Source organism: Schistocerca serialis, chromosome 5 (assembly GCF_023864345.2).
Source record: "Schistocerca serialis cubense isolate TAMUIC-IGC-003099 chromosome 5, iqSchSeri2.2, whole genome shotgun sequence".
NCBI lineage: Eukaryota > Metazoa > Arthropoda > Insecta > Orthoptera > Acrididae > Schistocerca > Schistocerca serialis.
In genome coordinates, this window is record NC_064642.1 from 511,558,175 (window position 1) to 511,680,070 (window position 121,896).

Consider the following 121,896-nt stretch of genomic DNA (forward strand, 5'->3'; position numbering starts at 1 on the left):
CAGTATGCTTAAGATTGGCAGAGAACCCGAAATAACAACAGGTTCTACCAAGCTGAGCGCAGTGCTAAGATTCTCAGCATCGCTTGTACAGAGTGTTATTATTTTAGCCCTTAACTTTTTGTTATTAAAGACCCTGTTAGCTACCGCAGTAGCCACATGAGAATAAACGAGAACTATTTCGGCGGCACAGATGGGCAGACGGTTCTAGAATTTGCAGAGACTATCCATAAGCTGCTGAATCATAACGCCAAACTATCACTACATCAGATTATAGGCCACATTTAATTTCTACTAATGAAAGAATTGCTCAGCAGTGTGTGAACAGCATCACAATCACAAATCCTACAGGCAATATAGTCCCAGTATACGGCAGTTAATCGCTGCTAAGTGCTCTATGCTCCATCGTTTCTGCCAACGACTTTATTTCTAGCGCAGAACTGTCATCCCATTACCAAAGGAACAAAGAAATGTTATGGTCTAACACACCACCATTCACGCACACCCCTTTCCCCCCATCCACCACACCACCATGGATCTCATAAATTATGACACCAAACGCAGATGTATACCTAAATTAACCAGCTCCTTTTAATCTTTCTTGAATAGGTTCAAAACCTGTTCAAATGGCTCTGAGCACTGTGGGACGTAACATCTGAGGACATCAGTCCCCTAGAACTTAGAACTACTTAAACCTAACCAACCCAAGGACGTCTCACACATCCATGCCCGAGGCAGGATTCGAACCTCCGACCGTAGCGGTCGCGCGGTTCGAGACTGAAGCGCCTAGAACCGATCGGTCACACCGGCCGGCTTTGAATAGATATTCTGCCGTTGCTCTTAAGAGAAATACTTAAGGTAAGTACAAATATTCTGTATGGCGATCATCCAATGTTTCCATTCTTCCATGTCCATTATTCGAAAAATTGTGAAAATAAGCGACAGAGAAGCACCTATGAATTAATAAATACTAATCTGTCAAATGTGGCATACCCCATCACTCAGCTGACGATTGTGAAAAACTGCTTTTTGACCTACACGGCACTACAGTACAAACTTAAGGTTTTCCTAGGAATCTGTCACTTAAATTCGTTGCGGTCAGAGGAGGAGGAAAAAGGATGACTTTGAATATACTGTTCCAGCAGGATTTGAGCCTATGGCTACAGCTTTACTGGCACTCTGCAGTTGAGGAATCAACAAAGTGAAGAACATTCTGTTGTTTGTGTAGTACAGACTAAAGCAGAGATAAATATTTTCATTATTTATTTTATGCATCATTTAACATATACCATTGCATTTCAAGCACGTTTTGCTTATCAGAAGGCGCTTATGCGTACAGAAACTGTTACATAAAAATAAATTAGCTTAATCTAACTTAGCATAGATATGTCCTGTTCACTCTTAGCTGCTGGAACTTTGGTTGGAGTATCTGGAGGGGGAGGGGTGTGTCAGTGAGTGGTGAGAAATCAACATCTAGTGGTGCCTCCTGCTAGCGTGGAGCGGTATCCCTTTGTTACTGACACCCTGGCCTAAGTGGGAGACAGATAGTTTTGCAGCAGTTATTGTGGTGCTTTATCGTGTGATACGCTCTTGAAATGTCAGTTGTACACTTACAATTTACCCTTCCCAAACTTCATTCGTTTTTTTTTTTGGTACTCTTGAGGAGATGTGTTGCAACATTACATTGTTGCACGACTGAATCTGACGCTGACAATAACTTTTAGTTTCAATGGAGAAGCTAAATTCAACTTTTCATGGGTTAAGGTTAATAAATGCATTCGTAATGAAATATTTCATGAAACACTTCATCCCCTATTTCAGCTCCTTAGGAGCCGAATTTTCAAAATCACTTAAACACGTACTTTTTATTAGGAACTGAGGCGTTCCAATGCCAATTTTCACAGCTGTAGCTTTAAAAGAAACTCTCTGTTAATTATTTATTTTCTAAAAAGAAACTGTCACCGACTGTTTCTCCCTCATAGGAGTTAAATTGCTGAAACACATGTTTTTTTACTTATGATTGACAAACCCGATAGCAATTTTGGTAGTTATAGCTTCAGAACTGTCTTAATAGCGGCTCGTTTTCAAAAGCCTTTCCTCTCCTGTTTCAACCCATAAGGGACGGAATTTCGAAAAATTCTTTCTTAAACGACGCCTACAGTATGAGATCAATGTCCTCTACAGATTTTAAGTTTCTGTCCTTAGAGTTTTGGGATGGGCGACGATGAGTTAGTGAGTGAGCCAGTGAGGTGAGACTTTGTCTTTTATGTATAGAGATTTGTGACTACAGAATATAACTTAAAGTACTAACATAGGTACTACAACCTGTAACTTCCGTAGTGTTGTTGTTTATTTACAAATTCCTAATACGTTTTGACGTAGTAACTAATCACTGTAACATGATGGAACTTGTGTTTTTATGGGGATCTCTCTCTAACTACTCGTGTTAATAACCCTCATATTGCGTGATAAAAAGGGTTTAAACATCAGCATCTGTGAAACTTCACGAAAAAGAAACGGCTATGAATTACAAATGCACTTAGTAGTCATGTGCTGTTATTAAAGTGTTCATAATTATAGATGTGTCAATTATAGGTTGGCCAACTGGCTAAGCGTATAATTGCCACTTCTACTTGCACATTTATACCAATCAACAACTCCTACGTGCACACTTTCATCATCTTAATTTGAATGGTTACCCAATCGAAAATGCATTATAAACAGACAACAACAAAATGAAAATGGCGCGCTACTATTCAGGGTTTAGAGACATGACCACTTCTCTACGAAGTTGGCCGTTTTGACATAGTTGGCTCAATACTGTCTTGGCAAACCAATCTGTTAATTGCATATCTAGAATAGCGATCGTTAACAATTTTGGAGATAGTTTGTAGCGTATCACAAACTTCACTTTCATACTGAATGGCACAGTTGGGTATAGCCTTTTACATAATTTCGGCTCCTTCTGCAGTTCTGTGACTTTAAAAGACATACCATCGTAAGTCCAGATACGTTCTTTTCTCAATGAAGAAAGGCTGCGTATTTTTAGATACGCGTCAAAAATGCGGAGCAATCTGAAGCCTCACACACACATAGTCGACGGACAGTTGCAATTCTGTTAACAACAGTCCTTAACCATTACTGTGATGCATGGAATACATGAATTTGCAGTTGTGCACAGCAAATATTTCCCAGAAGATTATTTATTTCTGAGAGGAATATTTATTTTGTAAATTTTACACCCCTAGATTACATTCAACTGTTGAAAAACTTCTTTTGTCTTTGTCTCAAAACACACATTTTGTAGGTAAGTCTTTATGAGTCTAGATCACCGCCATCTATTCTAACTAAATGAAGTGTGAAGAAAGAAAGAGGACACAGAAAGAGGAAAAGCACAGACAAGGAATCAGGGAACAGCAGAATAGGTTACCTCTAGAAGAGCGATGTCGTTCGTAAGAGCCATGTCATCGAAACTCTCGTGAACAAACCGTCTTCGAACGTCAACTCGTACACCCGTGTCATCACTTGCATTGTTGGAACCAGCGTGAATGGTCATGGCTGGAATGTTGCTCCTGAAACGTAAATAACATTTTCTTCTTAGTGGAAAATGTTTTCTATATGTCAGGCACACGATAATCTGGTCGTTATAAAAAAGTGGAATTAACCAGTTTTACTATTGTGACATTATATACCGACGTAAGTTACTGTTAAACTGACGCTAGAAGAAAATTTACCTAACTCTCAGTTAGTGACTAGTCCATATCACAGAGTGAAAAAAGATGCAATTTGAAGTGAATAACGGTTAAAAAACTTTTAGTGAGTGAATTCAAGTTCATAGGTTTCTTTGGTCAATTTTCAGCAGCTGATATATGTTTCAAAAAACTCATGGCGATGGACTGCATTGACTGGATTTTATTTATTTAAATTTTCTAAGTGCAGAAAATCATACTCAGCAAATAGGCTTGATTATGCAACCACTATCTAAACGTTAATTGTTAGTTCTGATTACCCATGTAGAGTACGTGTTGATATTTCTTCATGGTGGCGCAATTTATACCGTGCTTAGTGGCACAATTAAACAAAGCCAGGGAATTTAAAACTCTAACGTATGTTGAGGAACAATTACATATTGTTTAACAGACAATACCGAAAAACAATCCAATGATTCCTTTTTCTTGCTCACACTTCAAACATAATTATTATGCGTCTATGTAACCCCTGACGAAAAGTAAAATACTTTAAAAATAAGTGTTCAAATAATCCACTCAGTACAGTAGGCTAATAAAACAAATCATTCTTCAGGAAAAAAGAAACTCTAAGCAAGAAGTTTATGGATTGTCTTTACGCAATACGAAATCGGAGAACTAGCAAACAGAATGAAAGCAAAAGAATGGGAAGAATTCAAGTAAACCAACAGTAAGAAAATAGGAATATGTTTAGAAGAAGAGGAAAGACAGTGGAAATTTGAAAGAATTCTGGAGAAAAAGGAAAAGATCTTTGAGAAAGAGGAAAGAGACATGGCGAAAATTAGAAGAATAATGTAGAAAAAGTAGTTAAAGGTCTTAGAATTCTATAACGAATACAAAGCACAAAAAACTTATTATCTAGAGCAAGGTGTTTTGGTTTGTTACTTTTGGTGTGCTTTGATTACAGATAATTTTATTGTATTTCACTTCTTTTACTAATTGAAACGAGTTCTCACTTGAAGTAATTGGAACTGACTTCACAAATTAAATAAATAATTTATGCTAAATGTTTTTCAATAGTCAGTTCTTTTACCAAATGGCTCTCATTAGAGTATTCAATGATAAACGTCCTCTGAATTTGCTCACTTGTAGATCTCAGTTTGAAGGAGAAGTTTAGAAATGAGTCTGATTCATGTTTAGTAATTAATAAAGAGAGGTAGTTATTAGTTGCACAGACTGCATACCACACCAACATCTAGGTATAGCTGATGTAGGTTTTTTAATTTCCTTAAGGAAAATGATTAAGCCTATTACATGTGAATTCAGGAATTTTGCAAATGAAAGTGAAACTGGTTGAATTAGGTTGGTTCGTTTGTGAAGGTGACACTTCTGTCTTAGTTACTCTTGCACAATCTACATAAGTAAGCAAGAGATATAATACGCGGGATACACGCTTTCCTAAAGCGCAAAGCACGTGCCTGCACTAACGCAATTGTTGCTTGAAACCGGCAACAATGCACTCTCCGTCAGCGCCTCGACATTTGCGAACAGTCATCGTTGATTGTTCATTAATCGGACTATAGCTAGTATAAGAAGCAAAAGAAAAAGTGGTACTCTTTTATATAGCAATGACAGCAGAAATAATTCCATTTCGATGTACATAGTCTGCCAAACATCGGAGTTTTGGATTCTTCCTGTTTCTCGGTTTTGAAAGTTCATCTCTCTGGTAGAGTGCTCGTTTCTGTCAGAATTATCTAGTGATTATTTTCATGTATATTGAATATTACCATACATTTGTTTTATCGCTATTGCATTCTCCTAAGGAGCTAGGAAGAGAAGTATATATATATCATCATCATCATCATCATTTAAGACTGAGTATGCCTTTCAGCGTTCAGTCTGGAGCATAGTCCCCCTTATAAAATTCCTCCATGATCCCCTATTCAGTGCTAACATTGGTGCCTCTTCTGATGTTAAACCTATTACTTCAAAATCATTCTTAACCGAATCCAGGTACCTTCTCCTTGGTCTGCCCCGACTCCTCCTACCCTCTACTGCTGAACCCATGAGTCTCTTGGGTAACCTTGCTTCTCCCATGCGTGTAACATGACCCCACCATCTAGGCCTGTTCGCCCTGACTGCTACATCTATAGAGTTCATTACCAGTTTTTCTTTGATTTCCTCATTGTGGACACCCTCCTGCCATTGTTCCCATCTACTAGTACCAGCAATCATCCTAGCTACTTTCATATCCGTAACCACAACCTTATTGATAAGGTAACCTGAATCCACCCAGCTTTCGCTCCCATACAACAAAGTTGGTCGAAAGAGCTGAACGGTGCACAGATAACTTAGTCTTGGTACTGACTTCCTTCTTGCAGAAGAGAGTAGATCGTAGCTGAGCGCTCACTGCATTAGCGTTACTACACCTCGCTTCCAGTTCTTTCACTATGTTGCCATCCTGTGAGAATATGCATCCTAAGTACTTGAAACCGTCCACCTGTTCTAACTTTGTTCCTCCTATTTGGCACTCAATCCGTTTATATTTCTTTCCCACTGACATTACTTTCGTTTTGGAGATGCTAATCTTCATACCATAGTCCTTACATTTCTGATCTAGCTCTGAAATATTACTCTGCAAACTTTCAATCGAATCTGCCATCACAACTAAGTCATCCGCATATGCAAGACTGCTTATTTTGTGTTCACATATCTTAATCTCACGCAGCCAGTCTATTGTTTTCAACATATGATTCATAAATAATATGAACAACAGTGGAGACAGGTTGCAGCCTTGTCTTACCCCTGAAACTACTCTGAACCATGAACTCAGTTTACCGTCAACTCTAACTGCTGCCCGACTATCCATGTAAAGACCTTTAATTGCTTGCAAAAGTTTGCCTCCTATTCCATAATCTCGTAGAACAGACAATAACTTCCTCCTAGGAACGCAGTCATATGCCTTTTCTAGATCTATAAAGCATAGGTACAATTCCCTGTTCCACTCATAACACTTCTCCATTATTTGTCGTAAGCTAAAGATCTGATTCTGACAACCTCTAAGAGGCCTAAACCCACACTGATTTTCATCCAATTGCTCCTCAACTAATACTCGCACTTTCCTTTCAACAATACCGGAGAAGATTTTACCCACAACGCTGATTAAAGAGATACCTCTGTAGTTGTTACAATCTTTTCTGTTTCCATGTTTAAAGATTGGTGTGATTACTGCTTTTGTCCAGTCTGATGGAACCTGTCCCGACTCCCAGGCCATTTCAATTATCCTGTGTAGTCATTTAAGACCTGACATTCCACTGTACTTGATGAGTTCCGACTTAATTTCATCCACCCCAGCTGCTTTATTGCACTGCAATCTATTGACCATTTTCTCCACTTCCTCAAACGTGATCCTATTTCCATCATCATTCCTATCCCATTCTACCTCGAAATCTGAAACATTACTGATCGTATTTTCACCTACATTGAGCAACTCTTCAAAATATTCCCTCCATCTGCCCAAGGCATCCACAGGATTCACCAGCAGTTTTCCTGACCTGTCCAAAATACTTGTCATTTCCTTCTTACCTCCCTTTCTAAGACTGCTAATTACACTCCAGAATGGTTTCCCAGCAGCTTGACCCAATGTCTCCAACCTGTTTCCAAAGTCTTCCCAAGATTTCTTCTTGGATGCTGCAATTATCTGTTTGGCTTTGTTTCTTTCTTCAACATAACTTTCTCTGTCTACCTGAGTTCTAGTATGTAGCCATTTTTTATACGCCTTCTTTTTCCTTTTACAGGCTGCCTTGACTGTGTCGTTCCACCAAGCTGTTTGCTTCCTCCTACTTTTACACACTACTGTTCCAAGACATTCTTTAGCCACTTCTAGTACTGTGTCCCTGTACCTTGTCCATTCCTTTTCCAATGACTGTAATTGACTACATTCAACTAACTCGTACCTTTCTGAGATCGCTGTTATGTACTTGTGCCCGATTTCCTTATCCTGAAGTTTCTCCACTCTTATCCTCCTACATATGGACCTGACCTCCTGCACTTTCGGCCTCGCAATCCCAATTTCACTGCAGATTAAATAATGATCAGTGTCATCAAAGAATCCCCTGAATACACGAGTGTCCCTCACAGCCTTCCTGAATTCCTGATCTGTTATTATATAGTCAATGACAGATCTGGTTCCCCTGCTTTCCCAAGTATACCGGTGAATGTTCTTATGTTTAAAAAAGGAGTTTGTGATTGCTAAGCCCATACTGGCACAGAAATCCAAGAGTTGCTGCCCGTTCCTGTTGGCCTCCATATCCTTTCCAAATTTACCCATAACCTTTTCATACCCTTCTGTTCGATTTCCAATCCTGGCGTTAAAATCACCCATGAGCAGAACACTGTCCTTGTCCTTTACTCTAACAACTACATCACTGAGTGCCTCATAAAAACTATCCATCTTATCTTGATCAGTCCCTTCACAATGCGAATATACTGACACACTCCTAATTTTCTTGCTAGACACTGTCAAATCTATCCACATCAGTCGTTCGTTTACATACCTTATTGCAACTACGCTGGGTTCCATTTCTTTCCTGTTGTAAAGCCCTACACCCCATTGTGCTATTCCTGCTTTGACTCCTGACAAGTAGACCTTGTATTCTCCCAGTTCTTCTTCTTTCTCACCCCTTACCCGAATGTCACTAACAGCTAAAACGTCCAGCCCCATCTTACTTGCAGCCTCTGCCAGCTCTACCTTCTTCCAAGAGTAGCCCCCATTGATATTAATAGCTCCCCATCTCATTACCATTTGTTTGCCAAGTCGTATCTTAGGAGTCCCTGGTTTGTCAGTTAGAGGTGGGACTCCGTCACCTCCAAGGGTCCGAGGCATTTTGCTCTGATTGTTGCCAGCATCATATTTAAAGTACCAGGGAAGCAGGTTGCTAGCCTTACTTGCCCCGAGTCCCATTGGGTTTTACCCCTAACGGCTGAGGGACTAACCGGTGGATTTCGTAGTCTTTGCCGTATGAGCACAAAGGTGACCACGACTCAGAATATGTCCGAGATGCCCAGTCTTATTCCAAAGTAACTGGTATCCCAACTGTCGGGACCACTTACTTGGCCACTCGTACGTTGCCCGTGGTTCATGAACTAGGACATGACTACAGGAACCCACACCATGAACCACAATATATATATATATATATATATATATATATATATATATATATATATATAAGTTGAATACTTCAATTAAAAATCAGTATAATACTCCAGCTTCTCGAAATTTGTTGCGGAAGAAACTAATCTGTCTTTACATGTGCTAGGATATCATGAATAATTTCGATGCAAATAAATAAAACACATACACGTTACATATAGAATCAATTTTTGCGCAGAAAACTGTAGCTTTAGGTTAATCAGCTCCCTTTCCACTGAAAAAGTCCTTTGAATTCGTTAGTAATGCATTTCAAAATATTATACGTTTAGGTTGACAATATTCCCTGATGTAGTGCTGTAAAATTTTGGTCTAAATACTGAATTAATAAGTTGTAAGAAAGAAATATCCTATTGTTCAATAACGTGTGCGTAAATCCGTGGAAACTGATAAGTTATATCTGCAATTAGTTTCTCATTAGTTCCCACACATATCATTTCAGGATGAAATAAATAAATAATCAGGGTGTTTACAGATTTCCAAAGGATCAAATTCATGGCTTTTCATTTCTTTTTCATTACCCTTTTACTTATATTCATGACCTCTCATAAATAAGTGTGATAATGACAAAAACACATCTTTTATGAGTCTGACAGCTGAATGAAATGAAAGATGGATGTAATGATAATGAAGAAGAATGACATCATACACTAATGACACACTAAGAAGAAAAGAAATAGTAGGAGTTTTTGGTTTCTAAACTCACGGGAATGTATATGGTGGTAGTGTGTTTTAGGTGTCACTGGAAGGTAGACACCCATTATCGTTAGAGCGTATGAATAAAGCGCTATAAAAGATGATTAACTAGAACGCACATCATCATTACAATCGCTTGAACCATCAATGAGAATCTTTTATCTAAGTTCAAAGTGGAACTTTTGTCTATAGTCCAATTTTGAATTTATCAATGTTTTTCCGATCGGTCTCAGGGTTCTTAGCTTCTCAAGGTATCGACTAAATTCGCACAATCGGACGACTGCGTCACATTGTTACTCTTAACGTGTAAAGCATACGCAGTCTGGCCCACTTACTCTTGAAAAGACAAGACGTAAATTTTCCTTACCCGTCCACACAGTGAGCCGCGATCAGCACCCACTTTTCATCGATGATTGTGGCTGTGCACTGGAGCACGTCGTAATGAATGTAAGCAACCTGGAACAAATACAATATTTTTTCCTCCCTGGCATTTGACTGTAAACTGCAGATAGCTTAATCTGTAAGAAATAAGAAATGTAACTAGAATTTTGTTTTTGAATTTGTGTGCGAGATGCTCGTTATGAAACAACACTGCAGATACGATCTGTGATCAGCTGGCAAATATAACGTTTGTTAAGTGGAAACCATCTGCTTTACTGAATCCGCCTTACAGTAACTTTGTTGTGCAATACGTCATGGACCACGTCGTAGAATATTATCAGTCGCAGCCAAAATCTGAATATTTTATCTTCTATGATTTAGTGGTAATTGGCTCAGAAAGAATATTTTCTGGTATGTGTTCGACATTTATATTATGAACTCTTAGGAGCACCTCTAGATACGGACACACAATTGTTTCTGTATTTACTTGACAACTATAGAGCTCAAAGATAAATATGGCGGACAAAATGTTTGTTACCTCAGAGTGAGAATAAGTGTAAAACTATTCACAGTGGACATGGAGTGTTAGATGAAATTCGACCCACTGCATAGTGCTGTATGACACTAATAATCCTGGATTGTGAAATTTTTCCGTGATGAATATGTGGCAAATAAAGGATATATATCAATGCGAAATAAATTATTACTGAATTATGTAAAACATTTATAAAATTCGTGTATCAGTGTACAATAAAAAGATACTAGAAATAGCCATTTATGTGGTTGTAGAATGCTGTTTATTGTTTCAGGAACATCGGTTTCCGGCATTGTAACCTATCTAATCGTGGTTACACAGTAACCCGTTCTAGTTACTTATCATGTAATTCTGAAATCCGGATTCGCAGGCCAGATTGGATCAGATTCCGGAAAGGGGCCAGGGTCAATTACTGTTAGTTATATAAGAACACACTCAACATTATTGTACAAACAAATGCACAGTTTTCTCTTTTAAGCAACCAAGATCAATTCACGGCTGAGGACCCGAGTAACTTCTCCAGAATAAGTTTGCTTTTAAAACACCAGGGTTTAAAATAACGGCTGAAGGCCTTACTTAAGCATAATTACAATATCTTCTCCGCTAAAGGCCGGAATAATAATTCAGATCAGCTAAGGAATTCTTTAAAAGCCAATCATTTACAAATTCCGGCTAAAGGCCATATTAAGGAAAATTCAATTCTTCGGCTAAAGCCCAACAAAAAACTTTCCTTACGTAACAAAAGAGAGGCTTTAAAGAAAACCTTTTACACAGTACAACAGAAAAATATCTTAAGCATACTTGAAGTATCTTGTCGGCTGAAACCCAAACAATTACTCAAGAATAATTAAAGACAACCTTAAGATAAACATTTACATAACACGGCTGAAGGCCGTTTCAAGAATCCAAGATAATTAAAGGGAAAACTTACAGACAAGGATTTACATATTAAAGCCACAGATTCTGAGACAAACGCGACTGAAGGCCTAAATACGGAGCAACAAGAATTTTAAATGAAACACGGCTGAATGCCTCATCTTAAAGTTGTTATGAAGTTCTGCTGAAGGCCATGTACTAAACATAAAACAATATCAATACACGGCTGAAGGCCTGGCACAGTACCTGCGACCAAATAAAGTGACAATCACAAACAACAAATAGTGGTGCTCAGGGATGTTCCAAGGGTCGGCCTGGGGAGGAAACTCTAACCACAGTTTAGGTGAGACAGACAGCCAAGCCTAACACTAAGTAATCGGGTGGCAACACGACCTATGGACGGCTGAAGAACCAACCAACAACTTAATCAATTCCCTCTGTCGCAAGCGACCAACTGACTACTCCAATAATCAGACAGCATTCATCCGCTCAGTGGAAACCACAAAAGCTACACATAGTTCCATGTAAAGACAATTGCACAAGAACTCGAACAATCGTAAAAGCAATCACTGTGGAACAACAAGGACGAATCGGTTCGACACACAGAGAGTTTCTACAAGCGGTCGGCGACCAAATACACATCGTCCGATGAGACGACCGACCAAACGACCAACCCAGGTCGTTCCCACTCAAGTTACGTGTGTTGGCAACGGTCGCGCGAGTCTTGGTCGCCCGAAGCTGACTGCAGCCCCAACCCAACGCAACTCCACGTCCGTTCGGAAGTCGGAGACACGGTGACCCGGGCCCTCATCTCGTGGTCGTGCGGTAGCGATCTCGCTTCCCACGCCCGGGTTCCCGGGTTCGATTCCCGGCGGGGTCAGGGATTTTCTCTGCCTCGTGATGGCTGGGTGTTGTGTGCTGTCCTTAGGTTAGTTAGGTTTAAGTAGTTCTAAGTTCTAGGGGCCTGATGACCATAGATGTTAAGTCCCATAGTGCTCAGAGCCATTTGAACCATTTGAACACGGTGACCCGGGCTCACTGGCTCGGACCCAACCATGCAGAGGTAACTCTTGCCCATTGGCCACGACATCTCTGCACAAGGAAGGAACCGACCCACGTCCGGCAAGATGACCAACTGTCGAGGCCCAGAAACTGTCAGAAGACCCGATGAGACGACGAACCGAACGGCGTGCCAATGGTCGTCCTGCTCCAGTCTCTTTCCGTCGGACAGATCACCTGTTTGTCAACGGTCGGCAAGCACTGGTTGTCCGCACCTCACTGGCGTTCCGTCCCCAACTGAACTCCCGACACACGACGAGCCGGAAATAATAGCGGCCGCTTCAAAGAAAATACAACAGTGCTCTATCGATACGCGCTGCTGCTGCCACTCACGTGCAAGCAAACCAGAAACTTAGTGACGCCAGTAAATCGAATTAAGGAGAAAACGAGGCGACAGACCCATTAAAACAAGAAGACGAGCAATAACGCGGCTCAAATTCTTTACTTAAAAGTATACCCAGTTTCTAAAAATAAACATTTTGTAAACCGTATAAGATAAGGTATTAATCCACTGCCTCAGAAGAAAAGATGGAACGCCCATAAGATACAGTCGGATGTCTATATAGCTATGTACAATACGCACCATCGGGTGTGTAAAAGAATAGAGGTGCAATTCCTTGTTAAAAAATGGCTGTGAGCACTATGGGACTTAACTTCTGAGGTCATCAGTCCCCTAGAACTTAGAACTACCTAAACCTAACTAACCCAAGGACATCACACACATCCATGCCCAAGACAGGATTCGAACCTGCGCGGTTCCAGACTGAAGCGCCTAGAACCGCTCGGCCACTCCGACCGGCCAATTCCTTGTGAGATGAGTGTCGTTCGTGCTTAGTGTTGTTGCCAGGCATGGCTGAGTATATAAAGGGCATGAACAGATGCTGACTGATCATTGTGAAGGACACGGTGATGCTACGTACTTATGTGAGGCACCATTGTCAGCACCTGACACGAGTTTGAAAGGGGCCTCACTGCGGGTCTCATATTGTCATGTTCGTGGAATGTAGCAGTACCGATATATGTGGGGTAGTCGGATATGAAAGTGGGACAGATGGTGGACTATATGGGAACGTCAGAGTAGGCATACTCGTCAACTTTCCAGTCGATCACGTCTGAGCACAACAAAGGCAAGATCACCGCACTGCACAGCGTAAACACTTCACAAACGCGCCTGACATCCGAGAACAAGCAGTGAGCTCCCTGAAACGAGCTGTGCCATCCTGAAACGATGGTCGGAGACTAGCATCACCTGGGCTGGGAATTGCAATCCCATTCGTAGGCTGCCATTAACACCGTACCAGCCCACCCGGTTAGCAGCGCAGTCGAACGCGCTGCTTCCCGAGCGGGAAGGCGTGCCGGTCCCCGGCACCAATGCTCCCGGTGGAGTAGTGTCGAGGTGCGGTGTGCTGGCCAGCCTGTGTATGGCGGTTTTCCATCTGCCTCGGTGAATTCGGGCTGGTTCCCCTTAGCCAACCTCAGTTACACTATGTCGGCAATTGCTGCGCAATCCAATTACACTTACACAATAATTACTATACCATGCAAACATTTGGGGTTACACTCTCCTGCTGGTATGAGACATGCTCGTGGAGGGGGGGGGGGGGGGGGGAGGTCCACTCGGGGGGCCGAACCGCACAATAACCCTGGGTTTAGTGGGGGCAGCGGTGGGATGAGTGGATTGCTGTGGCCTATTGTGGAATTGTGAACCACTGAGGGCTACAGCGGGGACGAAGCCTCTCCATAGTTTGTAGATCTCCAGTTGAAAACACAACAGAATACACAGCACCGCATCACAAACCTCTGCGTTTGGAGTGGTGCCAGACAATAGGCAGCACAGACTGCTGATGACTGGCGTCGCATTTTGTTCAGCGATGAACTGCGGATCTGCACTATTCGCATGATCATCATTGGCGAGTATGACGGCGACCCGAGGAAAAATTTCGTCCTCTCAGCGTTTTAGAGAGGAGCGGTGGTCTTACTCGCTATCTGTTATGACTTTAGGTCACGGCTGGTAGTAACTGAGGAGCCGGATAATGATGTTGTACATTCTGCTTCCTCACGTGTTAACTCTCACGCGAATAGTTATGCCATTTTGCCTATTCATACATGGAAAATTTCTCTATGAACTATGTGTGTGATGTCAAAGATTTCCCTCGGCCAGCAAGATCTCCAGATGTGTCCCGATAGATTATGTGTGGCAACACGTTCCAGTGTCAGTGTGCTGGATGTCAAGGAGCAGTTACAACAGTTGTGGAGGGAACACAACGTTTTTAGGACAACTTCCTAATGGAATCAGTTCATGCATCCTGGAGAAAAAGCGTGTAACGCCAAACTGATAAGTGTGCTCATACTGCCAACTTATTTGTAAATTTGACTCGATTTTGTAATCACTGAAATCGTCTTACAGGTTTCATTTCGTTTCCTCCTTCCGTACTCCTTGCTTCACCTATTTTGTCAGGCTGTATATATAGCCTCACCAACTGCGACATAGTCACGTATACGAACAGCGATCCAATACTGTCAAACGTTTTTATTCAAGTCTTTGACCACAATATTAATTCTTTTGACGTTGACCTGTTTCAGTCCGTAATGACCATCCTCAGATCTTTTCTAGGACATGGTGTAGAAAAGATCTGAGGATGGTCATTACGGACTGAAACCGGTCAACGTCAAAATAATTGATATTGTGGTCAAAGACTGGAATAAGAAAAACATTTGTATATATAGTTATCTAATGAGCCGACATCGTTATAGAAGTGTAGAGTATATTTATTATTTACATAAACTTCCTAAACAGTGTTGCACACACACACAGAAGAACAAATAATCACAACATAAAAAACTAATTAATATAGAGTAATGAAATTTTGGGAATTCATTTTCCTAAGTAACATATTCAGGCGATTAACTTTGCAAGAAGACATGTTACTGCAAGTGTGACATAAGTCATTCAATGCAAACGTGAAATGCTGACACATTCATAACCGATGCAGCCGCCAGAATGTTGAATGCAAGCAAGCAAACGTACATATGTCGGATGCCAGTTTGTGGGATGGAGTTCCATGGCTGTTGCGCTTTGTCGGTCAATATAGGGACTGCTAATCCACAAGAAGGGCACTGGACCTGTCGTTCGATGATGTCCTATACCTGTTCGACTGGAAACAGATATGGTAATCGAGCACCCGAGGTAACATGTTGACACTATATAGGGCTTGTTGGGAAACACATCCTGGAATGTTGTTTATGAATGGTGACTTAACAGTTTGAATCACCAGATTGACGCACAAATTTGCCGTCAGAGTGCGTGGGATAACCACCAGTGCTGCTGAGTCTTACGATACCGCACCCCCTAACTCCAGGTGCAGTGCACGCAGATAGCATGGTTGCAGACCCTCAACTGGATTTCCTCTGACCAACATACAGCCATCACTGGCCCTGAGGCAGAGCCAGATTTCATCAGAAAGCACAACAAACCTCTTCCCTGCCCTTCAACGATCTCTCGCTTGACCCCCTGAAGACTCAAATGGTGGTGGTTTGGTGTCAGTGGAATGCACCTTACAGATCGTCTGGCTCAGAGCTGTCCTTGTCGTAACCGCTTCGGAACACTTCGTTGTGTCACTGTGGTGCCAGCTGGTGATCAGACTGCTGCTTCAGGTGTAGTACGATGCGCCGGAGGCATATACCGAGCACGATGGTCTTCCCTTTCGCTAGTGCCACGTGGCCGTTCGAAGCTCGGTCCTCTTGTGACTGTATATTCTGGTGTCCACCGCTGCCAGCAGTTATGTACAGTGACTATATTCCTCCCAAGTCTTTCGGCAGTATCACCGAAGGAACGTTCAGCTTCTCGTAGCCCTCGGTTAAACGTGGTGCGGTGGTGATAATGGCGTCTTTGTTGCCTTAAAAGTTGTTCTTGACTAACATCAACTCCATGCGTCCATTCTCAAAGACAACTTATGGTCACGACCATTACTTAGCGTCTATTTAAATCACATCTGAGATGCATACTCATCGTGACCCTACCAGCGCCTCTCTTACACGACTGTAGCGAAGACATCGTCTTTCAGAAATAAAAACACGTCTCCGACAGAAACACGTCCCCTAGCTTTCGTTCACAACGCACAGCTCCTTTTTGTTGCTCTGATTTTTTTGTCAGTTTATGAGTAATGTGGCGAAGCGAATATTTGAGGAACTGCATTATCTATAAATCCTGAGTGACAATAAATGATGTCTAGTGTGGGTGCTAGTAAATTTTCAGAAACACAATTTTCATTTTAGTCACATGTAAATAATGCTGGCACTTATAATTGTAATAATAACTGATGAATAACTGCAACATTCTTTTCATCATTCAACATTTAAAACTAATGGCGAGCAGGAGGTAAGACTAGTTCAGTGATTTGAGACATTTCAATATTTAAGTAGAGGTGAAATTAAAAAACTCACATATTCTTAGTTCTACACTTAGATTAAACTAAACTGCTATCAAAATATTTAATTTACTCTTAGACATTGAGCTGACTCAATGTATCCCTCTTATTTGTGAACTATGAACTGCATTTTTGATATCGAAATGTCTCTATGCTCTGCGTTGTCTTCCAACGTTGTGCTTGCATAATCTGGAGCCTTCAAGCTCTTGATCGGTTAGGAAGAAACAAGCTGTTTGTTCGTGTAAAGAGATTTTGTACTTTTGCAGGAGAGAGGGATGAAATAACAGCTCAAATGCTTGTAATAAAATAAATTATACCATAATAAAATAAGATAAATACATTTTTTACGATTCAACATTACAAGTCTCTTAGTGTCGGCAGCATTTAATCAGGTCGGAACCAACTGTATCTTGATGCAGTGTGACTCCTGCTGTGTGAACGGTCAGACGTAGCAGGATTCTGAACTTCGTAAAAGGCGTGCGAGCATAGAGGTCGTGTGCTGGCAGCAGTGGCATGAGTAACTAGTAGTGGGAGCCAATGTCATCGTTGGATTCGTATCTTTTAACACCTTACAATTCCAAGAAAAATCATCTGGGAATATTTCTAAGGTTGTCTCTTTGTGGATTGACACAAATCCACTTTGAGGCTTCGTTGTACAAGACTTGTCGTAGCCTTGATCATAAATAACTTAACTTTATTCTATGGAAGTGTTATTGATGTTCAAACCGTGTCGTAGAAGGTGGAAGGATGGAAGATTAGCGTTTGATATCCCGTTGACGGCGCGGTCGTTGGAGACGGTTGATATACTCAGATCAACGAAAGGATAGGGAAGGTAATGGAGAGCCTTCTCTTCAAAGGACACGTCCCGTCATTAGTCTTACGTGATTTAGGGATACTACGGATAGATTAATCTTGATTTCGATATGGGAACTTGTGCCTCTCTTCCGAATGAGGAGTCCACTGCGTCAACCACAATGCCCCATCGACTGTCTACATAGAAAAGGCACATATATCGTGTGTGGGAGTGCTAAGGCTGCAGGTTGAGTAATGGCGTTATGTAGACTTAGTTATTTCAAGGAAACATAACTCAGCTCTTGCCGTCAGCCCACAAAACTGACGACAAGTGCACACAGCGAAGCTAGACTTCGAGGGAGACACCCTGTCAGGTTGCAGACTTGTAACTGGGAATTCGCTTCCTACCGTCGCTCCTGCTTCAATTGTTTCGCCCCTGCTCCTTGAAAACGCCCACCATCTTTCCAATTGTATCTAGACACACAATTCCCAAATTCTTCTCTGTTGAGGACTGTGTGCTGATCTGAATCTTCCTTACAAATAAAAACCGTCTACCGGGCTGGGACTCTAAGTTAGAAAACTTGACCATTGTGTGCAAATGCGCCACCGGCTGAGCTATCCAGCCATGACTTGCGCGCCTGTCACGTATTTACTTATGCCAGTATCTCTCTCCCACTTTCTAAACTTAACGGAAGTTTTCCTGGTTAGCGTCCTGGACTAGCACTCAAGATAAAGGAAAAAGTTGTTCCTTCTCTGACCTGCTTGGATTTAATCAACCGTAGCACCCTTTGCGAGCAATTGTGCCAAGAGCCGTTGGCGGTATTCATGCCTTCACAGAAAAGTATTGTATTTTTGATGTATTCCTTTCTTGAACAATATTCTAGTTATCTTAGGAACTACAACTGGCTAATACTATGCTTCGTTTCTCCTTTGATCTACTAAAATTTCTCCTCGGTACGAAAGACATGATTCGAATCTGGTTTCGCAGATAGAGAGGATCAGGTTGTGGAAAGGGGCCAAGATCAGTTACTGTTAGTTACACAAGAACACATAACTTTATTCCTCGAAAACACAATACACAGTTTTCTCTTCACAATAATAAGGTTTAAATAATTCCTTGCAAAACACAAGGATTGAGAGAAACGGGTGAAGGCTTTACTTAAGTAAAATTAAAATATCATCTCAGGTAAAGGTCCGAAAAATATTTCAGATCAACAAGGAAATTCTTTGAAAGACGAGCATTTACCAAATTTGGCTAAAAGCCATAATAAGGAAAATTTGAATTAATTCCTCGGCTGAAAGCACAATAATATTTCAACATAATAAATAGCAATCTTTAAAGACAAGCATTTACACAATACAACAGAAAACCATCTTAAGAAAGCATGAAATATATTAACGGCTGAAGGCCCAAACAATTCTTCAAAATAATTAAAGACAAACATTAAGATAAGCATTTACACAGTACGGCTGAAGGCAATTTTAAGTATTCGAGATAATTAAAGAGAAACCTTACAGACAGGAATTTACACATTACGGCTGAAAGCCACACATTTTAAAACAAGAGCGGCTGAAGGCCTAAATACATAGCAAACAAGAATTTTAAACAAAACACGGCTGAAGGCATAATCTTAAAATACTTCACATAACTTTCGGCTGAAGGCCATATACTGAACATAGAACAGACAAAATTAATACACTGCGGAAGGCATGGCACACTACTTGAGACAAAAGAAAATCACAATCACAGAAAACAGAACAGTGGTGCTCAGAAGTGTTCCAATGGTCGACCTCGGGAGGAACTCCGACATAAGTTTAGGTGACAGGCAGCCAAGCGTAATTCTAAATAATCAGATGGCAGCACATTACGTAAGGACGGTTGAAGAACCAACCAACAACTTAATCAATTCCCTCCCACCCGACCAACGGCACGACAACCGAAAATATCAGCGAGGACGAAGATACCAGCAGCCTTACGGATTCAAAATTGGCGTCTAAATACAACCAAGGCACAATAACCACTCAAAAATATAAACTAACACCAAGGCTGTTGAACTACACGCCATGGCGGACAGCACCAGCACGCCGAAGAAACACACACTCCCTGCTCTGCCCCAACGGACCGACTGCCTACTCCAGTACGCAGACAGCATTGATAACTGCTCAGTGCAAATCACAGAAGCTAACACAGTTCCACGTAAACACTTGGACCAAGAACTGCGACAATCCTAAAACCAATCACTGCGGAACAACAAGGAGAAACTACAAGTCGACACACACAGGTCGGCCGGAGTGGCCGTGCGGTTCTAGGCGCTACAGTCTGCAACCGAGCGTCCGCTACGGTCGCAGGTTCGAATCCTGCCTCGGGCATGGATGTGTGTGATATCCTTAGGTTAGTTAGGTTTAATTAGTTCTAAGTTCTAGGCGACTGATGATTTCAGAAGTTAAGTCGCATAGTGCTCAGAGCCATTTTTTGACACACACAGAGTTAAGCTGTCAGCAACCAAATACACGTCGTCCGATGAGACGACCGACCGAACGAGCAACCAACGGTCGTCCCCACTCAAGTTATGAGTGTCGGCAACTGTCGGGCGAGTCATGGCTGTCCGGAGCTCACTGCAGCTCCATCCGGACTCTCTTGATGTCCGTTCGGAACTCGGGGACACGGCGACCCGGGCGCACCCAACCATGCAGACTGAACACTTGCCTATTAGCCACCCGACATCTCTCCACAAGGAAGGAACCGACACACGTCTGGAAAGATGTCCAACTGACGAGGCCCAGAAACGGTCAAAAGACCAAATACACTTAGCCCGATGAGACGACCGACCGAACGAACGACCAACCAACGGTCGTTCCCGCTCTAGTCTTCTTCCGTTGTGCAGTACATGTGTGTCGCCAGCTGTCGGCGAGTACTGGCTGTCCGCACCTCACTGGCGCTTCGTCCCCGACTTAACTCCAGACACACGACGACCCGGAAATACTAGCGGTCGCTCCAGAGATAGTAGAACAGTGCACTTATCGATAAGCGCTGTTGCTGTCACTCACGAGCAAGCAAACCAGCAACCTAGTGACACCTGTAAATCGAATTAAAAGGAAAACGAGGCGACAGAACCACAAAAACAAGATGACGAGCAATAAACAGCATGACTGCCAGGAAATTAATTGAGGACGGTTCACGCGACCCAGAACAAGAGGCTTACGAAGACTGCTTCCGAAAGTGGAAACTGCGTTGAGAGCGGTGTATCAATTGTGGAGGAAAGTATTTGGAAGAAGATAATGCACAATAAGCAAAAGGTAAGAGCAGAAAAATTTTGTGGACAAAGTTTCGGAATTTTTTGAACAGGTATGGTAAGTGCCATAAGGTAACATCTGCGAGGCAGAACAGTCTGCTTCGAACTATAGAAACCTTGGATATCCCCACAGTGTTCAAGCCGTCATTAAGGAGAAGGGTGGACACACCTCAAATTAGTATCTGCTAACAACTTTCCGTATACTTTTGATCAGTTTTTTGTATGTACCCTACAGGAGACCATGGCAAGGGCAATATCTGGAGTAAACTTCGTCGAGTTCAGCTGTACTCGCAGTTGAGAGTATGAGGGATCTGCGCAGAACCACAATCAGCCCTCTTAGTTCTGAGAGTATCTGTCTCTCGCGGCTGATCCTGTAGTCAGACGAAAATGATACGCGACGATATAATTACAACAGGAACAGATGATGGCTCCGTCTTCCAAGTTTGTGTACGTACCGTGAAGCGAGACATTTGAAATACCTTTTATATACTAAACGTACATTTCTGGACATGTCTTCCTTATCAAAACTTCATCTACTAAGTTCCCTCTACAATCCCTAAAATCCTGTACAAGGAACCGCGAAAACTTTGACGTTCATAGCAAATTCAAAAGTTTTACCTGTTGACTTACGAACCTGTTAAAAGGGTATCACAGATGCCACTGAATGTTTCTCGCCAAATACTACCGTTCAACTTATGAACCGGTGTTTCAAAAGTGTGTTCAGTATGTAGCGCACATAACTGATGGACTGCTCTCAGAAGATGACGTTGTGTCCTTTGCATTACGATTCTGCCACCAATAAAGAATAATATAGAACTGGGCTTAAGATTATTGAGATGTAATACCTTGAGGGGTTGCAATGCTCATCGGCGTATTAGGTAACCAGAGTGTAAATAAAATTGGTGACCAAGCGCACTGTATCAATATAGTAAGCCACTGTTAATAGATATGCACTTCGTATAGTTATTTTACTCTTCTACTATTTTTTTCTATTTATGTTTTTATCTATTGTAAATGAATTCGGCAATGGAAATAAGATGATTTAGTAGGCAAGGAAACTCTAATTTTGAAGTCCACCAAGTAATGAAGCTACGAGCGTTAGGAACAAAATAAAATGGGACGATGTCGGCAGTGTCTGTCCCGATACTTTACCACGAAAGGGAACTCGCCGTCCGCAGCTTCCGTGCCGCCCACTACCCTAGTTTCCTGTTGTTCGGCAGGAGCACCTGAAACAAACACGTTCACTGCACTTTTCCTTATTTAGCCACTGCTCCAGACACTGGACGGAAAGTATTTCGCAGTTCTGCAAATCTAGTGATTCAAATCTTATTCCCTTCTAACTAGTACTAACGGAAACTACGATAACTTTACAAAGAATTTAACACAATTTTCACTGAATGTCACCTTATAACTAAGCATTAAGTTAACAGTTTTTCAGCTCATAACTGGAGCGTCAGCTATCTTGTACGATCATGTAACGAAAAACTATCAGTCTAGATCGCAAAGATTTTTACTTTTTATGATAACAAGTTTAGTCGTACATAGATCAACATCACGACAGTAATGTCTGAAATTGTTACCGTAGGACAGGAATAACACTACCGTACAACTTAAGTGACAGCAGAGAAGCAACACAGTTACAGAATGAATAAAATAAAAATATTTCGTATATATATCAATAAATAATTAATAAAATCAAAATAGTTCGTATATATACCCGTAAGTGGAGTCGCTGGACGCAACCGTTGTAAGTGCAGGTAGCATCTGTCATAAGCTGCCCATCGATCAGCGCGTGATCATGTCTACAACTAGTAACATTAAGACAAAAAGCAACGTCTATATAATTACAAAATCTGAGTCATCAGTCTTCTGATTGGTTTTATGCGACCTGTGCCGACCTTTTCATCTGAGAAGCAATTGCAACATACGGCCTCAATTATTTGCAGCATATTTTCACATCTCTGTCTTCCTCTGCAATTTTTACCCTCTACAGCCCTCCCTAATACCACGGAAGTTGATGCCTGATGTTTTAGCCGATGTCCTGTGTCTTGTCCCTCTTTCTTCCCTTTCTTTTCTCGCCGATTCTGCAAAGAATCTCCTCATTCTTACCTTATCAGTCAATATAATTTTTAAGTTCTTCTCAAGCATCACAAATCGAATACCACAATTCTCTTCTGTTCCGATTTCTCAACACCTTACGTTTCACTGCCATACAATCCTATGCTCAAAACATACATTCTTAGAAATTTCTTCCTGCAATTAAGGCCTATGTTTGATACTAGTAGACTTCTCTTTGCCAGGAATGCCCTTTTCGCCAGTGTTAGCGTCCAATTTTATGTCTTCCTTGGTCCGTCCGTCATACGTTATTTTGCTGACAAGGTATCTGAATTCTTTGACGCAGTCTACTTCCTGATCGTCAACACTGATATTAACTTTCCGGCTGTTCTCATTTCTGCTACTTGTCATTACTATCGTTGGTCTTCCATTATCTATCAATCCATTTTCTTTACTCGTTAGACTGTTTATCCCATGCAACACCATTCGTAATACTTTTTCATTTTCGCTGAGGACAGCAATATCATAATCTAATCTCATCACTGATATCTTTTGACCTTTACTTTTAATCCCAATCTTGAACCTTTCTTTTATTGTCGTCACTGCTTCTTCGATGTATAGTGTGAACAGTAGGGCGAACGACTACACCGCTGTCGTACACCATTTTTAATCTAAGCATTTCTTTCTTGGACTACCAGTCTTATTGTTCCCTGTACAAGAACTTGTACATATTGTTTGTTACCAGGCTTTCTCTACAGGGCAACCCTTTTCTCCAGAATTTCGAACATGTTGCATCATTTTACACAGTCGACCTCTTACTCTAAGTCGATAAACCGTATGAACGTTAATTGGTTTTCTTCAGTCTTCCTTATGTTATAAACCAAAACGTCAGAACTGCCTCTGGTGCCTTTCGTTTTCCTAAGGCCAACCTGACTGACATCTAAAAGATCCTCAGTTTTCTTTTCCATACTTTAATATATTATTCTTCTTAGGAACTTGGTTGCATGAGCTGTTCAGCTGATTGTTCGATAATTCACCCACTTGCCGGCTCTTGATGTCTTCACAATTGTGTGGATGATGTTTTTTCAAAGCATCTGACGGTACACCGCTAGCCTCATACATTCTACATACTATTTGTTTCATTCGTGACTTGTATTTCTTTACTAGTGAATTTTCCTCAATTTTTTTTGTACTTACTTCTTTATTTTTCTGTTACCCATGGTTTCTTCGAGGTTACCTTCTTTGTACATACGTTTTCCTTTCTTCCATGATTGCCCTTTTTTGGAGTTGTCCATTCCTCTTCAACTGAACTGCCAGCTGAACTGTCAACTATCACAGTGTATATAGCCTCAGAGAACTTCAAGCCTATCTCTTCATTCATTAATACCACCATATTGGCCTTCTTGGAATAACGATTGCTCCCGATTAGTCTCTTAAACTTCGGAGTATTATCGTCATTACTAAATTGTAATCTGAATCTATATCTGCTCCTGGGTAATCTTACAAACCAGTATCTGATTTCGGACTTTCTGCCCGACCATGATGTAATCTGAGTGGAATCTACTCGTATTCCCTGGCCTTTTACAACTATACCTCCTCCTTTTGTGATTCCTGAATAGAGTATTCGCTATGACTCGCTGAAATTTGTTGCAGAACTCAGTATTTCCCCTCTCTCATTCCTGCTTCCATGCCCACATTCTCCCACAACCATTTGATCTTCTCTTTCCTCTACAACCGTGTCCCAACCCTATGACTATTAGATCTTCATCTCCCTTTATGTTCTGAATCACCAGTCCAATATCCTCGTATTCTTTATCTTCTCAGCTTCTGCTTGCGACGTCGGCATGTATGCTTCAACTATTGTTGTCGGTATTGGTTTGTTGTCGATTCACATGTGAACAACCCTGACACAGAACTGTTCACAGTAACTAATACTCTTCCTATTCGTAACGAATTCTACTCCCATTATACCATTTTCTGCTGTTGTCGATATAACCCTATATTCGTCTGTACAGAATTCTTTATTTTCTTTCCATTTCACTTCACTGACATCCATTATAACTATATTAAGCCTTAGCATTTCCCGTCTCATATTTTTGGCTTCCCTGACACGTTCAACCTTCTGACATTCTACGCCTCTGTTTGTAGTACGTTACCCTTTCGTTCGTTATTCAATCACTTTCTTATTACCACTTTTTCCTTGGCAGTCTCTTCCCGGAGATCTGATTGGGGGACTAGTCCACAGTCTTATGGCACTGGGGAGGTCATCATGACACGTTTTCAATTACAGACCACGTATTCTGTGGAGATGTATTACGTGTCGTTAAAACAGTGGTTTCCATTGCCTTCTGGATCCTCATGCCGTTGATCATTGCTGCTACTTCCGTCTTTTACAGACAGCTTCCCACCGCAAGGGCAGCAGACTGTCCTCTCCTCCGCCCTCTTTGAGAAGGCCGTTAGTAGACTTCTAGTGCCGGAAATCTTAAGACGCTATTGCTGTTGATTTTTATACAGACTTCAAAACTTAGGTATTTAAGTAGCGGGAAGTTACAAACTCGGGACCCAGGACTTTTGATTACTGTTCAAAGACGATACCCCAGAGACAACGGGTGCAATATAGTATATGTACAATAAATGAGCGTAAGTAATTTGAGTTTTATTAATATGTCGTGTATGGGTCACGTATCAGGTAAAACATTATTAGATTATTAAGAATAAAAACGTTAACGTAAGTTACTTTACCAGTGATTCTCTTTAGAGAAAATTGAAACGTAATGTAGGCATTCACCGTAACAGAATTGACAGCCCCAGTGTTTGCGAAGTTACGTACAGTGAATTTGATATAGAGTACATGTGGGAGACAGGCCGTCATATCAGTACTCGCTTTCAGGATCATACTGCTGGAGTTGCATGCAGTAAATCCTTATTTGAAAAATATCTATTACAAAATAAACACTCAGTTGGGGAAATCACTGGCAATGTAAAGATTTTATAAGATCTTTTACTATAAGGGGTAGTCAAATGAACATTAGACCGGAGAAAAGTAATTAAACTGTTTAGTATTTAAAAAATAATCGCCGTAATTGTTAACACATTGATCCCACTGTGAGACAAGACGGGCAACGCCTTCTCGCAGTGGATAAATATATTAAGGGTTACGATGATTACTTTCTTAAAATTAATCAGTTTACTTATATTTTCGATTCATACCCTTATCATTTGATTGCTCATCATACACTGAAGGGCTAAAGAAACTGGTACACATGCCTAATATTTTGTAGGGCCCCAGTGAGCACGCAGAACTGCCGTAACAAGACGTGGCATGCACTTGACTAAAGTCTGAAATAGTGTTGGAGGCGACACTATGAATCCTGCATGGTTGTCTATAAATCCGTAAGAGTACCTGGGGGTGGAGATCTCGTCTGAACAACACGTTGCAAGGCATCCCAGATATGCTCAGTAATCTTCATGTCTGGGGAGTTTGGTGGACAGTGGAAGTGTTTAAACTCAGAAGAGTGTTCCTGGAGCCACTTTGTAGCAAATGTGCACGTGTGTGGTGTCGCATTGTCCTGCTGGAAGTGCCCAAGTCCGTCGGAATGCACAATGGACATAAATGGATGCAGGTGATCAGACAGGATGCTTACGCAGTTGTCAACTGTCAGAGTCGTATCTAGACGGATCGGAACTCCAATATCACTCCAACTGCATACGCCCCACACCATTGCAGAGCCTCTACCAGCGTGAACAGTGCCCTGCTGTCATGCAGGGTCCATGGATTAATGTGGTAGTCTCCATACTCGAACACGTCCATCCACTCGGTACAATTTGAAACGATACTCTTCCTACCAGGCAACATGCTTCCAGCCATCAACACTGCAATGTCGTTGTTGACGGATCCAGGCGAAGTGTAAAGCTTTGTGTCGTGCAGTCATCAAAGGTACAGTAGAGGGCCTTCGGCTCCGAAAACTCATATCGATGATGTTTCTTTGAATGGTTCGCACTCTGACACTCGTTTAGGGCCCAGCATTGATGTCTACAGAAATTTGCGGAAGGATTGCACTTCTTTCATGTCGAACGATTCTCTTCAGTCTTCGTTGGTCCTGTTCTTACGGGATCTTTTTCCGGTCGCAGCGATGTCAGAGATTTGATATTTTATCGGATTCGTGATATTCACGGTACACTCATGAAATGGTCGTACTGAAAATCCCCATTTCATCGCTATCTCGGATATGCCGTGTCCAATCTCTCGTGCACCGGCTATGACAGCACGTAGAAACTCACTTAAATCTTGATAACCTGCCATTGTAGCAGCAGTAACCGATCTAACAACTGCGCCAGACATTTGTCATATGTAGGCTTTGCCAACCTCAGCGCCGTATTCTACCTGTTTATGTATTCCTCTATTTGAATACCCATGCCTATACCAGTTTCTTTGGCGCTTCAGTGTAGATACTATGGGAAGAAAAGGAAATATGAAGTCGGCATAAGAATCGATCACAAATCCTTCTGAATTATTATAATATTCTTACTGTGCTTTTTTTGAAAACTTTCCTATTTATCCCTGAGTTTTTACGACCTTTAGCAACAATGTTTATTTTGAGTACGCCCTTAGCACATTATTTTTTTTACAGGAGTTCTTGTATAGTTTTTATCTTGTACAAAGCGCACGCTCCTACACAGACTACAATACATAGTAATGCTATCCTCCTTTAGTGAGACGTTTTCAACTACGGACGTTTCTCTTCTCTCTGATTCTACTACCTAGAAAGGAAATCATTAGATTTTAATAATGAACAGGAATAGGCTGAGTTCAGAAGTGGATATAGCGCAATGGACCATTTGCAAATGGAACAGAAAATTATAGAATGGCTCCCTAGGTTGAACTGCCACTTGATATGATTTCGTAGTTTGGAACAACACGTGTCACTCGGTTTCAACAAAATCTCTACTAATAAATCTGGACAAACAGGGCGTTGTTCAGCCCATGTTATTATACTAAATTATGTATTGTAAAGCTCCATTCCATTAGAATTCATCGGGGATGTATCAAATTTAAAACAATATAAAATGACGGAAAACCATGCTTCAATACCACAGACCTCTTCTCAATCACCCAAGAGAAAAAGCCATAAATTGGCAAAAAGAAGGGACGCGTGTTAATACAACACACTGAGTCGCCTTTGTTTTGTGGTGGACCTTGAGTGTTTCACAGTAGTGGGCATTTGTGAGTACTTTTGAGGCACGCTCAGAGGCTCAAGTTATTCGTTATTTATACAACGTGTTAAAAAGAGTATTCCATACTTTGAGAGTTAGTAGTACGGGCCAAAAAAGAAAAAAAAGTTCAGTAAACATTAGCCCTAAATTGCATACCTTAAGAACTACGAAATGGATGTAAGTTGTATATTACAGACATTCTGATCAGGTAGGCGGTCTGTAGTTAGTAATATTTGAAGAAATATTTCAGGGCCAAGATCACCTTTAAATATTTATCTTTTTACAGATTTTATGATGTCATCTAGACATTACGTAAGATGCAGTCTTCGAGGTTGTTCATTGGGTAATTGTGTACTATATGAGTCGAAATGGTGTGGCAGGATGTTATGATTGCACACTGATGTTACTACGCTAGTGGCTAGCAATTTTGTGACGCAAGGTAAAGTAAAAAGATGACAACATCACAGTAAAAGCCTTACACATAAATGCATGAATTGTCCGGAGAAAGTAGCTTTAGGAATAAATCTAAGAAATTTTGAGAACAAATGTAGCCTGGTTATATTATAGTGGTCATTTACTTAAAAAAGTTTCTTACAGAACCTTTGATGTGCTTTTAAATCCTATAAATATCACATGTTCATTACAGAACAAAAATATTTTTCCCGTGTATTGCTTGAGTGGCGGTATTGCTCCTCCATGAAAACTTTTACATTCACAACTTTTACTACTGCATAATGTTTATAACAGTACGTAATTTTCTTTAACTTCAGATTTGGACTACTTTAATTACTGTACAAATTTCTGATAAGCGAACTGTATAAGTTGTCTAATGGAAATACAGACAATAACGTCTCTTACCATGCTGCCACGTAGCGGACATGAGAGGTAGCTTGCCTGGCACAGCGCCCGAGTAAGTACAGCTCTACACGAGCAAGTGTGTGGCCTCACGCCAGCGGCGAAAGGTGCATAGCGACATGATTGCAAACAGTATTTTTATTAATGACTATCTGACTGGTTGTGACCTACCGGCTGATAGAGCTTGCGTTTCCCAACTATTTAAATTTTCCCTGTTCTCTCTCTCTCTCTCTCTCTCTCTCACACACACACACACACACACACACACACACATATATATATATATATATATATATATATATATATATATATATATGACGTAATTTTGAAAAAGGTGAGGTTCGTTATCTTTACGAGGTGGTACTCCAAAAAAAGTCATATTGTTTACAAAACAACCTTATCCCCTTCAACATACTCTCAATTTCAACTAACACTTTTGTCCCACAGGTGTTTCCACTTTTCGAAACATTTTTTATAGTCATCTTTAGAAGTGGTTCACGGCTCCTTCTTCGTTTTTTTCTTGACTTCTTAAATATTGTCAAATCGTTGTCCTTTCATGCCCCCTCTCATGCGTGGAAACAAGTGAAAATCGGACGGAGCCAGCCAAAAGCAGTCTAACAGAGGTGGCTGTGTAAGCATGTGCATTGTCGAGGTGGAAGAACCAGTCTCTGCCTGACACAAATCGGGCCTTTTTTGACAAACAATGTTGCGCAATCTTTTTAAAACTGTCGGATAAAAGGTTTAATTGACAGTCTGGCCTGAGGGAAAGAAAATTTCGTCGATTCGGGCGGTTGATGAACGTCCAGCGCAAGGTCTGTCGTCAAGCGACATGTCGCCATTTTTAAATCTAGCAAACCACTCGTACACGTGAGTTTTTACCATAGCGTCATCATAGTAAGCTTTTTTCAACATTAAAACAGTTTCAGCAGCTTTTTTACCGCGGAGAAAACAAAATTTCACGGCTACACGTTGTTCACTTAAATCTGCCATAGTAAAAAGCGAGACAAGAACAAAACAGCGCTAGCAAAAACAGTCACTGCAGACGAACAGAATAAACTGAGTTGCGCAAGCGGCAGAAATGTGTACTGTACAAGCTCCGGCACGGCAATGTTATTTCAGGTTTTTTTTGTTTTTTTTTTTTTTTTTGGGCCGTGGCTGGCGGGGGGGGGGGGGGGGGGGGGTTACCTCGTACGTGAAATATTATACTTACGTATTTAATTACTGCTAACATAGAAAACATGTTTAAAATGCAGTGTGTATCTGTGTCATATTGCAGACCCGAAGATGATTGCAAAGTACTTTTGAAACAAACTTGTCATCAATTCAAAATAAATATTTAAATGTGATCTTCGCTCTGAAGTATTCCTTTGAATATTGTAATACCTTCAACGTTTATCCTCACTAACTAATCACACGAAAACTGTAGTTTGTATCACTTTTCGACGTAATCTTCCTGCAGCTGTCGATACCATGTTTCCATGGCCGCCGAGGACGTACCTTTGGGAGTCTTGTTTGATCACGGAAAAAATCATGGTGAATGTATTTGCTTCCATTGAGCCGATTGGCTCTTCGTTTCAGGATTGAAAAATGCCTTCCATGTCTCACCAATTGCCACAGTCGATGAAAATAAACTCCCAGTCATACCGCCATCACGCGGCAATATTGCCTGGCAACATGTCTGTCCATACCAAGTATCATAAATAGTCCTCACTCTCGCTGCTGCTGCTACTATATTCAGTAGTTCACTAAAATACTCCACCCATCTTTCTAAAATGTGATTTTTTCTTCGAATCTGATTTCCCTCCTTAACTTCACAGAAAACTGCTCTGGGTTGGAATCCATTCTTTATACTGTTCAGCCTCATATAGAATTTCCTTGCTTCCTGAACAGTCTTTCTCTCTCCCAATTCACCTATCCACCGTTTTTAAAATTCTCTCTTTTTCCTACTACATTTCTTATCTACTTCCTTTCTCTTCTCCTGGTATTCTTCTTCAGTAATTTTTGTTTTCCTTTGCAGCATTCTTTTTCTTGTCTCTTTCCTTTATTCTATCTTCCTCCTACAATCTTCATCAAACCAGGCCCGGGTTCTGAATTGCAACTTTCTACCCAGTACAGTTTCAGCTGTCTCCTGTATGACACCTTTGACCGTTACCCATGCTTTTTTCAATATCCTCTCCTTCCCGATCTTCAGCTTCATTAAGTCTATTTATCAAAATAGTTTTATACTGTTGTACTGTGTTTTTTTTTCATTTCTTAACTTGGCATAATCAAAACTTGGCACAATAGTGTTCTTGGTTTGTCTATAATTGGCTATTCTCTCTAGCATTTGATTCTTACCAAGTAGCGATCACTATTTACATCTGTGGCACGACAACTGTACACTTCTAATATATCTGAAACATATCGTCTATCTTGGGAGCAACAAGTAACTGTCCTTGTATCCTTGCTTTGCATCAATGTGCTTTTAATAATCATGCTATTGCCCATGGCAGAATCAATAAGTCTCATACAATTATTAGTAGATGCTTCATGCACACTCTTCTTACCAGCTACTTTCCCGTATGCAATTGCTATTCCTACTTGAGCATTGAAGTCCCCCATAACCACCTTATTATCATGCTTTGCTACCCTTGTTATTTCCTGATCCAGTTGCTCATAGAATATATCTCTTTACATCGGTTCTGCATCTACCGTTGGAGCATACGTACGTATGAAGGATATATTGAAGAAGCGGGCTTTCATTCGTAATACACAGATTCTTTCGGCAACAAGCTTAAATTTGAATATGGCAGCCTTATCAGCGTTATCAACCAGAAAATCTGTGCCTCCATATCCCCTACCTCCACAGATGTAGAAGACTGTGTGTGTCCCAGGTGCTAATATTCTAATTCCTTTCCATTGCACCTCTTGTATTGCCGCCATCATGACATTATATTTCTGCTTTTCCTTTCTCAAATTCCGTAGTCCTCCAGTCTTGTTCAGTGTTCTTACATTCCATATCGCTAAATACAGATTCACATGCCGTTCCTGTTGCCAACTGTTTATCCGTTACATCCGTCCGGCTTCCTTTGTCCTTTGGTTCCGTATCGAACTGTTGGGGTTGTTAGCCTCACGCCTTGCCATCCTCCTGTATCTAGGCTTGGGCATGGCACTGGGAATTCCATGGTATCTTCCACGAGTGGAGTTTCAATCCGCTTAATGTATGCAATTTAAAGCCCACCTTTACTGCATTTTTTGCCTTGTTTTAGTCCATTTCATTTTTAAGACACTGTATTCTTCTCTCAATTATGATCAATTTATTTATCCTTTGTCAAGGTTTTATGTTATCATACGTGTACTGCAGCGAGAGTAAACAAATTTGACAAAATTTTCGTACGAAATAGATAACAGGGGAAAGTTAGTATTGCACATTGTACTAGAATGGAAGGTCTAGAAGTTATTGTAACTGTGGATGTAATCGGATGCAGAAATGAGAGGTGAGTAACAAGTAAGAGAGGTCATGGTTTTTTTGTGCTTAGGAAGCAACTAGAAGCTGTTGAACGTTTTCGTTATCATTGCATAGTTATGATGCAAAAACGAATCTGTCATGGTAGTATAGTGTATATCCTTGGTTATCAGACGAACGCAGAAAATGTAAATCCACTTCCAACTATTCCCAACTGGGAGCCCCATTCCCCACTCTCAGTTTACTGCGATATTTGGCTGCAACATCCCGCCCAACTTTCAGGAGCAGGGAATAACCTATGTTCCAAAAAATTCTGACCTGCCGATAAGTTTTTGTGTGCCAGTGTCCTCACATTAAGCGAGAATAAAGTTCGAAATGCCTGTCGAACCAAGTGAAGGTATCGTATTTTAAGTAAATGAAGAATCCTCAATTCTACCGTAAAGCAATAGGTTTACTGCGATTTTCATGGTGGTGTATAGTTTTCTTTTGGACCCAGTCCTAAAGGGTAATCGTGCTATTACATAGATATCATAGTAATGTTTGTAAAGTTTTCCGTAGTGATTTGTAGCCAAATTGCACTAATATCCACAAGCAAAATCTTCACGGGAACGTTTATAAATACGTGTGATCAGTTTATGTGAGAATTTTTTATATCCATAGGTTGTTTAGGACTTGTTGGATGCTATTGTTGATGGATGAAAAGATTGCTATCATCTCTCCTATCCTATGTATGTCATTACTCTATAGTAAATGCAGACATACCATTAAGTTGTGTATTGTGATCTGATGTGAGAGGGGTGACACAATTGGAAGATCTGTTCTACAATATTACCTGTTTCCTGTTTATCTCACTGCATAAGACACTCCCTGAATATTTTACTAATTTGTTTGAGGATTTTTCTTGATGCATTGTTGGTAATAATTTCGCAACCCTAGGGCCCTATTGATACACTGAGCGGCGATCTAGAGAACACTCAGTGTGCGCAGTTTGCACCTCCTGATATGAGACACTGCCAGGGAAATATTTGTCTCGCCTAATTCACAAATGTCCGCAGGATCGCATCCATATGCTTCAGTTTGCGTAGTAATGTTCCACAGCAGAAAAAATGTTGTTAAATTTCTACCAGGCATTCTTGGAACGGAGTAGGTTAGCGCTTGGCTGGAGTGCCACTCGTTATACCAACAAGGCATCCGCTAATGTAACAGATCTCGGAACGAGGCACACAGAAATACAAACACTGTTGTGCCACTTAACAAGGCATTCCGAGGTAACACCATCTAACTTCGCCGCCCGAGTGCCACCGCTAAATCAAACGTAGACAGGAAGTACCGAGTTCAGCGACTCGAAACCATTACCGAAATGGCCACAGCGAATAAAGGAGCGCTGGCAGGCCTGATAAATGAGGAGAAATTCGCTCATACATCCAAAACCACTACATCATATGCGCAGGCTTGACCCATTATATAGAGCGTCTTTCGGATCTCATATACACGTTCTGTCGTGCTGCCGTTCTGTCCGTGTCGAAGAACCAGAGAGAATGACAGCAAGTTGAGTTTCAGTGAACCCACGACACGCTGACCGATGATGGCCGGCCTGCTACTTGCTGACTTCGACACCATGAGTCAGCCAATCTGATGCATATCACAGCTTTGCTCTGTTGCCTACTGCGTCATCGCACATGGAAAGACTGGTGAGCCGACAGCCTTCTTCTACTGCTGGGTCACTACGGATGATCTGAAAGCTACCATCTTCGCACCGTCCAGCCATGGTGCGTTCGCACATCCTCCTGGATCATTCATGACTTTCTGCTGTAGTCTTTTCTATCAGTGGTTGGTGACCACGTCTTAGTCTTCACAACAACTGGCATCCTTGAACGCAGTCGACAGTCTGCACTTGAGTTCATGATGAGCTATCTGCGAGAGCAGTGAAGTGGCAGCTGTATTGGGTTATCGCAAAATGTCTGGGCCGACAGCGCCTTCCTCGTCTCGCCACCGACGCCAGCACAGCACATAGCTGTGGCACCGACCTTTGGCGTCATGACTCAGTGACGAGGCGTTAGCAATCCTTCGCGGTACGTGCGCTTGTGTCCAGCCACCGACTGTAGCTCTGAAAACAATTATATCTTCGTAAACTCTGCTCGAACAATAAATGTTATGACAGATACCAGTGAATCTCCGAAGTCTCTGAACGTGCACTGGATCACTCATCCTTAATCTACGATTATCACAACGTGACCTCAGCACCCTGATGCCGCAACACTGGTGCCAGGGGGTGGCTGGGTCGTGACAGTATGTGTGCTTTAAGACAATATAACGTTTGTAATCTATCAAGAATCTTAAATGCTATTTTGATTGATTGCACATTCTCCTTCAAGCTGAGGTCTAACTTGTAAGCGTGGTCCAGCGTGACGACCACGTCCAAATGATATTTGTTACCCACTGTATGCACCTTTGGGTTTCACAGAAAGGTGGCGCCAATGTTAATACAAACATATTTATTCAGATTAATGCTGACTTCACTGGATACTTGTCATTCGTTATGTGAGTTGCGCTAACCTCATCATGTTAATTGTTTAAAATTAAATTGAAGTCATCTTCCTAAATGTTTGCTATGATCTTTGTTCCATAAGTACAGCACTGACTCATTACTGTATGTAGTCTCTGGAGTGATAGTTCTGCTGTTATCGTGTATGTGTATGTGTGTGTATGTTCGTTTATAAACATAGGTGGTAGACAACTCTGATGGAAAGCCATCTTTAACTGCTCTGGAGGATTTTCGTTAATCTTGTGTGACGTCGCTGACCAGCGCGAACAACTGCTGCCGTAACTTTGTTGATTGCATCAAGCAGCTGAAGCAGCATTTTGCCATCAACCCTAGACCCAGGACACTGGTTTGACCACCTAGCCGGAGTCACACATTCGCGATGCATTTTCATCATTGAAGCAGAGGAACAGATGATTCCTGTGGAATCTGCGTGTCAACAAACCTGGCTGTGGCGGTATTACATACACTATGTGATTAAAAGTATCCGGACACCCTTAAAAACATACGCTTTTCATATCAGGTCCATTGTGCTGCCACCTACTGCCAGGTACTCCATATAAGCGACCTCAGTAGTCATTAGACATAGTGAGAGAGCAGAATGGGACACTCCGCAGAACTCATGGACTTCGAATGTCATCAGGTGATTGGGTTTCACTTGTGTCATACGTCTGTTCGCGAGATTTCCACACTCCTAAACGTCTCTAGGTGCACTGCTTTCGATGTGATAGTTAAGTGGAAACGTGAAGGGACACGTACAGCACAAAAGCGTACAAGCCGATCTCGTCTGTTAACTGACAGAGACCGCCGACAGCTGGAGAGGGTCGTAATGTGTAATAGACATCTATCTAGACCATCACACAGGAATTCCAAACTGCATCAGGATCCACTGCAGGTACTATGAAGGCGGAATGTGAGAAAACATGGATTTCATGGTCGAGCGGCTGCTCATAAGCCACACATCAAGCCGGTAAATGTGAAACGACGCCTCGCTTGGTGTAAGGAGAGTAAGCATTGGACGATTAACAGTGGAAAAACTTTGTGTGGAGTGACGAATCACGGTACACAATGTGGCTATGCGATGGCAGTGTGTGGGTATGGCGAATGCCCGGTAAACGTCATCTGCCAGCATGTATAGTGACAACAGTAAAATTCGGAGGCGGTGGTGTTACAGTGTGGTCGTGTTTTTCATGGAAGGGGCTTGCACCCCTTGTTGTCTTGCGTGGCACTATCACAACGCAGGCCTACAATGATGTTTGATGCACCTTCTTGCTTCCCACTTCTCAAGAGCAATTAGGTGATGGCAGTTGCATCTTTCAACACGATCGAGCACCTGTTAATAAAGCACTGTCTGTGGCATCTACATCTACGTCTAGATCATACTCCACAAGCCATCTAATGGCATGGGGCGGAGGGTACTTTCGGTACCACTATCTGATCCCTACAACCCTGTTCCACTCACGAAAAGTGCGTGGGAAGAATGATTGTCGGTAAGCCGCTGTATTGGCTCTAATTTCTTGAATTTCCTCCTCGTGGTCAATACGCAGATGTATGTGGGCCGAAGTAATATGTTGTCTTACTCCTCCTGGAAAGTGCTGTCCCGAAATTTCAATAGTAAATCTCTCCGTGATGCACAACGTCTCCCTTGTAACGTCTGCCAGTGGAATTTGTTTAGCATCTCCGCAACGCTGTCTCGCCAGCTAAACGATCCAGTTTAGTGGTTGCACGACAATAACGTCCCTGTAATGGACTGGCCTGCACAGAGTTCTGACCTGAAACCTATAGAACACCTTTGGGATGTTTTGGAGCGCCGACTTGGTGCCAGGTCTCACCGACCGGCATCGATACTTCTCCTCAGAGTGGCACACCGTGAAGAATGGGCTACCATTCCCCAAGAAACCTTCCAGCACCTGATTGAACGTATGCCTGCGAGAGTGGAAGCTGCCATCAAGGCTGAAGGTGGGCCAACACCATACTGAATTCCAGCATTGCCGATGGAGGGCGCCACGAACTTGTAAGACATTTTCATCAAGGTGTCCGGATACTTTTGATCACATGGTGTATATTAACAAACGATTCTGGACACCTACTAGTAGACATTAATATGAGGTGTGTTCACCATTTGCCTTAATGACTGTTTCTGCACCTCTGAGGACACCTTCAAGGAACTGTCTGAATGTTTGTAGAGGATGACAGCCCACTCTTTTACAAGAGCCAAAATCAGACGTGATTTAGGACGCTGGGATCTGGAGATAAACCGACATTTTTACTTATACCGAGGGATTATGCTGGGTTCATGTTGGTAATTTAAGCAGGCCTGTCTATTTCAGAAACGCTATTTTCTACAAACCAGTACCTTAAAGATGCTAATTTATGACAGGGTGCATTGTCATCCTGAAATAAGCGTCGTATCCGAAATGCTCCTCTCCTGTGTGCAGAACACAATGCTGTAAAATGCGTTGATATCCTTCCACATATTACGTTTTCTTAAACTCGATAAGGTTACCACACCCTAGCCACAAAAGTCACTCCATAATGTGACACCATCTTATCTGCATTTCAATGTTGGCACTATACATGGTTGCTAGTAACGTTCTCCATGCTTTCGCCAAACTCAAACCCTGCCATCGGATTGCTACGGGATATAAAGTGTTTAACCATTCCGAATCACTTGCTTCGAGTCATCATATGTCCAGTAGTATCACTCTTCAAACTATATGAAGCATCACTTAGCACTGAAATGTGTGGCTTATGTGACTGCTCGACCTTTGTACTCAGTTCCTTTTAACTCCTACGCATACTCATTGTGCTAACTGAACTGATGCTGGTAGAACTTTATTTCTCACGACTGATTCCTTCAGCTGAATTCATGTAATTTTTTTATAATCACTCTGCCTGATCTTGGTTTAGCTATGTTTCTTCCTTCATGTTTCCACTTTTCAATCTTATTGCTAACAGTCAGCTTGGGTAGCTTTGGACGGGTTAAAATACCCCTGAGGGAATTTCTTTCTGACGCGACTCCTCTTTCTGACTCACTCCTACACGCTCAATGTCACTGACCTCCGCTGACTGACCCAGTCTGCTGTTTCTGCATCTCTACTATCAGTTACAATATTCCTCCCGTCATTTTATTCTCGCGGGTCCGATTCTCGTTAAATCTCGCCGTCAGTTCCGAATACGTTTGATGAGCTGGTGTTAATATCGGTAACCAAGTCGGCGTGGTGCACTGAGTGTGCGACTGCTGTGGAGCGTGCTGACACCCTGTGGCCCCAAGAAGCATTGTCGCTCTGACGCTGTCCTCCAGTTTAGTCATCAATGTCAGTCACACTACAGGACCACCCAGGTTACGGTTCAGCATCAGTTCCGATGGACTGAGGGTCGAACTATGTAGGAGCCGCTTAGCTTCTACTGTCACCAGGCACCGCCAGCCAGATGTCTGGTGGCGGAGTTTGGAAACTGGATGACATCGCCTTAGTCGCTTAGGTCACTTTTGGGTTGGCCAGCAACACCACTGATTACTCTTCGGCCATGAGGGAGGTCTGTGTGCCCAGAATTGACTCTATAGCGGCGTCGGGTGCCTGCCTAGCTGCCGCGCTACACTGGTTACAGCTGTGGCTTGGAGCCTGACAGCGCACCGTCGTCGAGGACCATAACTTCGAAACCCACTCCTCACCTGCTGAACGTGGGCGTTCAATCACTGTTGTACGCTGTGCAAGAGAAATAAATCAACCAGCTGAGACCTGAGCGAGGATGCAGTTACTCTTGCTTTCCGCATGCCTGTGTGAGGGGGCGGTCCCTCAAACTCCAACGGGGTCGACGTTCCCCAGAACTGTCAACGCTGTTACTCTTGATTTTGGAGCACACAGTGAGTTAATACACACTGATGACATCAAGAAATTTCCTGTATAAACCCATATTACCCATGACTCAATCAAGGTAATCAAATTCAACAACATCGTACGTCTTTTAGAAATATTCAAATGAAACTTGCTGAGCTACAGACCCATCCCAAATGAGAAAGACAGGGTCTCACTGGTATGCCAACACATTACGTATTGTGCGTCCTAGAGTATGAATTCTTGATTTCGTCGTAAGACTCCTAGAATTTCAATTTTTATTCGGACGTTAATCACCCTCCCGGGAAAGCTGTCACTTAATATTATCGGATGGAGTGCTTCCGGTTTTCTTTGTGATTAGAACCGTTAGAGAATTCGCGAATTTCGCTAGTGATCACGTGCCATGCAGTATTTTATAGGGGATTTCTCATAGCTTGGCTCGAGTAAAGGTCAGAAACTGAAAACACCACATGGACGCTTTAGAGACGGATTTATTTCAGCATTGCAGTCATCCATAGTTACTGAAACCAGTAGATTTCTCTTCTGCTGCTCAGTAATCTGAGATAATGAAGTCCCATGGCACTCTTGATGTCACCACCCTTGCTTGTAATTTCACCGAATGTTGTTTTGACTTTCCTATATGCTGAATCAGTCCTTCCGACAATCATTTCTTCTTTGATTTCTACACATTTTTCATGTTGCCATTTCGTCTTAGCTCTCCTGTACTTCATACTTATTTCATTCCTCAGAAACTTGTATTTCTTATTTCTGAATTTTCCTGAACGTTTTTGCACTTCCTTCGTTCAACGATCAACAGAAGTATTTCTTCTGTTATCCATGGTTTCTTCACAGTTACCTTCTTTGTACCTATGTTTTTCTTTCCAACTTCTGTGATTGCCCTGTTTAGGAATATCCATTCCTCTTCACCTGTACTGCCTACTGAGCTTTTCCTTACTGCTGTATCGATATCCTTAGAAAACTTCAAGCATATCTCGTCACTTCTTAGTACTTCTGTATCCCATTTCTTTGCGTGTTAGTTCTTCCTGACTAATCTTTTTAACTTCAGCCTACTCTTCATCACAACTACATTGTGATCGGAGTCTATATCTGCTGCTGGGTATGCCTTACGATCCAGTGTCTGATTTTGGAATCTCTGTCTGACCATGATGTAATATAATTGAAATCTTCTCATATCACCCGGCTTTTCCAGGTGTACCTCCTCCTCTTGTGATTTTCGAACAGAGTATTCTTTATTACTAGCTGAGATCGGCACTCAGCGTTTTACTGAATGCACTTTTCAGCATAGTTTATTAATCTAGGCTAGCTTTCCCTATCCACCATTGGATCTCAGACAGGAGCTACTATATCATTCTTGCCATTCTATTCCAAGTCTGTGGATCATGACGTAAACTACAACTAAATTTTCTCCTCCTCAACATTGATAGAAGCGTGTGGTGTGTGAGCGCTACAGACGTGATGGTGCGGAATGATATGAAAAGGTACTATATAATTTGTTAATCAGTTACTGCGATACATAAGTGCGGTCTCTACGACTTGTGGCGTCTGCTGTCGACATACTAGTAAGCTGCCCTGTTCATGTATGTTATGTTCCAGATGTCGGATAAATGAATTCGATTGAATTAAACTCCTTAATTCAATTGTAAAATTAATCTCAGGTGTTTGACTGATATCACTGAGTGCACAGTTAAAATCCTCCAGTTCGATCATTGGTGCGCGTATGCCCTTTATACTTGATGGGACTATATCGAATTCGTCGTTATTTGGGTTTGTGAGTTTCGAGGTTTACGGTACTGATGACATCATAAATAAAAGGTTGCCAGTGTTCTTGCTTTTGTTGTGTAAAGCGATATTATAACAGGTTTTATTCTGCCCCTGTTTTGCGACTATATTTGTTTTTCAGCAAAGCTCTCCCTTCCAAAGTTGTCGAAAAACTTTCCTGCATGTTCTAATACTCAAGTATCAATGCAATTTTTCTATTATTGCTCCTAGTACAATTTAAAGTTCAATATTCTTACAAATTCCTACAACTAGCAATATCTCACGGTCCTGTTACTACGACAAATGTGTGTATCAATCAGAAAATAATTTATTTCTTACCGTAGCACCGAGTAAGTGAAAGCAGGGATAACAAGATCACAAGCAAAGAAAACATTGTGAATGCCTGTAAAGGTTCTTTATGTGCAGAACTTTTATAAATAGAGGTAAGTGCTAATATATTTTCATACGATAAAATAGTTATCTTATCCAGTATCAGGTTATCTCAGCTAGTCATATCCTCGATCGCATCATTAAACACTTAATACCTCCATTAACCTTGACGTCTGAACAAATATGCTTGAAGAGGTACTTGAGTCTTTATGTGGCACATGATGAATAATACTCAATGAAAAATTAATATCGTCTGAGGTAAAGTGTTATAAATAAGTTGTGCCTCCTAAATTTGTCTTAGCCTTAGTTTGCATCTTTACATTTCTTGGGCTTCAGCGTCAAAGAGGAACATGCAGATCGTCGAAGTGACGTCCAGTTGAAAGAGCTATACCTGGCCAGTGAACCACACGAAATAATAATTATTATTAACGTCAAACAGATGTCAACACGCCAACTAACAATGAACTCGGATACACATCAAGGAATGTAATGGTTGGTTCTAAATGCATTGTCAGTTTTTACTCATTTAGGCAACAAAAACTGAATTTATGGATCCACGCATATAGCAGAATTTCCACTTTATTGCGTCTTATGTTTGGCATATGTCAAAAGTTGTAACGTTTTTCTTGAGTACTTCGCGGTATACCTGTTTCAGCACCCTATTTTCCCGGAAATATTTAATTTCGATCTTAATCAAAATAAGCGTTTTGGGATACAATCTGAGTAGTAACCTTAGAATATCTGCAAATGATGCTGTTATTTATTGTCCACGAAAGCCATCAAGAGATAAAAATGAATTACAGAGCTATTTAGACAAGATGTCTGTATGGTGCAAAAATTGGCAGTTGATAGTGAATAATAAGAGGTTTGATTACCTCCAAATGAGTATTAAAAATATTCCGTTATATCTCCATTACACAATAAATCACACAATTTTTTTAAAATTGTAAATTCAGTTAAATACATACGGAAAACAATTGCAAACAACTGAAACAACGGAAATCGGAGTCAACACACAGAAAATATTGTGGGGAGGACGAACGACAAACTGCGTATTATTCGAGGAATACCTAGAAGGTGCAACAAATCTGCTAAGCTGACACCATGCCGTCCGTCCTCTTGTGCAGTGTTGTTACGCGAGAGGTATCCTTGTCAGATGTGACTGACGGAGGACATCAGATAGTTTAAAGATGGGCAGCTCGTTTTGTATTTTTACGAAAAAGGGAAGGGAGTGTCACCGATATGACGAGCAATTTGAGGTGGCGATTAATGAAACGAAGGGGTCATATTGTTATGTAGAGAAAGTAATTTCATATAAAGGGTAAATCAGTATAGTACTACCCCAAAAATTGAAACTGCAGAAAAGCGAGTTCCCATTTTAAGAAGCACAACTGAATACACCATATAGCTGGATCTTATTCCAACCAACTGTCGTTACGTAGATCTAAGTTTGTTTATTTTCCTGTTTTAATTAGTTCGGCGCTCTGTTTCTGAGACTGCGATAGGGAACCGGAAATAAGGGCTCTCGGCCATGATTCGTTTCATAACCACGAAAATCAAGACGCCGTGAACACACATAGCAACAGTAACAACACCAATAACAGTAAGACCACCACCAAAAACAAAAACAACATTAACAACAACAACACGTGATGTGATGCCAAGTATACCAGATCGAGGCGTGTCTTTGTCGACTTGCTATGAACTAATTTAGTTGTAGGTATTTGACTGCCTCCTGTAACTGAGTAATCAGTATTGTAGCCACTGAGACAATTCATTCCAATAGCATAAGCGATTAATTTAATCAAGTCTACACAAAAGAAAACGTAGTTCCAAAAAAGATTCAATAGTAGGCCTACAGAAACAACCAGAATATTACGAACATAAGGTATTTAAATTTTTGGATCCAGTACTAACGGAATGATGTGACATATTTTACATTCAGTAAGCTCGGTATTACAATATCATATTTCTGTGACAAAGAATGATTATGAAATATTCTTGAAATTTCTTTGACGAAGATCTTTGACGAGGCGTTAAACAGGGTAATGTATTGTCATGATGTTTGTCACCAAATTTCAAGCTGGCCGACAGCGACAACTTATTAAGCGCTGCAGTTGCTTGCACCACAATTGCATTGTATGTGCATTTCGAACAGAAGTGTAGGAAAAAAGGGGAACATACTCGGGTGAAGCAGTGGGTTTTGCGCTTAGATAATTCAGCAAAATTTGATACGAAAGCTGTAAGTGGAGGACGTCACGTCTTATATAAGTTACTTACGAATGGATGAGAGTGGGTTTCAGTGTTTTGTCAGTAAAGTGACTGTTAAAAAACAGAATACTCATCTGAGGAAACTTATATGTGCAGAAGACAGGCTCACCATAAAATTGCGATATCTTAGTGCAAGAGAGTGTTAATCCGGCTAACAATACAGGAATCGAATACCACAGTATACATTAACCAAATTAATTCCATAAACTGTGAAGCGATTTATGAATTACTGGAGGACAAATAAATGAAGATAAATAAACGTTTAGTACAATAAATGAGAATTAAGAACAATTTTTAAAAATAATTTAATTAATAGAATTATTGTTCCAACAACTACAAAATGAATAACAAGTACGAATCAGATGAAGTACTTTTTAACTTGTAGGAACCAGAATTCAAAATTACATGCAGTAAAATGGAGAACTAGAATTTTTTTTATATTTTGGAGTGTGCCCTCTTCTTCTATTCTGGCTTGCTGGAAAGTTCCTTTGTCGAAGCAAGGACATTAAAAAGAGTTGAAAGAACGCACCAACTAAAATTTTCAGCCACCTTTACAAACACACTACAGATGTCAAACAGCTGTAGCGATGCCAGCGCTTCAAGCGGTTACATTTCGCATTGCAGCGAACAGGAGACGAACGACTTTTGTGACCAAATCCACAATGAACCCCTAGATTTAATCATATTTCTTTGGCGAAAGGTAGGATTTGACGAAGTTCCCAATTACAGTATCAAATTTCTTTGACATAGACAGTTGACATACCAACTTTGATAAACAAAAATGATAGTGTAATACAGGCCTAAGACAGTAGGCACTGAATTATTATCTCTTTGATTATTTCCCAGTCAGCTCACTAGTCAATTTACGTAATGTAGTTTATTTTACTCCAGAGCCTACAGGTGTGTGTGTCTAGGGCCTCCTGTCGGGTAGACCGTTCACCTGGTGCATGTCATTCTAGCTGACGCCACTTTGGCGACTTGCTTGTCGATGAGGATGAAATGATGAAGACATCACACCACCCAGTGTGTTACCTCTCTTTCAGAATTAGTCGCACTATCGGCTATTCCTTCAATAGAATAACGCAACGTTTTAATCTATGAAACAAATAATGACGCTAATTTATTTAGCGAAAGATTTTGTCCCCTTCGCAGTTGCGTTTTCCATCTTCTTCTGTCTTGTGGTAGGCGCACGCTGTAATTAGGAGGCGCGGTATTTTTTTTGCTTTTACATTTTATGACAATATATTCGCTGCGGCATAAACTTGCATTTCTCACTCGAGAACACGTTACGCACTCGGCAGCTACATTCATTCCACTGCTTCGCCGTGTATGCACATAAGACGACTATCCTAGCTGCATTCCGTACCACAGACTTCAACTGTCGAACTGACTGCAGCGCAACTAGCATCGTTGTTGAATTTCAAATACCGCAAAGGGTCAAGGAGTTTAAAGAGAATGAGTAACATGAAAGCTAATACATAGTGGGTGCTATCGACATTTATAGTGAAGTAAGATGATAGAGACTGCATTGTGTTGTGCAGTAATCGCAGAACTTGCGTGGTTAAACTGCATTGAAAGTAGCAAACAAAATAAAGCAAATAAACTTTAAGAAAGGTCAGGTCCCGTGGCAAGAAACTTAACAATTCTCGGAAATAGTACTGTATCCCTAAACTAGGTGTCGGGAAGGACAATTCTATATTTTTCTGTCTAATGTTTCTCTTTCAGCACAAACGTCATGCATTGTGCTGAGTAATCACTGATTCTATTGTGTGATTCTTCCAGGGCAGACTGAACCTGTTGTGAAGATGAGCTTAACTATTCCTCCGCTCAGTCGACATTTCAACTATAAATCTGTAATCAGTTGAATCACTTATATGAGAGTCTTCTAACAACGGGCTCAGCTAAATATTTGTTTACATGTCATACAAAGTCGCTGTAACAGAGAAGGAGACCCTCAAGATTCTGAACGAATGATGTAATGCTGAAGAGGCTTGCACAACTGGCACGCCAATGATCTAGGGCTAGACCTTGTAATCGGAATCGAGAAAGGAGGAATCTTGGTCAGGTGTTGAAATAATACTTGAAACATCTATCAGGAAATTTTTATTCAGAACCAACCCATTACATCCATTAATAAGTACTATCGTATACCAAATACTACGTCAGTGTAAGTGAGATGGAAGATAGTTTTATCCACGTTCGTAATCACATGTACCGCATTTGCTCTCAACTGTGCTAGAGGAATGGAACACGTCTAGACGTCGACAATGTAGTGAAAAAGTTAACCTCAGATCTATTCACGTAATTCACTTGGATTCTTGTGCTCGTACATTAATTTTGTCTCGTGATTGTCCTTTATGGGAAAGAGAGATGACATAAGTTTCGTTGTTCTAGAAAATGTGAAAGGAATTTTCAGTGTTGTCTTGCAGTTATGCAACCATCTGTTTGGAGTTTACATCATCGTCTAACGGATTAGTGTTTTACTGGAAATTTGAACGTAAATAATAAATAGAAAGACACTTTCGAGGCACTGACTGAATTAAACGTACCACTGGATGATGAGTGAGTTTTTATTTTTGGTGAGTGAAGTGGTGTGGTAAAGCTTGTTTACAGTATAAAAAAAATCAGGTACATCTGTCCTCGTCACACTGCGTTCTGATTGATCCAGTCGACGAAGTAGGAAACTTCAGTATAGACTCCCGGTGAGTCTGCAGTGGCACACTCGTAACCATCCCAGGAGGCGATTCCTACCAGCTGCCCGTTCACCAAAAGAGGATCTCCTGAATCCAGCTGGAAAAGAAAGAAATATTCTTAGCATTATCCAGATATTACAATGAGGTAACAAACGCCACGAAACAGCGATGTGCACCTGTACAGATGGCGGTAGCATCGTCTACACAAGGTATAAAAGGACAATGCTTTGGTGGAGCTGTCATTTGTACTCAGGCGATTCGGCTGAGAAGCTTCCCGATGTGATTATGGCCGCACGACGAGATCTAACATACTCTGAAAGCGGAATAGTAGTTTGTGCTAGAAGATGGGAACATTTCATATCGGAAATAGTTTGGGAAAAAATTATTCTGGGATTCACATTATCAAAAGTGTTCCGAGAACACCAAATTTCACGTATTACCTTTCATGGCGGGAAACGCAGTGGTCTAAGGTCTTCACTTAACGACCGAGTGCAGCGACATTCAGTTAGAGCTGACAGTGCGAACAGGCAAGCGACACTGCGGGAAATAAGAGCAGAAATCAACGTGGGAGGTATGACGAAAATATCCGTTAGGACAGTACGGCGAAATTTGGCACTAATGCGCCATAGCAACAGACAACCGATGCGACTGACTTTGCTGACAGCATGATCTCGCCCACAGAGCCTCTCCAGGGGTCAGGACCATATCGGTCGGATCTTAGACGACTGGAATACTGTGTCATCGTCAGATGAGTCCCGATTTCAGTTGGTACGGGCTGATGGTAGGTGTCGAGTGTGGCGCCGACCCCATGAAACCATGGACCCAAGTAATCAACAAAGCACTGTGCGAGCTCCACGAAGGTGTAGGGTGTGTTTACATGGAATGGAATGGGTATGCTGGTCCAACTGAACCGATGATTTACTGAAAATGGTTATGTCCGGCTACTTGGATACCATTTGCAACCACTCATAGACTTCATGTTCCCAAACAATGATTGAATTTTTATAGACGGCAGTGCGCCACGTCACTTTGTCACAATCGTTTGCGACTGGTTTGAAAAGCATTCTAGACAGTTCTAGCGAATGATTTGGTCACCCAGATCGCCTGACGGGAAACACATAACCAGGTCAGCTTGTCCACAAAATCCTGCACCGGAAACATTTTAACTATTATGTGCGGCTATAGACATAGCATGCCTGAATGTTTCTACAGAGAACTTACAACTACTAGTTGAGCCCATGCCATGTAAAGTTGCCGTACGACGCCGAGAAAAGGACGTCCGACACACATTACGAGATATCCCATGACTTCTGTCACCACAGAGTATATAATACGCGAATTCTTTTGAACCGCTGTAAATCAACCTACTACTATCCTTTGAAGGCTTCACGCCAGCAGCTTATTCAAAGAAACAAACAAGCCTATATAAAGGTGCTGATAAATTAGTGTCAATCGCCGTAGCCTTTATGTTGTTTAGCAGTTTATTAGTTTTGCTCGTTTCACATCGCAAATACTATCTCATCTCAATCGTAACACAAGCACAACGCTACCTGCAACTGTACAAAAAATAATAACGCCTCATACGTCATCTACATCGTTTCTGTTATCTTAAGTGATGAAATACTGCATATGGAAAAGCTCAATTTTCGGCAGCACATTACAAAAACCTGAAGCGTACCTGAGAAACATTTGCCTGAAAATTGGTTCAAATGGCTCTGAGCACTATGCGACTTAAATTCTGAGGTCATCAGTCGCCTAGAACTTAGAACTAATTAAACACACATCCATGCCCGAGGCAGGATTCGAACCTGCGACCGTAGTGGTCACGCGGTTCCAGACTGAAGCGTCTAGAACCGCACGGCCACACCGGCCGGCCCTTGGTGGAAACTCTACAGCAGATTCAGGCAGCGCTCACGCGTTCAGAACTTCGCTCTCACTCACCAGCATTGCAAGAGGTAGCTCATAGAGTTGATTCTATTGCAGGTAAATTGAACACTTTGCACGTGACTCCACCGAGTTTCCGGGTTGCGATAGGTCTGTCGAATCACGGTGAAATAATGTCAAACGTATGGAACAACATTCACTGGCACATGGGATCCACAACGAAAATCGAAGTGGGGTTTCTTTTTTTTTTTTTTTTTTTTTTTCATCAGTCGGTCCACAAGTGTATCGTTTAATTCAACAGCTGAGCCATGAACAATCCCCTCGCGACCTCTCGTTTACCCATATGCCTGTTTGAGTACTTTGACGCACAAATACACGTCACCGCCACCCGTCAGACTTTCTTTTCTTGTTGAAGGTCACTAGATCAGACGTATCAGTAACGGATTACGACGCTCCAGGGTCTCCCCCGTGATTGTAAATTCCGGTGCGCCAGCGTTGCCTGCAGGCAGTCTTATGCCTCTTCGTTGATTCGCGGTATGGTTGTGTTTCACACACCAGACGATGGTCTTCGGGCTGATATTTTGAAGTTAGAGGACCCGTCCCTCGACACCTGTCTGCCGACCATTCATGCTTTTAAACCGTCTTACAGGCTACACATGCTTTCAAACAGCCTTACCGGCTACAACAACTGCGTCTTGATCCAGCTGTTTTCGCAGCTCGCCGGTTGCCTAGCGCCGAGCGGGAATCTCTTCGGTCTTGTCGGTCCATGAATGAAAGCCTTTCACCTGGCTTCCATCCTATCCACACGGTTTCAGGACTCACCAACGGTCGGAGTGCCCCACCGGCGAACAAGATGCACAGCTTGGAGCCAAGCGGGCCATATCGCCATGGTGTGTCAGGCTTCGCAGAAGCATCTCGTAGATGCCACGATTACTGCGGTTGCACAGGCTCATCACGAATCATCACCTCAGGACCGGGAAGCCTTGCATTGCATTGACGGCAATGTATTCTCCATCATTCCCCAGTCGGGTGACCGTTTTCTCCTTACCTTGGAGGTTGTGCATATTCTGGTGGCCTTCCAAACTGATACGGCATCATCCGTTTCTATTGTAAATGGTGTCACATACCACGGCTTGGGCTTGCCGGCTTTATCCACGTACACTCGCGCCTTGCACAGTTTCTGTAATCACTCTATATCAGTCGATAGCATTTTTTCCACACAAATCTCTTACAACGGTCGTTCCTTCATCGCTCAGTTTTTGGTGGTGGGATCCCCCAGCGCTACTAACCTTCTAGGTGTGGACATTTTTGGTCGTCTGGGTTTATCAATGCAGGACGCAGTACAGGAGGTGTCGATTACCTCATTGGATACCCTAGTACAGGAGGTGTCGATTACCTCATTGGACACCCTCCTCAGCCTGTTGCTCAGCAAATACGAAACGATGTTCTCATCCTCCACACCAAGGGTGAAGAATTTCACCGCGCATGTTCAGCTTCCTCCCTCTGCTGTTCTTCGCTTTTTTTAAAGTCCCGCCCGGTCCCCTTTGCTCTCCGCGACGGGCTCCAGGTGGAACTTCGCTGCTTACACGACGAAGGCATCTTCTCTCCCGTCGCTCACAGTCGCTGGGCGACGCCTATCGTGATAGTCGACAAGCCGAACGGTGTTTTACGCATCTCTGACGATTTTAAGGTCACAGCCAATTCTCAGTCCATCATCGATGCATATCCTGTCCCATCGGTGGATGACATACTCACATGTCTTTTAGGATCGATCGTTTTCGCCAATACGTATTTGCGCGATGCTTATTAGCAGATGCTGTTGGACGAGGAATCGCAGCAGATCCTAGTCATCAATATCCCATGTGGCCTTTTCCGGTACAACCGTCTCCTAACTGGCAATGCTAATGCCCTCGCCATTTTCCAGCGTTAATTGGAACGCCTCACAAGCCAGGTGCCCGGTGCAGCCAATTCAAATGGTCCAAATGGCTCTGAGAACTATGGGACTTAACATCTGAGGTCATCAGTCCCCTAGAACTTAGAACTACTTAAACCTAACTAACCTAAGGACATCACACACATCCATGCCCGAGGTAGGATTCGAACCTGCGACCGTAACGGTCGATCGGTTTCAGACTGAAACGCCTAGAACCGCTCGGCCACTCCGGCCGGCGGTGCAGTCAATTATCCGGACGATATCATCGTCGGTGGCTCGTCCGTGGTGTACCTCGCAGACAAGCTGGATCGATCGTTTCAGGTTTTTTCCGAGGTTAACCTGCGTTACCGAAATGAAAAATGCGACTTTCTTGCGTGAGAGGTCAGTTATTTTGGGTTCATGATTGATTCCTGCAGCCTACATGCTTCTAAGGAGTATGTTGAGGTGATTCGAAACCTGCCTCCTCCCACCAACATGAAGCAACTGCAATCCACTCTCGGTCAAATTAACTATTATCGGCGTTTTATACCCCACGCTCAGGCGATTTCGGCACCCCTGACCGGGTTCCTGCGAAAGGGTGTGTGTTGGATTTGGGACACGGAGTGTGAGTAGGCTTTCACGCATCTCCTGTCAACTCTCTCCTGCCCTCCTTGTCTGGCCACTTATGATCCTTCCCTGTCCCCCATCCTCACCGCCGATGCCTCGGACTATGGCCTGGATGCGGTCCGGTCGCAAGTGGTCGATGGCGTTGAGAGGCTGGTGGCGTTTGCACCCAAAAAATTGACCGACCCTCAAACCAAATACAGTCAAATTGAAAAGGAAGGTTTGGCGCTGGTTATTTCCCTGAGGAAATCCTACGATTTCATGTATGGTCGTCATTTAAATCTGCAGATAGACCACAAACCTTTGATTTCTTTGTTTCACCCGGGTGTTGCAGTTCCCACCTGGGCGGCGCACCGCCTACAGCGTTGGGCGCTCTTCTCGGTGACGTTCGACTTTGATATTGTCTATCGCACCTCTGAACAGCATGAAAATGCCGATTTTCTGTAGCGGCTGGCTGCCGGAACGGACGATGAATTTGACAGCTCTTCCTTGGTTTGTTCCCATGTAGAACCGGATGTGGACGCAGCTCTGGATGCGCTTCCAATGAATGCCGCTCCGGATCACACACTGCAAGCACTCCGCCGCCAAATCGTTGTGGGTTGCTTGACCAGATGTCGTAGTGTCCGCGATGCAGAGGTCCAGCATTTTTGGGATCATGGGCACGCCGGACGCGGTGGCCGAGCGGTTCTAGGCGCTCAGTCCGGAACCGCGCGACTGCTACAGTCGCAGGTTCAAATCCTGCCTCGGGCATGGATGTGTGTGATGTCCTTAGGTTAGTTAGGTTCAAGTAGTTCTAAGTTCTAGGGGGCTGATGACCACAGATGTTAAGTCCCATAGAGCTCAGAGCCATTTGAACTATTTGATCATCGGCACAGTCTCTTTATCTGCAGTGGCGTCATCCTTTGCATAGTGATCTGACATTCCCCATCGCATGTGGTCATATCGCAAGCGTTGCGACGCCGTGTCGAATACCTCCTCCACGCAGGCCATTGGGGTGTTGTCATCACCAAACAGCTGGTCTGCTGACACCTTCATTGGCGCGGTTTGGATAAAGACATTGCCTTCCTCGTGTCAGCCTGCACTACGTGCCAATCACATAGGCAGTAACCCCGAGCTGGTGTTTTCTTGGCCGGATGCAGGTGTTCCGTGGAAACGTCTCCATTTGGATTTTGTAGGGCCGTTTCATGGTTCCCAGTGTCTCATACTGGTCGACTCCAGGTCAGGATACCCTTATGTCTCCCGCATGATGAACACCACTTCTCCTGAGACTATCAAAATTCTCCGTCGCCTCTTTGCTGTCGAGCGATTCCCCAAAACGATTATTACAGATAATGGTCCACAGTTTTTCTTCGACAGAGCTTAAGCAATTCTGTACTGTACTGGCATATTATTGTGAGTTTGAGTGGTGTATTGCAGTAGAACTGGCAGAAGGTTAGCGTGGGTTGTTGTCACTGTAAGAACTGAACAAGGCCTACACAAGGTTTCTAGGCAAGTTAGCTTTTTGAAACAGCAAGCTCAACTGTACTACACTCGTTGAAACAGCAAACCCAACGGTCCTGCACAAAGACGTGACGCAGTGGTCAAGGCCCATTTCCATTCTGACCGTGACAGTAATATTTTAGCATATGAGGCTGGTAGTGGCGCACATGCACAAAAAACCTGTCGCTGCAGACTAGAAATACTGGAGATTTTGAAACGCAGCTATGCCTTGCCTCGCAGCTCTACCAGGCTGATGGAGGTCTGTTGGATGGGGTCACCACATGGACCTGCCAGTTGAAGTCAGTGCTTCATGGCCATGGCAGGGGACCAGCTCTATGTGCTAAGTACTTCCAGAACTCAGAGCCACGGTGCAGCAGCCAGCCCAGATTAACTCCAAAAACACAGCCAACTTCTGCCCAGTGGCAGTGGGCTGTCTCCTATGCACACTAACCGACTTCCTACACTGCAGATGAGCGTCTCATCGTGGTGGGCATCCACCACCAAGATGCAGACTGCTGCCACCAAAGGCCTTAGGAGAAACATAATCATCGAGTACATGCTGCAGGCTTGGAAACCATACGGCTATCTTACATAACATGTTGACAGCGCTTGGTGGGGAGACTGTATGAGCATTGCAGGGCATGCAGGCAGCCAGCCCTGCAGAATTCAGCAGCCAGTCGGTCACTGATGCGGTGTACTGTAGAATTTGTTACAACTGCAGCTATCTTTCCATGTAGTCTAGTCTCTTGGTCTCTCACTTCAACTCCACCACCCATTCTCACCATCCCTCCCTGCGCCAGAGAGGGGCGGGAGGGGGGGGGGCGCTATAGCTTGTTGTCAGAATGTGTGGCGTCGTCGTCACTCAACGTGGCGTCTGGACCACGACGTAAGGTGTCAAGACAGTGTGGTAATTGATGAACCATTCGATAACGTTTTGGAGGGTGTAATAAATACGGAAGTGAAGCGTAACTGACATTGTAACTTGGAAGTAACCGTGTTTAGGCCAGAGGAGCTGTAGAGAGCAGAATTTGGTATCTATAATCGTAGCTCATTTGGGTCTACTGCCCCTTCTCCAAAGTCAGAGCCTCTGACCATCTGTACATGAGATTTATATCGTCATATTGGAAGACAGTGTGGAGAGTCCAGGTGGCTCACGATATAATGTTAAGTCCAACTTAGTGACGAATTTTTGGTGCGATATAATGTTAAGTCCAACTTCGTGACGAATTTTTGGTGCGATATAATGTTAATTCCAACTTCGTGACGAATTTTTGGTGTTGTGGTTTCTTGTGTTATTACGTGCTACGGATAGTAAGAGCGATGCAATGGCAGAATCAGAGACGAAAGGTATGTCGGTTCTGGAAGCAGTATGAGTTGGAAAAAGTAATGCTGTTGACAGCGGATAATACACAGCTGCATGGGCTGTTGACAGCTAGGGACCAACAGTTATCATAGATTCAAGTACCACAGCATGAAGTGGAATTATTTGCTTGTTTTTCTCAGGATGTGAGGTCGTTCTAAGAGAACGTCTTCACAGGTGGGTGGCTGAACTGACAGTTGTTATGTGTAGCAAAACTGCAACTAGTAGGAAAAGCGAAAATGTATGTGAGGAGTATGGAGGAATTAAACAATGTAACAAGCTTTGAACAGTTGGACAACGGATTTTTGAAATTGAACAAAAAAAAAACCAGAATAGTGCAAGGTATTTTCTTGAGCAGTCGAGCACTGTTGTGAAGAGGCAAGGGGAAACTGTGGAAGATTTCGCGGACTTGATAGGGAAATGAAGTGAACACATGTACGAGTCGGGGCAGAGTGAGTCAGAAAACACAGTTTTGCGTTAAGAAGCTGAGCAGAGGGCGCTCTATGCTTTTATGAAGGGATTGCCAACGCACATGTCAAGAAGGATGTGTACAAAATTGGAAATTTGTGGTAAGATCTTGTGGGACCAGACTGCTGAGGCCATCGGTCTCTAAGCTTACACACTACTTAATCTAACTTAAACCAACTTACGCTAAGAACAACACACTTATCCATACCCGAGGGAGGATTCGAGCCTCCGACGAGTGGAGCCGAGCGAACCGTGACAAGACGCCCGACCACGCGGCTACCCCGCGCGGTGGATATGTACAAATGCATAAGAGTTTTTTAATTCTTCAATTAAGTTAGCGATGGAAAGCGAAGAAACTGACATATCAACACAGGGCGGAGATAGAAGTGGGTATTCTCTGCGAACATAAAGTATTAGAGGTATGGACAAAAGGGATATTTAGATATGTAGTTTCGCCAGTCACAGAGAAATATAGAAAATGGAAGGTATCTGTAGGTTCTGTAATTTATACATACTCTGGATGTCTCAAATGCTAGGAGCCAATTCTGAATTGCTTATTAATAGCATGTAGTCTTTGGTTAGTGTATCTATGACGCTGGAAGATGTGCTTGTTTTGGTCGTCGCTGCTTCAAGGAGCGCGAGTTTTGTCGGGAAGAAGTGATGAGACAGGCGGTGAGCAGAGGACTTGTGGCAGTGTAGACGTGAAGTGCACATGCGTTTAAGTAAAACGGTTTGTGTTTGAATATTGCGAAACACAGGAGAAAGATTCGATTAGTGATTAAAATGAAATGAGAGGTAATGAGATTACAAGAGCATATGAAGAGGAACGAAGGTAATATTTTCTGTTTAGTAGCATTGCAGTTGCGGATAGTTTGCAACCATTGTTAAATGAGACATCCATAGCAGGGAACCTTAGATTTTTTTATTAAAGGTTGTGTAAGTTTCACTGTAGGTTAGTCTTTATATTTATAAGTTATTTTTCTAACATTTATGAGAGTAATAGTTTGATATCAATGTTGCGCTTTGTCACTGGTAATAAGTGTTTTAACATGAAATTCATACACCTAATAATATATCAGGGACCATTTCATGAACAACGTTATTAGGAAAACCACTAACGCACATCGACCTCTTTGTTTAATTAAAGAGATTTATAGTAAATTTCAGAATTTAATCAGTTTGAATATTTCTTAGAAATATTATAAAACAGTGCCATATCAATATAAATTTGGTTTCTGTCGCAGTTGGAAATCCACGAAGTCGCATAAAGGTGAACAAAAGCAAAGTCATAATTAACCCATTAAGCCAGCACGAGTTCAAAATCAAATGTAACATATTTTAAAGGAATTTTCCATAGTGCATAAGTCAATTAAGAAAGTTTAATCTTTCTCAAACAAAAAACTTCTTAATGGACACTTCCATAGTGCATAAGTCAATTAAGAAAATGCAATCTTTCTTGAGGTTCTCGAATTACTACAGAAAGTTCACGAAACTGTTTGCTGACATAACATTACCACTCAAGTAGTTGCTAAAGAAAGATATGAAATCCATAATGCCAGAAGTGTGTCAGGGTACGTTTGAAGAATTACACAGAGTTTATCCATTCAGCCCAGTTGTAGTATTTCCATACGTTCAAAAGAAGTTTACCTTTCATGTGACACATCTGATAGTGCTTTGGGAGGAGTTTTAACCCAGGAGATTAACGGTGAAGAGCATCCTGTATCGTACAAGTCGAGAAAACTGTTGTACTGGAGCAGAACTATTCAGTGACAGAGAAGATGTTGAGCCTCATTCGTCGTCTCACATATTTTAGATGTTTCTTTACGGGGAAAATGTTTGGAGTAGTGATCATCCACGCTAGTTTGAGGTGGGTATTCGGACTGATGTACCTGTCTTGTAGGCTGACAAGATGGGCACTGAGACTTAGTGCGTTCTATTATGAAATGGTATACAAGCAAAGAATGAAGCATAGGAATCCAGGGAGATTAAGCAGGAAAAAATCAATGTTGAAAATTCATGATTGTAGTCTTGCAGAGCGTCAGGCAGCACGGAGTTTTGACAGTGACTGTAAACAGTACACGACGCAGTCGCAGTTTAGTACATTCGAAAGATTGATATGCAAGGAAACGAGGATATGACTTCCAAAGTTTAAGGAGAAGATTCAAAAGGAAGCACATGATCACATGTTATCTAGTTATGGAGGGTGCAGTGCATGTAACTTGAGGTTGGCCAAGAGATACTTTTGGAGAGGAAGGAAATCAGACGTGGATCCATATGTAAGGAATTGCATACAGTATGTTAGTAAGCTGACTTGAATCGCAAGCGAGTTACGTTGAAGAGGCTACTGGAAGCTCAAAACCATTTGAAATGCTTGTAATTGATGTATTGCAGCCAATCTGTCGTATACCAGCAGGAAACTGTTTCGTATTAATAATAATAGAACACTTTCCTCGGTATGTGGAAATGGTTGCTAAGTCAAAATAGCAGTGACAGTCACACATGCAATGGTTATCAACTCGATGTCGAAGTTTGCAGTGTCAGGTACGATAATTATGGGCCAGGATAATAACTGCATCTAGGAATTGTTGAAGCATCTGTATCATTTATTGAATGTGAAGGAGTTAAGAACTGGTCCTCTTCATCCACAGGCCAATGGTAGAACGAAAAGGGAACACAGAATAACTGGAGGTCTGTCATGTCATAATATAATTCAAAAGTACACACAAATGCTGGGTTGTCCCTGTAATGAGGTAGTGTATAGCGTGAAAAATGGCATCATCAACATCTACATCTACATTTATACTCCGCAAGCCACCCAACGGTGTGTGGCGGAGCTCACTTTACGTGCCACTGTCATTACCTCCCTTTCCTGTTCCAGTCGCGTATGGTTCGCGGGAAGAACGACTGCCGGAAAGCCTCCCTGCGCGCTCTAATCTCTCTAATTTTACATTCGTGATCTCCTCGGGAGGTATAAGTAGGGGGAAGCAATATATTCGATACCTCATCCAGAAACGCACCCTCTCGAAACCTGGACAGCAAGCTACACCGCGATGCAGAGCGCCTCTCTTGCAGAGTCTGCCACTTGAGTTTATTAAACATCTCCGTAACGCTATCACGGTTACCAAATAACCCGGTGACGAAACGCGCCGCTCTTCTTTGGATCTTTTCTATCTCCTCCGTCAACCCGACCTGGTACGGATCCCACACTGATGAGCAATACTCAAGTATAGGTCGAACGAGTGTTTTGTAAGCCACCTCCTTTGTTGATGGACTACATTTTCTAAGCACTCTGCCAATGAATCTCAACCTGGTACCCGCCTTACCAACAATTAATTTTATATGATCATTCCACTTCAAATCGTTCCGTACGCATACTCCCAGATATTTTACAGAAGTAACTGCTACCAGTGTTTGTTCCGCTATCATATACTCATACAATAAAGGATCCTTCTTTCTATGTATTCGCAATACATTACATTTGTCTATGTTAAGGGTCAGTTGCCACTCCCTGCACCAAGTGCCTATCCGCTGCAGATCTTCCTGCATTTCGCTACAATTTTCTAATGCTGCAACTTCTCTGTATACTACAGCATCATCCGCGAAAAGCCGCATGGAACTTCCGACACTATCTACTAGGTCATTTATATATATTGTGAAAGGCAATGGTCCCATAACACTCCCCTGTGGCACGCCAGAGGTTACTTTAACGTCTGTAGACGTCTCTCCATTGATAACAGCATGCTGTGTTCTGTTTGCTAAAAACTCTTCAATCCAGCCACACTGCTGGTCTGATATTCCGTAGGCTCTTACTTCGTTTATCAGGCGACAGTGCGGAACTGTATCGAACGCCTTCCGGAAGTCAAGAAAAATAGCATCTACCTGGGAGCCTGTATCTAATATTTTCTGGGTCTCATGAACAAATAAAGCGAGTTGGGTCTCACACGATCGCTGTTTCCGGAATCCATGTTCATTCCTACATAGTAGATTATGGGTTTCCAAAAACGACATGATACTCGAGCAAAAAACATGTTCTAAAATTTATAGGTTTGCGCATCTGCTCGACGACCCTTCTTGAAGACTGGGACTATCTGTGCTCTTTTCCAATCATTTGGAACCCTCCGTTCCTGTAGAGATTTGCGGTACACGGCTGTTAGAAGGGGGGCAAGTTCTTTCGCGTGCTCTGTGTAGAATCGAATTGGTATCCCGTCAGGTCCAGTTTACTTTCCTCTATTGAGTGATTCCAGTTACTTTTCTATTCCTTGGACACTTATTTCGATGTCAGCCATTTTTTCGTTTGTGCGAGGATTTAGAGAAGGAACTGCAGTGCGGTCTTCCTCTGTGAAACAGGTTTGGAAAAAGGTGTTTAGTATTTCAGTTTTACGCGTGTCATCCTCTGTTTCAGTGCCATCATCATCCCGTAGTGTCTGGATATGCTGTTTCGAGCCACTTACTGATTTAACGTAAGACCAGAACTTCCTAGGATTTTCTGACAAGTCGGTACATAGAATTTTACTTTAGAATTCACTGAACGCTTCACGCATAGCCCTCCTTACGCTAACTTTGACATCGTTTAGCTTCTGTTTGTCTGAGAGGTTTTGGCTGCGTTTAAACTTGGAGTGGAGCTCTCTTTGCTTTCGCAGTAGTTTCCTAACTTTGTTGTTGTACCACGGTGGGTCTTTCCCGTCCCTCACAGTTTTACTCGGCACGTACCTGTCTAAAACGCATTTTACGATTGCCTTGAACTTTTTGCATAAACACTCAACATTGTCAGTGTCGGAACAGAAATTTTCGTTTTGATCTGTTAGGTAGTCTGAAATCTGCCTTCTATTACTCTTGCTAAACAGATAAACCTTCCTCCCTTTTTTTATATTCCTATTAACTTCCATACTCAGGGATGCTGCAACGGCCTTATGATCACTGATTCCCTGTTCTGCACTTACAGAGTCGAAAAGTTCGGGTCTGTTTGTTATCAGTAGGTCCAAGATGTTATCTCCACGAGTCGGTTCTCTGTTTAATTGCTCGAGGTAATTTTCGGATAGTGCACTCAGTATAATGTCACTCGATGCTCTGTCCCTACCACCCGTCCTAAACATCTGAGTGTCCCAGTCTATATCTGGTAAATTGAAATCTCCACCTAAGACTATAACATGCTGAGAAAATTTATGTGAAATGTATTCCAAATTTTCTCTCAGTTGTTCTGCCACTAATGCTGCTGAGTCGGGAGGTCGATAAAAGGAGCCAATTACTACCCTAGTTCGGTTGTTGAGTGTAACCTCCACCCATAATAATTCACAGGAACTATCCACTTCTACTTCACTACAGGATAAACTACTACTAACAGCGACGAACACTCCACCACCGGTTGCATGCAATCTATCCTTTCTAAACACCGTCTGTACCTTTGTAAAAATTTCAGCAGAATTTATCTCTGGCTTAAGCCAGCTTTCTGTACCTATAACGATTTCAGCTTCGGTGCTTTCTATCAGCGCTTGAAGTTCTGGTACTTTACCAACGCAGCTTCGACAGTTGACAATTACAATACCGATTGCTGCTTGGTCCCCGCATGTCCTGACTTTGCCCCGCACCCGTTGAGGCTGTTGCCCTTTCTGTACTTCATCATCATTCAATTTCATGAAGGCAGGATAAAGTAGGATAATGGTGAAGTTATCCAGTTTTTAGAAGCCAAAAGGAAAGACGAAGAAGTTCATCCCAAGGTATTAATAACTTATCAGGTGGTGGAGTCAATGTGAAGTTATAGGTGCCAACAAGAATGACGACGGTACGTAATGAACATCTGTGACCTATACAGTGTGGTTCACAGTCGACTCCAGAGATTTCAAGGATGGAACGGGAGAAAGAAGGAAATGATGTTGAGCCTGTGCACGAGATACCATACTCGTCAAGATCAAGAAGATGAGGAGCGTTTCTCGAGGGTTCTTTTATGTGTTTGCATGTGTATAGGATTATACCAAATAAGTTATGATGGTCCGCCCCCGGTAGCCGAGTGGTCAACGCGACCCGGCTGGGTCGGAGATTTTCTCCGCTCAGGGACTGGGTGTTGTGTTGTCCTAATCATCATAATTTCATCCCCATCGACGCGCAATTCGCCGAAGTGGCGTCAGATCGAAAGAATTGCGCCCGGCGAACGGTATACCTGACTGGAGGTCATAGTCCCATGACATTTATTTTAGTTACAATAGAGTAAAGATTTTTCTGTTTGTTTTGTTGCTTGTGGATGGACTTGTCAGTAGTATCAGTCTTTCGAGGAGAGAGCAAGGACGATATTTGTTCCTGTCCTCAGGTTGCGTATGGCGAGGGCAAGATACGAATGAACACAAGTCATAGGAGCAATTCATTTTGCTGCCTGTGTAGTACTTGTCGGGTTTGCAGAAAGCACAGAGCGAGCAATCGCCTGAATTAAGCCTTATGTGGAATCCAGTACACAAAACCTACACTTCTATTACCACACAGCGTCAGTGGATGTGAAAACTGATTCATCACGATTGTATATTCTAATTCGATTCCCTGTAACAGGAAGACATGAAGAGTTTAAGTATTACGCAATTCACACATACCCAGTGAAGTAGGGTGTTCTTGGAAAATTCGTGCAGGTGAGGATCCACGGAAAATTATCAATTTCGGAAGATGGATCAAACATGCAATAATGACAGAATAACAGTTGCAAAATTTTCCAGGTGGGAGGGTCTCGGTATGTCCGACTAGGGTAATACAAACCAGCAGAACTCTTCTTAGTCAAACAGACTAGTATATCCGAGGGATATCAAGGGCTGCATTTTCAGCAAGTAGGTTTTCATTGTGTTTACGCCACTTATAATGACATGATTATAGTAGAGAGCTTCATGAGCAGAGGAAGCTCATGGAGGCCCCATGGGTAGAAGTTAATGGAAGTGTGTTGTTAATCAATGCGTCTACACTCTATGGGACAAGACAACCTTCATCTACCAGCTACGATTACAGGAGTCACGCAAGTGAATATTTCAGAACCGTAGGTGTATTGGCAGGCGTACCTTTGGATTTATTGCCAGCACCGAATATAACGTTTCTAAATCAGGCTTTAGAACCTGACTTAATGTATTCCCTGAATGAATTCATTGCCATGCAGGAAGGGCGCATTTTAGTCGAAAAGTTAATGTAGCACGTAGAGCAGTTCAGAGAGGGGCAACACGTGATGGTGATTTTGAGTGCAGTAGTACCAAGCGGCGCAATGGCTCTAACCCTGCTGCATGTAGCTATTATTCTTTTTAGGTGGAGTGCCGACTATCAGCAGAAACCATCAATAGTCCAGAGTCCAATAGACGGGATCCCTAGCGCATAAAAGAGACTGAAGTTGTAACATTATAGTGTGAACGCAGAAAAGAGGTAATTTTAGGTTTTAGACAAAAGGAAGCAAAGCAACAAGCCATGAAGGTTAAAATAGCCAGAAGCACAAGACTTGTAAGCAAGTAGCAATAAGCACCACAATGAGTAAGATTGAATGCAATCTCTAAACCATGTGAATAAGCCGCCAGTTGATTTCTTTCAAATTTCTCTGTATTTTGTACGAATATGTAGTATAATAAGAAACTGGTTTTATGGTCGACCTGAGGGATCGGGTCTTGTTTAAAGAGGGGGAGGAGGTAATGTCGTGTTTATGTATGGACGTAATAGTGTGAGCCTGCCCCTGACAATAGTATATGCGCCATCATAGAGGACATGTGGATGCAGAAACTGCATGACCACATTATATAACGGGGCAACTAGTGTTCGATGGAGACTACTCATCATCATCCTCGTGCTTTGCGCAGGCATACAGCCCAGAAGAATTCAGTGGCCAGCGTGACACTGAGCCAATGTAGTAAGCTGTGCAGATGCATCACTAAGGAACGTGATACATTTGCAGCCGCCTATTTTTGGAACCTTCTAGGCTCCCATCTTGCCTCCACCACCCGCTAGCACCATCCTGATCCATAAGCACCCATCCCTGTACTGGAGGCGCCATAATACGAAACTTGAAGCATAAGTGTAATCAATCAGGTAACAGAGAAATAAGCATGATCATTTGATTGCAAGTCAATTAAATTCAGCATTGAGTTCTTGAAATTCGCGAACTTTGTTATTTTTCTATTGTGCAACTACTCGTGTATTTACTTTCAGTTAAATATTATAAACAGTAGCTAATCCATTTTTTATCCATTAATATTTTATAAAATGAGTTTAATAGCATATTATTATATTTCAGAGTTTATTAGGGGTGTCTGAAGGTAAAACTGACGGGAAATGGTGGATTGAGATGACGAAAGGGGGGGGGGGGGGGGGGGTGGCGAGGAGGTATGGGGGAGGGGAATGGCACATTCGTTACCTACCTAGGATATCCAATTACCTGGCAGTACCTGTGCCTGGCTGTGATCTCTTACTGTGCTCATTTGTTTCTAGAGTTATGTCTGGAACCGACACAAAGACCTAGCGCGACTTAATTTCTACCAACGGCCTTGCCTCAGTGGTAACATCGGTAATCGTCAGATCACTGCAGTTAAGCGCTGTCGGGCTGAGCTAGCAATTGGATGGGTGACCATCCGGTCTCCTGCCGGCGCTGTTGGCAAGCGGGGTGCACTCAGCCTTTGTAAGGAAACCTGAGGAGATACTTCACTGAGATGTAGCGGCTCCGGTCTCGGAAACAGACGTAGCGGTGTGCTGACCACATGCCCCTCTATATCCGCATCCAGTGACGCCTATGGGCTGATGATGACATGACGGCCGGTCGGAACCGCTGGGCCTTCATGGTCTGTTCGGGAGGAGTTCTACTCACTTCAACAGAAAACACTGGTATCAACGCAAAAACACTTCGTTGAGACTACGCCTGAGTAGCATTGGTGTTTCCTTCTTTTAACAATATAGTGTTAAGTCTGTATTGTTTAAGTCTGTAATCTTTCTTCTTGTCTCTAAAATTAGTCATGAGTGAATTACCTGTCTCAGAAGTTGAGGCACACTGCATTCAAGATCTGAAATTGATTCTAGACTGTAAACAAGCTATCGCTGGTTATGCAATTGCAACGTGTGTTGTTGTTTTTGGGGAAGGAGACCAGACAGCGATGTCATCGGTCTCATCGGATTAGGGAAGGGCGGGGAAGGAAGTCGGCCGTGCCCTTTGAAAGGAACTATCCCGTCATTTGCCTGGAGCGATTTAGGGAAATCACGGAAAACCTAAATCAGGATGGCCGGACGCGGGATTGAACCGTCGTCCTCCCGAATGCGAGTCCAGTGTCTACCCACTGCGCCACATCGCTCGGTGCAACGTGTGTATTCAGGTGTATTTATTCTACCATCCTACACTTAACATATGAACCGTGTTGCGTCTCTGTTACCTATAGTGTCTACATAGCACAGTTAATAAATTTTTTATTTCATTATTAGACGAAAATTAATTTCGAACTCGTGAGAATTTTCACATTAATTCCCTCTGCAATCATTTGGAACTATAAATAGAGTCTTACACCAGAAACAAACTAGGATAGATATCAGGTTTTAGTCGTTTTGGAGAAAATACTTATTATCTAGCTTCCTGCGGCACTAACTCGTATGCTATCTGAACGGATTTATCAGTCTCTTTATTTTATATAATTCAGACTCTACCATTCAGTCCTTTGTCAAACTCATGTTGTACTGTTTTGCGTCAGTGATATACATGTACTGCTACGGTCGCAGGTTCGAATCCTGCCTCGGGCATGGATGTGTGTGATGTCCTTAGGTTAGTTAGGTTTAAGTAGTTCTAAGTTCTAGGGGACTAATGGCCACAGCAGTTGAGTCCCATAGTGCTCAGAGCCATTTTTGATATACATGTAATACATCTCATACTTGACAAATTGAAATTAAATTATAAACACAGTAAATTAGTGGGAGAAAGACAAATCATTGGGGAATGAGTGGAAAACATGGACTAGGAGACGAAAATTTAAAACAATTTTTCTCAAGTAGTTATTCAGATAAACAAAAGATTCCTAAAGGGGGCCACAGCTAGCCACAAACATTTTAAAAGCTTTTATCTGATTACCATTACCGGTTTAGGGCTACTATTCTTATCTCCATAAACCTACAACTCTATTCCGGCTTTGTGATGTGTTGCAGTAATTCTTCTTTCAACATCGGTCGTTGAAGAAATAACAAGTATTTAGTTTACTTTTACAGATACAATTGCAAGTCTATGGATATATCTGTGAGGCTCAGTGGCACTGTGGCGAGGCTTTGCTGATCCCAATGTCTCGGGTTTTATCTGCTATCAATCCTGGTACTGTATTTCTTACTTGCCACTGCTTCGTTTCCATCACATACTATGGGGTTAGGGCGACATTGTGTGAGAGCATGTATCCTGTTGGTAAAAGCCCTTGTTTATTGCTCGTAGTCAAGATTTTACTGCACGAACTGCTCTCTGGTCATCATCAAAATGTGTCCCATGTAGAGAATGTTTAAGTGATCCAAACAGATTAAGGTCTGAGGGCGTGAGATCTGGGCTTTAGGATAGATGAGGCAATGGATTCCAACGCAATTCGACGATGTGTTCCCGGGCTCTGAGACTTGTGTGCAGGTGAAAGTTCTTTTGAATTCATGTCGGACTCAAACATGTAAACGGTATTGAGTTTGTTCGGAGTCTTTACATAGACCTCTGACTTAATGGCTTGGTCTTTTGAACCACGTCCATAAGAATGAGGGCACCACTGTCCTTGAAGACGGTCATCATGACTATGCCAGCAGAGCTGTACTGAATTTATTCTTTCTTGTGCTCGCGAGTGATGACACTTTAGTGACTGCCTTTTCGCTTCTGGCTCAAAGTGATCCTTCCATTATTTGTCACCTGTATTGATTCCTGGCAGAAAGGCCTCTCCAGTAGTCTCAAACAACTCCAATGATTCAGATGAAATGGCTTTTCTTTCGATGTTGTCGTGTGTTATTAGCGTTCGTAGAAGACATTTTGAACACACCTTTGAACATACAAAAACCTAATCCTTTACACATGCCCTTCCAATGTTCCAATTTCCAATGTGCCAATGTAGAGTTGCGATGCGCCTCAGCGCGAATAATTGCGTCCACGCGGTTGTCCATACCGTGAGCAGTAGATGGGACAGGATAGCTCAAACGTGGCCTATCGTGGGTCCCTGTTTCTGCACTTCATGATAATTTACCTCTATTTACTCCTTGCCAAGTAGTATTGCTACAATTCGCTTCATTACCAATCTATTTTTCCGCAATCGAGATTTGGATTGCAACACTTTTCTTAAAACCAGATTCTTGTATAGCGCCATTTTGATGATTCACCATAGCTCTACCGTACGTCAGCGGGGTCGCAACCTTGACACGCTTGATTTACTCAGAGCTGACGTCAAAATAACGTCAATAGATGGGATGACGGCAGCTGACAACTTTGGAGACGCCATACTTACTTCGTTTTATTGTATTATAACTTGCATGTTGTGGCAGTACGCAGTGTCAAGGAGATGGTACATTTGAGATTTATCCACAGACTCGTCACCATTGGTACGATTTCTTATAATTCAGTGTCAATTAATGATCCATTAGTGGTAAAAGCCATCAGGGGATCCTAAGATGAATGATGATATTGGTGAGAATTGCATGTGTTCGTCATGATCTTCTGGTTAGGGAAGCTGAGTTACAGAATGGAGGAAAGTTGTTTTGTGTCCTGCTCTAAAGCAGATTTTCTGCTTCATTTTCACTTTTGGAACAGAATCTGTGACTTCCTTACTAACGAAATACAAGTAAGACCTGAGTTTCTCCTGGCGTATACAACTTTCAAATAACTTCCGGGAATTCAGCCAGGTAACACTTTCAGCGACCGCCGATATTTCGGCGGGAGAACACCCCGCCATTTTCAAGGCAAACTGCAACGGACAGGCGACGTACATGCAAATTTAATACCTCGGTTCTCGGACCCAAGCAGGAAAGATAACACACACACACTGAACACTAGTGCCACCAAAGATGGCCAAAGTCAGAGCTATCGATAGTGAGACTATGAATTCGCAGGTGAGGTAGCATTGAGTCTGTCCCTCTGTTTCTTGACAAGGGAGAGAGCCGGATTCCAAACAGAGTTTAAACAGAAACCTCCATCCCTGTTAACAAGGTTGCTCGCTAATTTAATCTCAACTGCCTCCCGAATCACACTGTCCCAATAGCTGGACGTGCATGCCAATATCTCGGTGTTATTATATAACATGGAGTGACCAGTATCCAAGCAATGTTCGGCAATAGCAGATCTATTTGGCTGCTGTAATCGTGTGTGCCGTTTATGCTCAGTACATCTGTCCTCCACGGTCCTGATAGTTTGACCAATATATGCCATGCCGCAGCTACAAGGGACACGATATACACCCGCCTTACGCAGTCCAAGATCATCCTTAACGGAACTCAAAAGTGCTCTAATTTTAGATGGAGGTCGGAAAACACATTTCACATCGTATTTCCGTAAAATACGACCGATCTTATTGGACGTGTTTCCTACGTAAGGCAAGAAGGCAGTAGACTTAGGTGTTGACTCAGAATTATCATCAATCACCTGATGTACAGTTGGTCGATAGCGCAACGCACGTTCAATCTGTCTATCACTGTAACCATTTTGACGAAATGTAACTTCAAGATGGGACAGCTCAGCTGGCAAAGTCTCAGCGTCAGAAACGATATGTGCCCTGTGTACCAAGGTACGAAGTACCCCTTCACGCTGAGCCGAATGGTGACAACTATTAGCTTGTAAGTACAAGTCGGTGTGAGTACGTTTCCTGTAGACTGCATGTCCCAATGATCCATCATCCTTCCTCCTAACCAACACGTCGAGAAAGGGAAGGCAACCATCCTTTTCCACCTCCATCGTAAAACGAATGTTCGGGTGGATCGAGTTCAGATGTTCTAGAAAGACATTCAAATTCTCCCTACCGTGAGGCCAAACAACGAAGGTATCGTCAACGTATCTATAGAAACAGGCGGGTTTTAAAGGCGCCGACTCCAATGCACGTTCCTCGAAGTCTTCCATAAACAAATTTGCGATCACAGGAGACAACGGACTACCCATCGCAACTCCATCTGTCTGCTCGTAATACTGGTCATTAAATAAAAAGTAAGTGGATGTCAACACATGCCTAAAGAGATTAGTTAAATCAGCACCAAACCTGGCTTCAATTAACCGCAACGAATCAGACAGAGGAACACGAGTGAAGAGAGAGACCACATCGAAACTCACTAAAATATCAGAGTCATTCAGCCTCAGTCCCTCCAAACGACTGAGGCTGAATGACTCTGATATTTTAATTGAAGCCAGGTTTGGTGCTGATTTAACTAATCTCTTTAGGCATGTGTTGACATCCACTTACTTTTTATTTAATGACCAGTATTACGAGCAGACAGATGGAGTTGCGATGGGTAGTCCGTTGTCTCCTGTGATCGCAAATTTGTTTATGGAAGACTTCGAGGAACGTGCATTGGAGTTGGCGCCTTTAAAACCCGCCTGTTTCTATAGATACGTTGACGATACCTTCGTTGTTTGGCCTTACGGTAGGGAGAATTTGAATGTCTTTCTAGAACATCTGAACTCGATCCACCCGAACATTCGTTTTACGATGGAGGTGGAAAAGGATGGTTGCCTTCCCTTTCTCGACGTGTTGGTTAGGAGGAAGGATGATGGATCATTGGGACATGCAGTCTACAGGAAACGTACTCACACCGACTTGTACTTACAAGCTAATAGTTGTCACCATTCGGCTCAGCGTGAAGGGGTACTTCGTACCTTGGTACACAGGGCACATATCGTTTCTGACGCTGAGACTTTGCCAGCTGAGCTGTCCCATCTTGAAGTTACATTTCGTCAAAATGGTTACAGTGATAGACAGATTGAACGTGCGTTGCGCTATCGACCAACTGTACATCAGGTGATTGATGATAATTCTGAGTCAACACCTAAGTCTACTGCCTTCTTGCCTTACGTAGGAAACACGTCCAATAAGATCGGTCGTATTTTACGGAAATACGATGTGAAATGTGTTTTCCGACCTCCATCTAAAATTAGAGCACTTTTGAGTTCCGTTAAGGATGATCTTGGACTGCGTAAGGCGGGTGTATATCGTGTCCCTTGTAGCTGCGGCATGGCATATATTGGTCAAACTATCAGGACCGTGGAGGACAGATGTACTGAGCATAAACGGCACACACGATTACAGCAGCCAAATAGATCTGCTATTGCCGAACATTGCTTGGATACTGGTCACTCCATGTTATATAATAACACCGAGATATTGGCATGCACGTCCAGCTATTGGGACAGTGTGATTCGGGAGGCAGTTGAGATTAAATTAGCGAGCAACCTTGTTAACAGGGATGGAGGTTTCTGTTTAAACTCTGTTTGGAATCCGGCTCTCTCCCTTGTCAAGAAACAGAGGGACAGACTCAATGCTACCTCACCTGCGAATTCATAGTCTCACTATCGATAGCTCTGACTTTGGCCATCTTTGGTGGCACTAGTGTTCAGTGTGTGTGTGTTATCTTTCCTGCTTGGGTCCGAGAACCGAGGTATTAAATTTGCATGTACGTCGCCTGTCCGTTGCAGTTTGCCTTGAAAATGGCGGGGTGTTCTCCCGCCGAAATATCGGCGGTCGCTGAAAGTGTTACCTGGCTGAATTCCCGGAAGTTATTTGAAAGAAATACAAGTATGTTGTTCAATATTTAATGTTACTAATATATAAAAGTGCGCTCACTCAAGAGAGAGCTTTTTCGATTTTGTGACTTCTGACGATTAAACAGCAAACGATGGAAGTGCTACTAATGAAATGACCTGAAACGACATTTATATTCCTTGCATGTCACAAAAATTTAGCTATTTGTTCCGAATATGTCGCGATTTACAAGGGTGTGGTTTCGCAAGAACCTAAGAGAACGATATAAATTGCTGCGACTGAAACAAGCACGAATGATATTCACACCCTTTCTAGTCACAAATACGAGGTTCATTCAATAAGAAATGGAAGTATTTTAAATAATCTATTATGAGAATGGAATACAACACTATCTATTTTTAAGTGTAATCCCCTCTCAAGTTCAATGAATTTATGAAAGTGCTGGACAAGCTTCTCAGTTTCACGTGAAAAGAATTCTTGTGGTGTTTTAGCATTTGTGCACTACTACCTGGACATCCTCATCGCCTTGTGCCGCTAAGTGCTTCTTTCAGTGGGTTAAAAATTTTATAATGTGAAGGCCCCAGATCCGGGGAATACGGGGGGTGTGGCAAGCAGACGAACTTCAAGTTTCCCTGCACACATCCATGCGCCTTCTTTCATTTCTGATGTCAAATGTTTTGGAACCCAACTAGCACACACTTTCTTGGACATCATTACCTCATGAAAAATATAGTGGGCTGATTAGATACTAATGCTCATCGTTGCTGCAATATCACCCATCGTAATACGCCTGCATCGTATCGTCTGATCAGTTCTCGCAATGGCGTTCTCCTTGTCTGCACTGACAGGTCGTGCTGGTCGTGGCGAATCTTCTTCATTTGTTACACCTCGTTCGAACTTATCTGTCCAGTCATTCACTTGCGTTCGGCGTAAAAAATTTTCACCATATTACACTTCCTTCAATGGAGAATCTCGATTGGCTTCAACCCTTCACCCGAAAGAAGTCTAATGACACTCCTCTACTTTACGTTGGATCAAACCTGCAAGGGTGCCGCCATCTTATTGCAGTGATTCGCAGCATCCAGATCTCGAGGAAGGCGTGCTATCTTCAACTGATAATAGTTCCAGGACACTACCAAAAAATAACAAAGGAGCACAAACTTCGTCGAAATTTTTTATTTTCTACAAAATTTCTCCTGTTATTAACTGAATGGGCCTGGTATTTTTCTGCGAATATGTTGGGATTTCCTGTAGACCACTCTTACATGGAAACTGGTGACACTGTCACATTCAGCTTACTCTAAATGTGTGTCCCATGGGACTTGCCATGTTGACGTCAGTTCCGCCTAAACCAAGTGTGTTACGAAGGCCGAAGCATATATGACAGTAAAATATTTGGGGTGTCATCGCTCATAATTAGTTAATGTAGGTTTATGTTTGACTTGTTTGACTCTGTACTACAACTCATATACCGTTTGTAAACTGCCCAAGTTACTCTCCATTGTCAAAACAGGGGACAGGGAAGTATGTTTATTTGTATTAACGATGTAGGAGATAATTGTGCGGCGTTAACAATGCAGGAGCATATTGGTTTTAAGTGGAGCTGCGAACCGTCATCATTTCTATTCGAGTTTGACACTTCTAGGAGAATGACACCATACGTATCCCAGCAGTCTGTCATCATAGCTTTGTCAGCAGACGGAATTGTTTTCAGAGCCTGGCAGACTCGTGTTTCTAATGTTCAAATCACTCTTATGTTGCATTCTCTCTGTAAAACTTCGCAGAGAATTTATGCCGCTATTTAGCAGATGTTTAGTGCCACATGATATGGATTTGTGCGACAAAAATTATTAATAAAAACGCAAAGTCATGTTGTATCGCAGTGCTTCTATTTCCAATTGAAGTAACAGATATTACAAGTCTTCTTGCTGAGGCGCCCTTTGAAAGTTGTTCTATATATTTTCGAGGCAAGAGGATCTTACAGACTAGTGTACTAAAACACGTACAAACCGACAGTGTTAAATTTAATTTAATACACAGAAAACGATTGCAGCTGATTGAGTTTTATGACTAGCAATGGTGCTTCGTCGAGTGAAATGCGACTGGAAGGCAGAGGTAAAGGGAATGCTATAAACGTAAGGGAGAAAAGGTTAGGACTCACCCCACATTTCCCTTTGCCCTCTTCTCCAGCACAGATATTGTTCTCCCTCACAGAGTAGACATAGTAGTCGTAGGTCGCCTGGCAGTCCTCGTCTGACCACACGGGGACGTCAACTTTATGCAGGTCACTGACGACGACCGTGGTATACTGAAACAAGGAGTATGCGTCACTGTCGTGTGCCAGCACTGGGTAACATCCATCCTCTTCCTTCACTCATCACCATCATCATCATCATCATCATAACAACTACCAACACCATCAACTACACAAATACGACACCATACATGATCCCTCATAGGTGTCTGCCCAGAGCCAGTTACACTTCCAGCATCTGACTGGAAGACCTACAGTCTGTCAACTAGAAAACTTCATCAAGACAAAAGATACAGAGGTGACTAAAAACAGATTTCTGTTCACAAAAAGACCCTACGAGCTTCCAGCATGCTGGAATAGCTATGGGCCAGCAACTTCTGTTAATCAGTACAACGAGAAACAAGCCCAAAGTTTTACTTCTTTATTCATTTGATGACTAGTTTCGGCCCGAGACCAGTTTTCAAATCATCCTACAGGTAGAAACCACATTTACACTCACGTGCAACACAGGTGTTACCAACTTTTTTTAAGCACATGCCAAAAATACAAAATACATCATTTCAAGACTTACGTAACATAGTCGAAAATGGTATTTCCAAAGACGTGAAAAACATGTAAAAATGTGCATCGAACAGTTGCAGCGCATACTGCTAATTGGAAGTCTACTCGTTCCGCTGCCGTAAGGAAACCTTAGAAATGGGGCGCCTTATCAGGATATAGGAAGCCATTTGTATTGATTAAATGGTCTCCAACCGTCAAGAATACAATAGCCTTACAAGTCAACAACAAAATTAATCCTTTTAAAACCCTTAACAAAAAGTCCAATTCTTAAAATCACTGAACAGTAAAACACAGCAGTGCCACATACGGTGTGCATTACAAATTTGTATGCCATTTGCCGGCCACTGTGGTCGAGTGGTTCTAGGTGCTTCAGTCTGGAACCGCACTACCGCTACAGTCGCGCGTTCGAATCCTGCCTCGGGCATGGATGTGTGTGATGTCCTTAGGTTAGTTAGGTTTAAGTAGTTCTAAGTTCTAGGGGACTGATGACCTCAGATGTTAAGTCCCATAGTGCTCAGAGCCATTTGTATGCCATTTTGGAACGCAAAATCGTTAAACGTGAACAACATTACTATTAAATGTAATAAAAATAATAGAATATAACTAAATCTTCGTCACTTCCGACTCTTTACAACCATGAAAGTTTTACCCTAAAAAACTTTACAAATTACGTGAAGATAAAACAACGTTAACTAACATGTCCCAAGTAAAAATAGACATTAAACCACAAAGTTGTCTTTTACAAAGCATCGAAAATGGCTTGCCGTTCCGAGGGAAGACCTGGCATAACAACACTCACAGCTGTGTAGTGTGCCAGAGCGGTTGTAGGGGGCTGGGGAGGGGAGAGATGGGGGAGGGTGGAAAGCTGGTAAAGGGGAGGGGGATGGACCATGTAGGTGAAGGAGCAAAAAAAGGGGGAGCGGCCAGGTGAGCAACATGACAAGAATGTAAATACATTATCAGTAGTAATACAAGAAAATTACTGAAATTTGACCGGAAACGACTGTTCATCATCGTTTATAATCAAATAAATAAGGACTATATGCTAACTAAAAGAAACTCAAGCAATTTTTTTTTTTTTTCTTTTTTTTTTTTTTTTTTTAAAATACTTCAGCCGGCCGCGGTGGTCTCGCGGTTCTAGGCGCGCAGTCCGGAACCGTGCGACTGCTACGGTCGCAGGTTCGAATCCTGCCTCGGGCATGGATGTGTGTGATGTCCTTAGGTTAGTTAGGTTTAAGTAGTTCTAAGTTCTAGGGGACTGATGACCACAGCTGTTAAGTCCCATAGTGCTCAGAGCCATTTAAAATAATTCAGTGGTGAAGACCACGTTATCAACCAGTAAACCGACATTCATAATCTGTCACACACATCATATCACATATGTATCGCAAAGGCACAACAAACACAGGAACCTTGTCATCCAACTAGGAGCAACCTGAATGCACCACAAACAGTAGTGTATTACTTGAACTGTATTTACTTTTGTAAAAAAGGGGGGCAGAGTAGCTGAAGATGAAGGACCGCAACATGGCAAAAATGTAGATACATTATCAGAAAAGTACTGGAATTGGACGAGAGAAGACTGTTCATCATTGTTTGTCATAAAAAAATAAGGACTACCATGTTCAACAGAGAAACCAAAATTTACCGAGGAGTAACAGTACAGATAATCTAAGCTAACAAAAATGAACCCAAGGAAATTTTTAAAATAATTTAGTGGTGAAGACTGTTACGGCGTAAAGTCAGAGCCAGCACACCATCCGGAAACGACAGAGAAGAGACGGCTGTGAGAAGAGGTCAGCCAATCACAAGCTGACCGACCTTCCTCCAGGACGACAATGCGGCAGCAGCGGCCCTTAGGTGAAGAGAACATTACCGCCACGCTTGACTGGTGGCAGCGCACTTCGATAGAACCTTCAACGTTGGTTTCTTCTATTAGGAAGAAGACCGGTTATTTTGTATGTCGCCCCGTGCTTGCGGCACATCTATAAAATTACGTATTTTATTGACTTGTAACAAAACTCATTAAAACGAGTTGTTTGATTGTTTGTCTAGTGAACCGAGTATGTAAGATTCCTAGACACAACAAAGACCACATTATCAACCAGTAAACCGAGTTTCATAATCTGCAGTAAACATCATACCACATATGCAGGGTAAAGGCACAACAAACACAAGAACCTTGTCATCGAACCAGCAGCGGCCTACAATCACTATAGATAATAGTGAGTACTGAAATCAAAGGTCGTACTGATGTGAAATTTAAAATTTTCCCGGCGAACTCAATATTCAAAGAGATTTTGGGCTTGCAGCCGGTCGTCGTTAGCTTCCATCCACGATATTTCGACTGGACAACTGCCAGCCACCCTCAGGTGAGCCATAGAAGTCTTCGATGACTCACCTGAGGATGGCTGGCAGTTGTCCAGTCGAAATATCATGGATGGAAGCTAACGACGACCGGTTGCAAGCTCGAAATCTCTTTGAATAAAAGGTCGTACTCCTGAGTATATCAGCAATGGAATATAATAATTACGGAGTTTACGGGCAAATCAGTGCTAATTGCTATAACCGTACTATATACGGTAAAATATGCAATGTATATTAACGAAATGGGGAAGGGAGTTGAAAGGGTCGAAGGGGCGGAGAGAAGCACGAGTTGCGGGCTGTCTATTCAGATTGATAAATGAGGTGGTAAAGGAACTAAGTACATGACGATGGACCCAGGGAGCAAAATGTCACAACAACGATATTAGGAAATAAAAGTGTGGGGTGGGGAGAGAAAATGGGAGAGGGAGGGGCAGAGACGGGGTATATAGGAGATTGTGGTCTAGACGCTGGCGGAAGTAACGCCGGGGTTACTGATTGAGAAAGAGAGTATAAATTATACATCGTTTCGGAAGAGAGTGACGAGCCGACTAAACCGATAATCGATTTCTTCGGTCAACATCTTAATCGGCTCCTTTATTTTACTCTTAAAAATCTCAAGTTCATTCAGAATATCTAACTGCATACCTTTCGATGCATGATGCAAAACCTTAAGTGTGTTATCTATAGTACCAACGTGATGGTCCTCATTCTTTAAATGCTATCCAAATGCGACCTATTAAAAGGACCTACATGTTCTTTAGAACGGGTTTGTGCAACATAAAATCATTCACAACACCATTGCAACTCATATAAGCCTCATGAATAATATTTACCACTCCCCTCACCCACTCCCCACTTACAACGTGTTCCTAACATTCGGATACCTCTCCCTGTTGAGATGAGATATTCCAGCAACCTTAAGAGGTGGATACAGAAGGGAAGTTTCAAATGGCTCTAAGCACTATGGGACTTAACACCTGAGGTCGTCAGTCCCCTAGACTTAGAACTACTTAAACCTAACTAACCTAAGGACATCGCACATATCCATGCCCGAGGCAGGATTCGAACCTACGACCATAGCAGCTGCGCGGTTCCGGACTGAAACGCCTAGAACCGCTCGGCCACAGCGGCCGGCCAAGAGGGAAGGGACCGACATAAAAATAGTCGACATATCCATAAAAGTTCAGGTTAGCGAAGATATTCAGAATGACTACACTTTATAATTTGTATACTGTCCTTTCGCCTTTAAAACGTGTAAATAAACTAATTGTTGTGTTAAATTACTGTTATAATGAGTTTGCAGTAGATTTTACTTTCGAATTTGTGCACATTATTTACATTTTTAAGGAAGAAAAATTATTTTTTGTTCTAGACAAAGATTTTATTGCTTTCCCTATCACCCATAAGATCGTGACAGGCAATTGATCCGTCAACGAAGAATAGCCGACTAATTTACAGGTACTCTTGGGTGTTCCGACACTCACGACTTCCTCACATTCGTAAAATTAGTGAACTCACATCGACGGATCCCCAGCCGACCACGGTTGCTATGGTGCCGGCGGCTGTCTGCTGTCCCGGCGCCGGCAGGGAGACCGGCTGTATGGTCGACGAGAAGGTCAGCGGCTGCGTCAACTGCAAGAAATGAGACCACACTGTATGACAATAGCCAACGGCGAAATTCTACCGAGCGTCAGTAAAAATTATTTTACACTACTGCCCATTAAAATTGCTACACCAAGAAGAAATGCAGATGCTAAACGGGTATTCATTGGACAAATATATTATACTACAACTGACATGTGGTTAGATTTTCACGTAATTGGGGTGCATAGATCCTGAGAAATCAGTACCCAGACCAACCACCTCTGGCCGTAATAACGGCCTTGATACGCCGGAGCATTGAATCAAACAGAGCCTGGATGGCGTGTACAGGTACAGCTGCCCATGCAGCTTCAACACGATACCACAGTTCATCAAGAGTAGTGACTGGCGTATTGTGACGAGCCAGTTGCTGGGCCACCATTGACCAGGCGTTTTCAATGGTGAGAGATCTGGAGAATGTGCTGGCCAGGGCAGCAGTCGAACATTTTCTGTATCCAGAAAGGCCCGATCAGGACCTGCAACATGCGGTTGTGCATTATCCTGCCGAAATGTAGGGTTTCACAGCGATCGAATGAAGAGTAGAGCCACGGGTCATAGCACAACTCAAATGTAACATCCACTGTTCAAAGTGCCGTCAAAGCGAACAGGAGGTGACCGAGACGTGTAACCAATGGCACCCGGCACCATCCCGCAAGGTGATACGCCAGTATGGCGATGACGAATACACGCGTCCAATGTGCGTTCACCACGATGTCGCCAAACACGGATGCGACCATCATCATGCTGCAAACAGTACCTGGATTCATCCGAAAAAATGACGTTCTGCCATTCGCACAACCCAGGTTCGTCTTTGAGTACACCATCGCAGGCGCTGTGATGCAGCGTCAAGGGTAACCGCAGCCATGGTCTCCGAGCTGATAGTCCAAGCTGTTGCAAACGTCGTCGAACTGTTCGTGCAGATGGTTGTTGTTTTGCAAACGTCGCCATCTGTTGACTCTGGGATCAAGACGTAGCTGCACGATCTGTAACTGTCAAACGGATAAGATGCCTGTCATCTCGACTGCTAGTGATACGAGGCGGTTGGGATCCATCACGGCGTTCCGTATTACCCTCCTGAACCCACCGATTCCATATTCTGCTAACAGTCATTGGATCTCGACCAACGCGAGCAGCAATGTCACGATACGATAAACCGCAATCGCGAAAGGCTATAATCCGACCTTTATCAAAGTCGGAAACGTGATGGTACGCATTTCTCCTCCTCACACGAGGCATCACAACAACGTTTCACCAGGCAACGTCGATCAACTGCTGTTCGTGTATGAGAAATCGGTTGTAAACTTTCCTCATGTCAGCACGTTGTAGGTGTCGCCACCAGCGCCAACCTTGTGTGAATGCTCTGAAAAGCCAATTATTTGCATATCACAGCATCTTCTTCCCGTTGGTTAAATTTCGCGTCTGTAGCACGTCATCTTGGTGGTGTAGCAATTTTAATGGCCAGTAGTGTATTTCAGTCTAGTCTAGTATGTGATGTAAAAAGAGACAGCCAGAGTTTCAACTGAAATGGATGTTTATGTAGTCGGTGACCAGTTTCGCGCTACACCCATTCTCAATAAATAACAGTAGGTATACTCTGGAATAATATGAGTGAAACAGATGTCGCTCTACCTCTTGCGAGAGATTTCCAGTATTGAAGAGCTCTGTTCTATTGCGTTTCTCCATTTTTGTCCTGAAATTCTGTCTTCTGACTTCCGAGGATTAGACGAAAACGAAGGAACTAACACCAAAACACATTAAATACATTGTTTTCCCTTTTTAATTATGCAACGTTAAAGCATTTTGTAGTTTATTTTGTGAACTTAGATATGAACTCTATTTGTACCTTCTGATCTGTCAACAATATTATCAGCATTCTTCAAACGTCACCGCCGTCTGAAAAAACTTTCCTGTCTCGCTGTTCCGTCAATTGCGAACGAAATGATGGTCATGATTCTTGGCCATGGAACTGACATTTCACTATGTGTGTGTGTGTGTGTGTGTGTGTGTGTGTGTGTGTGTGTGTGTTTGTGTGCGTGCGTGGGTATTAGGGTCGATCAGTGGGTGGCATCATTACGCTCATTATCATTCGATTGACTTGTGTCTCTTTTCAGCTACACTGTGGGCAAATCGTTAAATTAGATTAAGGTTGTATTTTCTCTCTCTGTCCTTAATGACTCACAATAAATATACAGAGGCGGAAGTGACACTTCACACTGTAAGTAGGCTGTTTAGGTTTTTATGTTGGTAACACTACGTAGCGCTCTGTATGAAAATCACTGACTGTGCTGTATACAGTCTGTAGCTGGTTGACATTGTTGGAATATGCGTTATTGTAGTGTTGGGCAGTTGGATATGAAAGGCTCGTAGCGTTTCGCAGTTAGAGGTGAGCAGCCGGCAGTGGTGGATGTGGGAAGAGATATGGCAGAATTTTGAGAGCGGACGATCTGGACGTGTGTCCATGAGAAAGAGTAAATTTGTAATACTGGATATCATGAACTGATATAAATATGATGACATTTGAACATTATTAAGGTAAATACATTGTTTGTTCTCTATCAAAATCTTACATTTGCGCCGGCCGCGGTGGTCTAGCGGTTCTGGCGCTGCAGTCCGGAACCGCGGGACTGCTACGGTCGCAGGTTCGAATCCTGCCTCGGGCATGGGTGTGTGTGATGTCCTTAGGTTAGTTAGGTTTAAGTAGTTCTAAGTTCTAGGGGACTTATGACCTAAGATGTTGAGTCCCATAGTGCTCAGAGCCATTTGAACCATATCTTACATTTGCTAACTATGCCTATCAGTAGTTAGTGCCTTCAGTACTTAGAATCCTTTATTTAGCTGACAGTATTTTCGCTCGCTGTATTGCAGTAGTTCGAGTAATGAAGATTTTTGTGAGGTAAGCGATTCATGAAAGGTATACGTTACTATTAGTCAGGGCCATTCTTTTGTAGCGGTAACAAATATATTGTGTGTCAGTTTACTGTTGATCAGAAAAAGTAGAGAGAGAAATGTCTAAGTACGTTGAGTTTTGCTCAGGTGTTTGAAAATCAAATAATGTAAGAGGTTTACCAACACAGTCTTCCTTAATTCTTCTAAGGGGATGTTTCAACACAAAAATTTAATTTTAGAATGTCCTTTACTAGAACTACCCTCAAAATATGAAAATTCAGTGTTTTAACCACATCGCTGTATTAGAAGCTATTGTGTAAACTTTTACTCAGCAAAAATGCCGTGAGAATGTTCGCTGATTTGACACATATTGTTAACGTGGGTATAGGAATATAGTATATGAGTCTGTGTTGATATGATGTCCTAAAAAATCAGAAGGCAGTACCATATTGCAGATTGACTGCGAATGTGAATTATAAATAAGATACGCGAATGAGATTTTCACTCTGCAGCGGAGTGTGCCATGATATGAAACTTCCTGGCAGATTAAAACTGTGTGCCCGACCGAGACTCGAACTCGGGGCCTTTGCCTTTCACGGGCAAGTGCTCTACCAACTGAGCTACCGAAGCACGACTCACGCCCGGTACTCACAGCTTTACTTCTGCCAGTATCTCGTCTCCTACCTTCCAAACTTTACAGAAGCTCTCCTGCGAACCTGGCAGAACTAGCACTCCTGAAAGAAAGGATATTGCGGAGACACGGCTTAGCCACAGCCTGGGGGATGTTTCCAGAATGAGATTTTCACTCTGCAGCGGAGTGTGCGCTGATATGAAACTTCCTGGCAGATTAAAACTGTGTGCCCGACCGAGACTCGAACTCGGAACCTTTGCCTTTCGCGGGCAAGTGCTCTACCATCTGAGCTACCGAATCACGACTCACGCCGCCGAAAGGCAAAGGTCCCGAGTTCGAGTCTCGGTCGGGCACACAGTTTTAATCTACCAGGAAGTTTTTTATCACTACTTTTAAGTGAAACTCAGTCCGTCATCTCTAATAGTACAATATTCGATGTTCAGTCCATTGTGTAAAGAATATTCCGTTACGTTTAAGACTTTAAGTCCCGTAAACTGAACGCCCTGACCCCACCTGTGTTTGAAACGGGTGGGAATGGAGGACAGTAAATCTATAAGCTGTTTATTGATGTGTAATTACTACGAGGATCGTTCAGTAACTAATTCAACACATTTTTATTTGGAAGGAGGTTGGTTTTATTCAGGGTTCTTACACGCCATACTTTTCCCCTCCCTTTTGGCCACAAAATAATATATCTCAATATAATCTCTGTTCAGTGCGACGCCTTACACCACCTTACTGGGAAGGCCTGTATGCTCGCATGGTACCGCTCTAATGCCGCATCAGTAACGTCCCCATCATTCACCTACAGCTTCTCGTGCAGTCCATGCTTCATTGGACCAAACTGATGGAAGTCGGGAGGTGTGAGATCCAGGTTGTGTGGATCCTAGGAGGCACACCTCTCTGAGCACCACAACTGGTGGTTGAGTGTGTCAGCGCTACCAACAGCGATGTCCAGCTATGCGGCAAGGCGTCTGACTGAGATCCGTCCGTCTCTTCCAATGAGAGTGTCCGCACGTTCCTACATTGCAGAAATCATGGCTGTGTGCTGGCGGTGGGCACCTGGGAGATCGGACAGGTTTGCGTGGCTTCGTCGCAATGATGACAGACGTCCTGCCCAAAGGCTCAATGTGCTTTTGTTAACTGACACGTCTTCGTAGACCCTCTGGAAGCATCCACGAATACCTGCAACACTGGTTTTCCTCCAAAAGAAACTCAATGACAACTCTTTGCTTGAAACTCCGTTACAGGCGCTATTTTGAAGGCTATACATAGAGCCACCAGTTACCGGAACTTCATGAAGCCATATAGCGCCTGAAGCTAGAATACTCCACGATGTCCCACAACAAGTTCCACATTTACCAACCGAATCTGGAGTAAAAAGCGGTGCATTGCTTACTGAGCGCCCCTCGTAGATCTTAAATAAAATTCAATTTGTGAAGAAAATCTGTACATTACACATTAACAATAGCATAAAGTTCTTTGTTACTGGTAACTTTGAAGTTAGCAATAGTTTAGCTGGAAAGCGGGAACAGTACCTTAATTTTCTTGCGAAATGTCTCTCTCTCACGCATAACTTTCTCTATTTGAGCAACTGCTTTGGATGGTGAATTGATTTGAACTAAAGGTAAATGCTACAGTGTCATCAACAAAACTAAGGTGTGTTTCTTATATGGAACAAGCGGTGGCCTAAGGGCGCCAAAGTCGTTGCTCTGTGGCAGGAAATTATTGGTCGGTAGCGGGTGGAACTACTGTGCCACTTACAAGACAATGAACCGTGGACGCCAGCGCATCTTGAAACTTACCATGGACACTGCTAGGGAGATAACCTACCGTGCTCTCACACGGGTATGAACACGCAGCTTCAGAGAGGTCAGTGCTTCGATCCCTACGAGAGGACACTGATATCGTATGCTTAGGTTCTCATAGCCAAAATACATCTCATGAGAATCACGGTCTCGAATGTTGTGGTCAAGAAACTACGTGCAAAGGCAACCGCCCCTGCCAAGCTACGCGTATTTCCTAAAATTCATAAGGACAGCGTGCTACTTCCTCCTTCATTGTTGGGGTGCCAACATACATCTTGAAAAAACATCTGGCACATCCGCTGAGCCCTTTAGTAGGACAATGCGAGCGCCATGTACATATTTCATTTGATTTCTTCCATGGGTCGATAACATCTGACTCGTACCATCTGAGATACGCGTGAGTTTCGATGTGGTCTTGCTTTACACTTTAATACTATTGCAGCAATCGTAGTTCATTGGTAAGAAACTACAAGAGAAATCAGTACATTTGCTCAAGCTCGTGTTCACATCGATGTATTTTCTATGCGGTTACCAATACATTTAACAAAATGATGACGTCGCAATCGGTAGTCGTCTTTTATACAAAGAAATTTAAAGACAAAAAATTCCGTCCGTCTACGAAACTCCAGGTTCGTGTAGGCTCAGTTAAGGACAGTATTGGATTGAGAAAGCTTCGTGTTTATAAGATTACATGCGGCTGCAGGAAGTCATTCATCAGACAAATTTGTAGCACTTTGGAAGACTGATGTGACGAACATCGACGACACTCGACTGGGCCCACCAGTGAAATCTGCAGTGGCTCAGCAGTGTTTTAGTAAAGATCAGAAAATGGATCAGAAAACTGCCAAAGTTTTCTGGGCGTGTCACGTTGTCTAGAAACAGCCCTTTTCAGTCTGTCCCAGGCATGTTCGATAGGGTTCATGTCTGGAGAACATTCTGGCCACTCTAGTCCAACGATGTCGTTATCCTAACGGAAGTCACTCACAAGATGCACTGTGGAGGGCGCGAATTGTCGTCCATAAAGACGAATGCCTCGCCAATATGCTGCCGATATGATTGCACTATCGGTCGGAGGACGGCATTCACTTATCGTACAGCTATTACGGCGTCTTCCATGGCCACCAGCGCCGTACGTCGGGCCCACGCAATGCCACGCCAAAACAGTAGGCAACCTCCACCTTGCTGCACTCGCTGGACAGTGTGTCTATGGCGTTCAGCCTGACCGGGTTGCCTCCAAACACGTCTCCGACGATTGTCTGGTTGAAGGCATATGAGACACTCATCGGTGAAGAGAACGTGATACCAATCCTGAGCGGTCCATTCGGCATGTTGTTGGCCCATCTGTACAGCGCTGCATGGTGTCGTGGTTGCAAAGATGGACCTCGCCATGGGCGTCGGGAGTGAAGTTGCGCATCATGCAGCCTATTGCACCCAGTTTGCGTCGCAACACGACGTCCTGCTGTTCCCCGAAAAGCATTATTCAATATAATGGCGGTGTTGTAAGGTTCCTCCGAGCCATAATCCGTAGATAGCGGTCATCCACTGCAGTAGGTGGCCTGAACGAGTCATGCCATCGACAGTTCCTGTCTCTCTGTACCTCTTCCATGTCCGATCAACATAGCTTTGGTTCACTTCGAGATGCCTGGGTATTTCCCTTGTTGAGAGCCCTTCCTGGCACAAAGTGACAATGCAGGCGCGATCGAACCGGCAGTATTGACCGTCTAGGTATGGTTGAACTACATACAATACGAGCCGTTTACCTAATTCCTGGTGGAATGACTAGAACGTCATCGGCTGTCGGACTCTCTCCGTCTGCTCATGCATGGTTGATTACATCTTTGGGCGAATTTAGTGACATATCTGAAAAGTCAAAGTGACTGTGTCTGTGATACACTATCCACAGTCAACGTCTATCTTCAGGAGTTTTGGAACCGGGCCGATGCAAAACTTATTTTGATGAGTGTAGTTCTCCATATCTTCCGAAAGAGGTCGTTGGTCGGACTTGGCGGCAGGGAACAGGAGGAACGACATGCTTTGTGGATATGCGGAGGTTTCTGTTTCTTCATTCTACAAGTGTTGTTAGCGATCCTTCCTGCTACCGATCAGGTATTCCATTAGCTGCTTACAGGCGTTGACATACGTCAACGGGGACAGATGAAAATGCGTGCCCCGACCGGGACTCAAACCCGTGATCTCCTACTTACATGGCAGGCGCTCTATCCATCTGAGCCACCGAGGACACAGAGGACAGTGCGACTGCAGGGATTTATCTCTGGCACGCCTCCCGCGAAACCCACATTCTTAATGTATTGTCCCGCACTACATTCGTAGTGCCCCCCGCCCATTATACTCATTACTCTCAGCGCATTGCCGATTCCCGTAAGAGTTCGGGCACTGTTTGTGCGTTCGCACAGAAGAAGAAGACGGTCAAGTGGCCGGTGAGCCTTAACTATATATTTACTAAGATGGTATCTGTTCTTTCTGACATTTCCGAAAGAACAGATACCATCTTAGTAAATATATAGAACAGGTATTCGTTGCTATCGGCCATCGAATTTGGCACCTTCACGCCTGCACTTTTCCACACTGACTGATAAAATTGGAGGCTGCAGTCACAGCTCAGCAGTGTGTTCGTCGCACTTGAAGATGGCCATCAGTTGCGCTGATGAAATGTTGTGGGGAATTCACAGCGATATTCAATTTGACACCGGAGAACAATTTCTATAAAGCTCAGATGGCCTACATATATCTCATTAGCGTTTATTTCTTTCGCTTTTATCCAGTTTAGAAATCTGAAAACCTCCTCAAGAACCACTGAGCATAATAAGACGTTATGGACTATTTTTTAATTCTGAATTCATCACTACCTTTATGGTTTAGATTGGAAGCTACTACGTTGACAAACATAGTCTTCAGTACATTATTATAGATTTTTCTATGCTTTGTTTGTCAACTGTTGCTGGTACAAGGTACCACCAGGAGACTATAACTTTCAGACGTCTGCTGCAGGCTATATTGGTGATCAGGGGCCAACCTGTCACCTCCCCCCCCCCCCCCCCCCCCCAACGCCTCAAACTACCACCCAGCCACCCTATCAGTGACATCATTAGCTTCGTCAATGACATCATCTTCGCGACAAGAAGCGCCCCTTTCGCCCTCTTCCCACCTTAAACCTCTGTTCCTCTCCTCTTCTTTCATCACATTACAATGCCTTGTATCGCATTAAAATGAAACAGCCACTCACAATGCAGCGCCAGAAATCCCTCTATTCAGAAGCATCACAGCAACTAAATTATTTATCAAAAAGGAATGTAGATTATTACTGCTAACTTTGTTATCGTTTTTAATCACAAAAATTGTTTGTACCAAATATTGGATTGTCTAATCAGTTAATTTTATCCTTCATCTGCGGATTTCATTGGAGATTATATGACATTCGTATTAGAAGAATACAATGACTATAAAATATACTTTACACAAATGGTTAAAAACCGACGTTTGCTTGTGCAACGTAATTAACGAACTAGAAATACGAGCTTGCTTAACATGAGTGTTACTCCAACTACTATTCTTCAAAATGTTCACAGTCTGTTACAGCTGTTGCAGCAAACGGTTTAAAAGTGTTTCATAACAAAAACAGTCTCTGTTGCGAAATTCTTAAATAATTCGGAACAGTGACTGTTTTTGTTTGAAATAATGCCGGCCGGTGTGGCCGTGCGGTTCTAGGCGCTTCAGTCTGGAACCGCGTGATCGCTACGGTCGCAGGTTCGAGTCCTGCCTCGGGCATGGATGTGTGTGATGTCCTTAGGTTGGTTAGGTTTGAGTAGTTCTAAGTTCTATGGGACTGATGACCACAGATGTTAAGTCCCACAGTGCTTAGAGCCATTTTTGTTTGAAATATTCTACAAAACTGCAAATACCAACGGCTGTTTTAAGATCCTGTTGCTTGTTGTAGCCAAAAGATAGCAGCATTAATACTTTGATTTACCAGCCACAGGCACGTTGGAGTCTAAAACTAATTATATTGCGCATTTAAATTGTTCTGTAAGGATAGTCAAGTGTTGCAATGTTATTTCCACATCTAAAATACGCAAAGCGGACTGTCATATCAATCTGAGAAAATATTATACATCCACGGAAAAAAATTGCAACACCAAGAAGGAGTCGTGAGACATAAACGAAAGTTGGTAGGCGTGATATTACATCTGAAAGATGATGTCTATTCAAAATGCGAATCAGTCGCATAAGAGTGGCGCTAGTAGTGCCACTATGAGGGTGCAAATAACATTTCCTTTTAATACACGCTGTAACGTTAGCGTTGAGATAGGACGTGGTGAGTTGATGTAAATCAAGAATGTCTTTAATGCGACAAGGACACCATTATCAACATCTCACTGAATTCGAAAGAGGTCGGTTAGTAGGGCTACAAGAAGTTGGATATTCCTTCTGCGATACTGCGAAAAGACTTGGCAGGAATGTAGCCACGTACATGATTGCTGGAAGCGGTGGTCACGAGAGTGCACGGTCGCAAGAAGAGCGGCGTCCAGATGGCTAGACTGAGAGGGATGACCATCATATGTAACGTATCGCATCTGCAGGAGCAATCTGAGCAGCAGATGGCGCTATAGTGACACATCGAACTGTTACAAATCAGTTACTTCAAGGACAGCTCCAAGCAAGACTCCCTGTAGCGTGCATTCCAATGATCCCAAACCGCCGCTATTGGCGACGTCAACAGCGTTAAGTGAGAGCTCGTTGGAGGGCAGGGTGAAGGCCTATTGTGTTTCCTGATGAAAACTGGTTTTGCCTCGGTGCCAGCGATGGCCTTGTGTTGGTTAGAAGGAGGACAGTTGAAGGCCTGCAAACAAGCTGTCTGCGCGCTAGACACACTGGACCCACATCTGGGTCTGGGATGCGATTTAGTATGAGAGCAGAGGCACTTTCGTGGTTATCCCACACAGCCTGACTGCAAATCTGAACTTCAGTCTGGTCATTCAACCTGCCATTGGTGAACAGCATTCCATAGGGCGGTTTCCAAAAGCACACCGCTCGCCCACATATTGTAACCCAACATGCTCTACAGAGTGTCGAAATGTTGCCTTAGCCTGCTCGCTCACCAAGTCGGTGTACAGTCGAGCGACGACAGTTCCAGCGGCACTCGCAACCGGCATTATCTGTCCCTGTATTCACCGCCCGGCCGGAGTGGCCGAGCGGTTCTGGGCGCTATAGTCTGGAACCGCGCGACCGCTACGGTCGCAAGTTCGAATCCTGCCTCGGGCATGGATGTGTGTGATGTCCTTAGGTTAGTTGGGTTTACGCAGTACTAAGTTCTATGGGACTGATGACCTCAAAAGTTAAGTCCCATAGTGCTCAGAGCCATTTGAACCATTTTTTTTTATTCACCGACCAAGCGCCGCAGGCGTTGAACACCATCTCACAGACTGACATCTGGTACCTGTACGACACAATGCTTGCACGTCTGCATGTTTTTATTGAACATTCTGACGCTTACACTGGGTATTAATGGACTAACATCGCACGTTTGCAATAGCTTCCCTCACCCTTACATTATCCTCTGATCATGCAATGTTAATCACTTAAAATGTTACCTAGACAACTATAGTCCAGAAATCTCATTACACTGTACTAATTATTTTTTGGCGTTGTGATTTTTTTCCAGTTACTGTAGATTGCTTCGTCTCAGTAGGCAACATTTTAGGGGGAGCGAAGACAATGTTTCGTGTGTAACACTAGAAAAAATAATCGACGTTATTAACAGCCTAATATCGCTATTTTTGCATCTGGACTACGCACAGTAGAGGCTGAGTACAAAAATAACTTTCGATGAGGAGTGCCTAGGTCCTCTAATCCTACTACAAAACAACGCCTAAACAAAATAAGCCGTGTGAAAACAACACTCACCCACTCAAAACGTAGCCAGAAAAATTGGCATAACACAATTTTGAGAACGAAGTATGTGTTTTCGCGATTTTATTGGTGTGTGACGCTTAAGTTGCATATTTTCGCTATACACAAGAAAATCTGAAGTGTTAACATAGCAGTACGAAAGTAGATGGTGCTGGAGGATGACAAAGATGAAACGTTTCCAAAGAGGATGGCTCAAGACAGAGACGATATCTCAAAATAAAAATCTTTGCCATCGAAATAAAATTAAGTATAAAACATACGCAGGTTGCACGTGAGTGGACCTACAACTTAAATCTTCCCTCATCTACATAATCTATTATAACTGACTCAAATATATGAAGCCAGGTGGTTGACACAAGCATAATCAATTAAATGCTGATAAATGAGCTTTATTAGAACTAATTAAATTTATCAAAATATGTAAAAATTGGTTTATAGCATTACAAAACACCATGATCACTACTGCTGCTGTAACGTACAGCTTGAAGTGCGCTAGTCAATGAAAATTCCCAAAATGAACAATGTTCTTTCGTCAACAAATAGTTGTGCAATATCAATAGCAGTGAAACAGTATACGAGTAGCAACGCCAATACTAGGGTGTTAACTTAATGTTGTAGCTCTAAATGTTTGTCATCGCCAGCAGTTACAAAATGAAAAAAGCTTACCGGACTCTAATAACAGACATTCATATCCGACGGATACCCTCTTGGTTACCCAAACGTTACAGTGACTCCATTCTAGGGTATTAATTTTATCTTGTAGCATAAATCATTTGTAATCTTATGCTGAAAATGTTAAACATGTAGGGCAGTGATAGTTTGCAAAAAGCAATAGACATTCCAAAATAAAACAGTATTCTACAGAGAGATGAATATTGCCCCAGATAAGCATGAACACATTTCTTAGCACGTCCACCCTTACGTCACCCAGCAGTCCCGAATAGCTCTGAGTAGTTCAAATGGTTCCAGCTACTACTTCTGATCCGTTCCATCAAGTCACATTATCATGGTACAGCAAAAGTGAGGGCCACTGTCAGTTGACGAGTTGAATACCATGATCTCCTATACATTACTGGGTGGGTCGATGAAATTCATTGACAAGGCGACTGTCACGACTACATATGTATGTTTTCCTTGACTTTGTAAAATATGAAGTAGTTGTAGATCGAGTCAGTGCTCACGTACTGTCTAACAGTGGCGACGACTATGCAGATTCATACTGTTTCCAGCAAGGAGGGTCTTGTTCCAACAAAGAAAAGAGATTAATCGGCAAATTCAAAGTAGTCAAGATATGTTCCCACAATATAATTGGTATCAGCTGTTAGGGAAAACTGTATTCCATTCATTTCTTCTACGATGTAACCGTCAGTCAAAAACCTGAATAACCACCTTTTCCACCGTCGAACACAACGAGATGTGCAGGAAGAGAGTCGGTGAAGCTCTGGAAGGTACCGACAGGGATCTGGAGCCATGCCGACTCCAGAGCCATGACCATTTAGGTTGAGGATCAATAGCGTGAACATTCTGACAGAGGTGGGCCCACGGATTAAATCCAGCGAGTTTCATGGCCAGGGGAATACGTTAAACTCAACACGATGCTCTACGAACCACACGTGTACACTGCGAGCTGTGAGACACACTGCATTGTCCTGCTGGTAGATGCCATAATACCGAGAAAGAACATACTGCATGTAGGGGTGGGAATGGTCCCCAAGTATAGATGCATACTTGTGCTGTTCCATCACGCATTTGGGAACGACGCTTACTCCAGGAAAGCTGCGAAAACATTCCCAAGACCTTGTTGTTCCCTCTTTTGGGCTGGACCCTTCCGAAGATTGTTGCAAACGATTTACTTTCAGTCCGTTGGGACACAAAACGTTATTCAACTGAGAAGGCTACCTGTCACCACTCAGTGAACGTCCGTTTGTGCTACTGACACATAAATTCCAGCCTTCCTTGCCAACGAACACCAGTCAGCGTGGGTGACTGAATGAGGCTTCTGCTGCACAGCCCATACACAGCAACGTTCGCTGAGCAGTCGTTGAGGAGACACAGCAGATAGTCCCTTGTTTCACCTGGGTGGTCAGTTGCTCAACATTTCCGTAGCTATTTAGCTGTACACATCTCTGCAGCTGGCGTTCACCCCTGTCATCTACACTCCTGGAAATGGAAAAAAGAACACATTGACACCGGTGTGTCAGACCCACCATACTTGTTCCGGACACTGCGAGAGGGCTGTACAAGCAATGATCACACGCACGGCACAGCGGACACACCAGGAACCGCGGTGTTGGCCGTCGAATGGCGCTAGCTGCGCAGCATTTGTGCACCGCCGCCGCCAGTGTCAGCCAGTTTGCCGTGGCATACGGAGCTCCATCGCAGTCTTTAACACTGGTAGCATGCCGCGACAGCGTGGACGTGAACCGTATGTGCAGTTGACGGACTTTGAGCGAGGGCGTATAGTGGGCATGCGGGAGGCCGGGTGGACGTACCGCCGAATTGCTCAACACGTGGGGCGTGAGGTCTCCACAGTACATCGATGTTGTCGCCAGTGGTCGGCGGAAGGTGCACGTGCCCGTCGACCTGGGACCGGACCGCAGCGACGCACGGATGCACGCCAAGACCGTAGGATCCTACGCAGTGCCGTAGGGGACCGCACCGCCACTTCCCAGCAAATTAGGGACACTGTTGCTCCTGCGGTATCGGCGAGGACCATTCGCAACCGTCTCCATGAAGCTGGGCTACGGTCCCGCACACCGTTAGGCCGTCTTCCGCTCACGCCCCAACATCGTGCAGCCCGCCTCCAGTGGTGTCGCGACAGGCGTGAATGGAGGGACGAATGGAGACGTGTCGTCTTCAGCGATGAGAGTCGCTTCTGCCTTGGTGCCAATGATGGTCGTATGCGTGTTTGGCACCGTGCAGGTGAGCGCCACAATCAGGACTGCATACGACCGAGGCACACAGGGCCAACACCCGGCATCATGGTGTGGGGAGCGATCTCCTACACTGGCCGTACGCCACTGGTGATCGTCGAGGGGACACTGAATAGTGCACGGTACATCCAAACCGTCATCGAACCCATCGTTCTACCATTCCTAGACCGGCAAGGGAACTTGCTCTTCCAACAGGACAATGCACGTCCGCATGTATCCCGTGCCACCCAACGTGCTCTAGAAGGTGTAAGTCAACTACCCTGGCCAGCAAGATCTCCGGATCTGTCCCCCATTGAGCATGTTTGGGACTGGATGAAGCGTCGTCTCACGCGGTCTGCACGTCCAGCACGAACGCTGGTCCAACTGAGGCGCCAGGTGGAAATGGCATGGCAAGCCGTTCCACAGGACTACATCCAGCATCTCTACGATCGTCTCCATGGGAGAATAGCAGCCTGCATTGCTGCGAAAGGTGGATATACACTGTACTAGTGCCGATATTGTGCATGCTCTGTTGCCTGTGTCTATGTGCCTGTGGTTCTGTCGGTGTGATCATGTGATGTATCTGACCCCAGGAATGTGTCAATAAAGTTTCCCCTTCCTGGGACAATGAATTCACGGTGTTCTTATTTCAATTTCCAGGAGTGTATATGGCCTGCGGTGCACCACAGTTGCCTCCACAGCGATTTTGGATATCGCAGTTTTGCCATGCATAGTGCACTATAACCACAGCGGCACGCTATCAGTTTACAAACTTTGCCCTTGGCCTGAAAGCCAACGATCATGTCCTTTGGAACGTGAGATAAAGAGCTCCGTCTCCGCAGTACGACAATGATTGCGCTGTTTTTCGCACCCACCGGCGCAATCTATATATACTCCACTGCTAGTCCTGAAACTTGCCGTTTGTGAGTACTTATTACGGATTGATGTCGAATATAGACAGTGGTCACATTAATGTGATTGCACTGCGTGTGATGTCACTGTCTCGTTAAAGTAAGTGTCAGAGAGAAACAGAAGAAGCTTACTGTGGTGTAAGAATCTTAGAGATGAAATTTACTGATTGTGATGATGAAGAGGCCAATGTGGAGCTATTGGACGCAACAGTACTGCTGAGTCAGCAAGGGACAGGTAGGGAATTCCCCAGAATTTCTTATGTCTTTTGTGAATTACTGCTGAATCAAGATATCGAGGAGGACGGATTTCTGATGTCTTGTGAAACGCCTAGTTTCCAATAGCTTCAAGGAGTGTTCTAATAGGAAAAAAAACGGTAAGTCATCCTGTTGCATTATCTCTCTCATTTTCAAGCAGCATGATCTCGAAATCATGGGTTCCCTCACACTCTCTCCACATTTATTTGATAGAGAACGCAATGAGTCGCAAAGATTCTTTGCTTTATCATGAGTTAGGCACCCAACGCTACTCAAAAAATTCCAGACAGTGATTCCATAAAGGTGACAGACCGTATGTTGTGATATGATGACCATGAAAAGAGTATCTTCGAAGAAAAGTATTCTAATAGTGTGTTTGGAATAATTAAATATTTAACGATACTATTATCTGAGTCTGTTGCTCACCCCGTCAGCTGACCATAATTTGCGATGATGACATAACCCATCAGCAAGCAGTCTTCTAAACTGAAGAGCCATGATGCCAGTTATAGTTTGGCTCTTGAGTGAGTAAGAGTGTTGTTGCCTTAGTACACTACATTAATAGTCTGTTTCTTGTCTTCTCCTGATATGCTATTCATTATGATGTCAGTCTGTAAACTGACCGTTATTGTTCTATCGTGACGGATCATAATTTTCCACTGACCATTCTTTTGCTCTATCAGTCACCACTGACTATCATTCTACACCGACAATCATCCTCCATGAGTATCCTTTTCCACTGTCCATCATTCTTCATGGATCATTATTTGCCACTGAACCATTATTTCAAGTCATTATATTTGTAGTTCTTAGTGTACAGTCTTGGTGTCTCATTCATGTTGCAGTAAAGGAATTTCTCAACAAATAGCAGTTCCTGCCTCGGGCATGGATGTGTGTGACGTCCTTAGGTTAGTTAGGTTTAAGTAGTTCTAAGTCTAGGGGACATAGTGCTCAGAGCCATTTGAACTATTTTTATAAAATCTGAGCTTAATGGTAGCACTCTGTAGAATGATATTTCAGTTTGCAACTATGACTGCCTTACCTGCATAGCACTATCAACATAAAATAACAAAAATTTGTCCAGCAAGATGTAATTAATATCGTAGCACAGGGTCGCTATAATGTTTGGGTGACTTCGAAATGGCAGAAACTGTCGTGTCTTACCTATGAAAAAGATTATCTTTAATGTTCAAGATGCCATTTAATCGATAGAATCCGCAAGAGATTTTTCTGGCTAGGTTTATTTAGGAGTGCCCGTCACTATGTGTCGCACTGTTGAGAGTGCCAGAGAAGATAGGCAGTTCCTCAGAAACTACCTGGCCGACTCATACCAATTCCACCAGCCGAAACGCCTTTCCAGCGTGCAGGGACGATTTCCAACCTCTGCTAGTGGCAATAGATAGATTATTGTTTTCACTGATTTTCTGACACGCTATGCCGTTACAAAAGCCGTGAAAACAGCCGAAGCATCCGAGGTAGCCAAATACGTCGTGGAAGACATTGTATTAAAACACGGTGCCCGAAGGTCGTTAATTATGGATGGAGGGGAAGTCTTTCAATCGAATCTTGTGACAAAGATAAACCGTCGGTGCAACATTACTCATTACATGACGACTGTCTACCATCCGCAAACTAATGGGCTTACTGAACGCCTTAATAAGACCTTGACCGACATTCTACCAATGTTCGTCATTGTGCAGAGCAACTGGGATGAGGTACTACCTTTCGTGACGTTTGCCTACAACACCGCCAAGCAAGACACCGCAGGATTTACGCCATTTTTCCTGGTACATGGGCGTGTGGCGACTACGACGATGGACACTGTGTTTCCGTTACCTCCTGATGACGTGGACGACGACTACATCAGCCAGGTGTTAACCAGAGCTGAGGAACCTCGGCAGTGAGCTCGACTCCACACCCTGCAGGATAGAAAATGATCACCGAAGGTATGACGTAAGCCTGGTGACTTCGTCTGGATCTCCACTCCTGTTCGGAAGGTTGGTCTCTCTGAGAGGCTCCTCAGGCGATACTTTGGACTTTATAAGGTTGTAAGACTGTTGTCTGATGTTAGTTATGAAGTTGAAGATTTCTACCCCAACACAAGACGACGGAAGGTCAGAGATACGGTCCACGTACTTCGAATGAAGCCCTATAAGAATCCTGCAACCCAGGGTAAATTCGAAGCTCCAGCGACAAGCAACAAGCAGAAAGGTGCCGAAGAGCGTAGCGGCAAAAGAAGTTCTAAGAAGATCACCGCCAAGGCGAGAATCAGTCATCAAGAGCCGGAGTATGCACGACGGATGACTCGTTCCCGGACTAGGACGACGTAACACCGAGACGCTGTTCTCTTAAGGAGGGAGCATTGTCGCAGAAAGATCTGAGTAGCACCGTGGTTTAGCGGATATGATACTAAACTATTGCATGCAGGGTCGTGATTTCAAAACTCACCTGAACTGCACAATTTTAATTTCTATATTCAGTTCGAGTACATTCCAGAAATATCCACAAATAGCAAGAATAATTATACTCGAATGTTCTGTAGCTGTGTATATACTGTATGTCTTCGGGCAGGAGGCAGTTCACTCCGCGCTCCTGTATGTGCAAGTCCCGATTACATCTTTGTTAGGTGAAGTTAGTGTTCGCCATTCACCTAATTACACCTCCTTCAACGTGACAATATAACCAGGCAGTATCAGAGTTGTGCCGTGCAGCATCTCAGCTGTTCTAGACTACTTTCTTGTCCCACACTGCAACATAGTCCAAGGAGAAATGTTTGAATGATGTTACTCTACTTATTTTTACCATGCGGTCTGATGGCTGCTTTCAAAGTTCGGCGGAATCTCTTTGTTCTTCCATCTAATTGTGAATGATGTGCCATTGTTCGTGTTAACTTAGAACCACAAATCTGAGCTCATGCACGCAACATGCTCTGACTGGAACTGTGTTCCTTGGTCAGTCGCTGTTTGTTTAGGTACTCCAAATCCAGTGATCAGTGAGTTTTAAAGCGCTGGTGCCACTTCTGCTCGAACACTACGTAGTTACTGAATTATTCAATGACTGTTAAACAGTCTATCAGTTCATCAAAGGAAGGCAGTGAGCCGATCAAAACGATGTGAACAGCATTAAATCGTCCAACTGTAGCAAGGTGATTGCACACGAGGTGAGCGGGAACGATCGATAACGTGAATTCACCGGAACAGGAAATGGAAAAAAAGTTGTGGCAGAACTGTCAGACGAAGTACATACCCCACTGTCGCATGAAAACAAAATGGGCCCAAATTTAAGTATGCCTGTCACTGGAACGCATTATTGAAGTATACATTTCTGCGACGGAATGGAAGATCTTGTAAATCGAATTCGTTTGTGCTACATTACGAAGAAAAAAATCACGTTTCTCCCTTCTACGGCTGAGTTACGTCTGTCCACATAGTGAACTAAGACCACAGAATGAAACGATTTTTGTTAAAGAAGATTTCTGTAACTCCGATGTCGCACCTGCTGGAATATCAGGAGAAAAGATGGATGGTCAGGGCCGCGCAACTGACTATTCGCCCTTTTTACCAAGTGCACAGAACTACCCCTCTGGGATTTAGAGGGTTGACTTATACTATTATTCATTAGGAACTGGAAATGTTTTTTAGCTAAATTTATTTTATTTGGATCAAACATGAGGGACTTCGATGGCACGGGAGAACCGCTGCTGGTTGCAGTATAACGTTAGCATCATATTTGCTTTCCCTCGGAGTAAGGACGAGCCTTTCCATAACATTTTTTAATTAGCTTAGTATATTTACAGTTACTATGGAGTGAACTAACAGAATCATACAGACCAGTTTCAGCTTATCCATGTTCTATAAAATCGTCCTCAAGCTAGGACATTATACACTACTGGCTAATAGAAGTGCTACACCACGAAGGTGTGGCCAAGCAATTCTAGGCACTTCAGCCTGGAACCGCGCGACCGCTACGGTCTGCCTCGGGCATGGATGTGTGTGATGTCCTTAAGTTAGTTAGGATTAAGTAGTTCTAAGTTCTAGGGGACTGATGACCTCAGAGTTAAATTCCCATAGTGCTCAGAGCCATTTGAACCATTTTTGAACACCACGAAGATGACGTAATACAGACGCGAATTTTAACCGACAGGAAGACGATGCTGTGATATGAAAATGATTAGCTTTTCAGAGCATTCACACAAGGTTGGCGCCGGTGGTGACACCTACAACGTGCTGACATGAGGAAAGTTTCCAACTCATTTCTCATACACCAACAGCAGTTGACCGGCGTTGCCTGGTGAAACGTCGTTGTGTAAGGAGGAGAATGCGCACCATCACGTTTCCGACTTTGATAAAGGTCGGATTGTAGCCTATGGCGATTGCGGTTTATCGTATCACGACAATACTGCTCGCGTTGGTCGAGATCCAATGACTGTAATACGGAACGCCGCGCTGGATCCCAATGACCTCGTATCACTAGCAGTCGAGATGACAGACATATTATCCGCATGGCTGTAACGGATCGTGCAGCCACGTCTCGATCCCTGCGTCACCAGATGGGGACGTTTGCAAGACAACAACCGTCTGCACGAACAGTTCGGCGACGTTTACAGCAGCATGGACTATCAGCTCGGAGACCATGGCTGCGGTTACCCTTGACGCTGCATCACAGACAGGAGCGCCTGCGATGGTGTACTCAACGACGAACCTGGGTGCACGAATGAGAAAACGTAATTTTTTCGGATGAATCCAGGTTCTGTTTACAGTGTTTGGCGACATCGCGGTGAACGCAAATTGGAAGCGTGTATTCGTTATAGCCATACTGCCGTATCACCCTGCGTGATGGCATGGGGAGCCATTGGTTACACGTCTCGGTCTCCTCTTGTTCGCATTGACGGGACTTTGAACAGTAGACGTTACATTTCAGATGTGTTCGACCCGTGGCTCTACCCTTCATTCGATCCCTGCGAAACCCTGCATTTCAGCAGGATAATGCACGACCGCATGTTGCAGGTCCTGTACGGGCCTTTCTGGATACAGAAAATGTTCGACTGCTGCCCTGGCCAGCACATTCTCCAGATCTCTTACCAATTGAAAACGTCTTGTCAATGGTGGCCGAGCAACTGGCTAGTCACAATACACCAGTCACTACCCTTGATGAACTGTGGTATCGTGTTGAAGTTGCATGGGCAGCTGTACCCGTACACGCCATCCAGGCTCTGTTTGACTCAATTCCCAGGCGTATCAAGGCCGTTATTTCGGCCATAGGTGGTTGTTCTGGGTACTGATTTCTCAGTATTAATGCACCCAAATCGCGTGAAAATGTAATCACATGTCAGTTCTAGTATAATATATTTGTCTAATCAACACCCGTTTATCATCTGCATTTCTCCTTGGTGTAGCAATTTTAATGGTCAGTAGTGTACATACACACGCATTAACTTCCTGTGCCCTCGACCCGGTCATCGTATTACTTTCGTAACACATTTCTGCCAATCACATGGAAGAAAACGATTTCTCAATTTGCTCATGCGCGTTCCTATCTGACATTCTCACAGCCTAGCTGCCGGCGCAACCTCAGTTTATCTGAGAGCCTGCGGCACACAGAACGTTGGATGGGGTGTGGAGGCACTCTTCTGACGTTTGAGCCAAGTAAGCTATTGACATGGTACACACGTACCGGTTATTTTAAATTTTATGTGAGTCTTTTGCCCTTTTGGGCATTCTGTATTAATGTTGTACCATGCCCAAATAGGCAGTTTGTAGTTTTAGTGTGTTCCGAAGAAGGCGTGGTTATCCGTGCCGAAACCTAAGTCAACATCCGGTTTCTATTTGCAGTCGAGGTGGATTCGGTATAACCATTAAATTATTTACGATTGCTGACGTGCTGCAATGTTAAAAGTTCTGATATATATATATATATATATATATATATATATGGTGTTACAAAAAGGTACGGCCAAACTTTCAGGGAACATTCCTCACACACAAATAAAGAAAAGATGTTATGTGGTCATGTGTCCGGAAACGCTTAATTTCCATGTTAGAGCTCATTTTAGTTTCGTCAGTATGTACTGTACTTCCTCGATTCACCGCCAGTTGGCCCAATTGAAGGAAGGTAATGTTGACTTCGGTGCTTGTATTGACATGCGACTCATTGCTCTGCAGTACTAGCATCAAGCACATCAGTACGTAGCATCAACAGGTTAGTGTTCATCACGGACGTGGTTTGCAGTCAGTGCAATGTTTACAAATGCGGAGTTGGCAGATGCCCATTTGATGTATGGATTAGCACGGGGCAATAGCCGTGGCACGGTACGTTTGTATCGAGACAGATTTCCAGAACGAAGGTGTCCCGACAGGAAGACGTTCGAAGCAATTGATCGGCGTCTTAGGGAGCACGGAACATTCCAGCCTATGACTCGCGACTGGGGAAGACCTAGAACGACGAGGACACCTGCAATGGACGAGGCAATTCTTCGTGTAGTTGACGATAACCCTAATGTCAGCGTCAGAGAAGTTGTTGCTGTACAAGGTAACGTTGACCACGTCACTGTATGGAGAGTGCTACGGGAGAACCAGTTGTTTCCGTACCATGTACAGCGTGTGCAGGCACTATCAGCAGCTGATTGGCCTCCACGGGTACACTGCTGCGAATGGTTCATCCAACAATGTGTCAATCCTCATTTCAGTGCATATGTTCTCTTTACGGGTGAGGCTTCATTCCAACGTGATCAAATTGTAAATTTTCGCAATCAACATGTGTGGGCTGACGAGAATCCGCACGCAATTGTGCAATCACGTCATCAACACAGATTTTCTGTGAACGTTTGGGCAGGCATTGTTGGTGATGTCTTGATTGGGCCCCATGTTCTTCCACCTACGCTCAATGGAGCACGTTATCATGATTTCATAAGCGATACTCTACCTGTGCTGCTAGAACATGTGCCTTTACAAGTACGACACAACACGTGGTTCATGCACGATGGAGCTCCTGCACATTTCAGTCGAAGTGTTTGTACGCTTCTCAACAACAGATTCGGTGACCGATGGATTGGTAGAGGTGGACCAATTCCATGGCCTCCACGCTCTCCTGACCTCAACCCTCTTGACTTTCATTTATGGGGGCATTTGAAAGCTCTTGTTTACGCAACCGCGGTACCAAATTTAGAGACTTTTCGTGCTCGTATTGTGGACGGCTGTGATACAATACGCCATTCTCCAGGGCTGCATCAGCGCATCAGGGATTCCATGCGACGGAGGGTGGATGCATGTATCCTCGCTAACGGAGGACAATTTGAACATTTCCTGAACAAAGTGTTTGAAGTCACGCTGGTACGTTCTGTTGCTGTGTGTTTCCATTCCATGATTAATGTGATTTGAAGAGAAGTAATAAAATGAGCTCTAACATGGAAAGTAAGCGTTTCCGGACACACGTGCACATAACATATTTTCTTTCTTTGTGTGTGAGGAATGTTTCCTGAAAGTTTGGCCGTACCTTTTTGTAACATCCTGTATATATATATATATATATATATATATATATATATATATATATATATATATATTCAGGGTGGTCCATTGATCGTGACTGGACCAAATGTCTCACGAAATAAGAGTCAAACGAAAAAACTACAAAGAACGCAACCGTAACTTGAAGGGGGAAACCAGGTGGCGCTATGGTTGGCCCGCTAGATGGCGCTGCCATAGGTGAAACGGATATCAACTGGTTTTTTTTTTAATAAGAACCCCCATATTTTATTACATATTCGTGTAGTACATAAAGAAATATGAATGTTTTAGTTGGACCACTCTTTCTCGCTTTGTGCGATACGGCGCTGTAATAGTCACAAACGTGTAAGTACGTGGTATCACGTAACATTCTGCCAGTGAGGACGGTATTGGCTTCGTGATACATTACCCGTGTTAAAATGGACCGTTTACCAATTGCGGAAAAGGTCGATATCGTGTTGAAGTATGGCTATCGTGATTAAAACGCCCAACGGGCGTGTGCTATGTATGCTGCTCGGTATCCTGGACAACATCATCCAAGTATCCGGTCCGTTCTACGGATAGTTACGTTATTTAAGGAAACAGGAAGTATTCAGCCACATGTGAAACGTCAACCACGACCTGCAACAAATTGTGATGCCCAAGTAGGTGTTTTAGCTGCTGTCGCGGCTAATCCGCACATTAGTAGCAGACAAATTGCGCGAGAATCGGGAATCTCGAAAACGTCGGTGTTGAGAATGCTACATCAACATTGATTGCACCCGTACCATATTTCTATGCACCAGGAATTGGATGGCGACGACTTTGAACGTCGTGTACAGCTCTGCCACTGGGCACAAGAGAAATTACGGGACGATGACAGATTTTTTGCACGCGTCCTATTTAGCGACGAAGTATCAAATTCACCAACAGCGGTAACGTAAACCGGCATAATATGCACTATTGGGCAACGGAAAATCCACTTTGGCTGCGACAAGTAGAACATCAGCGACTTTGGCGGGTTAATATATGGTGCGGCATTATGGGAGGATGGATAATTGGCCCCCATTTTATGGATGGCAATCTAAATGGTGTAATGTATGCTGAATTCCTGCGTAATGTTCTACCGATGTTACTACAACATGTTTCACTGCATGACAGAACGGCGACTTACTTCCAACATTATGGATGTCCGGAACATATCTCGCGTGCGGTTCAAGCGGTATTGAATAGCATATTTCATGACAGGTGGATTGGTCGTCGAAGCACCATACAATGGCCCGCGCGTTCACCGGATTTCTTTCTGTGGGGAAAGTTGAAGGATATTTGCTATCCCGATCCACCGACAACTCCTGACAACATGCGTCAGCACATTGTCAATGCATGTGCGAACATTACGGAAGGCGAAATACTCCCTGTTGAGAGGAATGTCGTTACACGTATTGCCAAATGCGTTGAGGTTGACGGAAATCATTTTGAGCATTTATTACATTAATGTGGTATTTACAGGTAATCACGTTGTAACAGCATGCGTTCTCAAAAATAATAAGTTTACAAGGGTACATGTATCACATTGGAAAACCGAAATAAAATGTTCAAACGTACCTACGCTCTGTATTTTAATTTAAAAAACCTACCTGTTACCAACACTTCGTCTAAAATTGTGAGCCATATGTTTGTGACTATTACAGCGGCATCTACCACAAAGCGAATAAAGTGGTCCAACTAAAACATTCATATTTCTTTACGTACTACACGAATATGCAATAAAAGTGGAGGTTCCTATTTAAAAAAACGCAGGTGGTATCCGTTTGACCTATGGTAGCGCCATCTAGCGGGACTACCATAGAGCCATCTGGTTTCCCCATTCAAGTTTCGTTCTTTGTAGTTTTTTGTTTGACGCTTATTTCGTGAGATATTTGGCACGGTCTCGATCAGTGGACCACCCTGTATAACTTCACTTTTGGGCAGACCAATTTCCCATTTGGTTACAACAGCCTTAGCCATGGCTGCCCACAACAGCCACGCTCAGGCTCAGTAAATGGCGCAGAATCTAACTTGTCTGCAACTTATAAAGACAATCCAGTTTACAAAAGCTCTCAAAATGGAAATACCAAAACACATTAGTCATGCACACGCTTGGGGGGGGGGGGGAGGGGGGTTCATTCACATTTAATAACATTAACATTTCCAAAATATATAAAAAAACAAATTTTACAAATTTCTGCCAGTTAACTTATGGCACACACACACGCTCGCAAGGTAGGACTTGCGAGCCTATACAACATTCTCCTTTCAAGGCAACAATTTCTACCCGTAATGAAATGGCAAACTTTTGCATGGCAAGAAAACACACTAATACCCAACTACCTGTATAAAACACATAAGCACGTTGAGTAAAAGCCTTAAAAGGTACTGAACTGAAAAAACACACAACAATTTTTGCTGACTAGAAACAATATAAAAAAATCCACTATGGCGTACATTAACAACCTTGCTTGGTTATAACCAAATATACATAAAGACAAATTTACGTAAATTACAGCTTCCACATGAGCAGGAATTCGTTATGCAATTGACTTGTTCTTACCACGAGGCAAAAGGAACTTTTCTTCTTTCTTAGCGTACCTTTTACACGTGAGTCTACTAATATTAGTTATGGCAGGCGAGAGAATGGATCAGGTGTTAGTGCCTTGCATTTTAAACAGTAAAGCCATTAGAGTTTCACAGACATGGCAGAGGCTAACAGTTGAATAACCTGTAGGTAAGCTAGGAGGGGAAAGAAGTAATCCGATCCACAGATTTACTCTGACTCCCCCCCCCCTCCCTCCCTTTCGTCATCAAAAGGGGACAAACGCACCACCATTTCTAATATCACCACCTTCCCGCGGGTGGGCAGATGTGAATGAATGGCAGGATACCCCCAAAATATACGGCTGGTATAATTAACAAGAATAAGTAAATGGAATTCAATTAAACTTCATAAAATCTGTTAGCAGTCAATAGTCAACTTCTGGTGCGCTACGACTCGTAGGAATGAACCAGCGCAGCACCTACAATTGCTCTGCCGAGCCGCCCGCTGCCAACCGTTTCAACGGAGGCAGGAAGGCGCACCGATTTTCAGAACCTCCACGCCGGTCAACAGCATACGGCCGAACTGCAAATTAGGCCCCTCGCGGACACACGCTCAGGAAGATTCCTTTCGCGACGAGCAGTTAACGCCCCATACCACGGAGCCGCTGCTCGCGTCGCTTACGCTGATGCCGCGGTCTGCGTGCTCTACCCCTAGCACCGGCAGAGAAGTCGCTTCTTGATGCCCCGACTGCCAACTCTCCACGAGAGCCCATACAGCCACTTCTTAAACCGACGCGAACAGTCCACTTTTCCCCTTTCCCGCTAGAGGGAGACACCGAAGCCTTCAATTGCGACAACGTCGCCACAGCAAGAAAACGGAGGACGACTGATTCACGCTACGCGCTGCGGCGCGCTCTTCAAAGCTTACTTTACTACTACTCACTATTGTTAGTGAAATATATTTCAGGACTTAGAATGTCTTCCTCCTCTTACAGTCTTATGGCTGAGCAATTTTTATCCCATAACACTGTTGGGGTTGGGTTGTTTGAGGGAAGAGACCAAACTGCGAGGTCATCAGTCCCATCGGATTAGCGAAGGACGGGGCAGGAAGTCGGCCATGCCCTTACAAAGGAACGATCCCGGCATTTACCTGGAGCGATTTAGGGAAAACACGGAAAGCCTAAATCAGGATGGCCGGACGCGGGATTGAACCGTCGTCCTCCCGACTGCAAGTCCAGTAAGCTAAACACTGCACCACCTCACTCGGTCCCGTAACTCTGCCTTCCAGTGCTTCACCTACTGTAGGTTTCAATCGCTCGTGGTTATTAGATTTCCGTCTCCCTTTACAATCTAAATTTCCCACTCATTTCCCTCAGAACTTCGTCTGCCCCGCCATCATGACGTTAATACGTATACCTGTGTGATTCATAGCGTTGGTTTCGTTTCTATTGTGATGAGAGTAATTGTGTGACTAAATTGTTCGCAGATCCTCACTCTTTGCTCTGTCTCTCTTATCTTAAGGAGTCCTCCTCCCGCTATACCGTTCTGCTGTTACCCTCTATTCACCTGTACAGGTATTTTTACTTTATTTCCATTTCATTTCAACTGATGCCTACTACGTACATCGAGAATCATCCTTTGAATTTACCTTTTCAGATAGTCTGATATTCCTACCGTGATACGATTTTGGATATTCCACTCTCCGATTCGTAGCATCTTACCCTATCTTGGTTTTCAACCTTGATCTGATGAGTATCATCCTCTTGGAGGTCTGTTCCTGGAGTCAGAGTGGCAGGCTACTCTGGAATCGTTAGGCAATGGAGAGATATAACTTTTTCAATGGATACACTTTTTATGTAACTTTTATACTGTGGCTTTTTTGCCATTTGCGTCCTCTTACGTTGCTCAGTGTTTATTCTTCCGCCTCTCGGGTGAGTTCCCCAGTCAAAGGGCAAGATAGTGCTTTGCACATGTATCCGTTCCTCGCTCTCTTTCGATAAGCTGGTTGGCAGTTGCTGCTAGCTCCCTATACCAGATCCCTTCGGCTGCCACAGTTGGCCATTATTCAGTGGCAGGAATGAAACAAAATACCTTTGATTTAATAGTCAAACACAGTGATACCTCCACTACAGTGTCTGGGCAGTATCTGTTCAACCTAAGCACACCTACTTTACGACAGTAGAGGGCGTCATGTGCCACAGAAACAAGACAAGGGTAACGCAAATGAAAATCGTACCTTGAGCAGGCAGATGTCGTTCCAGTAGGACCATTCATCAAAGTTCTCGTGAAAGATGGTTGCGTTCACTCCCACCATCACACCAGTTTCGGGACCATACGTGGTGGAGCCTGCATGGACAAACAAGGTCTCCAGGGTGGCTCTGAAACAAAAAGAAACAGCCTGCATTACTGTGCAGCTACTGAAACGGTTGAGATGTATTCTGTATGACAGCAACGCGGTCGCTAATTGTCGTCTTAAGTGGTGTATCACACTAAGCCCAGGAACGTAGAGTAGTTTCTTGACTGTTCTCCACACCTGTCACAGGAATTCAAACCCTACTTGGAACCAGTTTAGTATTTATATTATCCTGGAAAGTATCCTTTAAAAAGAGGACTGTTTAAGCATGACTCAAGAGACTGTAAATCAGACATTAATATTGCTAATTATCTGATATATGGCGACATCATTCTGGAAATATTTCTTCCATCTTCATTCCTTCCTCAGTTATGAAACTAATTTGCGTATTTAATTAAAGGATGATGATCGATTGCTGCAGAGAATTAGAAAGAATCAGCAATAGCAACTTCCTCATCATCATAAGGCTATTTGTGCTAACCGTGTCCAAGCAATTCCCCCTGCCAGCACATGTGAAGCTGCAGCATAGTTAAAATACACGTGTTTCATAACAGTTCACACAGGAAATTGAACTGGACGAGTCAAGTGATTTGTTTTATAAACGCCGGTGGCGTCCACCTAAACCTATTTCCAACGGGTATTCTGCTTTTTATTGTTATAGGGATCTGATTTGACAATAGGTCTTCAATATTCAGAGACGTTACATCATGTCATGTTTATATGAGCATGATAGAGCACGATTATGAACGTAAGCGGTCGAACTCTCTTGAAACAAAAAATTAAATTATGCTAGACGATTTGTCCGACAGTCTCACCTACAGTTTTGTACAGACTTCCTCTCCTGTGATACACATAGAAGACGTAGTACAGCATATAGATAATGAGACACATAAATCAGTCAGGAAAGATACAGCAAAACTTAATGCCATTAAGGAAAATCAATGGATTGGACATTTTCAAGAGTGACTATGCATATAGGATGAAGCTGGGTACGATGTACATTCGAGGGAAACGAATCTGTAAATATCGACAGGATAATAGTGGATGAACTACAAAATATTGAAAATTGAAAATGTGAAAGCTGCAGGATTAGATGGAATAAATTCAGACCTACTGAAATATGCAGGAAGTTACTTTTATCAAAGAGTCTTCTACTTTATCAGTCGGTGCTAGCAAAACTGCAAATTCTCGTATTTGTGGAACACAGCGGACGTTATCTCCCTTTGCTAAATGGGCTATAGAACAGAATCTGGCTACTGCGGCATGAGTTGACTGAACAAGGCATATAAGATCTACTCAAAAATGCCCAACAATTAAAGAACAGTCCTAATTGAGACACTTCTTCAAGAATATCAGTGATGACTTAGGGGAAAACTTACTTGTAATGGTAATATCTGTAAACTAAAGCGACCCGCAGAAAAATTTTTACCCGGCTTTCTGAAAAGCTTTCGTTCGAGTCGATCGAAACAAATTATGGAAAATAATGAATGACCATGGCCAGCGACCGCATTTCGTACGTGAAATCAAAAGCTAATTTTATAAAATAATTTATGGCAAGAAATTCAGGAGACAAAAGGACAAATGAGTTAAAAGGAATCGAGGAATGAAGCAGGAGGGTTTCTTTTCTCACATTAATTTTGACGTCTATAATAACGATATCCTGAAGTATTGGAAATCTGGGAATTATCAAGGAATTAAATTGAATAAACGCTCTTAACTAGGAGCTTCACTATTCAGAGATGATAAAAGAATATTAAAAGAAAATGCAAACGACCTCTAGTTAGCAGAACAGTGGCCAAACCTGGTGTATACTAATACAATCTAAATACACAATATGTTCGAAAATCTTACATGAGAGTACCCATGGGGTACTTTTACGCAGAACACTTTTCTTGGAAACTGTTCCTGCCAGAGCGCTACTGACAATGTAAGATTAGTAGGTCTACTGCCATGTGATGAGAGGTCTCACAAAAATCCGGCGAAAGCTGAGTTAACACCTTAGTGCAAAGAACATATTTCAGTAAATTCTTTTAGTCAGATGTCTTAAGTTCCTATGGAGCATTCCTTTTAGAATTGTGAAAAATAAACGTAACTTCATTTACAAGAAATTACTCTGTTTTGAAAGGTAGATTTGCATAATATGAAAGCCTGAAAGTTACTGCTATAGTTCTGAAACTAATTCAAACACAGTGATGTGGCACATTTGTGCAGTTTTGTCATCCTAACTAACATCCCAGTCAAGGAAAACTTAAACCAACAGCAGTTGGAAACGCAATCTAAAAAAAAAAAAAAAAAAAAAAAAAAAAATGCACAGGGGAACAAAAGGTATAAATTGCTAATGATAGCTATTTGAATGTAATGATTCTCAAGCAGAAAGAAAGAATTCTGTGAGAGCAAGGACTTTGTATTTTATCATGTTATTTGTAGTAAGTTAACTTGTAATTTTGTTTACTGTCAAAAACCTATGTTTCGAGAATTTTAGTAGTATGTTATATTCAGTCGTTATTGTGTTTGTATGGTGTGTATAAACGTGCGCTCATAAGTATGTAAATCTGGCCTATTAAAAGAGGCCATTAATGCACTGGACTCCAGCCTCAGTAAAATCATTTCTCGCTCATAAATGTAATGTTGACCCAACCAAGTTACACCTTAATAATAGTGTTATAAGACAAAACAGTTTCAAACACCGTAAATGTAATTAAAAATTTAAAAACTTCCATAAAGAAATCCATGTCAACGTGAGCCAGTCTCACCTAAATAACTAGCAAGAAACCGAAGAAGTGTCACTCTTTAAACATCTGGGCTGTGACGCAAGCTATGATTACGACCAAGATGTAGATTAAAATCGGAAAAAGTTTCGAACAATTTGTGGATCGACAAAAACAACAGTTGTGTTGTGCCATAGATAATTAATTGGGTGCAAGTAGATATAATTTGCCATTTCTGGCGCAGTTTGAAAGACTCATTGTATCTTTAGTTGCGAAAACACTTCTGCAGGACTCGTTAGAGCTTATGAGCACCCAGTTAGAGCAACACATTGTGGCGTTGTTTAAACATGTGTTTACCTCAACTTATTTCTCATTCAATGACCAGTATTTTAAACAAGTTGACGGTGTCGCCATGGGAAATCCTCTGTCTTCCTTGGTGGCCAACTATTTAGCGGAAGACTTTGAGGAAGAAACGCTACTACCAGTAAATCTCAAACCTTCCTGCTTCTGGCGGTGTGAGGACTACGTATTTGTAGTGTGGCCCCACGGAATAGAGACATTACTTATGTTTCTCCGGCATCTGGATTCACTCCATCCAAATATATGGTTCACAATGGAAACGGAAAAAGGTGGCATTTTACCATCCGTGGATGTCATAGTCAGAAGGAAAGCTGATGGCACACTGTGACATAGTGTTTATCAGAGATAATCTCTTACGGAACTATATTTGCAGGATACAAATTGTCATCACACTGAGCAACACAAGTGTCTTACCCTCTATGTTGCATAGAGCACATGTGGTCTCAGGTGCCGACAGTCTTTCTGGTGGGCTACAACACGAAAAGCGGTATCAAACAGAATGGCTGTTCCGAACGACAGATACGCCATGCATTTAGTTCTACGCAAATTCAGTGGAGGGATGTAAATGAAGGGGCGAAGGCATCCGCTACAACGACATTCTTGCCCTATTTTAGCGGCATGTCCTCAAGAATAGAAAGAATCCTCAAAAGGCACGACATCACTTGTGTTTTTCGGCCACCAGAAAAATAGATTTCTTGTGGCCAGTCAAAGACGACCTTGGCCTTAGGAAACGTGTCGTGTTTAAGATCACATGTCAGAGTAAAAGATCTTATGTTTGGCAGACATGCCGAAACGTAGAAAAACATTGCGTCGAACATTGTCGTCATACATGCCTAGTGCAATCTGATTAATCAGTGGCAGTGAATCATTGCTTGAATAAGGGGCACCGTATATTATGCGAAAGGACTGAAATTTTATCCCCAGCGTCATCTTTCTGGTATTGTGTTGTTAAGGATGCCATACATATCCGACAGTGGACAATATTTCAACAAGGCTGCAGGTTTTCAATAAACACCTCCTGGAATTCAGCACTGGCTGCGATTAAATCAAAACAGGGTAGACAAGAACTTCCTATTTAAGACGCGACGCAGCACATTGCTGAGATTTAATTCAGCTTTTAACCACAGGAGCGTCCAGCAGCACTGTCAATGCCCACAGACAAGGCTGGAAAGTCTTTCTGCGACTCCTGCAGGGAGCACCAGGAGCGCCAATTTCCTCCAACTGCGAACGTCGTCCCACACACACGTAATGCCTGATCCTGGCCTCATAAATTTCGACGATTATCATCCGTCGTGCATTGCAGCAGTGGCAGCAGCAGCTACCATCACCTGTGGAGCAGTTGCATAAATGAAATACTGTGCATTTTACACAATACGATCTGCGGTAACCCAGAGAAGTGTATTTGCGGCAGATCTTACAGGAAAGCCTGAAAGGTCACCTATTTTATATTTAGGTTTAGTATCTAGAAAATTTGTTAAATAAACAGTTTTCATAAAGATTGTTTTATTTTCTTTTGTTTACATCTCTTGATTTCTGTTCTATTGTTGAATATTTTGTGTTATTATATTCATCAAGTAGATTTTTAACTAAACTGATCCACTTACAATTTCTTCCACATCCTTTCTTTCAATATTCTATTAAATCTTTCAACAATGGACACTTTTAATTCAGAAACCGTTGAAAAATGATTAATCTTACATTTTTTCACTAAGTCTTGAAGTTCTTTATTACACATTTCTTTACTGTTAACTGTTTATAAATTTCTTGATTGTATTGACCTGACTATTTTTGTGAAGGAATCGATTACATTCATACTTGCTTTACCTTTAACTAAGAAAGACCAAGTAAATTTAAAAGAAACGATGACATTAGTTAATAAATACTTACATAATTTATTTTTGATATTCCTTTCAAATTACCTGAATCCATCTCGACTAGATCTGATTGTATAAATCATCAACACTAAGAGAAATTACAATGCTTCTTTAAAAAATTTTTCTCATCACTTTATGTAACTCATTTATAATTTCTCCATGTATATTAACAGTTTTCAGTCTATCAACTAAAAAGCTTTTGTAGCACGTTTACCCTTTTTCGTTTTAGAGATTCAAGAAACACCTTGAATTTTTTGTCTTATATTTGTAGTTGTTACCCTTTGAGAATTATTTGTTTCACTTCAAACAAAAGATGTGATAATAACCTATCATCTTCATTTGATTCTAACAATAGTTCACCAAATAAGTTTTTTTTTTAAATCTACATGTACAGAATCTGTTTATCTTATGTCTCGAATTCCTGAATTATGTAATAATTTTCTTGATTGGTTACAATTGGTTTGTTTGTTAAGACTATGAAGTACACTTTAAGTAATATTAAAATTGTTAGAATCTAACATTTACATTTTCACCAATAATAGCTTCTTTAGTAATAAAATCATAGTCATTTAAAGGGTGAATTTTTTGTTCATTTCTGGCAATAATCTTCATTTGCACAGTAAATCAGTCAAATCTAAAGGCTGTTAATTCAATTAAACGAATTCAAACTAAATACCAAGGAATTACAATTATGAACAACTTAAATTAGAAGGAAAATACAGAAAATTTTGTGGGGGAGGCTAACCAAGGACTGCAGATTTTTGTCAGGACACTTAGAAAATGTAGCAGATTTATGAAAGAGACTGTCTATGTTAAGCTTGTCCATCCTCCTTTTGAATACTTCTGTGCAGTGTGGCATCCTTACGAGATAGGATCCGTGGGTTACACCGAAAAGTTCGAAGAAGAGTAGCACATTTTGTATGAGGTGCATTCAAGTTCTAAGGCCTCCGATTTTGTTTCTAATTAACTACTCACCCGAAATCGATGACACTGGCGTTACTTCTCGACGTAATCGCCCTGCAGACGTACACATTTTTCACAACGCTGACGCCATGATTCCATGGCAGCGGCGAAGGCTTCTTTAGGAGTCTGTTTTGACCACTGGAAAATCGCTGAGGCAATAGCAGCATGGCTGGTGAATGTGCGGCCACGGAGAGTGTCTTTCATTGTTGGAAAAAGCCAAAAGTCACTTGGAGCCAGGTCAAGTGAGTAGGGAGCATGAGGGATCACTTCAAAGTTGTTATCACGAAGAAACTGTGGCGTAACGTTAGCTCGATGTGCGGGTGCGTTTTCTTGGTGAAATAGCACACGCGCAACCCTTCCAGTACGTTTTTGTTGCAGTGCAGGAAGGAATTTGTTCTTCAAAACATTTTCGTAGAATGCACCTGTTACCGTAGTGCCATTTGGAACGCAATGGGTAAGGATTACGCCCTCGCTGTCCCATTACATGGACACCATCATTTTTTTAGCACTGGCGGTTACCCGAAATTTTTTTGGTGGCGATGAATCTGTGTGCTTCCATTGAGCTGACTGGCGCTTTGGTTCTGGATTGAAAAATGGCATCCACGTCTCATCCATTGTCACAACCGACGAAAAGAAAGTCCCGTTCATGCTGTCGTTGCGTGTCAACATTGCTTGGCATCATGCGACATGGGCAGCCATGTGGTCGTCCGTCAGCATTTGTGGCACCCACCTGGATGACACTTTTCGCATTTTCAGGTCGTCATGCAGGATTGTGTGCACAGAACCCACAGAAATGCCAAATCTGGAGGCGATCTGTTCAACAGTCATTCGGCGATCCCCCAAAACAATTCTCTCCACTTTCTTGATCATGTCGTCAGACCAGCTTGTGCGAACCCGAGGTTGTTTGGTTTGTTGTCACATGATGTTCTGCCTTCATTAAACTGTCACACCCAGGAATGCACTTTCGACACATCCATAACTCCATCACCACATGTCTCCTCCAACTGTCGATGAATTTCAATTGGTTTCACACCACGCAAATTCAGAAAACGAATGATTGCATGCTGTTCAAGTAAGGAAAACATCGCCATTTTAAGTTTTTAAAACAGTTCTCATTCTCGCCGCTGGCGGTAAAATTCCATCTGCTGTACGGTGCTGCCATCTCTGGGACGTACTGACAATGAACGCGGCCACATTTTAAAACAGTGCGCATGTTTCTATCTCTTTCCAGTCAGGAGAAAAAAAATCGGAGGCCTTAGAACTTGAATTCACCTCATATTAAGGGGAAATAGGAGAGAGAGTGTCAGCGAAATGATACAGGATTTGGGGTGGACATCATTAAAACAAAGGCATTTTTCGTTGTTGCAGAATCTCCTCAAAAAATTTCAATCACCAATTTTCTCCTCCAAAGACGAAAATATATTGTTGGCGTTGATGTACATAGAGAGAAACCAATCATCATAATAAAGTAAGGAAAATCGGAGCTCACATGGAAAGGTATAGGTGTTCATTTTTCCTTAGCGCTCTGTGAGACTGAATATTAGAAAATCGTTTGGAAGGTGATTTGATGAATCCTCCGTCAGCACATAAATGTGAATTCTAGAGTATTTATGTGTATGTAAATTCAATTATTTGTTTGTCACAGATGCTTCAAAGACTGCTTATTTGACTTATGTACAGTGTTAAATCAGTTTTTGAAAAGTATTTCTTAATATTTTATAATTTTTCTGTTTTGTAAACTGATTAGTTGAAATACTTTTATTAACTTCATTAATGTTTTCATTATAATCTCTTTTGACGATGTAATTATTGAATTTTGTTAAAATATTTGAATATTCATTATTTGAAATGACATTTTAAATTCGTGTTTATTGACAATTTTTGAACTGAGTGATAATACTTATGAATTCAGGTTAGTAACAGGATCTTTTAATTCTTTTTCTAAAAGCTTTTTATAAACATCTGTTTCATCGATTGGATCTTTTACACTCACTGATATTCCAGTAAGAAACCTAATGCAACTTTTAGTTCAATTAAAAATACTACTTAATTCTTTATGAAACTGATTTGTGAAATTTTCTAATTATTTGTCAAATTCATTTGTTAATTTTTCTGATTCTTTACAAAATGTGATTTTAATACTGGTTTTATTTTTTATTTCTTTATGAAACTGTTTATCTAAATTATTTATTTTGGAATTAATATTACCTAATTATGAAGTATGTCATGTGTTTTAATTTTTGTGTCAACTTCTTGTGTACTTAACGTTTGTCTTAATTCCTTAAATGTCCATTTAAAACATTTAATTGAATCTGCAACCACTTGATAATAGTTCTAAGACAAATAGACACTAATGACTGCTAATAAATTCGTTAAATCTGTAGTCTTTCAACTTTAAAACATAGTTAATTTTTTCTCAATAATTTTATTAAGTGTGTTGTATGTTACCACCAACTTAATCAAAAAAATAATTGCAATTTTTTTGATTTATTATGACAAACCCAGTGAGTACAGTCAGATTGGATATATCTAAATCGACTATCCCACTGTCACGATTTTTGGATTATTGGGTAATTTGTCTGTCATGAATATATCTCTAAAATTTTTCATTTGTAACTGTTTAATTAATTCTTCTATATCAATTTAGACGAAGGATTATTTGATTATTTCTTCGAATTTTCTTTTACTTTTTTCATCCCTCTTCCTTTCTTTCCCATGTCTTTTTTGGCCTTCTAAGTCTTTAGCAGTTTTTGGTTTATTATGAACAGATGAAACAACAGAAAAAATACCACCAATTAATGAACCAATCGCAGCTTCACTTGTCAATAAAATGGGTTAAAGTCATCCTTTGTGTTTTGTTAATCCAGAATCTTCTTTCTTTTTCTTTAGATGTTCAACATTTTTTTTTGCTACAGGAATACCTGATAATAAATAAATTCCCGTCAGTTTTTTATCTCTCTTTCTTTTTTGAGTATTAGTTAAAAATTATCGATACTACTTAGTTGTTCATTAATTAATTTAATTTCAAATGATTTTGGTTTAGTTTTACCACTTGGAAGTAAAGTCTAAACTACAGTAAAGTTAATCACTTATAGAGATGAAAATGAATAAAGAATTTTATAACCCCAATCTTTACCATGATTTCAGCACCCATTCCTAACTTTCTTTTCCCTCACATTATTCTTCTAACATTGGTTGCCACCAATCTTTCACCAAATGAAGCATCTACAGAATACATTCTTTCTTCTGCAGTTAATTGAAGTTATTTATTATCAGTGTGTATTTTTCAAATTTTTACTTTCTATACAAAAATTTCGTGGTTTTTACAGGCTATGTCTAATGGATTAATTTCTTTATCTTCTCTAGATAATCTTTCTTCTAAACTTGTTCCAGTGGCAATAATTATGACCAGGAGTATGTAATTTAAAAGACAATTTATTAATTAAAGCAGTAAATAATCGTTTTCTATATTTTTGAAATTTCCAGAACATTTGAGGAAAGGTACTCACAAATCTATTTATTTATTAACATTTGAGATATTCCAGCATATTCATTTTGGTAATCCTTATTTCCAGCTGATTCTGCTCTATGAATTACAGATAATCAGCAATTAATTTGACTAACATCATTCATCCAAACATTTTCAATTGGTTTTTGTGTAAATTTTCTAGTTAACCCTTCACCAATTTTTCTAATGTATCATTAAGGTCTCTTTCTGAAAAACAAGGAAAAAAATTCTTCAAAAACTGTTTTCATCAACTTATTAAATTTATTTCCTTTCCTGATTTTATTTTATTTGGATTATTTTCATAATATACTGCACAGGAGTGGAATAAAATAGTAGCATCATTTTGTAAATCAAAGAAATAAAATTTTATATCTGAACCATTAGTAGGAGTCTTTTATTAGTTAAAAGATTCATTAATCCATTAGTAGCTTCACATATTCTTTTCCCAACTGTTAATTTATTACCATAAAACTTGACTGGTAATTTTCCAATTTATCTAAGTCTGTCAACAGGTATTAATACAAAAACCATACTTCACTATAGTTGATAAATTCTAACATTCTCCCAACTGTATTTCTTTTTTGGTTATTATATGACTGTAAAACATCGCAAATTTCTAGAATGAATATATCTGATTTACTTTCAGATACATTTATTAGAATAATTTTTACTATTTTTAGTGAAAACTGTAATTTTTTCATTAATTTGTCTTCAATTTTTTAACGTCTTCATAATTTTTTGATATTTCTACATCTACATCTACATTTATACTCCACAAGCCACCCAACGGTGTGTGGCAGAGGGCACTTTACGTGCCACTGTCATTACCTCCCTTTCCTGTTCCAGTCACGTATGGTTCGCGGGAAGAACGACTCTCTGAAAGCCTCCGTGCGCGCTCTAATCTCTCTAATTTTACATTCGTGATCTCCTCGGGAGGTATAAGTAGGGGGAAGCAATATATTCGATACCTCATCCAGAAACGCACCCTCTCGAAACCTGGCGAGCAAGCTACACCGCGATGCAGAGCGCCTCTCTTGCAGAGTCTGCCACTTGAGTTTATTAAACATCTCCGTAACGCTATCACGGTTACCAAATAACCCTGTGACGAAACGCGCCGCTCTTCTTTGGATCTTCTCTATCTCCTCCGTCAACCCAATCTGGTACGGATCCCACACTGATGAGCAATACTCAAGTATAGGTCAAACGAGTGTTTTGTAAGCCACCTCCTTTGTTGATGGACTACATTTTCTAAGCACTCTCCCAATGAATCTCAACCTGGTACCCGCCTTACCAACAATTAATTTTATATGATCATTCCACTTCAAATCGTTCCGCACGCATACTCCCAGATATTTTACAGAAGTAACTGCTACCAGTGTTTGTTCCGCTATCATATAATCATACAATAAGGGATCTTTCTTTCTATGTATTAGCAATACATTACATTTGTCTATGTTAGGGGTCAGTTTTCCAGTTACGTCGATGCTTAGCTTTTAAAAACTTGTTATTATTTATTCATTAAAAAAACTAACATACACATTAAAGTATAAGAATTTGAAATAGTTACTATTGAAAGTGATTTTAAATTGTTTATGGATAAATAAGACAGACTTGTATAAGTTTAGGTTTCAATGTTCAAGTTATTGAACCCAATAAAGAACAATTGGTAATCATTTATCAAAAATAACACCATTTGAATTAATAAATACAAATTTTAATGTGGACATTGGAATGTTTGTACAACTTACTGGCCATTTTCAATGAGATACTAATATTATTTCTTCATTTAAACCAAATGATGAATTCTGAAGACCAACAATTTATGAATGAAATTATCCACTAAATATTCCAATTTTTGATACTATTCAGAATTTAAAACTAATTATAACTGGAGAAAATGACAGTTTGATTGACTTCAACAATTCAGCAGTTACAGTTGTTTTAAAAATGTTTTAATAAATTTTTCCTTTATAAATTGATAAGACTGGAAGTTACCAGTCTTACTAGTTACCCACTAATGAAAAACTAAGAATAATTCAAATATTCGAAACAATGGAACAGAATTTACTATTAATAGTGGAGACAGATTGATTCATTCCAATCATTCCAACTTTATATGGATATCAGTATTATTCAAACCAATGGAACAGATTATCCAATGTACAACAAAAATGCGATACAAAAATTCGATAGTTATTTGTTAAAACCGTTCTATTTTATCACAGTTAACAAAGTAAACAATATTCTGTGTAGAATAGCACATCTATTTATTTCTTCATCAGTTCTTTTTTGATTAACTCTGTCGCTAGCAATAATTAACTTACAAGGACATACTCTTAATAATAAAAAAAATAAAAAGTAAAAAAATGTAGTACTTATCTGTTAGAATTACATGGCAGATTTTTTAGATTAAAAGGAAAATGTATGAAGTAGATTTAACAGTAATTTTCACTTGGAGTTCAAATTCTGGAGATTCTATTCTTATATGGGCTCATCATAATCGAAACTGGAGTGGAAACAGTGGAGACATTTCCAAAAGAAGGTAAACTTGTTGTAGAATCAATGGGAATTCCTGTTCCAGTGGTAAAATATGAATTGGAATGTTAACTCGAACCAGATGAAGAAAGAGTGAAAAATCAGAAAATTCCCATTTGTCTGTTTGATGCAGAAACCATTGAAATTACCAGATAAAGTGAAAAAAGAAATTTTGAACTAGGTATTACTAATTATTATATTTACGCAGAATGGGATATGCTTTACTTTATTGTTGTTGTTATCCTAACTAATCGAAAAATAATCAGTTAATTGGTTCATCTTTATTGAATCATGTTAAATTAAAAAATACCTATATAAAGAACAGAAGAAAAGAAGATTTTGGTCAAGAAATATGGAATCTTGATACATTGAACAACTTTTTAAAAGCTTACAAAGCTTCCCATGGTTTTAAAAGAATAACACAGTTACATAACAACATTAATACAAATCGCTTACTTTTATGGAAAATTATCCTGTCTATGCAGAAAATGCTGGCCAGTGTGGCCGTGCGGTTAAAGGCGCTTCAGTCTGGAACTGCGTGACCGCTACGGTCGCAGGTTCGAATCCTGCTTCGGGCATGGATGTGTGTGATGTCCTTAGGTTAGTTAGGTTTAAGTAGTTCTAAGTTCTAGGGGACTGATGACCACAGAAGTTTAGTCCTATAGTGCTCAGAGCTATTTTTTTACGCAGAAAATGTGACTAGGCAAATGAATGGTTTTAACTACACAAAAAGAAACTAGGAAGTTACATGCCACTTTTAATGAAAACATACAGAATGATATACATGTATATGTAATTATGTATAGAATATTAATAGAAAATTGTTAAACTGAACGACTTAGTATTTTATTTTTAAATGATGAGTATTTTGAAAACACTTGTAAGTTACTTCCTACAGTTCATAGTTTATTTATGTGTTTGTATTATAGACTGATTTTCAAGAAACGGACTATAAAATATTAAATTAAAAAAAATTGAATTAGGTTTGAAAAAAATGAAATATGGTTTTATAGTGAAAAACACATTTGATTTTCGTTTTAATTGCGACAGGAACTCCAAATTAGTTCTACTGGCACAGTTGTATAAAAATTAAGACGCCTGTGATAGCTAGCACTACAGGCTGCATTAGTGAGTCAGACCACAGCTAACTGAATGGCACTCTATTGGGGACTGCTGCTGATACGAAAAAAGCTGCACAACGACACCAGTCAGTCACTACACCACAGGATGCATCCAGAGTGAAAATCTCAACAATGGAGCAGGAAGGCAAAGACATTGCAGTGTATTTGGCCCAGTTACTTCACATCCGAGCTGCAGACATGTAGTGGCTTACACGATTAAATCTGACACTGTAAGAAAGCAAGGATGGTCCAAGACAGTGTAAATACTCGTCATTGTTAGTCAAAGGTATCAAATTCTGCTGGCCATCAGTCCTGAGGAGGGACCTATGTCAGTCCAAAAATGTACTGGCCTACATAGTCCACAAAGTGACACTGTCTGCTAGATGCTGCCCTGCTGCTGGTACCAATTCTAATACTGTAGACTTGGTGTCCTCTAACCAGCAGGTCACACACCTGCTGTCAACCTGCCACCCTGGAGGTCCCTGGTTCTCGTCTGGGGCCATGCGCCACACATATATCGCAAACTCCTACCTGGCTGTCTCTGCACTGGGCAGATATTTCTGTAGTGAGCTTCCCCTTCTATAGGAAGTCCACATTATGATTTAAAGGACCATAGTGCACTTCAGCTGGGGCTCCACGGTCACTTGTACATGGTGCGGCTGCTCCTCTGGGATGCAGACTTGCTAATGTCAGCTGCCTTCTCTTGCTGATTCCTTCCTCGCCTGCTCTACCCAGTGGGCTGCATGCTGATCATAGTGTCTTCCCTGTCGGCAGTGTGCAGTTCACGTCTGAATGGCGTTGGCCTCCTTGGGCGTCACCACGACTGTTGTGGTACTGTTCAATATTTGTGCGGTTTGTAATTGCCAATTCTCTGAAGATACTTCTGATGTCTACAGACATTCATTCATCATGTCACTGCTATCCTTCCTGGGTGGTGCACTACACATATCGTGACCTCCAACTCCCTCCAACCGCCAACACTCTAGTGGCCAACCTGACTGTCGTTATAGTTATTTACAAAATCTGAAAAAAAGTGTATTGGAACATATTCTTGTTTGTCGATATAGGTATTTTTTCTATCTATTTGTATCCATTTACTCGACTAAGTAGTTTGCAGGAAAGATTAAAAGCCAGTATGTCCACAGAAATCAAGTCTATGGAGCTTGCGAGAAAAGATGAAGAAGATTAATCTTCTTGTCTTTGTAAAAACTCCCATCAGATGTTTCATCCAGATTGCGCTGTTTGTCTTTTCCCGTCTATGATAGAGAGAGGACGTGGGTTTCTGCTTTATTTCACCAATAATTTGAAATATGTTAATTCTTGTAGTACAAAGTCAACTTCATTTACTAGTTCCTTATTTCACCTGATCTATCTATCTACGTTATCAGTATCTGTGATACTTCAGAGAAGCAGGAAATGCAGGCAGAGGTAGCTGGACGCCGCAGCATGGTCTTCAAAGGAGAAGAGAAGGTAAATAATTTCAAGGCTTGGAAAACTATCAGGTAATAATTTAAAATTATATGTTACAGATTTTTGGTGTATACGAAAATCATAAGCCTGACTGTCTGGAATGTGCGTCGCTGTGCGTAAATTAGCTGGGACACACGCTCCCGAGCGAACTCACTATTGTTGCCCCTCTTGTGCGGCGCCAGTAAATTTCCATCGCACTTATCATTCTTAAAACTAATAATAAAACAGTAGAGTAAAAAATTAAGTTTTATAAAACTGTCAGCACCAGTACCGTACGACACCATTATTACATGGAATTGTGAGTCACATAAATATGAAGAAAAACGACAGCATAATGCAAGCACGAGATTTGAAATTCTTGAGTAGAGTAAAGGACTGGGCAATTAGAGAATGAATAAAGATTGAATATGCTCGAAAAGCGCTGAATGTACACGCTATTATTGAGAAAACAACCGAAAGAAACTCCAGAATTACAACTCTAAGGACAGAAGAGTCGTAGGTGGACCAAAGAAATTATGAACACAGACTCTATGAAGACGGAACAGGAAGATGTCTAATGCCTGTTTGGAGGATGACTTCCATGAGCCTGTTCAACTATCACATTTTTCGTTTACTCACATAGATTTGTGAGCCGTGTATCGACTCGTGCTACACCTTGTATTTAGATTGCATTGGTTTTCCTTTTCCTCCCCTGACGTGTTTGTTTGATACGTTGTGTGTCATTAGCTGGCTGCTTGGTTGTCTTTCCCTCTGCTACTGATATCTGCGTTTGCTTCCGGGAAACTACTATGGAGGAAGTGAGGTCTTTGACCTGTTGTAACCTTGTGTGGTGACGCGGAAGTAGGGGCGTTGTGCGCTCAGAGAGTCTGGTGGACCCGGGAGGGCAGTGTGGCTCTCCAGCGCGAAGCAGGCGTGATCGGTTGTACCGAGTCGCCACGTGAAGTATGTCGGCTGTATGTAACGAGCGGGTCGAGTTGACGGAAGAGCTCCCCGCGGGTTGGTCGTATACAGAATCGCCCCACGAGTGGTTGCTGTTTATTTCACCTTGGTGGGACGTTAACAAGCTTCTTTAAGTCCTCCGTTTCAACACTGGAGTTTATAAAGGAGACACCTAACATGAAAGAGCGGTCACTACCCGTCAACGTTGCAGAGAAGTCGTGAAATCCGGTGACAGAGCGTGTTGTCGCGTGACTGTGGCGTGTTGGGTACACTGGCGACGCGTGTGCGGTCGGATGTGTGGACCCTTGCCATCGGAAGTCGTGTACTGCCTGTTCGAGCATAATTGTAAGTTAAGTTAGTGGAAGGTTTAATCATTAAGTAATAAATTTGCGTAACCAGTGGCACTTCTGCCTTGTGGCCTCAGGCGATCGGGTTCCTCTCTCTGGCACCGGTGTAATTGAAGAGAGTAATCTTTCCTCCTCCTCTCGTTACTGCCCTATGGGAGGTGCAGTTTTGGCAGTTTAATTGTTTCGCTATTCTGTCGTGTGTTATCAGTAAATTCATGCTTCTTGTTGTTTGATTATGTGGTCGCTCATTCAGGACTGTGTCGTGTAATGTTTCCTTGCACGAGGTTAGCTCTAATTCTGTCAGCAAGTTAAGCCATCTTATTACAAGTTTTCGCTGGCTAAAAGTCGGTGCAGTGACCAGCCTGAGAGTGGCAATTGTGTTTACGGGCGTATTTAAATTGGTCAGTATTGTGCCTAGCCTGAGCATCCCTTGAGTGTGTGATTTGTGGCCGCCTTACACGGGCCCGTCATATCTGTTATGTTCTAATGATATTCCAGGACACTTTTGTTTAAAAACTTTTTTAAATTCCCCCATTCCTTTATTTCCATTAATCGTGTGTGAGACCTTAGATACTTTTTTCTTTTTTAATGGCGATGTTGGTAGCTTCACTACTTCACCGTACTTTATTAACAAAGTTCTGTATTTACTTTAGTAGCCTGTTTGCTAACGATCCTTAAATTTTTTAAACTGTTGTATTGCTATAAATTACTTGATTGCCGTTAGCGGCGTGTTTTGAAAGGCTGTTATTGCCATACTGATAGCTTCTGTGCTTTTTTTTAATTTTAAACTGTTGTATTGCTATAAATGACTTGATTGCCGTTTTTTAAAAGAAATTTTTAAACAGTTGCATTGCTGTAAATTACTTGATTGCCGTTAGCGGCATGTTTTGAAATGTTGTTGATTGCCGTACTGCTAACTTCTGTGGTTTTTTTTAGTTTAAATGTTTTATTGCTGTGAATGACTTGATTTGCGTTAGCGGCGTGTTTTTAAAGGTTGTTTATTGCCGTACTGTTACTACTATTATTTTAAAAAGTATTGCTATAAATTACTTGATTGCCGTTAGCGGCTTGTTTAAAAGGCTGTTTATTGCCGTACTGCTAGTTTCTGTAAGATATGAATAAAACATTTGTGTGTGAAAATCTTAACTCGACAGTAAACTATTAGAAATTTGGCCCCGTTTCTCAACTTGTGGTGTGGCTTGTAGTAACCGTAACCACTGTGTGTGTCAATTAGTTCCTTATACAAAAGTTTGTATTATGAAATTTAGTTACTGAGTCTCTCCTCAAGAAATAGTTCATAAATTCTTTCTGTATACAAAATTCAATCACAATCACGTTTAAAACACGTAATTTTTCTTGTACATGAATGTATCTCCTCGCAGTCTGTACTGACGAGAACTCATAGTACTTCACTAATAACATCACAATGATCAACGCATGATCAGCGGCATGGTGATGCAGAAAGCAATGGAAACCACTGCATTAATAATGTCTCCCCACAGGACATGTGGCCTGTAATAGATAAAGTGTCATGATGACCTCTCCATTGGCAAATGTTTCCAGACAAGTCACCCTTCGGATCCCTGGGAGAGAACTGCCAATGGGAAGGTGACCATGAGAAAAAATTCGATAACCAACGAAAGGGTAAAGTTCTACAAGTTGGTGAGTGGTATGTCAGAAGTTTTAAGAGATTTTATTATAATCCTAGTATAATTATTGTCATCATGGATGAAACTTCGTGTAGTAAACAAGCCAATCAAAAGCTGTGGAGAGAAAAGTTTCTGGAGGAACTTTTGCAGAGTGAAAACAAAAAGCTCTTCTCATTATGATGTGTTATCAGGAGACGAATATGCAGACTTGGTTAAACAAGTAGAGAACGTGGAAAAGTTGGAAAAAAGAACATCATTACAAGAAAGAACAGTAAAAGGATTTGTTGTTTTGAAAATACGTGATGTGAAAAACCTCATTGCACTGTGTGAAGGGAATATAAAATATTTTATTCCAGCTGATGAACTTCATGATGTGATTTATGCAGCTCATGTAGCTGTGGGTCATGGTGGTCCCGATAGGATGTTATCCAAGACATCAAAAAATATGCTAATATTACAGGGGAAATGATATTCCTCTATTTATCAATGTGTGAGTTTGTCAACAAGACAATAAAGAAAAGAGGGCTAGTTTCAAAGCCAATTCTCCATTTGGAAATGAATAGCAGATGCCAAGTCGATCTGACTGCTTTCCAAACACAACCTGACAGGAATTTGAAATTCATTCTAGTTTACCAAGACCACCTCACAAAATTTGTTCTCCTTTGCGCGTTAGCAACAAAGAGCGCTGAAAAAGTGACTTATCGTTTGAATGACGTATTCGTAACTGTAGGGGTGCTGTGCATTCTTCAATCTGATAATGGCAGATAATTTGTCAATAATGTTATAAGTGAATGCGTAAATCTTTGGTCAGGACTGAAAATTTTACATGGAAAACCAAGGCACAGCTAAAGTCAGGGTTCTGTTGAACGTGCCAACCAAGACATTGAAAATATAAGTTTTTGGTTAAAGGACAACAATTAGATGAAATGGTCGGGAGCATTAAGGTATATGCAATTTATGAAAAATCGAGTTTACCACTCTGGTATAAAACAATCACCTTACAAAGCATTGTTCGGAATCGGACTTAGGGTAGGACTTTCCACTTCCTCGTTGCCTCGAGAAATCATGAATGATATTCAGGATGAAGATGACCTAAAGAAGGCAATCGAAGATGAGAGCAATACTTTATAATAGTACAAAGACAGTGATGATGATAACGTTGTGAAAACTGACACAAGCGACATTTTACCACTAGACAAATTGCAACAAAAAATTTAAAAAGCAAGCTAAAAACATCAAAGCTTCCTCTGACAAATCCGATCCACCGGTTGGCCTTGGAGATAACGTAACCATACCTACTTCAGCTGTAGATAAAGGTAGAGGTGACCTTCAAAACATAATTGGAGTAATACTTCAAAAGACTGATGAGTTGGCACCAAACATGGCTACTTCAAAAACATTATTGCAGATACAATTTTATTAAAATTTTC

At 42.1% G+C, this 121,896-nt stretch overlaps 1 protein-coding gene and 1 non-coding gene across 2 annotated transcripts; both read right to left on the minus strand.

Annotated features, from left to right (window-relative positions):
• Positions 1–45,984: 45,984 nt before the first annotated feature.
• LOC126482039 (trypsin-1-like) lies at positions 45,985–104,857 on the minus strand. Its single transcript, XM_050106012.1, has 5 exons — positions 104,844–104,857; positions 102,876–103,017; positions 75,128–75,241; positions 70,589–70,735; positions 45,985–46,131 (listed from the first exon to the last, which is right to left on the minus strand). The coding sequence occupies exons 1-5, from the start codon at positions 104,855–104,857 to the stop codon at positions 45,985–45,987; spliced, it is 564 nt and encodes a 187-aa protein (XP_049961969.1).
• On the minus strand, positions 78,693–78,767 carry Trnas-uga (transfer RNA serine (anticodon UGA)). The gene has a single exon. It is a non-coding gene; the product is annotated as a tRNA-Ser (tRNA).
• Positions 104,858–121,896: the final 17,039 nt, after the last annotated feature.

Coding starts and splice junctions, on each gene's coding strand:
- LOC126482039 (XM_050106012.1), bottom strand. Junction 75,242..102,875: donor ACGACATCTGCCTGCTCAAG/GTACGATTTTCA, acceptor CATTTCTTGCAG/TTGACGCAGCCGCTGACCTT. Junction 46,132..70,588: donor AGGGCAAAGGGAAATGTGGG/GTGAGTCCTAAC, acceptor TTTCTTTTCCAG/CTGGATTCAGGAGATCCTCT.